The sequence below is a fragment of the Somniosus microcephalus genome, chromosome 24 (genome assembly GCF_052327205.1).
Source record: "Somniosus microcephalus isolate GS21.2 chromosome 24, FLI_Smic_1.0, whole genome shotgun sequence".
NCBI classification, from domain to species: domain Eukaryota; kingdom Metazoa; phylum Chordata; class Chondrichthyes; order Squaliformes; family Somniosidae; genus Somniosus; species Somniosus microcephalus.
Window position 1 is genome coordinate 21,587,939 of NC_141010.1, and position 144,179 is coordinate 21,732,117.

At 42.6% G+C, this 144,179-nt stretch overlaps 2 protein-coding genes across 4 annotated transcripts; one reads left to right on the forward strand and one right to left on the reverse strand.

Annotated features, from left to right (window-relative positions):
* Positions 1-9,808: 9,808 nt before the first annotated feature.
* Positions 9,809-87,112, forward strand: kat7b (K(lysine) acetyltransferase 7b). 3 transcript variants are annotated; one of them, XM_085966306.1, is made up of 16 exons: positions 9,809-9,954; positions 26,487-26,550; positions 36,854-37,001; positions 41,803-41,979; positions 46,874-47,113; positions 50,326-50,408; positions 51,795-51,884; positions 58,473-58,571; positions 61,908-62,018; positions 63,570-63,761; positions 65,665-65,754; positions 68,019-68,159; positions 73,662-73,755; positions 76,854-77,000; positions 79,662-79,768; positions 85,309-87,112. In XM_085966306.1, the coding sequence occupies exons 2-16, from the start codon at positions 26,527-26,529 to the stop codon at positions 85,408-85,410; spliced, it is 1,845 nt and encodes a 614-aa protein (XP_085822432.1). In that variant the 5' UTR covers positions 9,809-9,954; positions 26,487-26,526; the 3' UTR covers positions 85,411-87,112. The 3 variants fall into 3 exon arrangements, with proteins under 3 accessions (XP_085822432.1, XP_085822434.1, XP_085822433.1); XM_085966307.1 differs by lacking the exon at positions 9,809-9,954 and adding an exon at positions 10,652-10,719; XM_085966308.1 differs by lacking the exon at positions 26,487-26,550 and having other exon boundaries at positions 9,925-9,954.
* A 39,984-nt stretch (positions 87,113-127,096) lies between these two features.
* Positions 127,097-139,732, reverse strand: LOC147101119 (uncharacterized). Its single transcript, XM_085966309.1, has 6 exons — positions 139,643-139,732; positions 139,315-139,474; positions 137,623-137,725; positions 135,311-135,343; positions 129,496-129,549; positions 127,097-128,127 (listed from the first exon to the last, which is right to left on the reverse strand). The coding sequence occupies exons 2-6, from the start codon at positions 139,432-139,434 to the stop codon at positions 128,075-128,077; spliced, it is 363 nt and encodes a 120-aa protein (XP_085822435.1). The 5' UTR covers positions 139,435-139,474; positions 139,643-139,732; the 3' UTR covers positions 127,097-128,074.
* Positions 139,733-144,179: the final 4,447 nt, after the last annotated feature.

Consider the following 144,179-nt stretch of genomic DNA (forward strand, 5'->3'; position numbering starts at 1 on the left):
GGCCAGAGACAGTCTGGAAACAGGAAGCTAGTGACTACTAACTAGACCTCCATGTTTTGTTACAAGTCGATTAAAGCCTTGCTTTATGTACAACCAAGTGCGCAGTGAGTCTTTATTACGTTACACAAATCACTAAAAGTAGCAACACAGGTTAATAACGTCATAAAAAAGCAAATAAAGCACTAGGGTTCATTTCTAAAGGGGTAGAATTGAAAAGCAGAAAAATTATGTTTAACTTATATAGATCCTTGGTCAGACTACACTTGGAGCACTGTGAACAGTTCTGGTCTCCATATTATAAAACAGACATAGAGGCACTGTGGAAGGTGCAAAAAGGATTTACCGTACTAGGATAGTACCAGAACTGAGAGGTTATACCTATCAGGAAAGAAAGAACAGACAGTGGGGTGACCTGTTAGAGGTCTTTAAGATTATGAAAGGGTTAGGTGTAGAAAAGATGTTTCCACTTGTGGGCGAGACCAGAACTAGTCGTAAATATAAGAAAGCTACTGATAAATCCAATTGGGACTTCAGGAGAAACTTCTTTACCCAGAGAGTGGTTAGAATGTGGAACTCGCTACCACAGGGAGTAGTTGAGATGACTAGCATAGATGCATTTAGGGGTAAGCTCGATAAACACATGAGGGAGAAAGGAATAGAAGGGTATGTTGATGGGGTTAGATGAAGATAGGTGGGAGGAAACGTGTGTGGGCCAGTTGGGCTGAATGGCCTGTTTCGGTGTTGTAAATACTATGTAACTATGAATTCTCAACATGCCCTTCTGCTAAGTGAAATTCTGTAGGAGGAGCATAAATTTGTGAAATGTATCTGAGAGTTTTTTAAATCTTTTTTATGTTTTGCAGAAAGTGTCTGTTGTACACAGGACTTTTTATATATTACTAATAAATTGCCATTGATGTTGCCTTCATTTAATTGATGGATTTTTTAAATACAAGATGGTGATGGAGTTGAGACAGATTTCAAAAACTCACTCTGAAGAGTGACTTAGTGACCAGAGCCTGCAACGGCATCATGATAGTTGACAGCAAAATTGAATAGGAACAAAGGAACAGGGGTAGGCCATTCAGCCCCTTGAGCCTGTTCCGCCAGCCAACGAGATTATGGCTGACCTGTATCCTAGCTCCATCCTCCCGCCTAGGCTCTATGGGGGGAAAAATTCAGTTGTTTGCGCCTCCCGTTAGCACCTTAAGAGGGTGCTAATGGGGCGCAAAGCAACGAGCGCCCGGGCACGGCGATGTTTGCACCGCTCGCAAAATTAACTAGACATTTTGCGGCGGCGCTAAACACTACTGCCACGATCTCCTGTGCCGGCAGATTGTGACGTCAGTCAAGTGCGCATTAGCTCCCCGGACCGGATATTGAGTGGCGCCCCCTGCCTTACCGCCTGCCGCTAGCAACGACAGGTTGAGGGGAGCGTTTTGCAGTCAGAAAGGGACTGGGGGAGCGCTATTTAAAGGTGACCGCTTCCTGCCTTTTTTTGTCGGTGACATTTTTGCACCACGCATTCTGAGAGAGAGAGAGACTTCTGGAGAGATTCAACGCTGTGTGAAGGAGTTTTGAGTACTGAGCAGCACTTTGCAGGTTTATTTTGATTTGCCCTTCCTTGCTTCGCCAGTGCACTGAGGTAGCGCCTCGCTCCTCGGCCTTTGCGCCTTAAGACAGGTGTGAAGTGCCTGATTTAGCGCTCCAATCACCTCCGGGCGATAAAATCCAAGTTTTCTGTCGGAGAAAATAATTAGCGCCAGGCACTAAGCTTTGCGCACGGCCGATAATGGCGCCCCAAACGGGGCGATTCTGAATTTTCCCCCCTATATCCCTTAATACCCTCAGTTGGCAAAAATCTATCGATCTCAGATTTAAAGTTATTCATTGAGCTAGCATCTACTGAACCCTTTGTGTGAAGTAGTATTTCCTAGCTTCTCCCTGGAATGGTCTGGCTCTGATACCCCACCAGTGGAAGGGGTTTCTCTCTACCCCATCAATCCCTTTCAAAATCCTAAAAATCTCAATCAAATCACCTCATAACCTTGGATATTCCAAGGTACTGCATAACTGTAGCAAAACTTCCTCCCCTTTATATTCTAACCTTCTAGATATAAAGACTAACATTCTATTAGCTGTTTTGATTATTTTTCGTACCTGACCACTGCATTTTAGTGATCTGTGTACATGGACCCCTAAATCTCTTTGGACCTCCACTGTTCCGAACCTTTCACCATTTAAAAAATACTCGGATCCTTTTTTGGCCCAAAATGGATGACCTCACACTTACCTGCAATGAAATCCATTGACCTACTCACTTAATCTATCAATGTCTCTTTGTAATTTTATGCTCCTGTCTACACTACTTACTCTGCCACCAATTCTTGTGTCATCGGCAAACTTGGATATATAGCTCTCTATTGTGTTATCTAAGTCATTAATAAATATAGTGAATAGTTGAGGCCCCAACACAGATTCTTATGGGACACCACTAGTCACTTCCTTCCAATTATCCCTACTCTCTGTCTTCTACTGCCTAACCAAACTCCCAATAATTTGTCTTCAATTCCATGAGTTTTAATTTTAGCTAACAGTCTCTTCTGTGCAACCTTATCTAATGCTTTCTGGAAGTCCATATAAACTACATCTACAGACTACTACTTTAGTTACTTCCTCAAAAAATACTATTAGGTTAATTAGGTTAATGACCTACCATTTACAAATCCATGTTGGTTCTCTCTGATCAACTCAAATTTCTCTAAGTGCTCAGTCACTCAGACCTTAATTATAGATTCCAATAACTTCCCCACAGAAGATGTTAGACCAACAGATCTATATTTTCCTGGTTTCTCTCCCTCACCTATTTTTTAAATTCATTCAAGGGGCATCGCTGGAAAGGCCAGCATTTATTGCCCATCCCTAGTTGCCCTCGAGAAGGTGGTGGTGAGTCGCCTTCTTGAAATGCTGCAGTCCGTGTGGTGAAGGTACTCCCACAGTGCTGTTAGGGAGGGTGTTCCAGGATTTTGACCCAGCAACAATGAAGGAATGGCGATATACTTCTAAATCAGGATGGTGTGTAACTTGGAGGGGAACTTGGAGGTGGTGGTGTTCCCATGCGCCTGCTGCCCTTGTCCTTCTAGGTGGTAGAGGTTGCGGGTTTGGGAGGTGCTGCCGAAGAAGCCTTGGTGAGTTGCTGCAGTGCATCTTGTAGATGGTACACGCTGCAGCCACGGAATGCTGGTGGTGGAGGGAATGAATGTTTAAGGTGGTGGATGGGGTGCCAATCAAGCGTGCTGCTTTGTCTTGGTTGGTGTCGAGCTTCTTGAGTGTTGTTGGAGCTGTCATCCAGGCAAGTGGAGAGTATTCCATCACACTCCTGACTTGTGTCTTGTAGATGGTGGAAAGGCTTTGGGGAGTCAGGAGGTGAGACACTCGCCGCAGAATATCCAGCCTCTGACCAGCTCTTGTTGCCACATTATTTATGTGGCTGGTCTCGTTAAGTTTCTGGTCAATGGTGACCCTCAGGATGTTGATGGTGGGGGATTCGGCAAAGGTACTGCTGTTGAATGTCAAGGGACGGTGGTTAGGCTCTCGCTTGTTTGAGATAGTCATTGCCTGGCACTTGTGTGGCATGAATGTTATCTGCCACTTATCAGCCCAAGCCTGAACGTCGTCCACATCTTGCTGCATGCGGGCATGGACAGCTTCATTATCTGAGGAGTTGCGAATGGCACTGAACACTGTGTAATCATCAGCGAACATCCCCATTTTTGACCTTATGATGGAGGGAAGGTCATGGATGAAGCAGCTGAAGATGGTTGGGCCTAGGACACTGCCCTGAGAAACTCCTGCAATTATGTCCTGGGGCTGTGATAATTGACCACCAACCACAACCATCTTCCTTTGTGCTAGGTATGACTCCAGCCAGTGAAGAGTCCCCCCCCCCCACCCGATTCCCATTGACTTCAATTTTACTAGAGCTCCTTGATGCCACACTCGGTCAAATGCTGCCTTGATGTCAAGGGCAGTCACTCTCACCTCACCTCTGGAATTCAGCTCTTTCATCCACGTTTGTACCAAGGCTGTAATGAGGTCTGGAGCTGAGTGGTCCTGGTGGAACCCAAACTGGGCATCAATGAGCAGGTTATTGGCGAGTAAGTGCTACTTGATAGCACTGTCGGTGACCCCTTCCATCACTTTGCTGATGATTGAAAGTAGACTGATGGGATGGTAATTGGCCGGATTGGGTTTGTCCTGCTTTTTGTGGACAGGACAAACCTGGGCAGTTTTCCACATTGTCGGATAGATGCCAGTGTTGTAGCTATGAAAGCATTCTGGCTATTGAGATAAGGCAGTTGTTGACCCTGAATAAATAACCTTATTGAAATAGGTGAATGGCTCAGACAAGCTGACATTTTGGGAACAAAACAATGGTTCACCCTGGATAAGGTGTTCTAATTTTAACCTCGTAAAGATGACATAAAGTTAGGAACACCTGCCGTCACACCATTTATATATGGTCAACCCAGAACACCTGGAGATGAGACAAGATTCTGGCTGATGTGGCAGTAAGAGTTGCAGAGGTCGGCAGAAAAATGACTAGGGATAATTAACTTGCAGCAGCAGAAAACCTTAAAGGAAATACCACTGGAAAAGGGTATAAATATTGAACTCTCAAATGTGATAGGAGACTCGCTTTAATCGGGCAAAGCGATTCTCGGCTTCAGAGGTGGCTCTATAGTCTCCAACTCTTCATACCTCGGGGATCAAAGGTATTTGATATTGGTGGATATCCTGTATAAGAAACCTTTAAGAACAGTAATACTGTAGCAAAGTTAAAATTTAAAAGTAAGATTCTCTGTTAAAAAGATAGTATGTTTTCTCTTTTTAGAATGGTTAAAGTTGCGATTGACTGATTCACCAACTGTAAATTGCATGTCAGTTCTTTAATAAATCTATATTTTTAGAATTGTCTCACAAGTCTCCTGTATCAAAAACTCACAAACTCAATCTCTGTACACTTTTTGGTGAGGAGTTGCAGAATTCTGAGGGAGTTTTCCGGACCCTCATAATATCCGGGACATTACAGTCTATCTAAACTTATTAAAAGCGCTATCTGGAGGACGGTAACATTCTCAGGTTGTTCCTTTCCTTTAGGGAGAGATAGTCCGGACCTTTAGGCCCAATTAAGCGTCTTTAGGATTCGGCTACCTCAAACTTTAGTTGAAAGTGAACGTCTGAGAAATACGCCTGATCCGGGGTAGCCCTAAAGGGGCTAGGACTAGTAATTATCCCTTCAGCAGGACTGCAGAGCTTTGATCTGATCCGTTGATTGTGGGATCGCTTAGCTCTGCCTATAGCAGCTCCTTGTTTTTTTAGCATGCATGTAGTCCTGTGTTACAGCTTCCCCAGGTACACCTGGTGCTGCTCCTGGCATGTTCTTCTACATTCCTTATTGAACCAGGGTTGGTCCCCTGGCTTGATGGTTTACACAGAAATTTACAATGGTAAACGTTAACATCAAGTGTGACCAAAAATAATGACAACAGGAAATAAGGTTTGCGAACAAGAATTGCACATCCAATGCAAGATCTTTAATAATATTTTATGTAAACCAATTGTCGGGTTCATAATCATTTTGATATTGACTGCATTTTCCTTCATTGCATGCTTGTTGAATGTACTAATTGAACAGATTTAAAATCATGTAAAATGTGAATTAGAAACCATTCTTTGATTTATTGCCCACATTCAGTGGATGGCTTTGTTTTTTTAATACAAGATGGTGATGGAGTTCGGATTTAATTCTAATAAAGCAGGTATAAGTACTAGGTCGTTTATCAAATCCAAATTACACAGGTTTAAACAAACCCAAAACTGGACACTGTATTAGACTGGATTTATTTGCAAGCTTTGAGAATTGTAAATCCAACCTAATATTGCCTTCAGTTTTGTGTGAAATGATGGGGGTGTGTGGGGGGGGGGGGATCTTTCACCTCAGCCCACCGCCACCTTCTCATAGGCAACTAAGGATGGGCGATAAATGCTGGCCTTGCTAACAATGCCGCTATCCCAAGAATATGGTTTTTTTTTTTAAAACAGCAAATTTACTTTGTGTGGCACTCATGTGTAGGGAACCAAAAAGTGTTCCTCTAAGGCTGCTGTAAAAGTACCTTTGGTGTGCTTGGTAGTCTTCTGAGTTACAATGCCAATTTTGCATTGATGTGCATTCAAAACCACTTTGTAGCGAAGCAGAATCAGCAGTAAAAATCCAGCCATAGACTGGAGTTATATTGCACTCACTGGGAATCAGACAAGTGTGAGATGGTCTGCAGGAGGGCTTTAGTGTGGTCTGTGGTCTCTGGAGGTAACTGACACTTTTCTACCGATGAGCAAAACTGCTTTCCAGCAATGTGGAAGTGGCAGCATAGCTGCACCCTTAAGTTCAATGTATCTTTAGTGATTTATGCTAGTATGACTTGGTGCTGGTTTAAACAAAGTTCAACTTCAGCTTGGGTTTTATGCCAATACCATGTTTCTCATGCAAGAGTCCTCTGCAGGGAGGATGTCAGGTTACTTGCTACCAAACATCTACCAATGCAGTCTTGGCGCTGCCTGTTAGGAAATGCACAAAAGCAACCAGGGTGATCTGTCCCCCAATTTTCTTTCCCTTCCTCCAAGGCAATGTGTTGGAACATCTCTCCTGTGTGTAGAATCATGGATACGAACCACGTCTTAGCACTGAATGGTGTGTTATAAAATAAAAGACTGGCATTTTCATAGCGCATTTCACAACCTCAGGATGTCCAAAGTGCTTTACAGCCAATGAAGTACTTTTGAAGTGTAGTCACTGTTGTAATATAGGAATCATGGCAGCCAATTTGCGCACAGAAAGCTCCCACAAACAGCAATGAGATAATGACCAGATCATCTGTTTTTAGTGATGTTGGTTGTAAATGAAATGAACTGAGCTAAAATTTGGATTTACACTTCTTAACTAATTTTTCATGTCAGCTTCTTTTTAGTTAAACCATGTATGTCCAGGTTCAAAAAAGTTAGGCTGCATTTATCTAAATAGACCAGCAGGTGGCATCCAAAGTCCAATTTGTTTCTCAATCTGAACTTAGATTTTGAAATTTTTCAGCAATTTATTATTCCTGGGAGGAATTTTTATACTCCCTTTGGAAACTGTAAGTAAATGTATGAAAAACTATAGAAAGGATCAAGCCAAGGAGATAACAAAGTTCAAAAGATAATGCTGCTTTGAAAATATTCCCTCTTCCCATGATAGTCGGTTATTTTGGTCTAGTCTCCAAGATTTGAAGATAGATACAGATGCGGAAAGCCTTTCTACCCACGGTAGTTTATCATCCAACTCTTAAATAATTGCTGCATTTTCGCTTCTACTCCCCTAAAACACCTTTAACGTAGTAAATCATCCCAAGGTGCTTCACAGGAGCGTTATCAAACAAAATTTGACACCGAGCCACATAAGGAAATATTAGGGCAGATGACCAAAAATTTGGACAAAGAGGAAGGTTTTAAGGAGCATCTTTTAAAGGAGAGCTAGAGAGGCGGAGAGGTTTAGGGAGGGAATTCCTGAGCTCGAGGCCCAGACAACTGAAAGCACAGCTGCCAATGGTGCAGCGATTACATTCAGGGATGCGCAAGAAAGACAGACTTGCATTTATATAGCACCTTTCACGACCACCGGACGTCTCAAAGCGCTTTACAGCCAATGAAATACTTTTTGCAGTGTAGTCACTGTTGGAATGTTGGAAACGCAGCAGCCAATTTGCGCACAGCAAGCTCCCACAAACAGCAATGTGATAATGACCAGATAATCAGTTTTTGTTATGTTGTTTGAGGGATAAAATATTGGCCTGGACACCGGGGAGAACACCCCTGCTCTTCTTCGAAATAGTGCCATGGGATCTTTTACGTTCACCTGAGAGAGCAGACGGGGCCTCGGTTTAATGTCTCATTCGAAAGACGGCACCTCTGACAGTGCAGCGTCCCCTCAGCCGCAGGAAAATCAACGCTGGAGCACTCAAAGACCATGCTAAGAAAGCCCTATTCAGCCTGCGCCTCACAAACAACCTGACGACTCCCAGTGATGCAGAGACACAGAGTGTCCACAGCGCCTGGTCTGCACTCAAGGCCTCTAAAGAGACGCTCGGTCACTCGACCAGAAAACACCAAGACTGGTTCGACAAGAATGACCAGGAGATCCAGGAGCTAATAAGCCGCAAGCGCAAGGCATTCCTGATCTGGAAACAGCAACACAACTCAAGAGCAAGAAAGCAGCTCTAGAGACGCCTGAAGGCCGAGGCCCAACAAAAAACTCGCGACTTAAAGAACAGATGGTGGGTGGAGAAAGCGCAGGAGATCCAGCAGCTAGTCGACAACCACGAGGTGCGTGGATTCTTTAGCGCAGTCAAGACCATCTACGGCCCAAGCAAGTCATCCTCGGTTCCGAGGGACTGCCTTAGAGAAATAGCTCCCTCAGCAAGAGGCCAGAATTGGAGCAGCGCAGAGAATGGAACTGCAGTCAATGGAACTCAGTATCAGGCTCTGCATATAACAGGCGGCCAATCCGATACCATCCACTTTGTGCCAGCGCCCGAGATGAATTTCTAGGCCACTGGGTTTAAACAGGGAGAATTTGATTGCTATCTGCTCTGCTGGTATACAAACTGAAAAGATGACCTGCAGTGTAATCCTTGAAACAAATGCTGAGGTTTGTTATGTTAAGGTGAACACAATTACGGCAGCGAGGCTGTAATTCTGAACTGAACTGTTATGTCACATCAAGTTGACAGCTTATCTCCAGCTGTTGTAAGTCTGAAACGAAATCATTGCATTATTTGTGATGATAATCTGATAGCCATATTTGTTTAATGCATAGTTGGAAAAATAATCATTAATCTACAACTGTGTTCAGCTACAATTTTCTCTAGCTGTTAAAGGTGGAATATTTTCTTAATTAATATTACTTGAGCTGCTTAAATGTAGGAGGACTCAAAGAAAGCTAAATATGGCACCCTATATTAAACCCTTGACATACAATGCTAAATTTCAACAGACTCCCTGTTAGTTGTGGCCATCGTGATGTTGGGCTTGTCCAGCAAGTCCTAGGACCCATCCATTTTTAATTCATTAAAAAAATCTATCATTTAGGGCTCCTGTGGCAGCGTGTCTTGTGTGTGTATGAAATGGGATGAGCAATACACAAACATTGTGTACAGTGAGGATGTCCACTTCAAAGGGAAGTAACCTGATAAATGCCCCCCTCTATGCTGTAAAAGTCTATAAACTGAGGGATGGCTGTAAATGGAGTTAGAAGAAATTGGATTCGCAATCGCAAATAACGAGATGGATTGCAAGCTCATTCAGATAAACAACAGCTGAGCAATGGTCAGCCAAACAGATGCTAAAGGCTAAAGGGATCAAGGGATATGGGGAGAAGGCAGGGACAGGGTACTGAATTTGGATGATCAGCCATGATCTCATTGAATGGCGGAGCAGGCTCGAGGGGCCGAATGGCCAACTCCTGCTCCTATCTTCTATGTTTCTATCATATTTAAAATGAATGGCTGTGACTCTGAATAAGTGGCTCATGTTGAATCCAAACTCTGCCCTGGTCTATAATGTTCTAAAATCTAAATATACATCCATATTTAAACGGGCCAATCTTTTTGATCGGAGTAAATCCAACTCAACTCGGGTCGTGAAACCGGAACTAAATGCGAAAGGCGCCAAGGAAAGCTTGTCCGCCCGGAATACCAGGCGGGTCGGCTTCCGGTCGTGTGTGCGCGCTACAACCGGAAGTGGCGGAAAACAACAACGGCCAACGACACGAGCGGCGAGCGAGTTATTCCGAGAGTCGCGGCCGGTCGCGGTCAGAGAGCGAGAAGCGGCTTCCCGAGGAGGAGAATGCCGCGCAGGAAGGTGAGCGTCGCGCAAGCCGCGGCTCCGGTACTACCTTACCCCCGCGCCGCCGGGCTCCGCGCTCTCCCGGCGGCATGATCGCTGTTATTCCCCCCCTCCTTTCTCCTCCTCCTTGATTTATATTTCGCCCGCCCAAACTATGCGCCCAGGGAAAAGCCCGAGATTTTTTTTTAGCGTGCTGGCTGCGGCGTCGCCGAACCCGTCCCTGCGGCCTCTTCACCCTCCCAGCCCGCGGAAAGTACGCGAAGCCGCTGCTTGGCCTCGCGCTGGGCCTGCCGATGTTCCACTCGCCGCCAGTCCCGCCCCCCTCTCGCGCTCCGATTGGCTCGACGGCTGTCACTCCAATCGCAGACCGCGCTGGCCCGCCTCTACCCTCGCGCTCTGATTGGCTCGATGGCTGTCACTCAGATCTGAACCCGCGCTGGCCAGTCCCCCTCGCGCTCTGATTGGCTCGACGGCTGTCACTCCAATCTGAGCCGGCGCTGACCCGTCCCCCCTCGCGCTCCGATTGGCTCGATGGCTGTCACTCCGATCTGAGCCCGCGCTGGCCCGCCTCTTCTCCCCCTCGCGCTCCGATTGGCTCGACGGCTCGACGCCCGCCGATCCCGCGCTGCCCCGCCACCTGATTGGCTGGCGGGGATTTTTATGGCAGCGGTTGGTGCAGCTACTGCTGAGCGGTGGGGGCTGGGCCGGGCCAAGCGGCGCAGAAAACAACTGGCAATTCGGTTGCCTGGGGCCTTTCATTTCTGTTGACTGTGAGCAATAGTAAGCGAATGGCATTGCCATATTAATGCAAGGTGTTGTTGCATGCAACCAACATAAGCTCATGTAAAGAGAAGTTTACACCAAGGCTGCCGGGGATTGGGGCCATGTGTTCCAGTAATAACTTAAAATCCAAAAGTAGGAACCAGCTTGCACCAGATTTAAACAGTTTGAGTTTTTATTTGAAATACATAATCTGATGCATTAAACTGAGCCACCCTTTAGATCCAAATGGGTCTCGTAACCTTTTCTGTGACCATGACCTGGTGAGGGTTACACCTACTTTGCAGTTGGACTGGGAAGTTCTATGCAGTTGCAGACAGACAGGCAGTCAGTGCACATGTCTATGCACAGAGCAAGTTATTTTATTCCTGTCCTTTCAGGGTTGCTTTAAACTACTGTTTCTTTTACTTTTGCGTACCCACTTTAGGGTTCATGGAAGTGGCCCTGTGTACATTTTTAAACCTCGTTCTGACCGACATGTTATGCAATTAAACATGGCAACAATGTAGTAAATTTCTGCATTGCTCATCCACCCAGTTTCATTTGAAATAAAAACAAAGACCACTGGAAACACTACGCAAGTCGGGCAGCATCCGCGAAGCGCTGAGGAAGGGTTCTTGTCTGTTTTCTCCACCGATGTTGCTTGACTTGCTCAGTGTTTCTAGCATTTTCTGTGTTTTTCCGATTTCTAGTATCTACAGTATTTTGCTTTTTGTTAATTATTTTGAGTCTTGCCCTTGATGTGCCTTCCTTTGACCCATGCTGTATAGGTTCTTCAATTGTACTGAAAGGTAGATTTCTAACTCAACTTATGGAACTGCCATTTAAAGATGTGTAGCATGTATTCATGCTGTGGTCAGGAAGATTATTGGCATTGCAGTCACACATTTTGTCATGAGTTGTGTTGCTCACCATTCTTATAAAGAGTTCCTCTGTTTGACAAGTGAGGGCTGAAAACAGTGCTTGTCGGTTGTCTAATGAAAACTAGACAGTCGTTTTTGGGGTTAAAACGGCTCTGAGATGACTTTGGAACTGTCAGGCATCTCTAGCAGATTCAGTAATCTGATGGACAATGTAGAGAACAAATAAACCTGTGGCTTCCTCTCTAGCTTGGTTTGAAAACTCTTAAGCAAGGCGATTTGTTTCTGTATTTGTCAGGCAGTTGACTAAACGAAACAATCTGATGTGCTAATAGGCTATTTGTGGTACATCTTAACGTTTGTGCTAATTTTGTGCGGATAAAGAATAAGTAACCTGTCCCCATTCCTAAAATCAGGCTCCCAACCTGCACACAGCACTGAAACCACTCTAGTCAAAGTCACCTATTCCATCATCTGTTAACTGCAACCACAGCTCATTGTCCCTTCTCCTCCCCCTTGACCTCTCTGCTGCCATGACACTGTTGACCACGCCATCCCAAACGATGTCTTCTCTATACAATTCATCCCATAAGCTAAATACAGATAAGGAAGGCCATTCGATCCATCTTATTCTTCTGATGAGAAAGACACTGCTTCCCTCAGTGCAGCATCTCCCCACTTTTCAAACTGGAAATCCATTCCATGCATTGGCCATTCCTTCTCTGCAAAACTTCTTATCTTCAATCCCAACTTTGTCTTTTACCAGTTTGAACCTGCCTCTCCTTGTCCTACCCTCACAATTTAGTTTGAAGCAATATGTCAAATTTAGCTATTTGAAACTTTCCTATCTTGGAAATCTCTGTAACATCATCTTAGTCTCCTCCTTTTCAATGACAACAACTTGTAGTTATATAGTGCCTTTAATACAGAAAATCATCTCAAGGCGCTTCACAGAAGCATAATCAGATGAAAATGTACACCCAGACAAAGAAGGAACTGTTAGCAAGGGTGACAAAAAGCATGGTCTAAGAGGTGGATTTTAAGCCAGGTCTTAAAGGAAGGGAGGGTGGTGGAGAGACGGATGGGTTTAGGGAGGGAATTCCAGAGCATGGGGCCTAGATGGGTGAAAGCATGGCTGCTAGTGGTGGGGTGGATGCACAAAAGGCCAGAGTCAGAGAAACTGATTTTGGAGGGAGATGTAGGACGTTGCAGAAATAGGGAAGGGCAAGGCTATGAAGGGATTAAACATGAGAATTTTAAATTTAAGGTGTTGGGGGGACCAGTGTTGGTCAGCAAGGACCGGGGTAATGTGTGAGCAGGACTTGGTGTGGGACAGGGTATGGGTAGCAGAGTTGTGGACGAGCTAAAGCTTTCGGAGGGTGGAGGATGGAAGACCGGCTGGGAGAGCATTAGAATAATCGAGTCTGGAGGTGTCAAAGACTGAAAAGGTCAAGTTGCTCCAGACTTTACTCGTAGTTCAGGTCTTTGATCAGCCTTGAACATCTGCCTTGTGCTTTGGTGACCAGAACCCAACACAAAACTCGAGGTGTGGTCTGACTAGTGCAATCTACAGTTTGAGCATGACTTCCTTTGACTTGTAGTCTGTTGTTTTGATTTCTTGATTGCTGCTTTGAAGTAATTGGACATGTTGACCAAGAATTTCTGCTTTGGGTGCATTCGGCGATCCGGGAGCACATTGCGCTCAAAATTGCGCTAGTTTTCCGAAGTTTCATTTGCTCAAGTTTCCTCTCAAGCTCATTTGCATATCGCCGAATGTAAAAGTTTCCACGAACCAGAGCAATCGGGCAGAATTTTAGAACATAATTAAAAAAAATAATTGCATTAAAAATATTCCTTGATATATTTGAGTGGTAAATTGGTGCAGTTTGATTACTACAGCTGAAAATAGGTTTATCACAAAAATAAGCATTTTTAATCAATGTGTCTAGTCCACCACCTGTGAGTAACTCGATTTTAAATAACTGAAAATGACCTAAAAAATTATACAGAAACATTTACCAATTACATTGGTGTACAGTAATCAGTTTCTTAGTAAATTAAAGTATTTTAAAACGTGCCTAATAGTGCCCATGTGCCCCAAAAAAGCTTAATTTTAAAAGCCTCCTCGAAGGCCCACAAACGGGCGCAATTAGCGGAAACTCGCAACGGTGATTAATCCAATCTGGAGGTGTAGCCAGATTTATGGGCAGGGTCAGCTTCTCGTGGACTGTTTTATAAACTAACGCAAAAGATCACGGAAAACTTGTTTTGCACAGAACGTAATTTAAGCTTGAAATTCCTCGTTCTTTCGCGCTGGTTGGCCGATTTCAGACAAATTGCGCTGAAAAAACCAGCGCAACCTAGCGGAGACTCCAGACCATTGTGTCTATGAAGACTGATAGATCTCATTCAATTTTATCTTTAGCTTTTTTAAACCATTCATGGACTACATATGTCGGTAATTTTTCATTCCTAGTCGTCTTGTTTTATGCTTGTTCATATTAAATTTCATCTGCCTTATTTCGTCCAACTCATTTTATATTTCCTGAGCTGCCTCCTCAGAATTAACTGCCCTTTATAGTTTGGTTTCATCTAAATATCTGACCAAATTGCACTGAGTGTCTGAATCCAAGTTACAGGAAACTCTTTGGTATCCGGCACCGACGGGACCGGCGTGTTGCCGGTTGATCAAAAATTCCGGATGACGGAGAGGGTTATCTACCGAGGCTAGTTTTAACAAAGAAACATTTAAAAAAATCAAGAAATGTGCAGTATACAGTAATTGGGTACTCACCTACAGAATGTTGTGTTAAATGGATGGTGGAAGATGCTTGATTAAGTACAGTACTGCCAGTTGAGTGTAATGCAATGCAATGACTACCAGCAGCGTGGGAGACACACAGTACCCCTGTAAAATGGCAGATCAGAAGAGACTACCGGCAGCGCGGGGGAGTCAGACTCCTGTTACAGGGGTATTGAGGTGTTCCGACTTCCGACAGCGCCAAAAAGCCGAGTAGTGGCAGTTTGGAGAACTACCCCCGCTGACTAACTCGGCCACCGCGGGAGACTCTGACTCAGCAACATTTCAGGTTATTGAGGTGTTGTTTTCGGAGTATGAATTTTGCCGGTTAATAGAGAATTCTGGATATTTAGGTGCCGTTTAAACGAGAGTTTCCTGTATATTAATATAAACTGGAAAGGGCCCTTGAGTATATCATTTAATTGTAGTATAATTGGTGGTATTGATTTAATTTAAGTTAATTAAAGGGTAAGTCATGGCAGCAAAGCTCGGCCCCGTGGCATGCTCCTCCTGCACTATGTGGGAAATCAGGGACACTTCCTGTGTCCCTGACGACCATGTGTGCGGGAAGTGTATCCAGCTGCAGCTACTGGCAGACCGCATTGCGGCGCTGGAGCTGCGAATGGATATATACTGGAGCATTCGCGATGCTGAGGACGTCGTGGATATCACATTTAATCAGTTGGTCACACCGCAGGTAAAGGCTGCACAGGCAGGAAGGGAATGGGTGACTGCCAGGCAGAGTAGTAGGTGCAGACAGGTAGTGCAGGGGTCCCCTGTGGCCATCCCCCTCTTAAACAGATATACCGCTTTGGATATTGTTGGGGAGGATGGCTTATCGGGGGAAGGCAGCAGCAACCAACTTCCTGGCACCATGGGTGGTCCTGCTGCACGGGACGAGAGGAAAAAGAGCGGGAGAGCGAAAGTGATGGGGGATTCTATTGTAAGGGGAATAGATAGGTGTTTCTGCGGCCGCAAACGAGACTCCAGGATGGTATGTTGCCTCCCTGGTGCAAGGGTCAAGGATGTCTCGGAGCGGCTGCAGGGCATTCTGGAGGGGGAGGGTGAACAGCCAGTTGTCGTGGTATATATAGGTATCAGCGATATAGGTAAAAACCAGGGTGAGGTCCTAAAAGCTGAATATAGGGAGTTAGGAGGTAAATTAAAAAATAGGACCTCAAAGGTAGTAATCTCAGGATTGCTACCAGTGCCACATGCTAGTCAGAGTAGAAATAGAAGGATATTTCAGCTGAATACGTGGCTAGAAGAATGATGCAAGGGGGAGGGATTCAAATTCCTGGGACATTGGAACCGGTTCTGGGGGAGGTGGGACCAGTACAAACCGGACGGTCTGCACCTGGGCAGGACCGGGACCGATGTCCTAGGGGAAGTGTTTGCTAGTGCTGTTGGGGAGGGTTTAAACTAAAATGGCAGGGGGTTGGGAACGTGTGCAGGGAGTCAGAGGAAAGGGAAGCAAGGATAGAAGCAAAAGACAGGAAGGAGAAAAGCAAAAGTGGAAGTCAGCGAAATCAAGGGTGTAAATCAAACATGGCCGCAGTAAACAATAATTCTAAAAGGTCTAAGACTGTTAAAAAATACAAGCCTGAAGGCTTTGTGTCTTAATGCGAGGAGCATTCATAATAAGGTGGATGAATTAGCTGCGCAAATAGATGTAAATGGATATGATATAATTGGGATTACGGAGACATGGCTCCAGGGTGACCAAGGCTGGGAATTCAACATCCAGGGGTATTCAATATTCAGGAAGGACAGGCAAAAAGGAAAAGGCGGTGGGGTAGCATTGCTGGTTAAAGAGGAGATTAACACAATAGTAAGGAAGGATATTAGCTCTGATGATGTGGAATCTGTATGGGTAGAGCTGAGAAATACCAAGGGGCAGAAAATGTTAGTGGGAGTTGCACACAGACCCCCAAACAGTAATGCTGAGGTTGGGGATAGCATTAAATGGGAAATTAGAGATGCGTGCAATAAGGACACAGCAGTTATCATGGGTGACTTTAATCTACATATAGATTAGTCTAACCAAATTAGTAACAATACTGTGGAAGAGGAATTCCTAGTGTGTATACGGGATGGTTTCCTGGACCAATATGTCGAGGAACCAACTAGCGATCAGGCCATCTTAGACTGGGTATTATGTAATGAGAAAGGATTAATTAGCAATCTTGTGCGAGGCCCCTTGGGGAGGAGCGATCATAATATGATAGAATTCTTCATTTAAGATGGAGAGTGAAGTAGTTGATTCAGAGATTTGGGTACTGAATTTAAATAAAGGAAACTACGATGGTATGAGGTGCGAGTTGGCTTGGATGGATTTGGGAATGTTACTTAAAGGGTCGATGGTGAATAGGCAATGGCAAACATTTAAAGATCGTATGGATGAACTACAGAATTTGTTCATCCCTGTTTGGCATCAAAATAAAACAAAAAAGGTGACTCAACCGTGGCTAACAAGGGAAATTAGGGATAGCATAAGATGCAAGGAGAGGACATATAAATTGGCCAGAAAAAGCAGCAAACCTGAGGATTGGGAGCAGTTTAGGATTCAGCAAAGGAGGACAAAGGGATTAATTAAGAGGGGGAAAATAAAGTATGAGAGTAAGCTTTCAGGGAACATAAAAACTGACTAAAAGCTTCCATGGATATGTGAAGAGAAAAAGACTGGTGAAGTCAAGCGTAGGTCCCTTGCAGTCAGAATCAGGGGAATTTATAATGGGGAACAAAGACATGGCAGACCAATTAAATGCATACTTTGGTTCTGTCTTCACAAAGGAGGACACTAAACTCCCAGAGATGTCAGGGAACATAGGGTCTAATGAGAGGGAGGAATTGAATGAAGTCAGTATTTGTAGGGAAATGGTGTTCGGGAAATTGACGGGATTGAAGGCCGATACATCCTAGGGTACTTAAGGAAGTGGCCCTAGAAATAGTAGATGCATTGCTGGTCACCTTCCAACATTCAATAGACTCTGGAACAGTTCCCATGGATTGGAGGGTAGCTAATGTTACCCCACTATTTAAAAAAGGTGGTAGAGAAAAAACGGGGAATTATAGACTGGTAAGTCTGACATCGGTAGTGGGGAAAATTCTAGAGTCCATTATAAAAGATACAATAGCAGAGCACTTGGAAAACAGTGACAGGATTGGACAAAGTCAGCATGGATTTATAAAAGGTAAATCATGCTTGACTAATCTACTGGAATTTTTTGAGGATGTAACTGGTAGAATAGATAAGGGAGAACCAGCGGATGTGGTGTATTTGGACTTTCAGAAGGCTTTCGATGAGGTCCCGCATAAGAGACTAGCGTGCAAAGTTAAAGCACATGGGATTGGGGGTAAGGTACTGACTTGGATAGAAAACTGGTTGGCAGGCAAGAAGCAAAGAGTTGGAATAAACTGGTCTTTTCCGAGTGGAAGGCAGTGACTAGTGGGGTACCGCAGGGATCGGTGCTAGGACCCCAGCTATTCACAATATATATTAATGATCTAGACGAGGGAACTAGATGTAATATCTCCAAGTTTGCAGACGACGCAAAGCTGGGTGGACGTGTATGCTGTGACGAGGATGCAGAGAAACTCCAGTACGATTTGGACAGGTTAGGCGATTGGGCAGATGCAGTATAATGTGGATAAATGCGAGGTTATCCACTTTGGTGGCAAAAACAGGAAGGCAGATTATTTTCTGAACGGCAATAGATTGGGAAAAGGGGAAGTGCAGCGAGACCTGGGTGTCCTTGTGCACCAGTCGCTGTAGGTAAGCATGCAGGTGTAGCAGGCGGTTAAGAAGGCAAATGGTATGCTGGCCTTCATAGCAAGAGGATTCGAGTACAGGAGCAAGGATGTCTTGCTGCAGTTGTACAGGGCCTTGGTGAGACCACACCTTGAGTATTGTGTGCAGTTTTGGTCGCCTTATCTGAGGAAGGATGTTCTTGCCATGAAGGGAGTGCAGCGAAGATTCACCAGACTGATACCTGGGATGGCAGGAATGACGTATGAAGAGAGATTGGGTCGATTAGGCTTATATTCGCTAGAGTTTAGAAGAATGAGAGGGGATCTCATTGAAACTTATAAAATTCTAACAGGACTAGACAGACTAAATGCAGGAAGGCTGTTCCCGATGGCCGGGGAGTCCAGAACCAGGGGTCACAGTCTAAGGATAAGGGGTAAGCCATTTAGGACAGAGATGAGGAATTTCTTCACCCAGAGAGTGGTGAACCTGTGGAATTCTCTAACACAGAAGACAGTTGAGGCCAATTCATTAAATATATTCAAGAAGGAGTTAGATATATTTCTTCTGGCTAAGGGGATCAAGGGATATGGGAAGAAAGCAAGGACAGGGTACTGAATTTGGATGATCAGCCATGATTGCATTGAATGGCGGAGCAGGCTCGAGGGGCCGACTGGCCTACTCCTATCTTCTATGTAGCAGTGCCGGGGCTGATCCCTGGGACACTCCACAGTACTCGCCCCGACTCCGTCAACCCTGACATAATTCCTCTAACAAATAACTGCTGTTTTCTTCCCTTCAGCCAATTTCTCATTAATTCCGAAGATTCACCCTAAATCCCTACAGCTTTGAGCTTAACCACTAGCCCATCATGTGGATCTTTGTTGCATACTTTTTTGTCGCCTTGACACACCAAGTCATGAGGTTTTTCAGTTTATTTGAGATGTTACTTCCTCAATAAAAGTCAAGGAAGTTGGTCAAGTAGGAGCTTCACATTCTGAATCCAAACTGACTGATGTTTACTTGGTTATTATTATAATATCAATAATGTTCAGGTTTGCTCTTGTTGGCTAATTCCATAATTTTTGCATGATATTGAAGTGAGGCTCATGGATCAGTCGTGGCCTATATCTACGTTGTTATTCTTTTTGAAAATGGGCACCATACTAGCCTGTTCATACTCCTGCAATGTTCATCAACTCCCCCCTCATCACTGTCAGTGCCTCACACATCTATTTTGTTTCTCAGTAGTCTCTGGCATTTTGCATTTAGCCTTTTTATCCCGTTCAAGGACGTCCATCTCATTTATATCGATGCCATTAATTCTACATGGGCTACTTGAGGGTGAGTTGCTCGTGTCTTCCCTTGAGAATGCTGGAGGAAGTAATCATTCAGAGTATTAGTTACCTGCAGTCATACTTCGCTCCATGTTTCTCTTTACTCCTTTGACCTCCCTTTTGAACATATATTTGCAAGTTTCTATATTCATCTGAGATAGCCCCTTCGTCATTCTCCCTGCGTGATTTGTCGAGACTATTTTCCCTGCTTGTTTTGTTTCTTACTTTTTTTTGGTCAACCATTTGTGGTCACGCTCGTTAATCTAGCCTTGCTGATCCTAGATATGTTTCCTGCATGCTCTGGATTATGTCTTTAAACAGTTCCAGGAAGGGAGAACATCAACATGCTGCTTGACCCGAGCACAGCTTCCTTTCTCACTTCTGCTCAGCTCCTTGCGACACTTTCTTTCACGTCTGCGACATCACCCACATTCGCCCCACATCTCTCATTCTGCCACTGAAATCCTGATCCGTGCTTTTATCAGCGTGTGGCTGGAATTTTCCAATGTTCTCTTTGTTGGCCTCCTCCACTTCTATCATTCACAAAGCAATCGCCCAGAATTCTGCAAGCTTTATCTTCAGCCTGCCTCCCCATTAGCCCTCTCCTTGACAAACTCCACTGGCTTCCTGTGTCCCAGAGGACCAACTTTAAGGTGCTCGTGCTTGCCTTCAAATCCCTCCATGAGCTTGCCTCTTGCTCTCCTCTAGCTGCACATTCTCTGGTCCTCCAACACTGGCCTAATTTTAATTCCAGGGTCCATGTGCTCCACCGTCGGCAGCCAGCCTTTCAACCAATCATCCACTGCTACCTGAAACTTTAAACTTCAGCATTTCCGCATTGCCACTTTCCTTCCCATTTTTAAAACTGTTCTCTTGAAGCAGGTATTTTGCCTTCTGCTGACGCTTCTCTTTTTACTCCCCGCCCCCCCACCTCGCAGTGGAAAGCACTGTGAAACATCTCTGTTTGTATATAATGAGTGCTACAGAAATGTAAGTTGTATTCTACAGTAAGCTGTCAGATCACAAAACACGGGGGAGAAATTGTGACCTTTATGCAACTGGATTAAATTTGCACTTTACGCGAAGAAATTAAGTGTATTGCGAAAGAAGTGAATTGGTTGTGTCCCATTTATGCTACTTTGGTGCTTGCAGTGCAGACACAGCAAGCTGTCTCTGAATGATACGATTGCATAGATGACTTTCAAATAAAAGGAAAACTTTTGTTACATGTAGCATCTGCATTACCATGGTAACAGTTGTGTTGCTGGGATACTGATTCTGGTTTCATAGCACCTGTACGTTTGTTTATACAAGGAAGATTGTGCATAAAATAGAGATCCAGGCATATGTTTCGCATTACAGTACCATTATTCTAGCACAATAGCAAAATACTGCCCCGGATGCTGGAAATCTGAAATAACAACAGAAAATGCTGGAAACACTCAGCAGGTCAGGCAGCATCGGTGGAGAGAGAAACAAAGTTAACGTTTCAGGTCTGTGACCATTCGTCAGAACTAGAAAGCGTTAGAGATGTAACAGATTTTAAGCAGAAGCAGCTGCAGAGGCAGGGAGAGGGGAGGAAAGAGCAAAAGGGATGGTCTGTGATAGGCTGGACGGCAGGAGAGATCAAATGTTGCCAATGGGGATGGCAGAATCATCAACAGCTGCTGCCTGAAAAGATAGGGGCCGAGGTTATGGTCTGAAATAGTTGAACTCGATGTTGAGTCCAGAAGGCTGTAAAGTGCCTAATCGAAAGATTCCAGCAGCGACCACACGGCATTAGATTACATTCTGACGTTAAAGTTACTAGTCCATATTCTGCAACAGCGAGAACATTTTATATCCATCATTTTGTTATATTGGCATGGAATCTGAATATACTTGCTGTGACGTGCCATTCACACTGAAGCACATAGTTTCTGCAAATAGTGATAATCTATAGTCTATTGAATTTTAGATTATTAAGAAAAATACTAGCCTATAAATCTTAAGACTGAGACTCCCACTTTTCTAAAGTATTCGTAACTGTTGCAGTTTTAGTTTTTATAGAACTTTTTCTCACTCAGCTGTTGTACAACAGTTCTCCAAAGTGAACCTTGTTTCCCACAATCTGGAGGCTGTGTTTTTATGCAGTCTGCCCTTACAGAACTGTAAGACCCCATGTGGTAACTTGACTTGTAGTAATCTGTTTAGTGTAATAGTTATCATCCACAGTCTTGTTCTATGCTGTTAATCTTTTTGGAAATTGTGCACATTAGACAGATCAGAATTTACAGTCTCAAACAACTATTGTATTTACAAATAAAATAAAGACATGAAGTACACATTTGGCAAATGCAAGAACATGTAATAATGAGAAAACCATCCTTTGTAAGAAGTCTCCATAAATAGACAGCAGGTCTCAATGGTAAATTCCACCTGCTTTCCCCTCATGCCATCTTGGGTATCCCTGCATTAATTTGAATTGGAAATGTGATGCAATGTAGTCTCCACATTTAAATTCTATGTCCGTCCATATGGCAAAACCCTGAGGAAAATAAAATTCAAATCGCTTCCAGTTTTAAAGCTGTTTGCATTGGAGTAACCAAATGAGCCTTTGAGGAAAGCATAGTGTTTTTGATAAACGATGGCAACTATTCTGACAGAGGAGAAACATGCTTTGGGATGTGGGAAGGACAACACAAAGATATAATGAGAAGGACGATAGCAAAATACTGCAGATGCTGGAAATCTGAAATAACAACAGAAAATGCTGGAAAAACTCAGCAGGCCAGGCAACATCCGTGGAGAGAAATTAGAGTCGACGTTTCGGGTCAAAACTCTTTATCAAGACTAAAGAGGCACAGGGAATGAAATAGATTAAGAGGCCAGGCTGGGAGAGAACAAAAGAGAAGAGACATTAAAAGGTATTCAAAACGAGCCGAGATAGTGATAGGACTAGTGGATTCGATTAGGTGTGAAATGCGCATAATGAGAAGGATTGGCTTCCTGTATTAATCAAGCCTGTTGCAATAATAAAGTTGTAATGTGTGTCAAGTTCAGCACCTTTGGTGTTGTAATGGGTTCCACTTGGAAAAAGAGGTGGAATGCCAAAGACAAGGTGATGGGATTGTATAGGGAGACCTGAATGTAAGAGTGACAATTCACAGACACGTGCAGGCGCTAGTAGAAGGTAAGAGTATAGTTATGAATACCTTGCATGTCCACAAACACCTTTTCCACCTTGCTTGGTGTCTACAATATGAAAGAAATCACACAACACCAGGTTATAGTCCAACAGCTTTATTTGAAATCACAAGCTTTCGGAGCGCTGCTCCTTCTTCAGGTGAAGTGGAGAAATGCATAAAGACACAGCTTATATAGTCAGAGAATCATGTCAGATGTTTACAGGTAAACTTGAGCATGCTGTATTACTTTGTAGTAGTGTTCAGAAGTTGCAATTGTATTTACAAAATGTTTTAGGCAGGGTATGTTAATGCTAAAATAACAGAAAATGCTAAATAGCCATTGTTGTAGTTGAACTGCTAGAAACCTGTCACATTTTGAAAAAGAAAGTGAAGGAATGCTGTTTCTAATTTAAATTGGCAGAGAATATTTCAGTTGCAGTTTGCTTCCAGTTAAAGTGACAGATTATATGGGACAGACGGTAGTATTGTGTCCTTTGCTGTACCTGACCCGAGTAGAGTAGGGTGGTGTCTTGTTTGATTGGAGATGTGGAACCCTAATATAATGTAAGAAAGTCTTTGTAAAGCTTTAAAGTCAGTCAATCGTTGTACTGTAGCTCTTGCTACAATGCACTTTTTGTTTCTTGATAATTTTGGGCGGTTATCTGTAAGCAAGTTTTTTTGCTGGAAATTTTAAAATGAGTTTTTCTGTTGTATCTGCTTTTATTTGTGTATGTGTAATTTCAAAGTTACAACAATTTCAAGGTTATGAGCACCCTTCCAATCGCAGTTCCCAATAACTAATGTTCTTCTGTCACAGATTTGGGGATGTGTTGCAAGCCATTCTAATTTATGGAAATTTCATTGATGTACTTTCTGAAGTTAGTCGAAATGAAGTCAGTGTTTTACGCAATGCCATTGCTACTACAGGGCTAGTGCCAGCACAAGACCCCTTGGAGTGTGAGCTGCTACAATTACTGACTTCACTCGCAAATATTTGCAACTGCCCTTTGTTCAGAAATTATACAGGACATTTTTGTTGAACATAACATAAGAATTGGGAGCAGGAGCAGGCCATCCAGCCCCTTGAGCCTGCTCAGTCAGTCATTCAATAAGATCATGGCTGATCTTCGATCTCAACTCCGCTTTCCCGCCCTATCCCATATCCCTTGATTCCCCTAGAGTCCAAAAATCTATTGATCTCAGCCTTGAATATACTCAACGATTCAGCATCCACAGCCCTTTGAGGTATAGAATTCCAAAGATTCACAACCCTTGGAGTGAAGATAGATATTTAAATGTAATTTCACAATTAAATTCTAATAACTTTATTAATTATATCTACACTGACTAATTAAGGATGTCTGTTACACTACGTCACAGTCAAAGGTCATGACACAATTTTCTCATTGGTTTAAATTAATTGAGAGGAGGTTGGTAGGTGATATTTACCATTTGACAGGTACTCAGGACCAGTATTAAGTATTATTCATTTAGGTTCAAATGATGTGATAAAGCACAAATAATATCCAAAGCACAAAAGTAATCAATCGTGGAACACTGTCAGTTAAACCTTTTGTGTTTTAGATGTGTACCGTTCCTGTTTTTCATGTTTGGGAATTTGTAACTTAATTGACAGTGCTCATGTTTAGTTTTAGCATATGACATTGCATTGTGGTACAAGAAGGGAGGGAGTTTTAAGGTCATATTAAAAGCAGCCAACAGGAAGAGAGTGTCATACTGGAAAATAACACATGGCTGGGTTGATATATTTCTCTACATATTACTAAACTTTCCCACAACAGCAGACTATACTGAGCAAGATGCAGCTCTGTGTGTTTGATACATTGCAGTTTTTCCACTCAGCTCCTGGAAAGAATCAAATCAGGTCTATAACAGGATAAAGCTAAGAATTTAGCACCACCTTTCGATTTATAGAGTGTTTGACTCTTTCTTTTACATCAGTTATGCTACTTAACTGACTTCAACTATTTCTGTAGTTGCAAGAACTTCAATGCCCTACCCTGACTGCATTGTGGAATCTCAACTGTATTTTGTGGCAGAGGTTCCACATGTGTATGGATTTCCTGAAACTTGCTGTATTTTAGCATAAATACAGGTCATTATCATTGTTTAAATAATTATTCAACTCCTCTGAGGGGGGCGGGGGCACAATGGGAAATATGACTGATGGCTGATTAGTGCATGAAGGGGAATAGAAATGAAAAAATTTGTGTTTGCGCAAAGCCCCTGCACCACAACTCCCTTTTGCTCAGCAGCTGTTTTTCATTCTCATGGCGTTACTCCACATCATGAAGGTTATCTGTCTTTTTTATCAGGGTTGGGTTGTCTATTCCTTCTGCCATAAAAGAAAGATGGTAGCCCATGTGGACGAGCAGTTTCTTGACCTGTACATGTAGGCGTTGCTCATCATTTGCAATAGACCTGGACAGTATATATGGGTATATATTTCTGTCGGCTTACTTTTTTGTTCCATTGTGCATGGTGTACATCACCTTTCAATTAGTGTCAAAACTGCAGTCCATCCTCGTTGAGCTCCTATTGCTCAACTGGCCCACCGTAATAATCAGCCAGCTGGCTCCTGATAGTAAAATATTTTTGTGGTAATTGAGATTTTATAAAGAGTTCTGTCATATATTTTGAAAATTGGTGACTAGTACTTAATGTAAATGTCTTCACTCCTGGTCAGCCCCAGCATACTTAATGTAAATGTCTTCACTCCTGGTCAGCCCCAGCATACTTAATGTAAATGTCTTCACTCCTGGTCAGCCCCAGCATGAGCAGGTCTTGCTGTCTTCAACAGCTGTGCAAGTGCTGGCATTCTATGTAAAACGCTGTTTTCTAAGCATAATTAACATTTATACTGTGATTGTTAGCTCCGTGTTATCAGTTATAAATTAAGAAATTGTGCACAACTTCATATAACTAACATGTCAAATGAAGGGGCAGAGAAACATACCTTTACTGTATGTTTAGATGTCAAGTTACATTGTCTCCAACTAGACAATTAAATGGAAAAGATTTTTCTAAGTTTAGAATGCACCGCATAAGGGGATGAGTCTGACTGTTAACGTTAGCAGGGAACGATTGGGAGCGAGCATTCCACGAATTAAAGCCACATACCATTTTTGAAAACAGCTACTGTAGTCAGTTGTAGGTACTCAGTGTTCCGTGGAAAGAATTATAAGGGGCTGACAGAGAGACTCAACTAGATTCCGGAAGAAGAGTACATACGAACAGTGGTGGACAGGAAAAGACTCTCCGGTCCATCCAGTCTGTTCCACAAAATATATACATTCCCCACCCTGAAACCATGTGATCTTCTGGGAGAGGCGTGAAACCAGATCAAGACCCTGGCCAATCTGGGGGGGGGAAATTGGGGAAATTCCTCTCCGACCCTCTTAGGTGATCAAAACTAGTCCAGGAGATCACTCTGGCTCTGATAATGCTGTGCAGTGCCTACCTTTTGTATGAGGTGATCTCTGCCCCAGTCAGAAACCGGTCCAGCTCTCGCTTGAAGGAATTCAATGTTGCCATTCACCACACAAGCCAGAAGCCTGTTCCAGAGGCCCACTATTCTCTGGGAAAAGAACCACCTCCTGACATCTAACCTAGATCGTGACTTATACAAGTTAAAATTGTGACCCCTGATCCTCCCTAAGCTAATTAGTTGCAACAAACTGTCCACTTGAACACAATCATCTTATAAACTGCAGTCAAATGACCCCTAAGTCTCCGCTTCTCATTTATATGTTCATGCAGAAGATAGGAACCAAAGAATGAATGGGGCATGTTTTCACTGTTGCAGTCATAACCCTGCCGATTGTGTTTCCTCAGGAAGCATCCTAACAAGGTGAAGTGGAAGCCGAGTGAGTAAATGGACAGTGATCGAAGGAGGCAGGTATGGACGCTGTGTGTATCTGTATGTTTGGGAAAAGAGGAAGCCGGGTGATTAATCCTTTAATAATGCAGTAGTAAGGGAATGGAATTTCATATTGTAAAAAAATCAACCAACGACAGGACTGTTAGTAAACTTACTTTTGATAATGATTGTTTATTCTTAATTTGTCAAGGTAAAATAAAAACAAAAATTCAGACAGAGAATGTACTTTTGTTTAGGATTGTGCCACTCAGTTGACTGAATATTAGAATAAATGTCTCCGAACTGGTAATTAAATTATGCAAATTCTCAGTTGAAGTGTATTCGTTGTTTTACAAAATGTATGTTTTCAATTCCTGCATGTGCACCAAATCACATTGGCCCAAAAATTGCGGTACACCACGGACCTGTGAAAAGAATACGCGCTTACCTGACGGCGGCCCTCCGACATAAACTTGATCTCTGATGCTGGAGGACTGCCTAATGGCCCGTGGATCCCAGGGACGCAGCCGATGCAGAAGCGTACCTGGGATCATGTGGACCTGGTATAGGAAGGGAGGGAGTTTTAAGGTCCTATTAAAAGCAGCCAATGGGAAGATCGTGTCATACTGGAAAATAACACATGACTGGGTTGAAATATATCACAAAACAGATTGTCTTTCATTCATTTAAATTCCTACATGACTTCATTACTACAGCTTTTAAAATACATACAGATTAAGCTTTTATCGTGGGAATTCAATTCATTACTCATAATTCCCACTTCTAAATAAATACTGTGCACAAAGTTATGAAATGTAAACGTTATTTTAAAAAAACTTGCAGCTTTAACATCCATTATGATTGCTTCTCAAATGTTCCCGGATTTCACTTATTTAAAAAGAAAGCATTTTTTTCATTTTGGGTATCCCATACGCTGTGGAAACGGGCCCTGCGCCTGTTTCCACCAGCCGTAACATTTCCGTAAGTAATTGCTGGGCAGTTAGCCCAACTCTGTGCCAGCAATTTGGTTTTTGGTGGTGGTGCGGATGGCCTGTCAACGCGTACGTTGACAGACCGCAAGTTTGGGATTTTGCGCGTGCACAAGCGAATGCGGAAATCCCAAACTTGTGGTGGATTTCAAAGCTGGTACGCCGTCATACCCACCGCAAAACCAGTGCATTCCTGGTTTAATATCTGGGGGTTGAGTACATCTTATGCATTTATTTTCATAGAATCTTACAGTATAGAGGGAGGCCATTCAGCCCATCGTACCTGTACCAGCTCTTTGAAAGAGCTATCCAATTAGTCCCACTCCCCTGCTCTTTCCTGGAGCTCTGCAGTTTTTTTCCTTTTCAAGTATTTATCCAGTTCCCTTTTGAAAGTCACTATTGAATTTGCTTCTAAATCCCTTTCAGGCAGTGCATTCCAGATCATCATAACTTGCTGCATAAAAAAATTGCCAAATATTTTAAATCTGTGCCCTCTGGTTATCGATCCTCCTGTCAGTGGAAAACATTTCTCCTTATCTACTCCCATCAAAACCTTTCATAATCTTGAACGCCTTCTATTAAATCTCCCCTTAACCTTCTCTGCTGTAAGGGGAGCATTCCAGCTTTTCTAGTCTCTCCACATCACTGAAGTCCCTTGTCCCTGGAACCACTCCAGTAAATCTCCTCTGCATCCTCCCCAAGGCCTTGACATCCTTCCTAAAGTGTGGTGCCCAGAATTGGCCACAATACTCCAGCTGAGGCCTAGCCAGTGATTCATAAAAGTTTGAATGTAGCTTCTTTGTTTTTGTACTCTACGCCTCTGTTTATAAAGCCCAGGATCCCATATGCTTTTTTAACAGCCACCTCAATTTGCCCTGCCACCTTCAAAGATTTGTCTTTGTGAGCCCCCAGGTCTCACTGTTCCTGTACCCCCTTTTAAATTGTACAATTTAGTTTATATTTCCTTTCCTCATTCTTCCTTCCAAAATGCATTACTTAACACTTCTCTGCATTAAATTTCAAATGCCATGTGTCTGTCCATTTCACCAGTCTATGTCCTGAAGTCCGCTACTATCCTCCTCACTGTTTACTACACTTGGAAGTTTTGTGTCACCTGGAAACTTGAAATTTTGCCTCTATACCCAAATCTAGGTCATTAATATAAATTAGAAAGAGCTGTGGTCCCAGTACGGACCCCTGGGGGACACTACTGTGTATTTCTCTCCAGTCTGATAAACAACTGTTCACCACTACTCTCTGCTTTCTGTCTCTTAGCCAGTTGCGTATCCATGCAGCCACTGCCCCTTTAATCCCATGGGCTTCGATATTTCTTACAAATCTGTTATGCGGCACTTCATCGAACGCCTTTTTAAAGTCCAAATACGCAGCATCAACTGCACTACCTTCAGCAACCCTCTCCGCTATTTCATAGAAGAAGTCAATCAAGTTTGTCAGACACAATTTGCCTTCAGCAAATCCGCGTTGGCTATCATTTATTAACTCGTTCTTCCAAGTGACAATTAATTTTGTCCCAGATTGTGGTCTCTAGAAGTTTCCCCACCACAGACAGGCTGACTGGCCTATAGTTACCGGGTTTATCCCTGTCCCTTTCTTTGGACAGGGGTTTAACATTTGCAACCTTCCAATCCTCTGGCACCACTCCCATATCCAAGGAGGAGCGAAAGCTTGTGGCCAAAGCCTCCGCTTTTCCACCTTCCCCGAGGAACCTAGGATGCATCCTAATCTGGACCAGTACTTTGAGCACTGCCAACCTTTTAAGTGCTTCCTCTTTATCTATTTTTATCCTATCCAATTTCTCGATGTAATTTTTGTTGCTGTGTTCCCAGCCACCCTCTGTACAAAAGGATCGAAATAAAATTCCTTCTATTTTTGTTTAATTCTGACCAATTAAGACAGCTTTGATTTGTTTAGCAGGATGTTGTATTTTAGCATAAAGTTACATAATTGTGCCATCAACATTAGAAAAATGCTAGTTGAGATTTTTAGTTGCAAGTTGTATACCAGAGACGCTGCCTTGTATCAAAAACATAAACATGGTTAAAAGCAGTAAGCTGCACCCATTAGAGAGAGAGAGAGAGAGAGCGCAAGAGAAGGGTTGGGAATATTGGGCAGAATACATACAGATGTGAGATCCTGATTCCCCATGTGAGTCTCCTGCTCATGTAGGAAAGTTGCTCGGTCTGTATAATAATGAAAATAGGTGCTGCAGCTTGTATTTTGTAGACCAGGAAGTGGAAGAGATGCAAGCATAGTGGATAGGTTGGTTTATCTGGAGTGGATAGAGATTGTTATGACGAGCTAAAATTTCTAGACTGCTTATGTAGAGGAATATAGCCACTGTTTGGCAGTGTGCCAGTCATGATGTGAGTTTGATGCTTCGAAAGTTAAATACAGCTTCTGTTGAGTGTGGGAATAGTAATTTTGGGGGATGATGGAGCACTATGTTGGAAGGCTATCACGAGGATTTTGCTAGACTGCAGTGGTAGTCAATTCTGTTCAGTGTCTACTGAAGCAGTGCTTAACCACAGAATCCTTCCCATTTATTTATTTCCTTCCCCACTTTTATTTTCCCCACATTTTCTTTTGCTCTGTCTGTTTGAATGTCTTTCTCATTTGATTTACTTGCATTTTATGAATGGTCCATCTACTCTTTTACCCTTTTGATTACTCTTCCAGTTTTATTTAATCTTCTCTCCTACTTTCTGTTTGTGCAATCACTTTTCTTAGGAATATAGGAACAGGAGTCAGCCATTCAGCTCCTCGAGCCTGTTCAGCCATTCAGTGAGATCCTGGCTAATCTGTATCTTAACTCCATTCACCTGCCTTGGCTCCATATCCTTTTACACCCTTGTTTAGCAAAGATCTATCACTCTCAGATTTTTAAATGATTAATTGAGTGAGCACCTACTGCTTCTTGTGGGAGAGAGTTCCACACTTCTCCCACCCTTAGCGTGAAGAAGTGTTTCCCAACGGCTCTCCTGGACGGCCTGGCCCTGATTTTAAGGTTATGTCCCCTTGTCCGAGACTCCCCCACCAGCGGAAAAAGTTTCTCTATCCTATCAATTCCTTTCAAAATCCTAAAAACCTCAATCAACTCACCCTTTAACCTTCTATATTCCAGTGAATACAAGCCTAGTTTATGTAATCTCTCCTCATAATCTAACCCTTGGAGCCCTGTGAATATTCTGCTAAATCTGCGCTGCACTCCTTCCAAGGCCAATACAGGAAACTTTGTGCTATCCGGCACCCATGGGACCGAGCTGCTGCCGTTGCCTAAAAAGTGCCGTACTCTCCAGAGTTGATGTTGAGAGATAAGGAGATTCTTATCTCCGTATTTGACAACAAACACTGTTGCTTAGCAACAGCTTCTAAACACTCGGGTGTGGCCCTAAAGCTCTGTAGCTGAAGCTGTTGCTATAGCTACAGACCTTGCACAGCTTGACTGTTCAAACAAAGCAAAAAAAAACAAACAAACAAAAAGAATAAAAAACGGCTGCTGATTTTTGCCGGTGGCTCCAGATTGCCGGATAGCACAAAGTTTCCTGTATATCCTTTCAAAGGTGCAGTGCCCAGAACTACACAGTACGCTGGATGTGGTCTAACCAGGGCTTTGTACAGCTGTAGCAAAACTTTCTCCCCTTTATATTCCAGCCCTCTAGTTATATAGGCTAACATTCCATTTGCCTTTTTTATTATTTTTTTGTACCTTAGTGACTACATTTTAGTGATCTGTGTACATGGACCCCATAATCTTTTTGAGCCTCCACTGTTCCTAGCTTTTCACCATTTAAAAAATACTTGGATCTATCCTTTTTTTCCAAAATGGATCGTTCACACTTACCTGCGTTGAAATGCATCTGCCACAGTTTTGCCCACTCGTTTAATCTCTCAATGTCTCTTTTTAATTTTATGCTCCCATCTGCACGTTTGTTTTAGTATTCTCACCATTTCATTATCCCTCTCTCCTGCTAACTCTACATTGTAGTCGACACGTTCAACTTCATGCTAATAGAGGCAGGGCTTATCCATGCTGCTCGAATAAAAGTGAAACAGCTTTACAAATTCACTCTTTTATTGACTGATAATGGCATTGAGAAAGTGTCAGATAATGGTATTGAGTGTAACCACTTCAAAGCATAGTGCAGTGAGTGGCATCTTCAGCTGGGAAGCAGTGTGTAGGGGTGGCTGTAGCATTGCGTGTATTGGAAAATGTGGGATTTTGCTTTGAGCATCAGACCAATATATTTAGGGACAATTCTTCTCATAATATAAGATTGGCAGTTTGCTGAGTAGGTTTTTTTTCACGTTCGTAAACCTGTCATCCTACACTCAGGTGAAAAGAACTTCATCCTCTTGGCATATTTTGTTGGCTGCCTTGAATGGCATGCTTGATTTATAACGGAATAAGAACAAGACAAGGCAGATTTAAAATATTGCAGCTTATCTGTGTATCTTGGTGTGGCATTGCAACATGGTGCGGTGAAACAAAAGGTTAAGATTAGCATGCATCATCAATTTAACCAACATTGTAAGAAGCATATTTTATTTTTGCAATATGCATATGCGTCCCGTATTCCTTAAAATCCCATTTTCCTGCTCCCCGCTAAAGGACCCATATTTTGTGCACAGCTGAGCTGATAAACAACCTTCCCTGGGCCATTGCTTGTCTGAACCAGTCATAAGTTTATGTGAGAATTACATGGATGCAGTTGCCCGTGGATGCTCGCTCTGTCCTTTAGTGAATTGCACCACCACCATTATGCCTTGGATGATAAAGGGGAAACTTCAATAGGGAATGGAGGGGTGAGAATGTACGTTATCCACTGTACATTGCACAATTAGCTGCTGGATTTTCAACTTAAAAAAAAAAAAGCTTCACTTGCTCATTATCTTTTCTTCTTGTGTATCACAGTGTACAGAAACTCCATGCCCCTCTATTGGGGAACCCATGACAAAATAATACAATACTTCATTACAGTTATCAAAATTAAACTGATTAGTATTTCTGACATGACAAAAATAATCACTTAATTTGGATAAATTTATCAAGTTGATTTTGTTTACTTTATTCTACAAAATGCATTGGGAGTAACTGATCCAGTGAGATTATCCTTTTGTTTTCCCTCATCTTGCAGTGTGTTCTATTTATTCCTCCCCTCCCTGTTGGACTATAACCTGGTGTTGTGTGACTTCTTACATTTGTCCCTCTAAACTGGCAGCTCTTACCTTGTCCCTTGCAAATAACTTTACTCTATTTCTTCATCAGTTGCCTGATTTATGTTACCTCTAGGTAATCCCTGTTGATTAATAGTAAAAAGTAACGTGAGTTTTTTTGGGGTCAGTGGGGACATTGAACCTACTTGATATTTTATGCAGCTCGACTGAATATTTCAGTGCCAAGACTTTGTCATCGACATTTCAGTTTCCCTTCTAAAGTCTAACCTGCCATACGTGTTCAAATGCCATGTACTCACACAGTTGTTAGAAAACTATTGATTAAAACATTTGTTTTGGAAGGAAAGTTTAAGAAACTGGAATCTTTTGATCATCTGGAATTTGTTTTTTGTATCAGAAAATGTTCTGAGCTGAGTTGTCGTCTTGATCACACCTTTTTTGAGTATTTGGTCCATTATGAGCACTTCCACAAAGTAAATGTTTAGGAAATGAACCAAATCTGAAGGATAATTTTGGTGATCCAAAAAGTCACTTAAATTTATGTTCCTGTATTCACTTGTGTATTAACTAGTTTAAATATACATTCACTATCCCTCCCCCACTATTTAATGGATAATCCATTGGGAAAAGTCCAATTTGTGTGGAGTATCAGTCCCAAAATTACCTTTTATAAAGTCTCTTTATTCTACTCCTATCATTTTAATTAAAGTAATATTCTGGGTTTACTTTTTCCATTTTCTTAACAATCTCATATATCTGTACATGATTTACCTCCTTAGACACCTTCTTACTAGGCTGAAAAGCCCACCTTTCATCAATTTTTATCATATCCCTAACACCAGCGATCAACTTTGTGGCTCTTCTCTGCCTCTAAAGCTTGAATGTCTCCCTTGTTTCTTGGCAACCAGAACTGGATGCAGTATTAAGTGTGTGATCTGACCAGTGCATTGTAAATTTTGATCACCTTTTATTTATATTCTACTGTTTTGGCTACTAGTTCAACATTCTATTGGCTTTGTTGATTGCTGCTCTGCATTGATTGGATATATTTAGTGTCAAGTCTACCAAGACTCCTCGGACTCTTTCAGCATGTATGTAATCTGGGAATGTTACAAAGGGAGAAACCTTTATTTTTTTCATGTCAATTTTCTCCCTTTCATTTCTTTCTTGAACTATCCACCTTGCTGGGCTTTGGTTCTGCTGGCACTGGCTGCTTCTTGGTACCTTACCCAATCTGTCATTATTCACACGCATGCTTTAATGTTGTAAGCAGGCTATTTAACCACAGGTGATGGATGATCATGTCCTCGCACAATATCCATATGTATGGACTTTCAGCAGCAGTCGCTGGATAGGGATCAGGAGCAGGAGGTTTTGGCTAATTTTTCTCCCTTCCCCCTTCCTAACCCAGTGACCCTTGGGACCAAAATGCCCCTACTGCTGCCTGCTTGACGGTAGCTAACTCAGCGCAGCGATCGCACAGGGGACCTGTGTGGCTCAGCTGGTCGCTGGGAAAACCTGCTGAGCCATTGGGGGAGCAAGGGAGACATCTTCAACTTTACTGGTATTTCTCAGTTGGATCATATTGCCAGGTTTGGTATTTTATAATTGTTGGTTTGAGACAGCCTAGAAGTGGACATTTTGTGGTACAGCATGAGCTTTTCCCAGTCAACTGTACCATTCATGACCTCGCAGTAAAGGATTTCTACACATAATGGCCCAAGTTTTCCAAGCTGACTGTAACCCATTAAAATGAATGGTTCCTATTGGGGCTATGATTGGCAAACCTAGGCCAATGTCTCCTGTGTAACCCCATACTGTTAGCCCTGAAGCTGGGGGGTGGTTAGGAGTTAGATATATTTCTTAAGGCTAAGGGGATCAAGGGATATGGGGAGAAAGCAGGGACAGGGTACTGAATTTGGATGATCAGCCATGATCGCATTGAATGGCGGAGCAGGCTCGAGGGGCCGAATGGCCTACTCCTATCTTCGATGTTTCTATGTGGTGATGCACACTGGTAAGAGTATAGGCATCTCTAATAATTAAGATTGTAACAACAATTCAGGAAAATAGATTTCCTATTTAATCATATAGTTGGTCTATTAAAAAACTCATGAGAAAATGATTGCAGGACTTAATGGCTGATTTGTGCCAGCAGATGACAAACAATGCCAACAGGATTCAGTAATCATTTGTTGCGCAGTCCTGGCTTGGTAATATAACCACATTTTGTGGTGGTATTGTGGAGACATAATTTTTGAAATCTATATAAAAACAAGAGACATGGGAGCAAGTGTTACATAAGTAGGGTAGGTTGCATGCAGTTTCCAGCACCGACAACATTTCTTATATTTATGCAGGCCGTTACTACAACAAATTATGTTTATATAGTGACTTTCACGTAGAAAAACATCCAGAGGTGCTTCAAAGAAGCGTAATCAGGCAAAGCCCGATTTGACGCTACGGAAGGAAATATTAAGAGGGGTGACTAAAAGTTTGGACAGAGGTGGGTTTTAAAGAGGGTCAGAGGAAAAGAGGGAGGTGGAGGCGGAGAGGACTAGAGAGGAAATTCCAGAGCATTGGACCGAGTTGGCTGAAGCTGCAGTCACCACTAGTGGGGTGAAGAGAGTGGGCGAAGCACAAGAGGCCAGAGTTGGAGGAACATAGAGTTCTTGGAAAGTTGTAGGTCTGAAGGCTATTCGAGGTAGGGGGCAACAGTGCGATGAAGGGATGAGAATGTTAAATTTGAGGCATGTTGGGACCGGGAGCCAATGTATGACGGCGAGCACCGAGACAATGGGTGAGGGGCATCTGGTGGGGAATCGGGTATGTGCTGTAGTGTTTTGGATGAACACAAATTTATGGAGGGTGGAGGCTGGAAGGCTGGCCAACAGCATTGGAATAGTCGAGTCTGGAGTTGAAGGGATGGATGAGAGTTTCAGCAGTAGATGGGCTGATGTAGGGGTGGAGGCAGGCATGTTACAGTTGGAAGTAGGTGCTCATTGTGATGGAGGGGATATAGGGTCAGAATCTCAGATTGGGGCCAAATAGGACACCAAATTCGCGAACAGTCTGGTTTAACCTGAAACTGGCCATAGAGGGGATGGAATCAGTGGCTAGGGTATGGAGTTTGTGGCTTGGACCGAAGATGCTGATTTTGGTCTTTCTAATGTTTAACAAATGGAAATTGTGGCTAATCCAAGACTGGATGTCGGACAAGCCGTCTGACACCAGAGGCAGTGGAGAGGTCAAGAGAAGTCGTAGAGCTGGATGTCGTCCGTGTATGTGTGGAAGCTGACTCCATGTCTGTGGATGATGCCGCCAAGGGGTAGCATGTAGATGAGGAAGAGGAGGTGGCCAAGGATAGATCTTTGGGGGACTTCAAAGATAATGATCCTGAGTTGGAAAGAGAAGCCATTGCTGGACATGCTACAAATGGATAGATAAGAATAGAACCAAGCGAGGGCAGTCCTACTGAGCTAGTCAAGGGGGGAGAATTGTTGGGAGGAAGGTGGTGTAGTCGACCGTGTCAAAGGCTGCAGAGAGGTCGAGAAAGCTGAGGAGGGTTAGTTACTGATGGGGATGTTTTTGTCATTGTCAGATGAAGGATGTCAACTATTGAGAAACAGAACATTGTTCTATTTTTGGTACCCAGTATAAGCTTCAGGGACTCTTGGGTCAGGTGTAGCATTGGCTAAATGTATAGTAAAGCTAATTTTGCTCTTCTCCAACAACTTGTATTTGCACCAGTAGAGCATTCCCTACTTTACTCCTGTGAACTTTTCTCTTTCACACTGTTGTTTGGGCTCTTTGAGTGGAGTTGCCAATTTGTCTCAAATTATGGGCAGTTCTGTGCTGTGTACGAGTTCCCATGAGGAACTAAGTTGAAACTAGCCAAATTAATTTCATGTAGGGCTCTTAATGTGAGCAGAGAAGGAAACTTTATCCCGTTGCTTTAAGCTGGATTGCACCTTGGGCCAACATAGCTGAAAGAATTGTACACGAACTTACTTGCACCAAGTCCTCGGCTAAGTAGAATATGAAGTGATCCTGTCAACCCTCTCCCCTTCCAACAGATAACTTACTCTTGAGGATAGAAGTGCTTTAAGATTGTAACTTGTTTTTTAGTAGTTGATCTCTTGTGTGTTCTGTTTCAGCGTCAGGCAGGCAGCAGCTCTGAGGGCACAGAAGATTCTGACTTTTCTGCCGATCTGGACCATACAGATAGCTCTGAAAGTGATGGACAGCCACGGAGATCTACCAGATTAACCAGGTCTTCATTACGCAACAGCCAGAGCTCTCAAGGTAAAGGGGAATTATGAACAGTTACAAGATATAAGGAGGAAAATTAAGTAAAATTTAATTGCTGCTGGTAAAAAAGCATCATACTGGCAGTTTCTTGTTCAGAGTAAAAAAAAAAAAAGTGATGCAGCAGTTAATACAATAAAATGTCCGTTGTAAGGTGACGCTAAGGACCGTTTAAGTTTTCCCAATGACTGAGTTCAATCAGTGAGTAGCTAAGCCATATATACCAAAAAGGTCCCAGATTTGATTTTTTGCCTGTGCTGAGTTAGCTGATTTCAGTTGGGTTAGCGGCAGGGGTGATACAATTGGTCGCAGCACCCCTAATAAGGGAAATGATGACAGATGAGGACAGGATTGTGATGCCCTCTGCAGTTCACAAGTCTGTTGACACTCACTGAGCAGTTTGCTTTATGAATAAGGGCCGTTTGGTGTTTAAGGTACTAGAGAGTGCCCGTTACCCATGGAACTGTACCCTATTCAAGGAGAAGATGGAGAGGAAATATTTGCTGAAAGAAAGAAAATAATTTTAAAATGTCCTTAATTTAGCTGCACTTAATTGTTGGCATAAATTGTAACAGGCACTTTGTGTAAATTGGTGCTGTAATAAAACTGTCATCCTCGTCCAGTTATCCTCGGTTCCGAGGGACTGCCTAAGAAGAAGAAGGAATAAAACTGTAGTTTACAATATTCATACATAGTAGTGCAAATTCTACATGCAGGGAAACAGTTATTTTTAATCTGCATGCCTCCATAGCAGATTTGTACTGATCACTCGAAACAGTGGCATGGTGTAATTTATTTGGCGTATGATGAGTACTGTTTCCAAAATAAACTGGATTCTGCTCTTGAATTTTTTTGGAAGTATATCGGCCAGGCACTTAGAACAAGCTTCCCACACAGTTACATACAAAATTAAAGGGAGATTTAACTAGCCATTCCTTTCATGATCATTTGTTGGATATTGCTGGTGCAGAATTGTTGCTATGTTTGTCTACATAACAAGTTAATGAACATCTGAATAATTTTTTTTTTATTCGTTCATGGGATGTGGACATGGCTGGCAAGGCCAGCATTTATTGCCCATCTCTAATCGGTGGTGAGCCGTCGCCTTGAACTGCTGCAGTCTGTGTGGTGAAGGTACTCTCATAGTGCTTTTAGGGAGAAAGTTTCAGGATTTTGACCCAGCGACAATGAAGTAACTTCGATATATTTCCAAGTGAGGATGGTGTATGTCTTGGAGGTGATGGTGGTCTCGTGCACCTGCTGCCCTTGTCCTTTTAGGTGGTAGAGGTTGTGTGTTTGGGAGGTGCTATCGAAGAAGTCTTGGCAAGTTGCTGCAGTGTCGATAGTACACACTGCAGCCACAGTGTGCCAGTGGTGGAGGGAGTGAATGTTTTAAGTGGTGGATGGAGTGCCAATCAAGCAGGTTGCTTTGTCCTGGATGGTGTTAAGCTTCTTGAGTGCTCATCCAGGCAAGTGGAGGGTATTCCATCACCATTGTGCCTTGTAGATGGTGGAAAGGCTTTGAGGAGTCAGGAGCAATGTTCCCGTTAAGTTGCGCAGCTGCGCAGCGCTCTGGAAGTTCCATGTAGGCTGCTTGCCGGCTTTCCAGTGGAAAAAGCATGCGTGCATGGAGATTTGAATGGACCGCGCAGCCTGTTAAAGAGGCCACGCACCCCCAAGAAATTACAGGGAACATTGGTCAAGAGGTGAGACACCTGCTGCGGAATACCCAGCCTTTGACCTGCTCTTGTAGCCACAGTATTTACGTGGCTGGTCCAGTTTAGTTTCTGGTCAGTGGTGACCCCCAGGATGTTAATAGGGACTCGGCGATGGGAATGCCGGGAACGGTAGCATAGTGGTAATGTCACTGGGCTAGTAATCCAGAGGCCTGGACTAATGATCCAGAGACACGAGTTCAAATCCCACCATGGCAGCTGGGGAATGTAAATTCAGTTAATTAAATAAATCTGGAATAATTACTAGTATCAGTAATGGTGACCATGAAACTATCGGATTGTCGTAATGTAAGGGTTTGGGGGCTTCTTTAAACTGGTTTAAAGTAATTTTCCTGGTCTTGCAGCCTTTGCCTGCACATCAGACCAATTCCAATAAAACCAATTTTAAAACCGCGGTTTCGAATCGCTACCCCACCTTCCAGTTCTGACTGCAGGGCTTATAATTATTGATATTAAAACAGACATGTAGTTTGGATGAGAGAAAAAAAATCAAGTTTTATTAACTAAAAGAAACTATAATCAAAATATCAAACTATCCCACACGAACACAGTAAAATTGTAAAACTATATAACAGGGGGTTGCAGACGGTGAAAACGAGGGATACAATGGCTACAATGTTATTTAAACAATCTTAGCAATTCCCTTAAATCACCATCCCCCAAACTCCTTAACTAGGTTGCTTTGCTGAGGAGTCAGAACACCCTGCTCACCTTTGGTCCAGTGAAGTAACAGAGAGAGAGCTGGCTTCTCAGCCGCTATCTTTATACCTGGTGTGGCCCCTGCCATTCTGCCTTGCAAGGGCTGTGTGCAAAATTCCCCACCCAAAAGGGTCCAATACACAAGAGAAAGCTGTGATTGGCTAACTCAAAGTGGTTAGACTGGGTTAATGTGTCTTCCGGAGCTCCCTGGGCTGAAACAAAAGGGAGATACAACTGCTCTATTGTCCAGTGCTGGGTGATTTAAAACCCATTCAAATGTTAAACGTTTCCCATTCAAGATACAAAAGTCTCTTCTGCAGTTTAGATGTATCCACTCGATATACAAACAAATGCTAATAGCATTCAATTGCTTTGTAAACAAAGCATTGTCCTTTGTCTTCGGCCATGTGGTGACAGCCATTTTTATCCCATGAAATTTAAAAGCACATCGCCCAGGGATTCTTTAATCAAAAAAAAAATGAATCTTCAGAACTGTAAATTATTGCGAATTCTTACAGTAAAACCCCATCTGGTTCACTAATGTCCTTTTTAGGGAAGGAAATCTGCCGTCCTTACCCGGTCTGGCCTATATGTGACTCCAGACCCACAGCAATGTGGTGGACTCTTAACTGCCCTCTGAAACGGCCTCGCGAGCCACTCAATTGTAACAAACCGCTAAGAAACGCACCACACGGACTACAGCGGTTCAAGAATGCGGCTCACCACCTTCTCGAGGGCAATTAGGGATGGGCAATAAATGCTGGCCTTGTCAGCGGCGCCCACATTCCATAATCGAACTTTAAAAAAATATAATGGGGCTGTGGTTCGACGCTCTCTTGTTGGAGATGGTCATTGCTTGGCACTTGTGTGGCGCAAACGTTACTTGTCACTTATCAGCCACTTGTCACTGTCGTCCAGGTCTTGCTGCATGCAAGTAATTCATAATGTGAAGCGATATTTAATTGTGTGAAGTATTTCAGAGATGAAAATATTATGACAATCAGAATGAAGCAAGTCATTCTTAACAAGTCATTCTATTGAACTTAGTAAAGAAATACGAGGGGGGAATAGTGATGGAGCTGATGTTTGCTGCCTTTTTCATACAAAGAAATCTTACAATATGTTGTTTCTGTGCAATTCCACAATTGGCTTACCGAAGTGCGACTACCGGTTTAGCTGCATGTTGAAGATTTTCCAATATCCTTGGGCATAAGCCCAGGTTAACAGTGATGGATTTTTTTGAGCAGGGCAGGAAAAATAAATCTGTGAATGCTGACTTACCCATGAAGAGCCTTTTGTTATCTTTGGGACCAGCAGGTAGAGGGTTTTCAAAGCTGAAAGGTAAAAACCTGGTTCATTCTACCTGAGGCCTTGCTGTCTTAGTAGTAGTCTGGGTACCAACTGGCACTGCACCTTTCATGGTTGGGAAAAGGTCAAGCTAAAAACAAATGCCTTGGTGTTGAATGCCCATCAGTTGTAATAAAGGCAGGAGTAGCAGGTTGCACAGTTGTTGAAACTGCATATAATGTCATTTTAAATAACTTATGTATAAAAACAAAAAGCAAAAGGTGTAACTGTGGTAAACCACTTTTATCGTTCACTATCGTTACACTCTATGGTTATCACTGTTTATATCGTTACACTATGGTTATCACTGTTTACACTGTTGTATCTCTACACAAGGTCACCTCTTGTCACGCTGTTATACCTGGGCTGACCACAGCTGACTCCGCCCATGGCTCCGCCTGCTTGCCCAGGTATAAAGGTGGTCGACTGGCTGGTATTCCTCCTTGTTGGACCCGATCACCCACGAGGGTGGGCTCTGTTATTTAGCCAATAAAAACCTATAGTTACTATCTTAACTCGTCGCTTTTCGTTGGATGAATTGATAGGTATATCAGTAACTTCAAAGGATAGGATTGTCTAAATGATCACCAGAGGTTGTTCACATATGCTGTGCAGGTAACCTGGAGTTCACGGTAGTGCATGGTTTGGCAGTTGTTTGCTGAATTAAATAGAAAGACCTAAACTCTTCTTGAGTGTCCTGATCTGCATATGCTGACCTATGTAACCTCTTGTACTTTGAAACTACTTTTCAAATTGGCAGAAGTAATTTTAATTCCAAGTTGCTCCAGCAGTCTGTTAAGCTCTGCCTGCAGCCTGTTTCAGTGTAAAATTGCTTATTAATTATAAATACCAGTTAGAATTTTGCAAAATGTTTATTTTTTAAAACCATGAAACTGCAAGCTTGGCACCAAAATAACCTGCTTCATTATTAATTGAATTTGTAAGAGCTAGCTGTATTTTGTGTCTCTGTCTAAAATGTTGTAGATCTGATTTTTATCTCCACAAACCTTATCCAGATTCTAGTCCAGTACGCCAGATACCATCGTATGCCTCAGATGAACCTGCCTACGCTACAAGAAGGGTGACACGTAGCCAGCAGCAGACAACCCCAGTCACACCTAAGAAATACCCACTGCGACAGACTCGCTCCTCTGGATCAGAAACAGAGCATGCAGTTGAATTTTCAGACAAAGGTAAGATCAGGGATGCATGTTCAACTGACCATGTAATGTGTTGATTTATATTCAGTACTCATGAGTTGAAGAAAAATCTTGTATTAACCTGTCAGTATAAACCAGTGACCATTTAGTAAAATATTTTAAAATTTAATTTTACACAGAGTTCCTCTGTTTTTGTAACAAAAAAATGCATCAAATAGCAAACCGTCTATCTTTTCAGATTCTGTTTCATAATTTCTGTTGCGTTAGGTGCTGGTACTTCAGATTTATTTTTAATAACAACAACTTGTAATTTATATAGCGCCTTTAACGTAGTAAAATGTCCCAGGAGTATTGTAAGACAAAAAAAAATTGTATAATGTATATTACAAAATAATGTAACGTAACCCTCCTTCAAATATTCTTTTCTCCTGTTCTAATTTTTCAGCCTTCCTCTTTCTCTTGGTTCTTCTTTCTCCTTTTGTGCACCTTTTACTCTTGGGAGGTCGTCATGTACGACAAAGCATCACAGCCCCAGTAACTTCACCAGGCCAAGCAGCTAACTAATCCTGCATAACAGTCATAAAAGGGATCTTGTTGCTAAAGCAACATTGATGAACTTCTTTTGGTTATTTGTTAATAAGAATGCAAATGATGATGTTCCATTGTGACTGTTACCTCTTTTTACTTGATGGGGAAGAGGAATATAAAGGGGCTTGTGTTTTACTCGAGCCCAGTAAATAATTATTGGATTTGTCAGGATGTGAAGGAAAAAGTTTTTTTTTTTGTTTAGATTGCTTGTCATAGAAGTAATTTTTGAATCACTATGGTGTAAATGATATATTTGGTCAAAATAGTTAGTCCATTAGCCCATTGTATCTGGAGCACTTCGTTCCTAGATAATCTGTTTATACTACAGGTGGATCGAAAGACTCGGATGTTCTCTCAGCCCAGGCTCATTATACAAGGCTGTCTTGCTACTTTTAATCAAGCCAATACAGGCAGAGTGGGATGTGCTGTGCTGTAATTTTGATGGGAAAATATTCCAACAATTCTGCTACCACCAAATTCAGATGTAACTTTAAAAAAAAATACTTGGTGTATCTGCCAACTGAGAATTTATATTAAGATTCACTATGCTCGTAAAGGAAATGTTTAAAATTCTTCTGTGCTTTCAGTGAAGCTTGTTTGTATGGCTTATTGTTCTGCTGACAGCATGCATTTACCTTGTGCTTTTGTTGCACACAAAAGGAGGCTTACAGTGCCATGGTAACCATATTTGTCTGAATCATCTCATTTGCTCCATATCGTGCATACTTGAAAATGTTATGTTAGTAATGTAGTTGTCCTGATTGCCAAGCATCATTTAAACAATTGGTGCAACCAGGCTTTTGAAATTCCTCTACTTTGTTTACTTGCTTTGGCAATGCAGTCTGGCAGAGGTGCAAAAGTAAATTGTGCCTGCTTCAGGCATGCTTGAAAAATCACAACAGTGGTCAGTTGGATATCTATTTCCTAAGGGTAGATAAGACAGTTCAGTAAATCTTGTCGAACAGTTTTGCTTATGATCAAAAGCATGGGTAAGCTGCTGACATTAAGGCTAAAAGAAAAAGAGTTGAATGAATGATCATGGGATTTAAAATTGGGAGCACCAAGGGGAAAGAAATATCAAGAGATAAAGACAAAAGTCTATACTATATTGAAAAGTGTATATATTTAATTTTACTGAATAAAGGACTGTGGTTCTTTCAGCATTGCCAATAATTGTAGTTTTGTAAATGATGTATTTTTTACACAATTTTAATGCTCACGATTCACATGGATCGGAGTGAAATACCTTTGTGGCAGAATTTGAATCCAGCAGAAAACTGTCCGTGATTCAGCAGTAAATTGATAATGTCACTTAGAGAGGCTGCAAGGTTACTTGAAATGCAAATGTTACATAAATGCCAGTAGAGAATGCTTTCTGATTTAGGATCTGTAGACTATTTTCTACAGAAACAATTTGGAAAAAGGGTTACGTTAAATGTTTTCAAGTAGTGTAGTTGTGCAAGTTAAAAAGGGATAATAAAGATGCTAGTGAGCTAGCTTTGATGTTGTTTCCTTATAGTAAATAATAAACAATTCATTCGATTGTCTGGGTAATCGATAAACACCTTGCACCATTGTGTTGAGCAGTCGCTGGCCCTGGGTGCTCAGCAAGAGGTCTGGCAGGTCTTCCCTTCCTGCTGTGAATGGCAAAGATAAAATACACAGATGTAGGCAGCGAAGCAGAGGGTTTTTGAAATGGTATGGAAAAGGCAGCCAGTCAACACACAAACTGTGAAACGGTTGAAGTGCAGGATAGAATGGTCAGAAATGATCAAGTAAGATGACTGTCTGGTGTGGGGAAGTGTAGCGTGTTCTTTATTTTGTTTTACATGAAGGCAAATTGTACCATTTGAATTAAGCGAGTCATAATAACTGCCCTTGTATATGCACTTCACTGTTAAATAAAGTAGCTTATCAATTTGCATCAGGCCTAATCTACTGTTGCCATCCTCCGCTTCCCACTCTTTCTGATCCCTTGCCAATCCTGCCTCTTTTAAATCGCTGAATCCCCCACTATCAACATCCTGGGGATTACCATTGATCAGAAACTGAACTGGACCAGCCATATAAATACTGTGGCTACAAGAGCAGGCCAGAGGCTGGGAATTCTGCGGCGAGTGTCTCACCTCCTGACTCCCCAAAGCCTTTCCACCGTCTACAAGGCACAAGTCAGGAGTGTGATGGAATACTCTCCACTTGCCTGGATGAGTGCAGCTCCAACAACACTCAAGAAGCTCAACACCATTCAGGATAAAGCAGCCCGCTTGATTGGCACTCCATCCACCACCTTCAACATTCACTCCCTCCACCACCGGCGCACTGTGGCTGCAGTGTGTACCATCTACAAGATGCACTGCAGCAACTCGCCAAAGCTCCTTCAACAGCACCTTCCAAACCCGCGACCTCTACCACTTAGAAGGACAAGGGCAGCAGATGCATGGGAACATCACCACCTACAAGTTCCCCCTCCAAGCCACACACCATCCTGACTTGGACCTTTATCGCCGTTCCTTCACTGTCGCTGGGCCAAAATCCTGGAACTCCCTTCCTAACAGCATTGTGGGTGTACCTACACCATATGGACTGCAGCGGTTCAAGAAGGCGGCTCACCACCATCTTCTCAAGGGCAATTAGGGATGGGCACTAAATGCAGGCCTAGCCAGCGACGCCCACATCCCATCAATGAATTAAAAAAAAAAAATAACTTCTGTGATTCCTTCTTTGCGCCTTTCTCGTCTGAGAACCACTGACCTTTTTGGCTCACTGCTCTCGAAAAATACTAAGAAATCTTCCTCCATTGCTCCATTTTGTTGACCATTGTGACCGATAACGAATTCAGTACGGTCTCTGGTCCTCATGGTTTCCCTGACATCATTCTTAAGATGTATGTCTCTGAACTTACTCCTGTCCTGTGCAGTATCTTGAATCTGTCTTACTCCCAGTCTACCTTTCCTTCTTGAAAATTTGCTCATGCTGACCTGTGCAAAAGAAAGCCCTTGCCCTCCAACTACCCTTAACACAGTAATTTCTAAAGTTATGGAAACGGCTGTTAACTCTCATATTATCCATCACCCTGAAAGTTTTGACCTAATCTATGATTGCTATATTGGTTTTGGCATAGTCAGTCATTCCATTGGTGATCTTGTTGACTATGTTACACACCTCTGGAATTTTGAATATTTTGATGAATCATCCAGCATTGGCTTGATTATCCTCCAAACCTTATCATGTAGCCCCCACCAAAGCTCTGTTCATGGTTGATTATTTTCCCCTCAAGTTGCTCAATCTCTGCTGTGGATCATGCTTCATTTACTAACTCTTTTTCCATTAACTAATGAGTTCCTCATTGCTCCTACTCTTGCTTCTTAATATCAATGATCTCTTCCACACATCATCCTATCCACCTTATGAAGACAAATCCACTATAAATTCAGCAACTTTCTTCAAATTGTATGTCATTATTACACTCAACCTCCAGTCTTCTTGCAGTATGAATGAGTACTTCTTGATCACTTTTTTATAAACGACAACAAAAATCGTATGCTACTTCTTCAAAAACATAGTTTTTTATGTCGCTCACAAGTTTAGCTAACACCTGCCAACTCTTAGATGGTTTCGTCTCACCAAACACTTGTGTTCTCTTCAATTCTTGATTCTACTAAACTGTAGTCTTCTTCAAAAATTGAATAATATTTCCTTAACTAGGACTTTTCACATTCCTGCATAGACTACAAGCAAAACCTTACTGCCTAAGATTTATATCTATTTTGCCTTCAAACTCTTTTCGTTGCAACTTTTCTTCTCTTTCTCTCTCTCTTGTCATTACTGTTCTGGTTAGTGGTCCTCTGAATGTTCCTCTTGTGTTCCTTCTAAACTGCAAAGCTGCTGTCCTGCACATTTTTTCTCCTTCCTGTTATGAAATCAATACTTATCTCCTGCTCTCACTTTTTCCAAGGATATCAAACCATGGAACTGCTTACCTCCCTTAGTATTGCCCTTTAGGCTTTTAAAACCCAAGTTTAATATTACCTATTCACTGTTTTTATTTTGTTTTTCCTTTATTCTTTTCAACCTTGGTGATGTCCTAAACTATGGAGCCATGGCATTTCAACTTGGTGTCTTTTTTTCCAAAAATAAATTTTGTATATTGATTATTAGCCCTGTCATTTATATATATAAAAAAAAAAAAAAAAATACAAGCTGCCTACTACAGGAATTCTTCAAAAATGTATGTTTTTCAGATCCTGGCGACAAACTGAAGGAGGTTGTATTGGGCACATGTGCTAAACATTTAAGGCTATTATTATTAATTTGTGCTTCCTACACTGTCTACTTCCAGATACCAAAACTGCTGTCGACCATGATGAATCTCCCCCACGTACCCCTACAGGCAATGCTCCATCCTCTGAGTCTGACATTGACATTTCCAGTCCAAATGCATCGCATGATGAGAGCATAGCAAAAGATGCTTCAATGAAAGACTCTGGAAGTGACCTTTCACACAGGCCCAAGCGCCGACGTTTTCATGAGAGTTATAATTTCAATATGAAGTGTCCTACTCCGGGCTGCAATTCTTTAGGTAAGACATGCTGCTATGTTTGCTGAGCATTTAAAGAATATTGTCGATTCTTTAGACTGCCATCTTTCAGGAAAACCTTAGAAAACAAACAACTGGGTTACAGATGTTTAGTCAATCGACAAAGCATTAGGTGGTACAGTTTTGTTATGTTTATCTTTCTCTGCTCCAATTTTAACATTTATTTTCAACTTTTCTTTGGATTTCCCTGAGCAAAGCACCGTTTGCTAGCTAAGACAGCAGGCATGTTACCTGCCTATGAACCTTTGTTGCTGCTGTTCTTGGTATAGGTGAACAATAATAGTCCAAAGTGACCCTCACCTGCCCTTAGGGAGCAGGGTTGTGAAATCTCGGCACTCACTCTGATCTGTGTTTCCCACCCCCCCAGAATGGTACACTAGAGATTTATGCCTCTCCTTTCCCCCAACTCTCCCAGATGGCACTAGTATGAAGTATGCTCATGTGCCATGTGTGAATAGTTAAAGCATACCACTGCTTGAGCCAGAATAAAGCTACCAACTGTGTAAACCCTAGCTTCTGGAAAGCATGCGTTACCGCTTAAGTATAAATGTTTCCATTTTGAATCCAGCCATTTTTTTGACCTTATTATGAGGGAGGCAATTTAGGGTTCACTTTTATAATTCGTTTTCTGTTGTGCAGAAATAGATTGAAAATGCTCAGTCATTTCATAGAAGACCTTTCTAGCCAGAAGACTGGAGACCTGGGGTTCAGAGGTGATAGGAGAATGTGATTAATTCGCTGTGTCTCCTGCTTCCCCAGTTGTAAGATTATTACATGTTAATACTGTATCATGCTTGGCTGCAACAGTGAGTGTTGTTTGTGCCTGATGGGATAAGCATTCCTTTTACCTGGTGCCAAAATAAGTCCGTACATACAGAGGTCGTTAAAATGTAAATGTAAGGAAGGTGTTGTCAGTAAACATTGGTTTCCATTAGTGTGTGTTTTTTTTAGCCCCTCACTAATTTTCTTCGCTTAAGAAGGCATTAACTGCTTGGTGGGTATGTTACCATGGATGTCTTCTGGTACCTTGGCTAAGTACCTTTTTACGTGTGAGTCTTGATTGTGTGTATGCTTAACTTGATTCTGCCTCATCTGATATCTGCATATGCACACTTCCAGCATGTACATCTAAATAGTAATCAGGAGCGGAAGCCCTGTCCATTTTTTTCGCCCTTCCTTGCCCAACCCATGGGCACTGAGGCCTATTGTTCCACTCCTGCCACCCTGGCAGAAGTAGCTAACTCAGCACAGACTAATCGCATAACTGGGGCTTTCCTAGTCTGTTAGCCTCAGTCATTAAATGCACAAGGTAATATCACTGTTGGAATAGTGGACAAAGGATTTTCATCCAAACATATTAAGTGTTTGTACACTAATATTTGCATAGCGTAATTTCAAGGCCACATATGTTATTGCAGAGTTCCTTTTTGTCATGATCAGCTTGGGGAGAAAATAAAATGAATTGCTACATTTAATTATAACATGTTGTTTATAGCCCACTTTTCTCTTCCCTGCTTCCCCACCCCTTCCTAATCAAATCCCATTCCCCAATCTTGAGGGGACTCTGAGGAGCTGCTCGAAGATCTCTGGCAACAAGTGAGTGTGTGAATGGCCGTGGTTGATTTGTCTTTCAGCTTATTTTTTTCTTCTCTGTCCACTTAAGAAGAAGCTCTTCATATTAGTGGGCCACGATAAGGAACTCGGTGTGCAAGAGTTTAGCTTTATGCAGTAAAAGTACATTGTTCTTTATTTGTAAATGCAGGTCAATGTAGAAAGCATGAAGTTACATATTGTGGTGCCATTTTTTTGACGTTGAGATTGAGATAGGAATGAAAAGCATGTTTGGGATGGATACAACTCTTTAACAAACATTTCCTGGTTTCCTTTCTACTTGAGTGTTCTGTAGCCAGAGAATCTATACTGCTGTCTGTACTGACACCTAGTGGATATTTAGCTAAATTGAGAGTATATTTTTTGTGGTTTCCATTAGATGTTGGTTTGTGTAAAACTGTTGATATTTGCAATGAAGGTATATTTTTGGAACAAGCCAGCACAAAAAATAATGCCCTCTGATATACAGTCCCTAGGGGAGAACTGAATATTTTAATTTCCCCAAAATTTGCATTCTGGGATTTGAAATAGTTCTACAGTATAAGAAAGAACTTGCATTGATGTAGCATTTTTCACATCCTTAGGACATCACAAAGCGCTTCGCAACCAAATAATTACTTTTGAAATGTCTTCACTGTTGTAATGTAGGCAAATGTCGCAGCCAATTTGCCTGCAGCAATGTCCCACCAACAACAGTGAAATACATGACCAGTTATTTAGTTTTGCTGATATTGGTTGAGAGATAGCTGTTGGCGAAGACACCAGGAGAACTCCCCTGCTTTTCCAGTATGGTCATAGGATCTTTTACACTCACCTGAACAGGTAGCTGGGACCTTGGTTTAACACCTTTTTCAAAAGATGGCACCGTCAACTGTGCAGTGTTTCCACACGGAAGTATCAGAGTAGATTATGTGCTCAAGTCTTCTGGTGGGGCTCTAACCTATTACCTTCTGACTTGGGTGAGAGCGCTACTGCTGAAACCAGCTAAATTTAGACTACCATAAATAAAGGGAAAAGACAACATTCTGTCCCTTTTCCTTTGGGTGCGGAAGAGAAAAAGTCACATCTGATGTAATTATTTAAAACTGAGAAAGATTGTTCATGATTATCTAAATACTGTATCTGGTGCTGCATTGTTGCAGTTCAAAGTTAATGCACTGGTTTTGGTCTTGAAAGATTCTCTAATGTTGCAGTCCCTCTGGGCCTGAGCCTGCAAATAGTTCTTTATGCACAGTACCCAAGCCAGTCTAGCTTTAAAGGGTGGCTGTGTGGATTAGGGTCAGCTGAATGCTTGATGTGAATCTTATTCAAGGAGTTGGAACTTCTTATTTCAGATACCTGTTGACTACACTTGCTCTCATGAATTGTCATGCTGTACAGTAACAATATGTGTGCGGTATGTCCTCAATGGAGGAACAGAAACAAAATCATTTCTCAGTTATTTTCAAAATCTGAATACTTGTACACTTTTTCATTTGAAGATGAGCCTAAGATCTGAATGTTTGGGTAAAATCTGTTGAAATGTATTTTGAGATGTATTCTTGTTTTTGTGACTATCTTATTTCTCATCTGGTTAAACATAGGCCATTTGACTGGAAAACACGAAAGGCACTTCTCCATATCTGGCTGCCCATTGTACCATAATCTGTCTGCAGATGAATGTAAGGTAATGTAGACTCTACATTATATTGTGAAACATAGCCAGACAATAATTCTGCTTAAACATTACACTTAACCCCCTACTTTATTTTGGTAGGCGGAGGTAGGGGGTCTTGGGTCAATTCATTACTGTAACCTCCTTGCCCATCATTTAACATTAAAAAGACACAAAACGCTTTTTTGTCGTCCTGCTGTTGGTTCTGAGATTACCTTATGATTACACGTAACCTGATTTGGTGGCTAACACAAATTAAAAAAAATGATGGGGTTTAAACACATTCCAGTAAAGTCTAGTTTCAAGATGAAAACAATACTTATAAATGACTCTGCTCCTGTGAGTCACGTGACCTACACTGAGAGACTGTACTGCGGCAGTTGCATTTCTTGCAAAATTGACTTCTTATTCTGCATGTTCTGAAAACGCTTCAGATCGCAGTTCAGGCGATGGTCCTCATTTCGGTCATAGTTATTGCACTTGGCTCTGCAAAAATATTTAAAATTTTAAAGAGCCTCTAGTCATTGTAATGCCCATGCATTGTGGCTCAGTGATTTGCGAGTTCATGCTTGCAATTTTGCCAAACTACCTGTGTTCTAGTAACTTAACAGTGATAAAGAAACAGTGATGTGTCTGTGCCCTCGGCAGTTGATGATCTAGAAGTGTGTGCTGGAATTATCTTGCTGCTGCTGTGGACTTTACATGAAGAACATAAACTGTTCAGTCTATTTATAGTGCTGCTTTTAAATCAATGGTAGAAACTTAATGGAAAACACACTAGCACTTTTGGAATCCACCTCCCCGGAGCTGTGAGAACCAGCACCAACACCATACAGAGTTTGGATTCTTAAGTGGGAGAGCCAGCAATGTGCTAGGAGTACATTTGGAGAAACATAGCAAGAGTTTGTGAATTTCAGTGGCTTGGGCCCTGGAACAGGAAGCCAATCAAGTTAATGGAATATCAGTGATTTTGCATTTGCTGCTGAAGACTCTTCCTGGTAGTTCAACCTTTCCAGTTCTTTCCCTAGTATGGTGGTGGTGGTGGGGCGGGGGAGAAGAATGAAGATGTCTGTTACAGATCAACATGTAGATCTGTGTTCACAGAGAAGCATCATAGCCCTGCTTCTGTGATGTGTATGTTTGCATCCAGCAGAGTCTGAATAGGCTATATTTAAAAAAAAAAGTAAGTTTTGTTGAGCTCCAGTAAATACTGGAGAAATGGGATCTAAATCTTCTTTAAGTTTGCTAATGTTAAGTCTTAATCAGACTGTTTGATAAAATATTTAGAAACTGGTTACTTAACCTTCTGCCCAACTTGTCAGTGCAATACTTATCTCATGGTTCCTGGAGTTTGCAGAGTTTAACGACTCTAATTCTGGTGTTGGTGGTCCTTCACAGGTTAGAGCTCAGCAACGTGAAAGGCAGATTGATGACCGAGCATTATCGCAGAGACAAGATGAAAACAACAGACATGCAACCAGGCATCAGGCAAGTTTTCATTATCATCACTAGTCAGAAATATGAAGAAAGAATTGCATTTGTATTGTGCTTTTCACGTCCTCCTGTGTTTCACAGACAATTAATTATATTTGAAGGTCGCTGCTGTTATGTAGGTAAATATGGCAGCCAATTTACTCACAGCATGGTTTCACAAACAGCTATGAGATAAATAACCAGTTAATCTTAATGTTACTGAATGAGTAATTCAGAGTCCTGGACTAATAATTCAGAGAACGTGAGTTCAAATCCCAAATCGAGCCTTTGAATTCAGCAAAAAAATCTGTAAATTAAAAGCTGGTTATCCGTAAAAGTGACTATGAAGCTGTTGGAATATCATAAAAATCCAACTGGTTCACTAATGTTCTTCACTAACGAAACCTGCTGTCCTTAGTTAGTCTACCCTATATGCAACTCTAGGAGGAGGGTAGGGAGATGAAGGGGAAGAGAGAAGAAGAGGAGGTGGAGGTGAGTGAGTGAGTGGTGAGAAGGGAGTGGAAAAGGGGGAGGATAGAGAAGGAAGGAGAGCTCGGGGGATAGGAAAAGGATGGGTGAGGAAGGATAGGTCGAAGATTGGAGACAGAGAACGGGAGAGGGACAAGGGCGTGAGAGGAAGGGTTGCATAGGTGAAGAGGATGGATGGGGGAGGACCTGGAAAAGGAAGAGCAGATGGAGAGAGGAAGGGAGGGGTAAAAAGAGGAAGCAGGGAGGTAAGGGCGAAGGGGAGGGTGCCAATGATGGAAAAATTCAGTCAACGGGGAGAGGGTGTTGAGATAAGTAAAACGAGGGGGATGGGGCAGGTGCTGATGAACGGGAAGTCCGGTTAACACGGGGAGCTGGATTGAAGTATGGCTAAGCCAGTCAATGCGCGGGGGGGGGGGAGGGGGGGGAAATACAGCTAATGGGGGAGATTGGTGTTGATTGGGGTAATTGAGAGTGGGGTGGTGGGTTCTGCTAAGATGATATGCATCTTAATGGGGGTACTTCCAACAAGGCGTGTAGGTGAATTGCAGCCAGCTGGTCTGTAAATGGGCAACTAAACCTATGGGGGAAATTAAGCTGGGTTGAGATTGAACTGTGAATTAGAAAGGCAGCCACCTTGTGGAGAGGATTGCGGGGGGGGGGAGGTGATATGCGTGGGAGTGGTTGGTAATTGTCGATGGGACTTGCAGCCAGTGGGGTGGGGGGGGGGGGGTGCTGTCGAGCGGGAAGTGTATCAAGCGGGTGGGAGTAGAAGTTGAATGAAAAGGTGGCCTATTAAAGAGGTAGTGTTCTGTTAGCAGGCGATGATCGTGGATTGCCGCAAATGTGGAAGGAAAGATTGGAAAATAAAGATAATGCTGTGGTTACACGGTAATTCTTTTCCTGGCAATTTCTGAGTACAATCGCTGATTTCAAAAGAAAAGTGGAACGATGGACACTACGCCACTCCTGTATGTGAGGGATCCACATCATACAAAAATTAAAAACTGGCTGCACAGCTATGTTTCCGTACAGCTTGGGATTTACATTAGTTATCTGGGTAAGGGAATATGGTTTACTCATGGGTACTGACCTGTTATCAATTTGCAGACTATTTAAAACAGGCCACCATTGGGATGATAGGGATCTTTTCAGTGAACTGGAGAGCGGGGCAGTAAAGGAAATAAACTTTTAAATGGTCCTACATTTGAAAAGTTTGTAGGAACACAGGCAACGTCAGGTTGGTGTCATTTTTGATAAATAGGACTAAAAGTTGCTTCCAGATTGAATGAGTGGGAGAGTTAAAGCTAGTTAGAGTGGAGCTGTCACAGTAATGTAACGTTAACCTCACAGCACCATCTACAAGAGCAATGCTTTTAGAATGTTGCATTCACCTAATGTTTTTAATATATAATAGATTTAATCAAATAGAACCAAAAATCTTAATTATTTGACTCAACATTTTAAATCTAAAGGCGGGTTGGAGGGGGCTCAGATCTTCAGCTGTCAGGTCAATATATAGGGAGTAAAAAACAGCAAATGCTGGAAATACAAGGGAGATCGACCATCATTTAAGAAAGAAAAACTTTGTAGCCTATTGTCTGAGGGGGGAATGAGGGAATAACTAACAAAAGAAAATTAAAATTAAATGGCTGTATGGGAATAGAAGGAAAGTGTATAACTAAGTTCAGAAGGAAAGTATAGAAAAATCAGCATTCATTTGGGGTTAAAAATTACATTGGTTTGGGTTAGGATTGGAAGAAAATATTTCTTTTGGATCATCAAACTGGCCTTCCGTCCTTATATTTGTATTATTAGTTGCTATAATTCTTGCTGCCTGCCAGTAGAGGGTGCAGCAATAAACTGAAAACTTGAGCAGTTGGTATATATGCTTGCTGACTGCTTACAGTTGCAGCAGTGCAGGGATTTGCTCTTGAGGATAATTGTTTTAAATAAGTTTTCTAGCTGCAGCATTTGACAAAATGTCAGCCTTGGCTCAGTTGAGAGCACTCTCGCTTCTGAATCAGAAGGTCGTGGGTTCAAGTCCCACTCCAGAGACCTGACTGCATATTACAGGCTGACGCTTCAGTGAAGTACAGGAAACTTTGTGCTATCCGGCACTGACGGGACCGAGCTGTTGCCATTCCCTCAAAACTGCCGGACAAACCAGCGTTAATGTTGAAGCATACGGAGCAGCTCCGTATCTGGCAACAAACACTGTTGCTTAGCAACAGCTTCTAAACAGTCAGCCGTACCTTGGAAGCATCTCTGTAGCTTAGCAACAGCTTCAGAGAGACTTTGCAGAGCCTGACTGTTGGAAAAAAAAAGCCACGAGAAGAAAAAAAACCTAACAAAACGGCTCCTGATTTTTGCCGGTGGCTCGAGCTTGCCGGACATTTAGCCTCCGGATAACACAAAGTTTCCTGTACTGAGGGACTGCTGCGTTGGAGGTGCGGTCTTTTGAGTGAGACGTTAAACTGAGGCCCTCTCTGTTCTCTCGGGTGGACGTAATCCCATGACACTATTCAAAGAGGAGCAGGGAAATTCTTATTCCTATATAAAACATGTTTTATATCTAATTTTCAGTTGTCATTAGCAAGGATTCATTTTTGGATTCACTTTAGTTTGAATGAAACTAAACAGTTTTTGTTCACTTATCCATAGGATTTGTTCTTAAATGATCTAGGTTACAAGATTGGACTGGGAGCAGCTACTTATAGGAAAATCCGCATCAAAACAGTGGGAGACTTTCAGAAGGGAAATAGAGAGAGTACAACACCAACATGTTCCTGTAAAGGTCAAGGGTGGGACCAACAAGCAAAGGGAACCTTGGATGACAAGGGATATACAAAAATGCATTAGAAATAAAAGGGGGGCTTTTGGCAGTTACAAAAGACTAAAGACGGAAGAAGCCCTAGAGGAGTATAAAAAATGCAGGGGCATACTTAAAAAAGAAATTAGGAGGGCGAGGAGGGGCCATGAAATAACACTGGCGAGCAAAATAAAGGAAAATCCTAAGATGTTTTATAAGTATATTAAGGGCAAGAGGATAACCAGGGAAAGGGTAGGGCCCATTAGGGACCAAAGTGGCAATCTGTGTGTAGAGCCAGATGATGTAGGCGGGGTTTTAAATGAATTTTTTGCATCTGTGTTCACTATGGAGAAAGACGATGCAGACATAGAAATCGGGCAAGGGGGCTGTGACATACTTGAACATATTAGCATCGAGAGGGAGGAGGTGCTAGCGGTTTTAGCAGGCCAAAAAGTGGATAAATCCCCAGGCCCAGACGAGATGTATCCCAGGCTGCTGTGGGAGGCAAAGGAGGAGATTGCAGGGGCTCTGACACAAATTTTCAGAACCTCTCTGGCCACAGGGGATGTACCAGAGGACTGGAGAACAGCTAACGTAGTACCATTATTCAAGAAGGGTAGCAGGGATAAACCAGGGAATTACAGGCCAGTGAGCCTAACATCTCTGGTAGGGAAATTATTGGAAAAAATTCTGAGGGACAAAATTAGTCTCCACTTGGAGAGGCAAGGATTAATCGGGGATAGTCAGCATGGCTTTGTTAAGGGTAAATCATGTCTGACAAATCTGATTGAATTTTTCGAGGGGGTGACTAGGGGGGTGGATGAGGGAAATGCTGTGGATGTGGTTTACATGGACTTCAGTAAAGCTTTTGACAAAGTCCCGCATAGGAGACTGGTCAAGAAGGTAAGAGCCCATGGGATCCAGGGTGCCTTGGCGCGTTGGATCCTAAACTGGCTGAGTGGCAGGAGGCAGAGGGTGATGGTCGAAGGTTGCTTTTGTGACTGGAAGCCTGTGTCCAGTGGGGTACCTCAGGGATCGGTGCTGGGTCCCTTGTTGTTTGTGATCTACATAAATGATTTGGATGAGAATGTAAAAGGTTTGATCAGTAAGTTCGCAGATGACACGAAAATTGGTGGGGTGGTAAATTGTGAGGAGGAAAGCCTCAGGCTACAGGACGATATAAACGGGTTGGTCAGATGGGCGGAAAAGTGGCAAATGGAATTTAACCCTGAAAAGTGCGAGGTGATGCATTTTGGACGGACAAATAAGGCAAGGGAATACACAATGAGTGGTAGGACCCTAGGAAGTACAGAGGGTCAGAGGGACCTTGGTGTACATGTACATAGATCCCTGAAGGCAGCGGAACAGGTAGATAAGGTGGTTAAAAAGGCATATGGGATACTTGCCTTCATTAGCCGAGGCATAGAATATAAGAGCAGGGAGGTTATGATGGAACTGTACAAAACGCTGGTGAGGCCACAGCTGGAGTACTGTGTGCAGTTCTGGTCGCCTCACTATAGGAAGGATGTGATTGCTTTGGAGAGGGTGCAGAGAAGATTCACCAGGATGTTACCTGGGATGGAGCGCCTCAGCTATGAAGAGAGGCTGGACAGGCTGGGGTTGTTCTCCTTGGAGCAAAGAAGGCTGAGGGGGGACCTGATTGAGGTGTACAAAATGATGAGGGGCATAGATAGGGTAGACAAAGAGGAACTTTTCCCCTTAGTAGGGGGGTCAATAACAAGGGGGCATAGATTCAGGGTAAGGGGCAGGAGATTTAGAGGGGATTTGAGGAGGAACTTTTTCACCCAGAGGGTGGTTGGAATGTGGAACTCAATGCCTGAAAGGGTGGTAGAGGCAGGAACCCTCACAACATTCAAGAAGCATTTGGATGAGCACTTGAAATGCCATTGCATACAAGGCTATGGACCAAATGCTGGAAAATGGGATTAGACTGGACAGGGATGGATGGGCGGCGCAGACACGATGGGCCGAAGGGCCTCTTTCTGTGCTGTAAAACTCTATGACTCTATGACAAGCGTGTGCTGGTTTACACATCACAGATCTAGATAGTTCAACACAGCTGTTTTGGGGGGGGGGAAACAGTTTCTTTTCATGACATAGGTAAAGAAAATTTGCAAAAGACAAAGTTGTGATAAAGTGGACCATAGTGTCAAGAAAGGGGAAACATTGAATTTTGATTAAAAGATATAGTTGAACAAAAACTAGCATACAGTATCATTAAGGAACTAAAAACAGCCAGTTGTTAACTATGGATTTAAAGCCTTATTAAAAGTAATTGCCATCACTTTGTAGGACGTAAAAGGACATGAAACTATGTTCATATCAACAGTTCAAGTTGAATGGCTGCACTTTGTCCTTTCGCTGAGTTTTCTTTTGAGTTACTTGTATGGCAAGGCACAGCAGGATTATAAAAAAAAAAGTGTTAATGTTGACATTGTGTTACGTGACTGAGCATTGCAGTTGCCAATGTGTTAGAGGATGTATTTTTATTTATAATTAGATTTTCTATTTATTCCTCAGCATTAATAAGGTTCATCGATTTGTTAAGTATATAATACATTCAGTAGTACTTGGGTGTACACTTAATCATACAGTACCTAAAATCACACCTGATGATTGTGGGATTCAGCATGTTACAGTTCTGAGCTGTTAAACCTATGAATCCTAATTTTTGTTACAATTTGCCACTTTCTGTATCTTTCTCTTACCCCCATCTACCTGACAATGAACACAGTTACCCATAATATAGTTACATCAAAAGGTAAAAACAACTTCATATAAGGAGAAACTAATCAGAACCTGTACCTTTATCAATACTCTGTTAATAAACTGATTTCCTCACTATCGAGCTTTTTTCATTGAACAAAAAGGATCAGCATAACTCCCTATTTGTTATCTTATGTACATTCCTTTCCTGTTGCATTTAATTGAAGATTCACCCAATGAAACTACCAGTTATAAATCTGTCTTCAATTCTATATCATGCAGCACTGGTCTGATTCTAAACTCTAAAATGATAATGCGTGAATCATACTTCTGAATTTAATAAACAAAAAGCTAACATTACTACAATATAAAGATAAATTAATAGCAATATTACATTAGCATACTTTAAGTCAGTTTAATTAACCCATACCATACAAATGTACTATCTTTAATTCTATAATATAAAATTTTAATCTGTAACTACTGTAAATAATGAGTACCATAGATTTTTATTTTTATTTTCTGCAATTTTAGACTCGTATGGATAAGTACAACACTCAAACTTACCTCTTCTTTAGGCTCCAACAGAAAAACAGTTGAGATATAAGGAAAAGGTGACGGAACTTCGGAAGAAAAGGAATTCGGGACTGACCAAAGAGCAAAAAGAAAAATATATGGTAAGATTATTGAGGTTGTCAGTGCTCGCCATTATTACTGTGTAAAACTGACAGCAACTTCTGGTGTCCGCAAATGCATAGTTGAAGGCAGAAATGCGGAGGTTGCTGTAAGTAATATCCTGTCTCTCCACAGGGTGCACTGTTGCAGTCTTGGCAGATGGAATCATTTAGAAATCACTGATTACACATTATTCTTGCTGTATGGAGCAATGATAAAGTTAAACATTGTTCAGTCAGGAGTAACTGAGCTTTTAACTGTGTACTAAGTCATATTTACTGCTGAACAATCTCTCTGGTCCTGAAAAACTAATTTTACAAGTATGGGTTCTCATTCCCTCAGAAGAACATTTTAAAAATTGAAGATTTTTAATAAACTAAAAAATAAAAATTTTCAAGTTTTTGTTCTGATATTTACGTTTCTCCCTTAACCCCATGTGTACGTCCCGATCTTTATTTCGCTTTCTGTACAATGATTTAAATATAATTTATATTCCCTGCTTTTTTACTTCCTGCTTTGCTGCCTGTGAGAATTCTTCAATCTGATTGGCTGATCTGCCTGCCTGTTGCTGAATGCCACAGATCCCCTGTAGAAGGTGCTAAATTGAAACTCACTATGCTCTAGAGCCCACTACATCTTTGTGGGCAGCTTTTTCGAGGTCAGCAGCGAGCGCCATTCCTTCGCCGCTGACTGCAAAATCCGGGCCATTTTATACTACACATACTATAAAGGCAGTTTAAAAAAAAAATGAAGCTATGATTCAGAAGAAGGTTTGCTGGGATCAGGGGGCGGGTGGGCAGGACTGTCTGAAACTTCTTAAAGGGACAAAGCCTTTAGGTGATTTGCTTTTGCCTCCAGTGCATTGACAATATTCTATTTGCATGTGGCTGTTGAGCTTTGGAAGAATGAGGAAGACATTCATGTTGGAGCAGTGGGGTGTGCTATCCTAAAGTTGATGTTAAGGCACATTGTTGGTGCAGCTTTACTCTACAGCTGGCTGTACTTTGACTGGAGTGGGAGTGCCTGATGCTGACCTGTTCCTATTTCAAATATTAAAATAGTCCATGCCCAACAAGCACTGGCATTCCTCACTGAGCACACCCTACATACACCTGCCATGAAAAGCAAATCCTCAACATGCCTATACACGTGATATAAATAGCTATTTGCTGGTGAGTCTGATTGACTGAACCTGCATCACATCTGCAAGTCTCGAGTACAAATCTGAATACTAATACAGAGAAGTTATACTGAGGCTTTACAGTGTACTGGAAGAACAGGTTTAATGGACTGAATGACCGCTTCCTGTTCCTATGCTCGGGATACTTGGAATACTACGTACTGTTTTGGCCAACACGCTACAAAAATTATGTACTTGCATTTTTTTTCTTGTGAATTGTTTCCATTTTTTTTCTACCCTCCTCTCTTCTGAAGACGTTGACTCCATGCTGGGGTATGATTCTATAGACGCCGATTACCCTCCAGTAGCTCATTCAGTGACCACTATTCATTTGTGTGCTTTGAGTGAGTGAGTGTCACGAGGCTATTGGATGAGGAGACAGCCAAACCTGATCCTGTCCTCGGCTGACAATTCACTTAGAGAAGGATTGTTGGATAGCGACCAGGACAGGAGCCCTGGCTGCTGTTTTTGTTGTCCATTTTTGACTTTTCTGCATTACATTCTTAAGTGTATTAAAAGAGACTAACTACAGTTAGGCTTCTTTGTTGGCTTGTTGAAACAAATATGTGCAGGAAGCCTTCAGTTTGCAAATTTGAAATTTTTAAAAGGTGTTCACTCTAATGAACCACTGGTTAAAATAATCTTTTAACACTGAACCAAGAACTTGAGAGATTTTTCATTGTTTGGTGGTTTTAGTAAAACCGACTCCTTATATTGCATTTTAGATAAATGCAGAACTATTTAAACTCGTATGCCACTGAGCTCAAGTTAAATGAGGGGTTGCTCTATTTTGTTCTTTACAGATACTGAAATGGAAGAGAAGATTTACTGTTAGTGACCTATTATAGGAATAAGGAAATAATCCTCCTTCCAATGTGTAATGGTGAAGCATTGATTTGACAATTCGGGTTGAATTCTAAATATTTTTAATAATGATTAACTGGTTTCCACAACCTCAAGGTAATGTCTGAAAGCAAATTCCTTGTGCCCCAGGTGACAGTTTAGAGTCTTGCTTGCCTGCTGGCTTTTTATTCCTTTTTCATAAAGCAGTACTGTGTCTATAGATTTTATACAGTCTGCACTCCTGATATAAACTCTTTAATTTGACTCATTCCCTAATAAGTCAGGATGTTACATTATGGCGTGGGTCTCGGTTTATAAACAATCCCATGTCATCACAATAGCTTAAAAATTCTTCCCTTGATTTTGATCAAACGTCACGATTGTCTTCTGTTCCATTGTACATTGAATTCCTTTTAAAAGTAGATCGGTCTGCTCACTGTGTCCTTTGTCCCATTTACATGTCTGAGAAGTAACGTTTCAGCATATGCAAACATTTTCACAAAACTTGCCACTTTTCTCCTCCATCCTCTGGGTTCTCTTTTTTTAAAAGACAAATATATACCAGAAATAGTGCATCAACCTTACCTCTAAATAAACCAGAACCCTATACCTTTCATTTCAACAACTTAATGATTTATCGGATGAACCAACACAAATTTATGCCGCCATAAACCGCGATTTGTAGCATGCAGTAAGTTGAAGATTTAATTGGACTTCAACTAAAGTTACAAATTAAAGCCTTATATTTGCCATTCATTTGTTTAACAAATATACTGCATTTATTCTGTTTGTGCAAGGTCAGTCAGCATCCTAAACATGCCGGTAAATTTGTTACTGCAAAATTTTTGTATGTATGAACTTTTGTCACACGGATGGTCTTTTAATTATTTTGAGCAAATATATCTGTCGAAACGGGAGAACATTTGTGAGTACAAAGACATACCATAGGAACATAGGAAAAGGGGTAGGCCATTCAGCCCCTTGAGCCTGTTCTGCCATTCAATTAGATTATGGCTGATCTGTATCTTAACTCCATTTACCTGCCTTGGTTCCATATCCCTTAATACTCTTGGCTAACAAAAATCTATTATCCAGATTTCTGGTTCTCGTTTATGTGGAAAAAATTAATGTAACATTACTAGTGGAACGTATTTTTTATTGACTATTTATGGGTGTGTCAAGGAGGCTTTGTTGAAACTTTTGTCAAGTTTCAGTATTGGACTATTATTCTGCTTAATTCTAAGTGTGTACCTGATTTGTTTTAATGACCGTTAATTATGCCTGTGTAATATTTGTGTGGTTCTTAAACCCACAGGAACACCGACAGATACACGGAAATACAAGAGAGCCGCTCTTGGACAATCTTACATCTGATTTTGACTTAGAATTATTCCGCAAAGCTCAAGCGCGAGCCTCAGAGGATCTGGTATGATGTGATGCCAGTTTATAATGTGCTTTATCCATGGCTCTATTGGAGTAGAAGGATTTCATAGATTTAAAAATGCTGTTCAATAATATGCATTTGGATCGTAGCAATTTTGTAATAGAGGGTATATCTTTGTATAGTAGCTATCTAGTGTTTGGATTTTGTAGTCTACTTGTCATGCTTAAAATTATTAAAACATTTTAAAGTTTAAAATTTGATTTAAGCCATTTCAGATTCTTCAGAGTTAAACTTTAATGGCTTTTTGAAGATTGAAGAGAGAAGTTGCTGAAAAACAATAGAATTGTTGCCTCTGGTGATCATCTGAGATGGGAAAATTAGTAGCAGAACAGTTAAGAGTAACAATATTCTTCTGGATTTTTTTCCCTGTTCATTTCTGTTGATTTGAAAAAATGTATTTTAGTTTAAATGATAAATGCCAGTATTACTGAGGAAAACAACTTATAAGAACTACTGAGTTTAAACTCAGAGAGGGAGTAATTTCAACAATTACATTGCCTGCAATTGCTGAAATGGTCTTGAAGATTGAGTGCCCACTAGTGTTAATTTAGTTTCCTCATGCTGTTGGGCTTGGTAACTAACTTTGACCTCTGATGATGTCATCAGCACTTACTGCTTAAGCAGAAACATCACAGACAAACAGATGTTAACATTAATTTTAATTCTTTAAGATTTAGGGCGTGGGTGCCACAATGGGTGTCCTTTCACCTTTGGGACCTTAGAACATAAGACGCAGGAGTAGGCCATACGGCCCTTCGAGCCTGCTCCGCCATTCAATAAGATCATGGCTGATCTTCGACCTCAATTCCACTTTCCTGCCTGATCCCCATATCCCTTGATTCCTCTAGAGTTCAAAAATCTATCGATCTCAGCTTTGAATATACTCGCGACCTTGATTTAAATTCAGCCATGACTGACTGAAATTATCCTGTGTTGTCTGCAAGGACATCCTGTAAAATGAGTTTAAACAGTTTCATCCCAGTTCCTGGTAACCACAGGTGACCATAATTTGACACAGGTTGGTATTAAATTAGTAATGTTCAGGATCCAAGAGGTTAAGTGATGTGGATACCACAAAACGCACAATGCTGCAGTATGAGGTTTAGGACCAGGCCACATATAAAAGCCTTTACCCTGTAACTCTTAATGCTTGATACTGAGACTGGGTGGCAGCGTTGATGAAAAATTCATGAACAAAATGCAAATTTAAACAGTAATTTTTCTTTGTTTCCAGAACCGAATAATAGCATTGGTTCCAGTAATATAATTTGTTACTCTGTAACTGGTTGGTTTTTTCTTTTGAAAGAGAAAATTTTCTCTTGTGGAGAGTTATGGATGTAAACCTGTTTCCTTCTATTCTCTGATGAAGCATATTGATAACGTATACTGCTGTATAACCTGTAAATATAATTGGCACTAGTTTTTGTTCCTATTCAGATAAAATGTGGACTAATATTGCCTGGTCATGGCAGCTACAGTTTGGGCAGGACTCGAGGACTGATTTACAGCTTCAATTTTCTTTCTTTACTGTAGGAAAAGTTACGGTTACAGGGCCAAATTACAGAAGGCAGTAACATGATTAAGACCATAGTGTTCGGTCGATACGAGCTGGATACCTGGTACCATTCTCCATACCCTGAAGAGTATGCTCGACTAGGGAGGCTGTACATGTGTGAGTTCTGTCTCAAATACATGAAAAGTCAGACCATCCTTCGCAGGCATATGGTAAGTAGTCAGAAAAAGCAAGCAAGATAATTGAATTAGCTCAGATTTAATTCTAGATCCTTGAAGCGATTGATAATGAAGCAGTGTAGTCTGCTTTGTAGGAGATACGTTGGTGATTTAAAATTTTGCAGCAGTTACACGAAATACGTGGGAATAAAATCTGAATGGAATCTGGAATGAAACAACCCATTTCTATTAGCAATTCAAAAATTACTTATTGCCCTCTTAAAAATATAATTGGCTTTTCTTTTTGTAAAATATTTTCGTAGTTTCAGAATAAATTGATTTTCACATGCAAATAAAGGTGACGGTTGATTTATGTAGTACGGCGGTTAAGTATTTTCTGTGACATCCTGTGTGCATGTTGGTTAGTTTCTGATTCAAACTGAGCCGAATCTCCTAAGGAATATAGTGGCAGCTGTTCAGATTGAGGTGCTCAACTGAACAGTATTAAATTACTGACCTGAGACTTAGATTGGGTCTTCCTTTTGGGCTGAAAGCAGCAGTGTTTTTGTTGATCTCTGTCTGATGCAAATCTGTTGCTTTGTTTCTAATGCCTCGATTGTTAATTGTTTGCAGTACCCTGTTCTAACAACAGACAGACTAGCCTCCTATGGCATTCCCAGCCACATGAGGAATGTAGATGCTATTCCAACCAGATAATCTAAACCTGCAGTAAGAAAAATTAGTGACGAACCACATCTCGTAATTCGACTTTCTTATTTAATTTATGAAAAATTCCAGTCCCCTATTTAATCATTATGGCTCATAAATTAATATTATTGGTTGAATAGAGTTAATCAGAGCATAAGTACAATATTGTTCTGGTTGTATGTTTAAAGACTTTGCCACCTATATCTGTAATTCTGACTGCTTAAAACTGCTTTTCAATTTAGTACAGAAATTATTTATTTATGATTTACAGTTGGCTAAGTATGAAAAAAGGCTGAAATGAAAGATTTAGCATTGATTTAAAAATTAATAGAGGAGGTTGTGGGACACATAGACAGTTGTAGACTTTTAATATATATTAAAAATGTGTGAATATTCAATTTTTTCCCCAAATTGTCCAAGTGTATATAGTGTGTAATTATTCTAGAGAGAATGTTATTTTATGATTGATTGCTAATAGAAATTAGTTGGAAAAATATCTTAAGCTAATAACTTAAAGTTAGAAAAGGGTATTATTTACAGATGCAATTATTTTTGAAAATTTGTTGTGTTGGTCATACGTCACAACCTGCTCAGAATCTCTGTTGCTGCTCTGGTATGGCCTATCATTGAGTATTGCCTATTAATGCCCTAAATGTTTCTAGACTATTACCTATCAATTTAGACAACAGTCAAAGGAGTGTTACACCCAGTTCTTCAAATGTGCTTGTCAGCATACATTGTGTTTTTTGCAAACATTTGTGATTGTATAAATACGGGATAGTATATAGCTAGAAAGGTAGTAATCATTAAAGGGCTCCAGATGATGCAATATATTTATATCCATTTGAAAATATTGTCAGCATCTTGCCATGAGATTTTACTACCTGTACTTGCAAATGCATTCATCTGATGTTCTATGCAATATATACATAAGTACTTGCAATTTTATGTAAACTGATGGTGAAATTGGGGATAGTTATTTAATAGTGAACACTTGGCTGATTTGTATTGTATTATGTAAATCTTTATTTCATTATGTCTGGGAAAGTTATGTACCTTGTATATCAAAATTTCACCGTACCAAATTTGAAATTAAGTTTCAGAGCTCCAATATACAGAATTTCAAGTTAGTATTCTATTAGACAGAAGGTGTTAAAATATAAAATGAATACAATTCTCAATATGAAAAATAGAAATTTTAGATTTATTCTGTGTGTAACCCCAATTGTTCTTTAATTTTTCCTTCTAGGCAAAATGTGTATGGAAGCATCCCCCAGGAGATGAAATCTATAGAAAAGGAAATATCTCAGTGTTTGAGGTGGATGGCAAGAAAAATAAGGTGCTTCTTTTAAATAAAATTATAGTCATATGGGCGTACTTCTGCTGATTGTTACATTTTGCACTTTAGTGTTCTGAATAGGTTGAAAGCTCCTTGCAAATGCCGCACTAAATGTTTATAATCCAGTTTGTCTCTGTAGTTGTGTTTATAACAAATATTTTATCGTTCTTGCTTTTCAAATGCTTAATTATTTTACAGCATCCAAGTAATAGTTTCAAAAACTATTAAAAATGAAAATATATTTCTTCTACGCTTGGATACTGCTTTTTCACTACCTATGCACATTTCACTGAGATTCCAGAGTATATTTTTATTCTTGATAGTAATGAGAGAATATATCAGGATTAACTGATACCACATGTGTGGTGTGAGACTTCGAGAGAGATTTTGAAGGGCCATAAACAGTGAGAGTGAAGATCAATTGTTTCTGGAACCATCCAAACTTGGGTTATATTCCAGCCATTGCAAACACTATTTATTCTCTTTATATAATGCTACAGTTTTACATTTAAGCATTAGTACATATCAAGTGGCTCAGTTGATAGCATTTCTCCTCTGGGTCAGAAGATTGTGGTGCCAAGCCTTGCACCAAGACTTGAGCAATGCAATACTGAGGGAACACTGTGTTGTGAAACTTACTGTCCTTCAGTTGTGACGTTGAACTAAGCCCCGCCTGTCTGTTCTGGTGACTCAAGTGGACATTAAAAAATCTCATAGCACTAGTCTTAGCAAAATTTCCTCCTTCAATCGCCACCGCAAAAAATAAATTAACTAATCTTTGATCTCATTGCTGTTTGTGGAATCTTACTGTGCACAAAATGGCCACCATCCTTGACTGTATAAGCAGCCACTACGTTTTAAAGTAATTTATTGTATGCAAAGCACTCAGAAATGATAAGGTGCTATTTTAATCATTTTTCTTCCTTTCCATCTAACCTTTCCTTTCTTTCTTTCCCTTCCTTTCTTCCTTCCTGGCAGCAAGCTATCCCTAAGAGCAGATGTGCCTATACTGGATGCCAGCTGATGTTAGCAGTGAGAGAACTAGCATTAATGGACAATCTCTAAATTATATGGGTGTCCTTCTTTAATCTAAAATCAGGCCCTCTGTAGATTGTCTTAAACAAGCACACATGGCAAACCATGCTCTTCATTATTGAGGAAACAAGTCTCAGCTTAGTTATGTTCGCACCTCTCAGTTGTCATGGTTTTTAACATCCAATGAAAAAGAAAATCACATTTTGCATCTGCCCCATCAACTCGAGTGGGATGCAAATAATGTGCCCCTTGAAATCTATGGGAATTCCCCAGAAGCCAGACAATGGTTTTCAATGCAGCCACAGAACAAGAGAATCCGTTCACAGGACCACCCCGGGGCAAAGCCGATGAAGTCTTTTTTTATTCGACTTTACTCTGACTGTCCTAGAAATCATTTGAACTAAAGACAGAAATTCCAGTTTCCATCCTATATGTAATACTTGGGGAAAATAGCATTTCAACTCTTTTTTCACCGAGCTTCCCCACGTTTGAGTGCTTTTGAATTTTGTCCTATTCCTTCAATGTTCCAGACAAAAGCTAAATAGTCACCTGGTCCTTCTTAGCTACAAAGTTGTGGTAGAGGATTTCTTGCCAGTGAATGTCACAATTCAGGACTTTGCAAGAAAGACGGCCATATTGCTGCAGTTGAGCTTAACGTTCGTTCTTGCAGGAGAAACGGGTATGAGTTTTCCTTCATCTGGACTTGGCAAAGAAGGATAATGGTCTTTTTGTCCTTGCTAGACCACTGAACCTATTTCCTGCCATCCAGTGATGGGGTCAGGAGATTTCCTTTCCCACCTATGGCTCAGTGGGCAAAGACCATGCCCAACATGGAAGATTCCAGGTTTGATCTGTTCAGAGTTAGCTGATGGCAGGAGGGGGGGGGGGGGGGGGCGCTATACTTGACCTCAGTTCCTCTGACTAAGGAGGAGAAAACCAGCCCAATTTCCGGCATTTGATTGATCTCCAGTGACCTCTTATGTGTGCCCCCAATCAGTGGAATATGCTGAGCATACTTCCAATCTTGGCTCACCTGAAGAAAGGCCACTTGGGTATGATACTAAAGCCCTGCTAGTGCCCATAGTCTCGGCGTGCTGTTTGGGAAAAGAGATGAAAATTAGACTGCAAAGAATGTTTAACCCTGTCTCGGTGAAGAAAGTTCTAGTTTCTCATCTGGCAGGTGTTTCTTTTAAATGGAATGTCTTCATGATTTTTTCTTTTTGTTCTAGATCTACTGCCAGAACCTATGCCTCCTGGCTAAGCTATTTTTGGACCACAAGACGTTATATTATGATGTAGAACCTTTCTTGTTTTATGTGATGACAGAAGCTGATAACACAGGGTGTCATCTTGTTGGATATTTCTCCAAGGTAAAGGATGTGGAAGTTTTTTTGATGCCTTAATTTTTACCCTCATCTCAATTTGAATGTATTTACAGAAACGTTTACAATGCGTATGATGTCGTTGAAGACTTGGGCTACAAATGACTGTTGACGAAATAGTGGACAAATAATAGTCTTGAATTTGCTGGTGAAATAACAGTGAGTTTAACATGCATGCTGTTATTAATGTGTAAATCGTCCTGCAATTTGTGGCGAGAAAGAGATACGCAGGACGTGTGAATCGCCACAAATTGCTGGATGATTTGCGCCACTCCGGCAGTAGCCTCGTGGGAACGGCAGCTCGCAGTCAACCTCCCCGTGAGTGTCAAGAAATTGCTGCAATTGTGCTGTTGAAACAAATTAAACTTGCCGCAGAAAGTTAGGGCTGGTACTTAAGGGCTCTTTTAATGACCAGGTTTATGGTCTTACACTGCCACTCACCCTCTCTGGCCCAGAAAGGGAACAATTGAAACTGGAGTTTCATTCCTGCATGTAATAAACTGTTCTTAAAGAATTTTTAATTGTAAAATTTAAAATGTTACTTTTTGTTTTCCTTTCTATCGCTTTTTTCTCTCAATCCAATCTTTCTTCCCCCCCCCCTCTATTTCTCTTTCTGAACCTGATGAGACTCTAATTCACTCTCTTTCCTTTTCCGTTGTTTCTCTGTTTCTTTCTCAGTCCTTAAATCTCATTGGTTCAGGAGATTCCCCAATGTCCCTGATTCCCGGTTATGACCTCGAACTTCCAGCAATTTGCGGTGCAAAATTTTTTCAAGCTGAAGGGTGAGGGAAAATGTCATAACGAACTGGGCATGTCACGAGATGCTCAGTTCCAGCAAATTTTGGGCCAATATGTTTGTATAACCTTCCATTGTGTACTCTTTGAATGGAGGCATTAAACTTTTCTTGCCAGTCTTTTATTTACACTTTGGTTATGGACCTAACTATTTTTGGTTTTGCTCTCAAGTGGTTGAATTTTGTACTGGAGAACATCCTGAATGAGCTCATTTTATATCAGACACTGGGGCATCAGCAAGTATCCAGCTTATGTAAATACATAGAAGACATGTGCTGGGTAGTGATTTACATGAGAAAATTAAACTGCTACGACTGTTGTGCCTAAAAACTCATTTTGTTTCTCCATTGTGACTTCGTCCAGATTTCATAATAAATAATGAAAAAATAGATTGTGTAATTTGGCAGACCAGAGTTCCAAATACAATAGGTTTATTTACCAAGGGAATGTCTAAAGAAACATTTTGCAATACTCAATTACTTTTTAAAGTTTTGCAACTTTAGCATAGAATTCATAAGCACTTGATGCAACTGTCAAACCCTCACAGGAAGATTGAACTGGAGGTCTTGCAGTGAATTTAATTTGTTTATAATACATTAGCCTTCCTAACCTCATTCAGAGATGAGCTGCTGTTGATTTTTTTGTGTTTAACAACACAAGAGGATCTGTTTGGCTATATACACAGCATCTCAGATTTATGCAGAGTATATCTAACCCAGGGGGCCTTGTGTAAATTGAGTACACATTACACATGAACAGATTCTGCACAGTTATTCAAGCCATCTGGGAAATAATAGCAGGGAAGTTATTATGCTTCAAGCCACTCGGCTTTGTTTGCTAAAGGATCCCAGAAGCATTAGCTTTATCCTGTCATCACTAGCAACAAAAATATTGATTTATTGCACCTTTGAAATCTCAGAAGAAATCTTGCAACCACTTAAGAAGGGGCGAAAATCCACTGGGCTCATCAGAGTTTATCCCTCAAGTATCCTAATTAAACAATTATGACAAACATGCATTTTGAATGTCCCTAATGTTTTTGTCTTACTGCCTGGCAGATTATTCCAAACAAATCTGGGTCCTCGAAGGTTAGCCAGTAACCAGCATTTGAACAGATCTGAAGACTTAAATTCATTCTCGGGATGTGGGCGTCACTGGCAATGACGGCATTATTGCCCATCCCTAGTTGCCCCTTCTTGAACCACTGCAGTCTTGTTACTTTTTGTAGCTGTTTGATACAGCTGAGTTGAGTGTCTTGCTACAGGCACTTCAGAGGGCATTTGAGAGTCATCCACATTGTGGGATTGGAGTCACTATATAGGCCAGACTGGGTAAATACGGCAGTTTCCCTTCCTAAAGAACATTAGTGAGCCAGTTGGATACTTACAACAATCCAATAGCTTCATGATCACTTATTTACTGATGCCAACTTTTATTTCCAGATTTAAAAAATACTGAATTCAGTTTTTAAACTGCCATGGTGGGATTTGAACTTGCGTTCTCTGGATTATTAGTGCAGAAACATAACCAATACTCCAGCATACCTATTTGTAGTGTAGAAACCCAATGGACCACCATGACCCATTCCATTGCACAATACCAAGTGCAGATCTTAGTTGTTGTGGTTCCACTTGACACCCGGTTAGATAAATGAAATATACTGAAGAGTTTAGATGATGACGCAAGAATATTTCTTGTTCACTCTTACTGTGATACTGCTGTTGGAAGCATAGACTCCTGAGAAAGGAAACCAAAGGGAGCTGTAGCACTTGGGTGATGCTGATGCCCAAATGAAGAAGAGAAGCTGGATTTGTTTGTAAGATTGGAACTGGTTTTGAAAAACAGAAGAAGGGTGATGTCAAGTATTTGCACTCATTGGTACACCACCTGACAGTCCCACAGTTTGAGCAGCACAATACCAGAGGCTGGGCACATTGTATTGAGTGGCTCACCTCAGAACTTCTTCACCATCTACAAGGCTCAAGTCAGGAGTGTGATGAATACTCATCACTCACCAGGATGGCAGTAGCTGCAACAATACTCAAGAAGCTCAACACTGTCTGGGACAGAGCAGTTCGTTTGACCGGCATCCTTGTCACTGAATTCAATATCCACCTACTCCACCATTGGCGCACTATGGTTGCAGCACTTACTATCTACAGGATGCATTCAAGCAACTCACCATAAATACTTTAACAGCACCTCTTAGCCCGAAGACCTCTACCATTGAGAACAAGAACAGTCAATTCAAGGGGATACCATCAGCTTTAAGATCCTCTGCAAGTCACACTCTGTTACCATCTTAACTTGGACATATGTCGTCATCCCTTCAAAATGGGTCAACATCATGGATTGTTGTGATTCATGTAGAAAGCCCACCATCACCTTAGGACAATGAGGGATGGGCAATAAATGAACCTTGTCAGCGTTGGCAAAATCCTTCCTCCCCATCCCCGGAGAAAAAATTATAACAAGAGGCTTCTATCCCGCTAAATTCACTGGGGCTGGCAGGGTTTTCTTACTGACTGACATTGTCAACTCCAGGATTATCCTGGAATGCAAAGATAAACCCCAAAGTCCTTGAACGTGTTGTCGCCTTCCAAATCCATGCACATCTTTCCCGCAGCTCCATGTTTGAAACTCTAATCAGATTCCCCTGCTGCAGCACTAATCAAAGTCAATAATAACATCCTCTGTGGTCAGTGTTCCCATTAAGCGGTGCGGCTGTAAAGCGCTCTAGGGGTCCCGCGCAGTCGGTGAGCCTGCTTTTAAATTGGAAAAAAATGCGCTTGCGTGGAATTTTGAATGGGCCGCGCAGCCTGTTAAAGGGACAGCGTGGCCCTCAAAAAAAAAAAAAAAAAAAAAAAAAAAAAATATACAGGGAACATTGACCATGGTGACTATTCCTCCTCATCCTTCTCAGTCTTTCTGCAGCCTTTGACACGGTTGACCACACCATCCTCCTCCACCACCTCTCCTCTGTTGTCCAGCTGAGTGGGACTGCCCTCGACTGGTTCCACTCTTAGTTACCTAGTTGTACCCAGATAATCTCCTGCAATGGCTTCTCTTCCCCCTTTGGCCCCCTGCTAGTTCTCATCGACATGCTGCCCCTCGGCGACATCACCCGAAGACTTGATGTCAGGTTCCACATGTACCCTGACAACACCTAGCTCTATCTCACTACCACCTCTGTCGACCCCTTCACTGCCTCTGTGTTGTCGGGCTGCTTGTCCGATAAGCCGCAATATCCTCCAATTCAAGGGTGAGAAGACCAAAGCCATTATCTTCGGCCCCACCACAAAATCTGTTGCCTTCCCACCGATTCCACCCCCCTCCCAGGCTGCTATCTGAGGCTATACCAGGCTGTAATCTTGGTGTCCTATTTGATCCTGAGCTGAGCTTCTGACGCCATCAGTCAGCTTCTGACTCCATCACAAAGACCACCTACTTCCACCTCCGTAACATTGCTCATCTCTGCACCAACCTCCGCTTATCTCATCCATGCAATTGATGCCTCAGTACAGGTGCCAGGTCTGTTGCATGGGAATCTTGTTCCTTTAATTAGTATCACGTTGCTGGCTGATTGGTCCCCAATTGTTCTTGCGCTGGATGTGATAACTAGAAACAGCATTAGTTAGTTGATAGAGGTAAAGCCTTTTTAATGTAATTATCTAAAACCCTCATCCATGGTTTGGTTGCCTCCAGAATCAATGATTCTAAAGATCTCCTGCCTGGCCTCCCATCTTCCACCCTCCATAGACTTGAGCTCATCCAAAACTCTGCTGCCCGTATCTTAACCCACACCAAGTCCCGTCCACCCATCACCCCTGTGCTCGCTGACCTACATTTGCTCCTGCTCCACCAGTGCCTTGATTTTAAAATTCTTGTTCGCATGTTCCAATCCTTATTTCTACAAACTTCCTCCAACCCTCCAAGAACTCTGTGTTTCTCCAACTTTGGCCTTGTGCACCCCCCCCCCCCCCCCCCACTCTCCCACCATTGGGGGCCATGTCTTAAGCCATATAGGCCCTTATCTCTGGAATTCCCTCCCGAAACCACTCCACCCCTCTTATCCTCGGTGCCAATTTTTGTCTAATTACATTCCTGTGAAGCACTGGGGTGTTTTTGTATGTTAAAGGCACTATGTAAATGCAAGTTGTTGTTGTTGTGGTAAAGCCTGCTCACAGATCTTTCAGGGATCAATCCCTACTCCTAGATGAGGACCTTCCCCAGCCCATACTGCAGCATTAAGCTGCAATTGATGCCTCAGTACAGGTGCCAGGTCTGTTGCATGGGAATCTTGTTCCTTTAATTAGTATCACGTTGCTGGCTGATTGGTCCCCAATTGTTCTTGCGCTGGATGTGATAACTAGAAACAGCATTAGTTAGTTGATAGAGGTAAAGCCTTTTTAATGTAATTATCTAGCAAGAATGAAGATAGTTATAGAAATAATACATTCCCAGAAAAGGCAAGGGCCTCAATCACGGTGCTAGGCTGTTAAAGAAAGTCTTACAATGACCATGAGACGTTGATGCAAGGGAACAGTGTCAACATAAGGTTTCATCATTGAATCCGGCGAGGCTTTCATATTCATTGTTTTTGTTAGAGGGTTGAGGATGGAGGAATACTGGTTTGCACATACTTAAGTAAACAGTGTCTTATATATAACAAGTCTTTGATCTTCTCTATTTCAGGAGAAGAATTCATTCCTCAACTATAATGTGTCATGCATTTTGACAATGCCACAGTATATGAGACAAGGGTTTGGAAAAATGCTCATTGACTTCAGTAAGTATTGAAGGGTAATGGCAGTGACTATTTGGGTTTTTGCTGTCAGACGTTGAACTGTCTAAATGTGGTTTTGCTCTATGAGGCCCCATTTATAGATGCTTGCTTTATTGCAGAAGCTGACTATAAATCGGCAATTTATTTTGATTCTGTGACAGAATTGAGCACATCCCCCTCTGGAGTAGGGTGTTATGTTGGCATTGAAAGAATAAATTAGTGATGCTTTCTTTTCTTCCTCTCTGTTTATGTACATATGTGTTTAACATATACATGTACGTATAACTTTATATATGACATATACATAAGACACACTCCAGAGACATGAGCACATAATCTAGACTGCCACTTCAGTGCAGTACATGAGGGAGTGTTGCACTGTCGGCGATGCCGTGTTTCAGATACGACGTTAAACCGAGGCCCCGTCTGCCCCCTCAGGTGGTTGTAAAAGATCCATGATACTATTTCAAATAAGAACAGAAGAGTTCTCCCCAGTGTTCAGGCCAATCTTAATCCCTCAACCAACATCACGAAAACAGATTATCTGGTCATTATCACTTTGCTGTACGCAAATTCGCTGCCACGTTTCCTACATTATAACAGTGACTACACTTCAAAAGTAGTTCATTGGCTGTAAAATGCTTTGGGACATCCTGAAGTCGTGAAAGGCGCTATATAAATGCAAGTCTTTCTTTATATACAAATTTTGCCAACAGTAGAAACTGAGCAATTGCTGACGTCGTTGTGGATCCCATATTTTTGCGCTGAATTCAGCGCATCAAATGCTTAATTGCCTTCTGAGTATATTTCGAGTGTACTATAAGCCAACCTATTGTGTTTGTAACGTATTACAGGTAGACTACCCTTTATCCGAACTTCCGAAAACCGAAACCCTCTAAAAAACCGAAGGTTTTTTTGGTCAGCGTAAGTCGTGCGCATGACATGACCAGAGTGGCGCACGACTTACGCTGAGCAGAGGGTCAGCGTAAGTTGTGCGCACGACCCCCTGCCGACCCCCCCCGCGGAACCACCTGACTCTCTTCCAAAGGCTCGAAAGCAACGAGAGCTCTGAGCCCGCGGCGGTGCCGGCCCCTGTTCCGACCGAGCACGACGACCTGTTGGTGGAAATGCGGAACTTCATTGCATTCCAGGCTAGCAGTGACGGACAAGCCACGACTGCGGACCCCCCCCCCCCCCCGCGGACGCCGACACCCCCGCCGACCCACCTTCCGAAATCCGAAATTTTCCGAAAACCGAAACACGGCTGGTCCTGAGGTTTTCGGATAAAGGATAGTCTACCTGTACTAGTTTTGTAGCTCTGGAGAACTTAAGTTAGGTAAGTTAATTCTTCAGCACAGTGTAATAACCACTGTTTGATCATCGTTTGTGTAATTTTATTTGAAAGAGCAAATTTAAAGTTTTGTGCCAAGTCTGAAAATCACTTTTTAATGTTCATAAACAACTTGGATTTAGAAATTTATTGCAAGTTAGTCAAATGCACAGATAATAAATGAAGGAGAAGGTTGATTCTGATGAAGGACCTAGACAGAATTTACAAGTGGGCGGAGTTATGGCAGTTAAGTGCAAATTGTTACACTTTCGATGAAGAAAAATGAGAAACTTCATGAACAGTGTCAAACTGGCTAGGGAAAGAAGGTGAAAGAAATCAGAGTGATGATAGACTCAACTCATGGGTCTAGTCATTGGGGAGCAGTAAGTAACAAAGCGGGGATAGGGTGGGATATGTGTTGGTGTAGGGGTTACGGGGATCGGGTGGGATATGTGTCGGTGCAGGCTCGATGGGCCGAAATGGCCTCTATCTGCACTGTGGGGTTTCTGTGATCCTGTGAAAGCAGCCAGAATGCCAAGCTATACAGCCAGATTAGTGAAGTCTGAGGCCATCTTGCTGAAGCTGGATAGCACTCTGGTCAGACTGCACCTTGAATACAGCATTCAATTCTAGTCACTGCAACACAAACTCTGGACTCATTCAAGAAGCATCTGATTACTGTGATGGTTTCTATGGAAAACCATGGAAGGATGAGCTACACGGGCCAAATGGCCTCCTTCATCTGTGCTGATCTTTATGAACACTACTTTATCCTTATTTCATGACGCTGAGCATTATTGCTGTAATTCTCTGGACCCCTGCACCACTCCTGAAAAATGTTATTTCAGAAATTGCTGTATAAAACTGAAAGTATTCTTTCCTTTGAATATTCCTTTTACTAGTTTGTGCCAATATCCCCACGTCCAACAATCATTGTAACTTGAAATATATTGTACATTTTTCTCCAGTCCCCTGCAACTTTCCAAAGAAAGTGCCTTGGCTCAAGGTTGACATTGATGGACGGTAATCACGAATACTCGGTTACCGTTAACAACATACTGAAGTGGTTAATGTGCTTTTGTATGTTGAGAATTAGAAATATGGCCATATATGGTAAACTTAAGTGTCTCCTACTGGTTACTTCAAACTTTTTATCATAGAGAAGTCACAAGACACTAACAACTTTACAGATTAATTCAGTCAGTTTACATTATCTTATGGGATACTTCATACATTTCTGTTTGTATAAGTGTATTGACTGCTGGTTAGGTGATAAATGCTTTGTGGTGTGGTATATGAGCGTATTGCAGAGGATTATTAGTTGAAGCTTTGTAGAAGGGGAAAGCGCCAGGTATGCTGGACTATATTGCTTTTCCTCCCAACTGTTGCAGGATTTTGTGGTCACCTTTGATTTTCTGGCTGAGCTGCCTGGCCCTTGGTGATGATTATGTCAGTTACATCTCTCGCAAACGGATCTAGATTGTCTGATGTTTCCTCTCTTGGCAGAGGCTATGCATCAACTCTTTGGATTGACAGAAAACCCACAAATGCTTTATTCACATGTTTGTTGTGGAAGTAATTTGTGTTTTGGCATAGCATAAGGATGCACACCACCTTGCTGCCAATGGTGGGCCATTTCAAACATACTGATCTTTCAAATGCAAGTTGGCAGATAATCATTACTGTGCCATAAGTATGAATTTGAAAAGCACTGCACGTTTCACAAAATGAATTCACTTTTGTAACATGATTTTTTTTTTTCTTGGAAAAGGCTATTTGCTGTCCAAAGTAGAAGAAAAGGTTGGTTCCCCAGAACGTCCCCTGTCTGACCTGGGGCTCATCAGCTATCGCAGCTATTGGAAGGAAGTGCTACTACGTTATTTGCACAACTTCCAGGGCAAGGAAATTTCTATTAAAGGTGAAAATGGATTGACATTCAGATTTTAATAATTTGTGTAACGTTTCCAGTCTGGATCCTCTGTTTTTGGTTTGAGGTATTTTGCAGCCATTTAAATTTTTATTGTTTCCTTTGATTGTTTATTGCTAACAGAAACAGACCAGTTTCATTCAGAGCACTTAAAACTTTCCATTAATTATGCAAAATGTACTGTGCAAGATATCTCCTGGCTGTGTTGTGGTCTGTTCTTGCTGAGGCTGATAAAATAAAATGGGTTGCTGGCTATCTAATGTATTGACTGACACCACCCCCCCCCCGCCGCCACTGCACCATCTCAGCCCAGCTCTGCAGCTAATTGTAGTTCCCCAGCTGCAATCAGCTAACTCAGCACACACCCAGGAATCAAATATGGTTCACTGACTAGGTGCCTTTACATAGAAGATAGGAGCAGGAGTAGGCCATTCGGCCCCTCGAGCCTGCTCCGCCATTTAATGAGATCATGGCTGATCATCCAAATTCAGTAGCCTGTCCCTGCTTTCTCCCCATATCCCTTGATCCCTTTAGCCTTAAGAAATATATCTAACTCCTTCTTGAATATATTTAATGAATTGGCCTCAACTGCCTTCTGTGGTAGAGAATTCCACAGGTTCACCACTCTCTGGGTGAAGAAATTCCTCCTCATCTCAGTCCTAAATGGCTTACCCCTTATCCTTAGACTATGACCCCTGGTTCTGGACTCCCCCGCCATCGGGAACATCCTTCCTGCATCTAGTCTGTCTAGTCCTGTTAGAATTTTATACGTTTCAATGAGATCCCCTCTCATTCTTCTAAACTCCAGCGAGTATAAACCCAATCGACCCAATCTCTCCTCATACGTCATTCCTGCCATCCCAGGTATCAGTCTGGTGAATCTTCGCTGCGCTCCCTCCATGGCAAGAGCATCCTTCCTCAGATAAGGCGATCAAAAGGCATTCGGGGAATCCTAGCGATCTGTGTGCAGACAGTACAGTGGTGGCACAGAATGCTGATACTGCAATGCACTGTGCCAACAAGTGAGAGCATACACATTTTTTCCTGTTTTCTTCACCTGCTGACTTCTTGATGTTCGTTTTGCTGTTCAGAGTGAGCGGGGAACAGGACGAGGAAGAATAGCTGGAAAGTTGTCCCCCTGTAATGTTTCAAACTTTCTTGCAGGCAGCTGAAGAGTGGTATTGAGAGGCCTTCAGAGCAGATCTTCTACTATGCCTCTTGGCCAGGGATTGAAATGTGGTATCGAGAGACTTAAAGAGAGGGTGAACATAAAAACCCATTAAAATGGATGGTGAAATAGAGGGGGGAAAATAAGGTGGGGCATATAAGCACATAAAATGTGTGGATACAATTAACCAGCTTCAAAAGTTGTATTTCTGTAACTCTCTTGGTTGCTGAGTATTTTGTTATTTTTCTTGGAGCAGTTAGGGTGGTGCTGAGAGCTGAAAAATCAGTCCCATCATAGTGGCATCAGTAGAAGTTCCAATAGAGAGGCCAACTATCAGAGGGCAGAAGCTGTAAATTTTCTTCCTTAAAGGAGGAAAAGGAAAATATCTCTATGAATACTTGATAATGATGTTGTAGAACCTTTCTTGCAGTAAACTTCTATCACGTTACCCACAGGCAGTGTCTAGCATGCTTTGGCCTTGTCACCTTCGTAACATATAAAGCCAGTAGTCATGTGGGCTATTTAAAACAGACGCCCTGGCGAAATGATCATCGTGTGATTGTAGTAAAAGTTAGTTACGCATCTTTATATACAATGCTGTTTACTTTGGAAACTAAGCACCTTTTAGTTTGCCTCTTATGGATAATAGCTTGCAATTCAAATATTCACCAGACATTTAGGAAAACACTTCTATTTATCAGTTACGTTTTAATGCTGTAGCAGCCATTTTTCAAAGATAGGAAGCTGTGTGATGCACATCTGGGAATCATTCATTGCAGTCGGTGTTCAGTATTCCAATTTATATCAAATCCTGAAAAACAAAGCCAATGTTCAGTTACAGGAATTTCTCAAAAGATTGATTTATGAAATTATGGATGGTAAACAATAACACTTTTTTCACCTGCATTTTTTAACATTTGACCACATTTATTATAGGATCTGCTGAATCTCCAATATGCTGGAGGAAATTTAAGTTATATATTTCCTGTTCAGATGGAAAGTCTAAAATGTGAATGCACCATTTTTCATGTAGTTTGTTATGCATATGATGAGGTTAGACTTTTCACTACAAATTATTCAAACAATGTCAGTGAAGAGAACTTGTGTAAAATAGGACTGCATTCTCTGCAACATGGATACAAGTTTGAGAACACTAGTATTTTTTGAAGATTTAATCTACTCTTAATGATCATATATTCAGGGTACATTCACACTGCAAGTTTAGCTAAACTGGCAGTGTAATTACTGAGTCTGGGCCCAATCTGATTCCGGTGCAAAGCAGAGTGAAACTCTTTGGAAGGGGTGGTGTCAGATGTCGTTGGAGTAGTATTTTCTTTCAGGACACAACACTGAAATGTTCCCAATCTGCACTGTTTCTTTGTGATCCAGAAGCTTTATACATGGACATTTGTTACTCACAGTAACTATTTTTATAAAACAGTGAGGGTTTACAAAGTACCAAACAAATATTCTTGTTTTTGCAGAAATAAGTCAAGAGACTGCAGTTAATCCTGTGGACATTGTCAGCACTCTTCAGGCATTACAGATGCTGAAATACTGGAAGGGAAAACACTTGGTTTTAAAACGACAGGTATTTACATTTGGTAACATAAGAACATAAGAAATAGGAGCAGGAGTAGGCCAATCGGCCCCTCGAGCCTGCTCCACCATTCAATAAGATCATGGCTGATCTGATCCTAACCTCAAATCTTCTATCACTCTCCATCCACCTGAACCCATGTGATCTCCCGGGCGAGGCGAAAAACCAGATAAAAGACCCAATGGCCAATTTGGGAGAAAAAAATCTGGGAAATTCCTCTCCGACCCATCTAGGCGATCGAAATTCTTCCAGGAGATCACTCTGTCCCTATATTTTCTACAGTACTTACCTTCTGTAAAGGCGATCTCTACCCCAGCCAGGAACAGGAATAAAACCATCTCCTGAAATCTAACACAGAATTAGAACACAGTAGGAGCAGAACCAGGCTACACGGCCCCTGGGCCCACTCCACTTCCCACAGGGCCATGACCATTCCGAACCTAGACTCATGTCCAATTTCCTGCCCGCTCCCCGTAACCCTTAATTCCCTTTACTTCTAGGAAACTATTTCTGTTTTAAATTTATTTAATGATGTAGCTTCCACAGCTTTCTGGGGCAGCAAATTCCACAAACCTACCACCCTCTGAGTGAAGAAGTTTCTCCTCATCTCAGTTTTGAAAGAGCAGCCCCTTCTAAGATTATGCCCCCTAGTTCTAGTTTCACCCATCATTGGGAACATCCCCACCGCATCCACCCGATCAAGCCCCTTCACAATCTTATATGTTTCAATAAGATCGCCTCTCATTCTTCTGAACTCCAATGAGTAGAGTCCCAATCTACTCAACCTCTCCTCATATGACCACCCCCTCATCCCCGGGATTAACCGAGTGAACCTTCTTTGGACTGACTCGAGAGCAAGTATGTCTTTTCTTAAGTATGGACACCAAAACTGTATGCAGTATTCCAGGTGCGGTCTCACCAATACCTTGTACAACTGCAGCAATACCTCCCTGTTTTTGTATTCTATCCCCCTAGCAATAAAAGCCAACATTCCATTGGCCTTCTTGATCACCTGCTGCACCTGCATACTAACTTTTTGAGTTTCGTGCACCAGGACCCCCAGATCCCTTTGTACGACAGTACTTTCCAGTTTCTTGCCATTAAGATAATAACTTGCTCTATGATTTTTCCTGCCAAAGTGCATAACCTCACACTTTCCAGTATTGTATTCCATCTGCCAAATCTCTGCCCACTTACTTAGCCTGTCTATGTCCCTTTGCAGGTTTTTTATGTCCTCCTCACTCACTACTTTCCCTCCCATCTTTGTATCATCTGCAAACTTTGATATGTTACACTCGGTCCCCTCCTCCAAATCGTTAATATAGATTGTAAAGAGTTGGGGACCCAGCACTGACCCCTGCGGAACACCACTAGTTACTAATTGCCAGTCTGAGAATGAACCATTTATCCCAACTCTCTGCTTTTGTGGTAAACCACTGTTTGTATTCCTGTTTGTCCTGTTTGTATTCCACTGTGTACATGCCTCGGCTGACTCCTCCCACAGGTCCTAGTATAAAGGTGACTGCTCCCCAGCCCTTAGTATCATGGACCGGTCGACCACGCGAGGCAGACCTCCATTCTGTTGTTAATAAAAGCCTTTGGTTACTCTTCTAACTCTCAGTCTTTTATGAGTAATTGATAGCGCATCAGCTTTCTGTTAGAGAGCCAATCCTCCACCCACGCCAGAATATTACCCCCAATCCCGTGATTTTTTATCTTGAGCAATAATCTTTTGTGTGGCACCTTGTCAAATGCCTTTTGGAAGTCTAAATACACTACGTCCACTGGTTCCCCTTTATCCACCCTGTATGTTACTTAAAGAACTCGAGCAAATTTGTCAAACATGACTTCCCCTTCATGAAACCATGCTGAGTTTGTCCTATTAAATTATGTTTATCCAAATGTCCCGTTACTGTCTCCTTAATAATGGACTCTAGCATTTTACCAACCACAGATGTTAGGCTAACGGGTCTATAGTTTCCAGCCTTCTGCCTACTACCCTTTTTAAATAAGGGTGTTACATTAGCAGTTTTCCAATCTGCCAGGACCTTTGCTGAGTCCAGGGAGTTTTGGAAAATTATTACCAATGCATCCACAATCCCTACCGCCACTTCCTTCAAGACCCTAGGATGTAAGCCATCAGGTCCAGGGGATTTATCCGCCTTGAGTCCCATTATTTTACCAAGTACCACTTCCTTAGTGATTTTAATCGTATTTAGCTCCCCTCTTCTCTTCCCCCCCCCCCCCCCCCCCCCCCCAGAGCCCCCTGTTTGTCCAGTGTTGGGATATTCTTAGTGTCCTCTACCGTAAAGACTGATACAAAATATTTGTTCAGCGTTTTTGCCATCTCCATGTTTCCCACCATTAATTTCCCGGTCTCATCCTCTAAGGGACCAACATTTACTTTAGCCACCTTGTTTCTTTTTATATAACTATAGAAACTTTTGCTATCTGTTTTTATATTTTTTGCTAATTTACTTTCATAATACTTTCATAGTGGTTAGCACTGTTGCCTCACAGCGCCAGGGACCCGGGTTCAAATCCGGCCTCGGGTGACTGTCTGTGTGGAGTTTGCACATTCTCCCCGTGTTTGCGCGGGTTTCCTCAGGGTGCTCCGGTTTCCTCCCACAGTCCAAAGATGTGCGGGTTAGGTTGATTGGCCATGATAAAAATTGACCCTTAGCGTTGGGGGGGGATTAAATACGCGGGGTTACAGGGATAGGGCTTGGGTGGGATGGCTGTCGGTGTAGGGACCGGGTGCAAGGGTTTGGATGATCAGCCGTGATCTCGTTGAATGGTGGAGCAGGCTCGAAGGGCCGAATGGCCTACTCCTGCTCCTATCTTCTATCTTCTATGATTCCCTTTCTTAATCAATCTTTTAGTTATTTTTTGCTGTCTTTTAAAGACTTCCCAATCTTCTATCCTCCCACTAGATTTGGCTACCTTATATGCCCTTGTTTTTAGTCGGATACTATCCTTAATTACTTTACTTGGCCACGGATGGCTCTCTCTTTTACACCCTTTTCCCCTCAGTGGAATATATATTTTTTGGAAGTTGTAAAATAACTCCTTAAATGTACACCACTGATCATGTACCGTCTTATCCTTTAATCTATTTTCCCAATCCACTCTACTCAATTCCGCTCTCATACCTTCATAGTCTCCTTTATTCAAGCTCAGGGCGCTTGTTTGAGATCCAACCTTCTCACCCTCTAATTGAATATGGAATTCAACCATGTTATGGTCACTCATTCCAAGGGGATCCTTTACTAGGACATTTTTAATTAATCCTGTCTCATTACACAGGACCAAATCTAAGGTTGCTTGCCCCCTGGTCGGTTCAGTTACATACTGCTCAAGAAACCCATCCCTAATACACTCAATGAACTCATCCTCAAGGCTGCTCTGCCCAATTTTGATTTGTCCAGTTAATATGATAGTTAAAATCCCCCATAATTATAGCTGTTCCCTTATTACAAGCCTCAACTATTTCCTGATTAATACTCCGTCCAACAGAGTTGCAACTGTTCAGAGGCCTATAGACTACGCCCACTCGTGTTTTTTTCCCCTTATTATTCCTTATCTCCACCCAAACTGTTTCACTATCCTGCTCCTTTGACCCAATATCATTTCTCTGTATTACAGTGATTCCTTTATTAACATAGCCACCCCACCTCCCCTTCCTTCCTGCCTGTCCTTCCTGATTGTTAAATACCCTGGTATGTTTAATTCCCAGTCATGGTCACCCTGCAGCCATGTTTCTGTAATGGCCACAAGATCATACCCATATGTAGTTATTTGTGCCGTTAACTCATTCGTTTTGTTACGAATGCTACGTGCATTCAGATAAAGAACTTTCAAATATGTTTTGTGACACTTAGTTCCTGTTTTTTCCCCTTTTACTACTTTACCTTTTACTCCATACCTTCTGTCCCTTCCTGACATGTTCTGTTTTTTAATTCCCCCACTGCTACCTAAGTCTATGACCTTCTCCGTTGTCATTTCTATTATTTGCTCTCTAGAAACCTCCCCCCCACTAATTAGTTTAAAACCCTCTCTACAGCCCTAGTTATATGATTCGCCAGGACTCTAGTCCCAGCACTGGCCAAGTGGAGTCCGTCCCAACAGAACAGCTCCCTCCTGTCCCAGTACTGGTGCCAGTGTCCCAAGAAGCCAAACCCATTTCTCCCACACCAGGCTTTGAGCCACGCATTTAACTCTTTAATTTTATTTATCCTAGCCAAATTCGCTCGTGGCTCAGGTAATAACCCAGAGATTATTACCCTTGAGGTTCTGTTTTTTAATTTGACCCCTAGCTGCTCATACTCCTTTAACAGAACCTTCTTCCTTGTCCTATCTACGTCGTTTGTACCAACATGGACCACGACAACTGGATCCTCCCCCTCCCACTCCAAGTTTCTTTCCAGCCCAGAAGGGATGTCCTTAACCCTGGCACCGGGCAGGCAACACAGCCTTCGGGACTCCCGCTCTTGACTGCAGAGAACCCTATCTATCCCCCTAATGATGCTATCCCCTACAACATTTCTTTTTACTCCCTCCACTTGAATGGCCCCCTGTACCACGGTGCTGTGGCCAGGTTGCTCATCCTCCCCGCAGTCCCCGCTCCCGCCCTCACAGGGAGTAAGAACCTCGATCCTGCTTGACAAGAGCAAGGGCTGCGGCTCCTTCAACACTACCTCCTGGATCCCTGTACCTGCCTCACTCATAGTTACACCGTCCTGTCCCTGACCACGGACTACATCTGCATTAATTAATTTCATAGGTGTGACCACCTCCTGAAACATAGAGTCCAGGAACTTCTCCCCCTCCCTGATGTGTCGCAGTGTCTGAAGCGCGGTCTCAAGCTCTTTAACATGGAATGGTATACAAGATAAATGACCAGGTTGTCTGTTTTGATGGTGTTGCTTGAGTGATAAATGTTGGCCAGGACACCAAGAGAACTCCCCTGCTCTTCAAATAATGCCCTGAGATCTTTTACATCTACTTGATTAGACAGATGGGACCCAAGTTTAATCATCCAAAAAATGGCACCTCTGACATCGCACCACTTCCTCAGTACTGCATTAAAGTATCAACCTATATTTATATGATCAAGACTCTGAAGTGGGGCTTGAACTCTCAGCCTTCTGACTCAGAAGCCAGCCTGACACAAATTTAGCAAAAAAATGTACACTACATAGAAAAGGATTTTGCGTGCATCTGAAATTCTCCTTAAAATACTCGGAGAGAAGTTATTAAATACGGAATTTTTCTTTCTTGCACCTGGAGCAGTTTTGTATTTTTCAGATTCCTTTGAGAGATGAATTTTGGATTGAGATAACTGTACAGTACTCTTTTACATAAATATTGATTCAGTGCATTAGTAATTTATAATTTGGCACATTCTTAAATTGTAATGTTTCTTTGACAAATTGCTAGTTATAGTTTGATATCAATAAAACATGCTGGATATATTAATTGCTACGTTTATTGTCAGCTTTCACGCAACGACTTTTCCTATTTCACTTTAGGATCTAATAGATGAGTGGCTGGCCAAAGAAGCAAAACGAACGAATGGGAACAAAACCATAGACTCCAGCTGTTTGAAATGGACACCACCGAAAGGAACTTAGTTGGCCATTGTTTCTGTTTCAGCAAAGGCACCACCTTGCAACAGCTAGTGAACACAAAGCAGAAGATCCAATAGTGAATCTTTAGCCTTACATTGTATTCCTTACCTCTGTTTGTCCTGCAGAGGGCACAGTAAAGCGCACAACCCCAGCAAATATAGTATTGTGCTTTTATCCCATTTGTTGTTTGTGGTAGCATTTCCAACAAAGCAGCTTGACACATGTTGTTAGGAGAGACAATTGGGCTTGAAATTTATAGTTGTACGATCTGAAACATTCACAAATTACCAACTACGTTGTCTGTTTTTTGTTTGTTTAAAGGTTGGTGGACAGTTTTTTTTCTTTAATGTTCAACTTGTTCTTAGAAAATGCTGAAGGGCAAAAGATTTTTCTATATCAAAGATGAACGAGTATAGAGGCAGAAGCCCAGTTTGGATTTTTAAGAAAGAATTTACTGGTTAAGTCATGTTAAGTTTTTAAAAGACTATTTTAGGTAGGAATGTCCCTAACTTGCCTTCTGTCCTAACCATTGTACGCTTTGCTACTGTTACAGTCCTTAAGCAGTCTTCGAACATAATGGCTTTTATGAGTGGGTATCCTTTTATGAATGGTTGGAAAACAGGAGGGGAAGCTAAAGCCACAGTGTTCAACCCTTTCATCAGCCTGATGAGCTACTGTTAGTCATATCAGTATGACGAACACCATCAGCTAATATATTGTAAATGCCATTCGAATTTATATAGAGGCTACTTGTTGAAGAATTGTTAAATACCGTTTATTTTTCAGGAGATGGATGGTAAAATAGAAGGTCTTGTTCATGACGGGAAATGTAAGGAGTATTTCCTGACTTCCCCCCCCCCCCCCCCGCAATTTATCTTGCTGTATCACCATATTAAAAACACAACTTAAGGCTTAATTTTGTGTTTGAAACTCTAAAACACTGAAGGTAATTCAACTGTTTTGTGAAGCCATTAGGAAACTGATGTGATATCAAAGTAGTTATCTTGACATAAGATGATACTTAATGGGAGGTAATGAAATATGAAAACTTGACCATTGTAAATAAAAATCTGTGGGATATACAGTATACTATTGTCCTGATTTATTAGATCAAACCTATTGTGTTTAATACGCACTCCATCCTCCCGCCCACCTCCCCCCCAATTCTTTAATAGGGGATGTATATTATACGCAAATCTAAAATGTTTCTAAGTAGTAAAAACAAATCTCGGCCCAAATGGGGGGGGATGCATATTATATACAAGGGAGCTTTATATTGGAAAATTTATGATACAGACAAAACAGGTTTTTGCTGGTGAAGGTGTTGAATGGTTCCTGAGATTTCTATAAAACTGGCCCATTTTACTCTTCTAAAGATATAAACTTGTGAGTTGAGCTGTACTTGGTATTGTAGTATGCACAGTTGTCACGTGGTGTCTTAACACTCTTTTAAAGTTATGTCACTGGCAGCTAAACTTAGCACTAAACAAAAAGCTTGGCATCTTTGTAAATGGAGCCTTGTTTGGTCTGAGTAGAAGGGTACCTGTTTTACCCTTTAGAATTGAACTGGGGTGCACAATTTGTCAGCCTGACGTTGCTGTGCCAAAGTTAGAATTGAGGAACATTGCTTAATTACTTGTCGTACCAAATGTGATGTAATGCCTTCTGTACCTGCTTATGAATAAAGCATGTTGTACAGTGTGAATTCAGTAGTTGTCATTAATGATTTTTTAATATCCCAGTTGATGTAATATGAAAAGACCCTCTAAATTCCAAGGACATAATATTTTAGATGAGATTTCTGATTTTGTTGGTTTTCACCAGATTGAGCCACATATACAATACCTGCATGAGTGGCTTATTTCTCCCCTGGGCTGTTCTTGGAACTAAAACAGCTTACATTTCTATACTGCTCCTCACGTAGAGGAAACGTCTTGAGTGCTTAACAGGGCAGAAGGAAATGGACACTGACCAGGACAAAAAAAGGGGGAAAAATTACAGGGACAGATGTGAATTTTTCTGAGGTTTTGGAAGGGAGTAAAGTAACATGGCACAGCGGTTCAGAGAACGAATACCAGAGGACAGTGGCCTAAAGAAATTGAAGGAACAGCCTTTGATAATGGAGCAGATTGAGCAGAGCACAAGTGGCAGTCCGATGCCCCGAGGAGCAGAGATGTGTGCATGGGGATATTCGGCACAGGATCTCTTGGGCAGAGTGGAGCAGCTTGTTAGCTTCTTTAAATAGTTATCCATAGAGATGCAAACGGTGGTTGAATTGTTCACTGGTTTTTCTTTCAGTAAGCTCTTACCTTACTGTTTTTTACTGTGCGTTGTGGAAGTTTGTTTAAAATACAAGTTGGGTTCAGCATTGTAGTGGATCACAAACCCCTTCAGTTATTGAAACTATTGTGATTTTAGATAAGTTAATAAGATTCAATTATGTTAATTTATACCTATAGTCTGAATTGCTATTTGTGGTGTTTCTGTAAGAGGTGGCATTCTTGGAGACTTGGAGATCATTTTCTACGACGTGGAGCCAAGAAGCCACATCTGTGTTTTTCTGAAGGTCAGCTGAGATATTTTATCGAGCTTGAACAGGTTTGTTGAGACTTTACGTTTGTGGACAGTGGTTTAGAATCCGGACAGTTTGCCAGTGTATGATTTTTCTGTCAGCTGGGTCAATGGGTGAAGTGGCATGGCCCTAAATGGAGCAACAGATTCAAAGCAAAAAAAAAAAATAACTACGAATCCTGCAGGCAGAAAGGGAATGAGGTTCATTTGGATTAATGAAAAAACATGTAAAACATCAAATGTGATCAAGGACAGACAGATCTAGAACAAAGCATAGCTGTAGATGCAAAATATAACAGTAAAAATAAATCAGTATAATAACAGTAAGAGGGCAGTCAAAGCAGAGGTGAGAGCCGTAAAAATGCTGATGGGCTTGAAACATGACAAACACAAGCTGGTAAAAGTACTGAAGAACTATTTCCACCAAGTACAGTATTCACAAGGGAAAACCTGAGCAACATGGCATTTTCAGAGTTATCCCAGGCAAAATCAATGGATATAACTGAAATGGGAATTCAAGACTGGCTAAAAGGGTTCAAAAACAATAAATCTCATGGGTTAGATGCTAGTTATCCCAGAATGCCCAAGGAGAATTCTGAGGTATTGACTATCATTAATCGGGAGTCACTGGATAATGGGAAGCTACCAGTAAGTTAGGAACTGGCCAATGTGGTACCAATATTAGAGTGACGAATCATACTTGAGCAATACAGACCCATTAGTCTTGCATAAATCTTGTGTAAAATAAAGGAATTGATTATCAGCTGTAAATTTAATTATTTGTATAATAACTTGATTAACAGCAGTGAATGTGGATTCAGAAGGGGAAGATCCTCACCTTGACTTTTTTGAATAAGTGATATCTGAGGTGGACTGTAGCAAGCCCTACAATGTATACCTCAGACTTCCAGAAGGCATTTGACAAAGTTACACATGAAAGGCTATTAGTTAAGCTTAAACTGGGGATTCGGGGTAAATCTTGGATAATTGAATGGTTAATGGTCACCCATTAGAGGAGTTAAGTTGGGATGGAGGTAAGTACTGAGTGGGGTGGCCCAGGGCTCAGTATTGAAACTATTGTTTCTCATTTAGATTTATGATTTGAATTTTAAAAAAACAAGAAAATAGGTCAAATCTGTAGATGATACTAAACTAGGTGAGACACTAAAATTGTAGGAGGCAGCTCAGAAATTGTAGAATAAGCTGGACAAAATATGTAATTATAAATGTAAATTACTGCACATAGCAAAAGTGGTCAACACATGTACTCCATGAATGGTGTTGAAATAGCTACGGGCGACGTTGAAAAAAACCTAGGAGTCCAAGTAGACTTGACATCAAAATATCCAACTAATCCAGAGGCGCAATTATTAAATAGAATGTTGAACTTTATAGATAAAACAGTAGATTACAAGCCAGAAGAAGTCATGATCAAATTGTACAGTGCTTAGGCCATGCCTCCAGTATAGTTCTGCTCAGTGAGACACAAGCCCTGGTGTTAGTATGAAGAGTCACAAGACTGACCCCCAGTCTTGGAGATCTGAGGCTGAAGAAACTAGAGGTGAGAAATTCGTGGCCTTAGCGCCGCTCCGTAGCGCCATTAAATGACGCTAAAATGGTGGCTGTCGCTATTTTGGCAGCTGCTGGCGGTTCCTGAGTGGCTGCCATTTTCATGCTTGCCTTTGCGCTGCTGGTAACTGGCAGTGCCATCCCGAACAAAATGGCGCCGTTGTGAATTAATTCGGCGTGCAAAGCTGACTTTATATCACAAGTGCGAAATTTGACCTTGGCGCTGAATTCAGCACTGGGACCTAAGCATGCTAGGTTAACCTGACGTGTAAGCAGGCGGACAGTGGCGATGTCCGCACCTCTTAAAGGGACACACACATCGTTCAGGTAAGTTTGGATTTAAGGTTTTGGACTTTTTTATTTTATTGAAGTGGCTTGCTGCAATAGATGTGAAAAGTTTTTTTTTTACTGTAGGGAGTGCTGCTGGACGCCTGCAAGGGCTCGGATGGTAAATGAAGGCCTTTGAGAACATCCGTGGAGAGCAGAGTTTGCATCTGAGGTCGAGATGCTGCCTGACCAGCTGAGTATTTCCAGCATCTTATGCTGTCATTTCACATTTACAGCATCTGTTTGCAGAGGGAGGAGGAAGATGCAGACAGAAAGATGCATCCCAGACAGCCCCTTTGTGGCCGGGATAGAATCATCCACCTGCGGTCCCAGTGACCACAACCCCAATTCCCCTTTCAACGTTAGCCCCACACCTTACCTTCCATCTGTTACTGACCATCGCAGTGTCCTCTTGGTCACGATGCTGAAATAAAAGCCACCACAAAGCAAACATTCCAATCCAACTGTATACATCTATCCATCCAATGTGACATCAAGAAATCAACTCATCACCTGTATGCATTCTCTTAGTGTCTTGTGTGTGCCTTTGCCTATCCTACTGATGTCACGCTGTGCTACCCCAGTGGCTGCAGCATAGCTGGTGAATGGCTGCTGACTTTCAGTGGGGGACACTGCAAATGGCCTTGCTGGTTGACCTTGAGGAGCTGGTGGCTGGGAGTGTCAAGTCAATCATCATCTTGTTCTTCACTCTCCTCCCTCCCTCTTGGTCACACACTGCCTGGGTAGGCTGCATTTCTTGGGTGTGAGAAATGAGGGCACAAGGGTGGAGTTGTGATGGGAGTACGGGAAAGCATAAGGTGCATGCCAGAAGGAGGATAACGTATGAGGATACCAGCATCTTGTATCCTTTCAGCCCTGCCACTGTCAAGAATGGACTGCTCCATTTCCTCCAAGGGGGTGAGGTGAGGCCAGGAATGGCTGCAAAGATAAATCCCGGATTTTATTCTCTACTGCTAGCCATCTTTTTAAACCCCTCTTCCCTGTCTCCTCCACCCTCACCTCCGACAACAAATGTGAGGAGCTCATGGACTTCTTTGTCTCTAAGATTGAGAACATCCGTTCAGCTGCCTCTGCCACTTCCCTTTTTTCTCCTAACCTACCGGGCCAAACTTCCTCTATTGTTCCCCCCTGCCCTAGACCTGAACTCACATCTTCAGTTTCTCTTCGATCCCTCTCTGCGCTCATCTTGTCAATGAGACCCACCTCCTGCTCCCTCAACCCTATTGCCACCAAACTGCTGACCACCCAACTTCCTTTTCTGGCTCCCATGTTAGCTGACATTGTTCACGGTTCTCTCTCCTCGGGTACTGCCCCCTCTCCCTCAAATCTGCCATCATCACCCCTCTCCTCAAAAATGCAACCCTTGACCCCCTCCATCCTTGCAAACTAGCACCCCATCTCCAACCTCCCTTCTCCAAAGTCCTTGAACATGTCACCTCCCAAATCTATGCCCATCTTTCCCGCAATTCCATGTTTGAATCCCTCCAATCAGGTTTCCGCCCTTGCCACAGTACCGAAACGGCTCTCATCAAAGTCATAAATGACCTCCTTTGTGACTGTGACAAAGGTAAACTATCCCTCCTCGTCCTTCTCAACTTGTCTGCAGCCTTTGACACGGTTGACCACTCCATTCTTCTCCAACGCGCCTCCACCGTCGTCCAGCTGGGTGGGACAGCACTCGCCTGGTTCCATTCTTATTTATCTAATCGTAGCCAGAGAATTGCCTGCAATGGCTTCTCTTCCCGCTTGTGCATTCTAAACCCCCAAGCATCTATCCTTGGCCCCCTCCTATTTCTCATCTACACGCTGTCCTTTGGCGACATCATCCAAAAACACAGCGTCAGTTTCCACATGTATGATGCCGACGCTCAGCTCCACCTCACCACCACTTCTCTCCACCCCTCCATTGTCTCTAAATTGTCAGACTGCTTGTCCAGCATTCAGTTTTGGATGAGCAGGAACTTTTTCCAATTAAACCTTGGGAAGACCGAAGCCATTGTTTTTGGTCCCTGCCAAAAACTCCGTTCCCTAGCCACTGACTCCATCCCTTTCCCTAACATCGGTCTGAGGCTGAACCACACTGTTCACGACCTTGGTGTCATATTTGACCCTGAAATGAGCTTCCGACCACACATCCACAGCATAACGAAAGACTGCCTATTTCCACCTCCATAACATTGTCCGTCTCCGCCCCTTCTTCAGCTCATCCGCTGCTGAAACCCTCATTCATGCCTTTGTTAACTCTAGACTTGGCAATTCCAACGCATTCCTGGCTGGCCTCCCATGTTCTACCCTACGTAAACTTGAGGTCACCCAAAACTTGTCTGTCCATGTCTTAACTCGCACCAAGTCCCGTTCATCCCTGTGCTCGTTGACCTACATTGGCACCCGGCTAAGCAATGCCACGATTTCAAAATTCTCATCCTAGTTTTCAAATCCCTCCATGGCCTCGCCCCTCCCTATCTCTGTAATCTTCTCCAGCTCCACAACACCACCACCCCCCCCCCCCCCCCCCCCCCGAGATATCTGCGCCTGCGCTTCTCTAATTCTGCCCTCTTGAGCATATATAATTATAATCCCTGATTATAATTGCCCAACCATTGGTGGCTGTGCTTTCTGTTGCCCAGGTCCTAAGCTCTGGAATTCCTTTCCTAAACACCTCTGCCTCGCTACCCCTCTCTCCTCCTTTAAGGCGCTCCTTAAAACCTACCTCTTTGACCAAGCTTTTGGTCATATGCCCTAATTTCTCCTTATATGGCTCGGTCAAATTTTTGTCTTATAATACTCCTGTGAAGTGCCTTGGGACGTTTTACTATGCTAAAGGTGCTATATAAATACAAGTTGTTGTACGAATGGGAGATGTACCTTGTGATTGGTGCAGATTGTTGGTAGGTGGGTTTGGGGGTGGGGGTCGTGCATTGAGCAGTGTGTGAGGCTAGTGGTGCAGTTGGTAGATGGTTTTTGAAGATGCATTCACTGACCTTGACCAGTGGTCTGAGATCATGAAGCTGCTTTGGACCCAGGTGGTGGTGGTGGTGGTGGGGGGGGGGCACGACACTGCTGGCAGTGATGACAGCTTCGGTGATGTACTTCCTCATCATTCTTTCTGGAGGACCTCCTGGCCCCTGTGGGTAGAGGGCCTATCTTGCAGTGTTGATCCCCTGCATAAGGCTGGAGTGCTGCATGTGAGACCCCGGCTGCCCCTTCCCTGGCTTGCTGAGCCACTTGTGTTAGTGCTGAGGCATTGTTCCCATTTTTTGAGGTTAGGAATGGAATTCAGTTTTAAGAGCTAAATATTCACATTTGGGTCTTTTTAATGTTAAATATTTTTTCTAAGGCAGAAAGGGCTGAAAACTGCATTGTTTCACTTCATTCTAATTTGTATTGCTTCAGTGTGCATGGCCCCTTTAATTCTCAGACATCTTCATTGCTCACAATTCCTTGCGAGCTCCACAGCCTCGCTGCAACGCCGCATCTGCGCATCCTTGGGAGAGAAGTGGTGGTGAGGTAGAGCTGTGTGTCGTCAGCATAAATGTGGAAACTGACGCTGTGTTTTCGGATGATGTCGCTAAGGGGCAGCGAATAAATGAGAAGTAGGAGGGGGCCAAGGATAGATCCTTGGGGGCTATCAGAGGTAACAATGCGTGAGCGGGAAGAGAAGCCGTTGCAGGTGACTTTCTGGCTACAATTAGATAAGAATGGATCCAGGTGAGTGCAGTCCCACCCAGCTGGACGACGATGGAGAGGCGTTGGAGGAGGATGGAGTGGTCAACCGTGTCAAGGGCTGCAGACAGGTCGAGAAGGGCGAGGAGAGATAGTTTACCTTTGTCACAGTCACAAAGGATGTCATTTGTGACTTTGATGAGAGCCGTTTCGGTACTGTGGCAGGGGCAGATTGGAGGGATTCAAACATGGAGTTGCGGGAAAGATGGGCACGGATTTGTGGGGCGACGACACGTTCAAGGATTTTGGAGAGAATAGGGAGGTTGGAGATGGGGCGGTAGTTTGCAAGGACGGAGGAGTCGAGGGTTGTTTTTTTGAGGAGAGGGGTGATGACGGCAGATTTGAAGGAGAGGGGACAGTACCTGAGGAGAGCGAACCGTTAACAATGTCAGCTAAATTAAGCTGAAAGTAGGACATCGCCACAGGTTCAAACTAATAAACGGTAAATTCAGGACTGATATCTGGAAGTTTCTCTTCATGCAAAGAGTGATTAAAACATGAATGGACTCCTGGATTTAGTGGAGATGAAAACCCTGGAATCATTTAAGAACCAATTGGATGTTCTAATGGACTTTAATGTCATTCTGGATGGATGAGCTAGGGTGTGCCAAATAACCTTCTCCATCTGTGATTATCCTGTGATCTTGATTGCTATCAAGCTAGAACGCTCCCTCTGCTAAACTGATCTGAGACCTTTAGTGGTTACGAAAGTTGTGCAAAAGGCTCCAGTCCTCCCATTAAGTTTGGCATCTTAAAAGGTTGCAGATCTTAAAATGTGCAGAATGGGAGACATGAAACAAGCCACAGCTACATTAAATAAATACATCATTTCAGAGTACTGAATGATGTTAAATCATTATATTGTCCTTTCATTTGTGTAATCTACCAAACAAAGGAGCTCATAAACTGCATTGACATTTTTTAGGGCTCTGTGAAATGAGATTGAAGTGTCAGACCAGTTTTTCAGTTGACCTGAAACAGCCAAAACGAACCTTAAATTGAGCACTTACTGTCATGATTCAGAAATCTTAACATGACTGAAACATTAGTTATTTGATGTTGAGAGACCAAAACGGCAGTGCAGAAGATGGAAGTGACTCAGTGCGTGTTCTTCTGAGGACACAGTTGAGACGGTGAATTGGTATTCAGAATTCTTCAATACTTTCCTCCTTGACTATTTCTGATTCTTTCCTGATGCATTACTGCTGTTGCCTGACTCGAGCGTCCTGTAAGCCAGTGCTGTTTTATCAAGTGCTTCTCTCTATAATGTAGTGGATTTTCCCAAATCTCTCTTCTGCTCCTCCCTAAGCTTCGGTTGCAGAGAAAGGATAACAATCTAAAAGGGTTGCTTCGGTTATGTTTGAAGGTTCCTATTGCTAGATTAAAACTGGCTGAGCTGCAGAGTTGTCTGGGATCCTTCAGCACGGTGGCATAGTGGTTAGCACTGTTGCCTCACAGCGCCAGGGACCCGGGTTCGAATCCGGCCTCGGGTGACTGTCTGTGTGGAGTTTGCACATTCTCCCCGTGTTTGCGTGGGTTTCCTCCGGGTGCTCCGGTTTCCTCCCACAGTCCAAAGATGTGCGGGTTAGGTTGATTGGCTATGATAAATTGACCCTTAGTGTTAGGGGGATTAAATACGTGGGGTTACGGGGATAGGGTGGGATATGTGTCGGTGCAGGCTCGATGGGCCGAAATGGCCTCTATCTGCACTGTGGGGTTTCTGTGATTTCTGTGAATAGCTTTTGAGTAAATTACTAGGCACCAGCAGAGAGGCATCATAAGCAAGTAGTTTATAAGTGGCTGTTTCACAGGAATTTACACATTTAAAATAATTATAGTTCAGCTTTTTCTTTACCGTAAGCTTGTGAAGATCAAATCGATAGCTCTTGTGGTGAATTATTGATCTCAACTGGGCTGCTTGTGAGGGCCGAGAAGCAGAGTTGACACAGAAAACACTCGACACCTGGCACCAAAGAAGTTGTTGGAAGTTTAGGGTCTTGCCTTAGATATTCTTTCAGGTACAGCGATGTTAAATAAATGAGGGGGGGGGGAACCCCTACAGAAATACTGTGATGTTTTGCTCTTTGATATAATAGAAAGTTATGAGTGCCAGTCTGCAGCCTTTCCAGTAACAAAGGGCCTGCTCACTTCAGCTCCTTTCCAAACAATCAATTTTAAAATAGTCGCAGTGCCAGTGAGTTAACAGAGATGGAAACTTTCAGTAACATTGAGAAAAATAATTGAAATACATTATTTCTGGAGTATCAACTGCAGTGTTCTTTAGTTCAGCAAATTTATGTCATTTACAAAATAAAATAGGTTAGGTTACTGTGGTAAATGCATAGTGCAATATCCTAAATAATTGGAGTTTTTATAAGGAGAAATCCGATCAATAAAACAGCTTTAAAAAGACTTAGAATTTTTGTCGACTTGCACTCCTGTGAAGTGCCTTGGGGCATTTTACTACATTAAATTACTATATAAATGGGCCTGTTGTTGCTAAAAAGACGTATTAATTTTTTTTAAATACCGATTGAAAAGGCCCAGAACATTAAATAGCTAATGTTTCAGTCATTTTAATGATGCCGTATAGGGGTTGGCTAATATGATGGTGGGTGACTGATGCACTGAATTGCATCAGGTGCCTGCTACCTGTGTTCAAGTGCATTGGCCTGAGGTTTACAACACATCTGAGGGTCCCAGCACACCCCAATGCAGGCAGCGAGTGCAAAGGGGCTGTGTACTTGGCTCTGTAGACACCCAAATCTCACTTAAATTAGGCGACTCCCCGGTAGGGGAAGTGGAACACTTGAGCAGTGATCCTGGTGCACATTGCTCCTTTGGAACAGGCCTCGAAGGGGAGGCTGCAATAGAAAAATATCAAAAAGTTCCTTTGCACCACCCATCTCCCTCACCTCACTGGAAAAATCAGCTGGTGCACAATTGACTGCTGTTGCTTGATAGTACATCAATGCACCATGTTGGAGTACCAGGAACATATATAAATGAGCTGACCGCACGTGAAGGCCAGATCCTTTGTGCACACGGTGCCAACAACACTGAGCAGTAGCTGCATTATCTTACCCCTTAGATTTAAAAACTTGTTACCAGAGTAATTTTCTTGCCTGATGTTATCTAGTTCATTGGTACATTATATCTGAATGTGTTAATGGCTTTAACACAGCCTGATTTAGTTCCACCCCTTTGTTTTGGGTCTTCCCTTCCACCCCCCTTCCTTTTTTTTTTCTCTCTCCCACATGGCAGCTCTGTCTCATCCTGCCAGTACACTTCACATCTAATCTCAGCCGTCTTTTGTCTCCACTTGTCCTATTACTATCTCGCCTGGTTTTGAATACCTCTTAATGTCTCTTTTATTTCTTTTGTTCGATCGCAGCCCTGCCTTCGATCTATTTTATTTCCTTTCCAGTTTTGAAAAAGGGTTTCGACCCGAAACGTCAACTCTAATTTCTCTCCACGGATGTTGCCTGGCCGCCTGAGTTTTTCAAGCATTTTCTGTTGTTATTTCTGATTTAGTTAACGTTCTGAAGGAGCTGAATTCTCAGTTGAAGAGTCTAAGGGGGCAAAATTTGGTTGCTTTGTGCCTCCCATTAGCGCCTGGGGCCTCCACAAAAAAATGGCCGCCCGGCACTACCCCTTTCAATATTGCTGCCCCGGCCGCAAACTTGGGTCACGCCCCCTGACGTACCGCCTGACGCTATGTCCAACAGGGTCAGGGCGGTGTAATTGCGGCCAGGGCGGCAATATTTAAAGGGGAGGGGCCGGGCAGACATTTTTTTGTGGGCCGCCTGCCAGCACCTGGTCCCTCTGCCCTCCTCCCGCGGGGTGCTGGCCGCGATCCGTCAGCCCGGCACTCCTCTTGAGTGCCAGGTTCTTTTGCTGGCACCCCTCTCCCTGGCAGCCCAGCAGTGCCCCGGTGCACGCGGCACAAGGCAGGTCCCCTGATTAAAGGGGAGGGAGGCCTGCCTGCAGTACTGCGGCGCTACTGCACGTAGCGCTGCGATATTGAACTGGAACGCCCCAAGAGGGAGGGGAACGCTTCCAGTAGCGCCCCTCCTCCTGCTTGGGGCACTACCATTCAATTTTGGGCGCGGGGGCGCTAAAAGCAGCGCCCGGTGATGTTAGCGCCCCAAATGGGGCGCGAGCCAATTTTTTCCCCTAAGGCTTTATAATGCCCAAGTTGTGAAAAGCTTTCAACAACTTAACATACTTTAGCACCACTTTCTCATAGGTAGTTTAATAGGTATAGCTTTTGAATAAATCTTAGAGATTGAGGGGAGTATCTGTGACTTCCTAGAGTTGTGTGGGACAGCAGTTCTATTCTGGCTCATAGTATGATTTAAAAGTACACAGCCTTTTGCTTTCAGTGGAGCCAATCTCCATTTAAAAAGATAACATATTTTGTGACAGCACTTCGTTTTCAATATGTAATGAGGTAGTATACTGAACTAAAGGTACTCTCGCGGTCTTTCCAACAACAATAACTTGTATTTATACAGCGCCTTTAAACATCCTAGACCTAAAGCATTGCACAGAGGCACTGTCAAAAAATGGATGCTGAGCCAAAGAAGGAGATCTTGGGAGGGGTGACCAAAAGCTTGGTTGAAGAGGTGTGTTGAGGAGAGTCTTAAAGGAGGAGAGGGAGGTGGAGAAGCAGAGGGGTTTATGGAGGGAATCCCAGAGCATGAGGCCTGGGCAGGTGAAGGCATAGTCACCATAGGGAGAGTGAGATGCACAAGGTGGTGGTGGGGGTGGGATGAGGTGATTGTAGGGCTGCAGGAGGTTACTGAGCCAGGGATGGGCAAGGCCATAAAGCAATTTAAGCATGAAGATGAACATTTTAAATTTGAGGCGTTGAAGGATCGAGAGCCTATGAAGGAATAAGCCATATAACCTATTCAGAAAAATACACCATTCTATGAAAGAGTTCTGGTCTTGTTAGAGCATAGCGGAGTGGGTCTGGAAATCTAGAAACCTAACTGAAAAAGCTGTGAAAGGATTTTGGCTATAGAGGTGGGATGGTTGTTGGCACTGAATCAATAACCTTATTGAAACAGAAGGTTAAAGGCTCCTGACAGGCTGACCTTTGGGAACAAGACAATGGTTCACCCTGTACAAGGTGTTCTAATTTACACTTCGTAAAGAAGCACAAACATCTGCCTTCGTAAAAATGACATCAAGTAAAACGCACTTGCTGTTGCGCCTTTTTTTGTGGTAGACTTAGAACACCTAGAGAAGAGACATAATTCTGTAATGCTACCAGCTGAGGTGACTGTAAGAATTGCAGGGGTCAGCAGAAAAATGACTAGAGATAATTAGCTTACATCAGCAGAAGACCTTGGGGGAGGTGCCACTGGAAAAGGGTATAGATATTGAACTCTCAAATGGGATAGTAGACTCGCTGTAAAGGGGCAAAGCGATTCTCGGCTTCAGAGGCGGCTCTGTAAGTCTTCAACTCTTTGTACCTCGGGGATCAAAGGTACTGTATTTGATTTTGGTGGATATCCTACAGAAAACTAAGAACTGTAAAACTGTAGCAAAGTTAAGATTTGAGAATAAGGTTATCTGATAATAGAATTATAAGCGTCCTCTTTTTGGAACTGTTAATGTTGCGATTGACTCACCAACTGTAAATTACATGTCAGTTCTTTAATAAATCTATATATTTTTAGAATTGTGTCTCAATACTTCTGTATCAAACTCGCGAACTCAATTTCTGTACACTCTTTGGTGAGGAGTTGCAGAATTCTGAGGGAGTTTTCCGGACCCTCATAATAGCCGGAACGTTACAGTCTAGCTAAACTTATTAAAAGTGCTATCTGGAGGACGGTAATATTTTCAGGTTGTTCCTTTCCTTTAGGGAGACCTTTAGACCCAATTAAGCATCTTTAGGATTCGGCTACCTCAAACTTTAGTTGAAAGTGAACGTCTGAGGAATACACCTGATCCGGGGTAGCCCTAAAGGGGCTAGGACTAGTAATTATCCCTTCAAGCCAAGGTAGGTCAGTGAATCCATGTCCTTTAATCAATGTAAAGAGGGTTTCTTTGGAACTCAAACAATATTGCCTGCTCCAGAGAGCTGAAATGAACAGGTGATAGTGAAAAAGGCATTGAGTTCACCTGGATTGCAGGAAATCCATTATTAGCTGCAAAATGATAGTAGAGTAAAGATTGATTTCAATGCTCAAATGATTCATAAGAACATAAGAAATAGGAGCAGGAGTCGGCCACTTGGCCCCTCGAGCCTGCTCCACCATTCAATAAGGTCATGGCTGATCTTGGGCTCAAAGCCACTTCCCCGCCCGCTCCCCATAACACTTCACTCCCTTATCTTGCAAAAATCTGTTTATCTCCACCATAAATGCATTTAATGACCCAGCCTCCACGGCTCTCTGGGGCAGAAAATTCCACAGATTTACAACCCTCTGAGAGAAGAAATTCCTCCTCATCTCAGTTCTAAAAGGGCGACCCTTTATTCTGAAACTATGGCACCGAGTTCTAGATTTCCCCATGAGGGGAAACATCCTCTCTGCATTTATCTTGTCATGTCCCCCTCAGTATCATATGTTTCAATAAGATCACCTCTCATTCTTCTAAATTCCAATGAGTATAGGCTCAACCTTTCTTCATAAATCAGCCTCCTCATCTCTGGAATTAACCTGGTGAATCAAAGCATATCAGAGAGGTTCAGTCGCATTTAAAAAAAAAAGACATTCATTAAGTTGTGTCCCAAAGCAGAAACAACTTCCCAAATGTCTGGTAAATCTAAAATATATTTTCCTTTTGAATTTCCCATTATCGTAAAGGAAGTTTGAAAGCACTGACTATATAAATTTGAGCTTAATCAGCATGTCAGTATCAGTGTGTGGATTTATGGGTTAGAAACTGGACTGAAATAACGATATTCGAATTGTTGTACATAGGTTTAAGATGTTCTTTGAACTTTTAAATTTGCACTATGGGTAGGTAGAGATTTTTAATCACCATTCTCACAGATGATGTCCTTGCACCTATGCATAATGTCCTTGTGCAATATTCTACAACAGTTTGGCCTAGAAATTGGGTATAGCCCCGCTTGAGGCGTTAGAACTGGCGATGCGCAAAGTTTATAGCCAGACGAAACTTATCGCCGCCTGGTGCGATATTGGGTTGCATCGCCCCCAAAGGGGATTGAGGCACTAAATCAGCCGTTGCACGGTGCTCTTAAGGCGCAAAAGGTCAGGCGCTACTCAATATCGACACGGACGGGTGCAGCGCAGGTGAACTCAATTACGGGAAAGCACGAGACCTACAGGCGCCGGCCGGCTCTTAAAGGGGCGGGTCAGTCAGACTGAGCTTAAACACTCAACGCCCTGTAGGCCTCAGATTTGGCGCTCGCCCTTGTCTGACGTTAGAAACTTGTGCATTATGGAGAAGGTTAGGCAGAGAGCAGAGCGCTTCAGCACTGAGGCTCTGGACCACTTGGTGGCTGCAGTTGAACACCGTCGAGGGGTCCTGTATCCGGATAATGGCAAGAGGCCAAATCAGAAGGCTTATCGACGATCTTGGAGGGAGGTTGCTGTGAGGGTGAATTCCAGCAGCATGGCGACCAGGACCCCTGTTCAGTGCAGGAAGAAATTCAACGACCTCACACGGATCGTTAGGGTGAGTGATGGTTTACCAAACTTGTGCTTCCCTCCATCTGCAGCTGACTTCGGGCACCCTGCTGCAATGATGCGCCAATGGCCATCTGTCAATATGCACCCATGGCCCTTTCTGGCCACACACATGGACAGATGTCTCAAGGCCTCATGTAAGGGCCCTTGCACCATGGGGGGCATGCGATGAGGTCTCAAGGCCTCATGTAACAGAACCTCCCCTTTCCCCTGCAGTCCAAGATGGCACAGATTAGAAAGGAGCAGCGTCGAACCGGTGGCGGACCTGCACAAGTGGTCACTCTCACGGATCTGGAGGAGAGAGTACACCAGATACTTGGAGGACGTCTGTCTGGTCCAGCGACCACTGCATCTGCCGACCCAATTACCAACAGCGAGGGTAAGACTCTCACCTTTTCCACCTGTTGCCTTCCACTTGGTCCCCCCGCCAGCATGCATCCTCAGTGTGCAGCCATGTCAGAGCCTTGCTGCAATCTGGCATGCCTTTCAGCAAACCTGTCCTTTTGCTAAAGCCACTCTTCCACCTCCCACTTTCAGATGAAGCAGCACCAACTCGGGCTCAACGCGTTGAAGCTGCCAGTGCCACCGGAGGCGAGGACCAGGAGGAATCCGGACCAGCCGTTGCAGAATCCGGGGAGCGGAGACATCTGCAGACTGGGGATAGTAGTCCCCTGGAGGGGAGGGGGGTGGCTCTGAGGATGAACCAGTTGCCGGACCAAGCGGCATGGAGCAACGCAGGGGGGATAGGCAAGTTCGGCCACCGTCTCGCAGGGCAAGGCAGGTCGTCATGACTGCTGCACAAAGTGCAGATGAGGTCCGTCGCCCTCCAAACAAGCTCCCATTCCGATGCCAGTTGGTCAAAAGGCTTTTAGGTGTAGTGGTGCAAGTGCTTCGGACAGGGTTGAAGGTACCAAGTACTGTAAAGCTCAAATCCCAGAACTCCGCTCCACATTAGTTCGCCAACTCTCTCTAGCAGCGAGCGCAATGAGCAGGCCAAGTGGCAGAAGATTCTGCAGTAGAGCTGTCTGCTTTAAATAGCGCCCCCCTACTCCGAGAAGGGCCTGTTAGCCCTCCCTCGAACTGTCACTAATAGCGCTGAGTGCTAAGGCTCCGGGCGCCACCCAATATGCGCTCAGGCGCTCCTAAAAGGCGTTGCACACTGAAATGACGTCATGAGCTGCTTGCGCTCGCGGGCGCGCGCAAACACTTAGCGCAGGCGCTAAATGTATAGTCAATATCTGAGTTGGCGCTATCTTCATAGCGTCCGCCCCAACATAGTGCTTCGCCCCAATTCTAGGTCTCTTTAGGCGCTCAGCACCGGCGCTACCAACCCAATTTCTAGGCCTTTATGTTTTAACCATATCCTTAGTTACTGGAACAGTAAGCAACCAGTTCATTTAGTTACATTAACAATGATGCTGACCTTCACTTAATTCAAAGAAATAGGAGGGCTTATTACATAAAACCAACAATTAATGTTCATTGTGAATCAAAAGTGGCTATTTGATATCATTTACATTCACAGATCTGAACTATACTGATGAGGTTTTTTTTAAATTCGTATTTTATGGAATGTGGGTGTCGCTGGCAAGGCCAGCATTTATTGCCCATCCCTAATTGCCCTTGAGAAGGTGGTGGTGAACCACCTCCTTGAACCGCTGCAGCCTGTGTGGTGAAGGTACTCCCACAGTACTGTTAGGGAGGGAGTTCCAGGATTTTGACCCAGCGACGATGAAGGATCGGCGATATATTTCTAAGTCAGGATGGTGTGTGACTTGGAGGGGAATTTGGAGGTGGTGGTGTTCCCATGCGTCTGCTACCCTTGTCCTTCTAGGTGGAAGAGGTCGCGGGTTTGGGAGGTGCTGCCGAAGAAGCCTTGACGAGTTGCTGCAGTCTTGTAGATGGTACACACTGCAGACACGATACGCCGGTGGTGGAGGGAGTGGCTGTTTAAGGTGGTGGAGACATACAGCAACTGCAGCAGTTGCCGTCATAATAAACACTGTTAAATTGAACTAAAGTAGTGCTTTTGTATTCTGACATAGCAAAGACTGCTAGAACGAATGTTATTGCAGTAAGAACTGCACACAAAAGCAACAACGGGAAATAAATATTGACATCAGGAGGAAAACAAAGACTGAGGTATGAAATAATCTGTGTAAAGTGTTCATTTAATGTTTTACCACCTGTGCCCAATATTTACTTTATAATTTCCATTCACATTATAATTTCCCATTTAAAACACAGTTCTTTCCTACATTTTTGTCCTTTATGTTTGGCCAGTTGCGTAACCAGCCAACATCTGTTCTGTATGTGCAGAATTCCCAGTACTCTAGAACCACAGCCTCCGAGCTAAAGCACAGATCTTCAAGGCCGATGCGTAATGCAGGTCCTGCCAGTGACTGGCCTTGTTGCTAATGCGAGGCAGTACCGATGCCCCAGAATTTGCAGTCGGGATGACGACGAACTGGTAGCAATCACCGTCATTCCGCCTTTGAAACTGACCGCAACGTCAGGATTTGGCGCACGTGCAGGCGCGTGTGGAAATCCTGGAGTTGCGTTCTGTCGTTGACAGCTCCGACACAGGCTGCTCTGTGCGGGCCCACCCCCCCCAAAAAAACAGCCGGCAATCTGTGTAATCAGCCAAATCATTGAAACTGACGAAAACTTCGGCTCTTCCGCGGTACAGTAATTACTCTGTTAAATTCCCCGCTAAAAGTTAGACCCAAAGCGATTAGATGCAACTGGGGTTTTAACAGCGTATTGACTGCTAAACAAAGGTTAAGATCCTGAAAAACTGATTTAAATTTTGTACAGTGTCAAATTTGTCCATTTTAATAAAAAAAAATTTTAAGGAACTTTATAAACAATTTTTAATTTTATTTTTAAAGCTTTTTCACCTTTATTTCAGGTTTGCCTTTTCTCCATCCGAGAGCCCCAACCTTTGTTTTGCTCACTTCAACATTTTTAAAAAGTTAGAATATTAAGAACTTCCTTGTTTGCTCTCTGAGAATTCTGCATTTTGATTGGCTGCTTAGACAGCCTGTTGGTGTCACAGCAGCTCGCACTTGGGGATCCCCACTAACCTGCGTTAATTTGAATTGAATGACGGAAAACCCAAACTTCTCGACACTGAGATAGCGAGATCCTTGTGCGGAGCTTATTTTGGGGCCAGCGGCGAACACCTTCGCTTCACTTCGCCGCTGACCGCAAATTCCGAGCCACTGTCTTCAAATGTAGTTTTAAAAATGACCTTTTCAGGATACAAGCTCAAATGTTACATTTTTGGATTGGGGTTTGAGTGATGGTAATTCTGCTGCATAGAAAGTTTCACTGGAGTAAAATGAAATTTAAAAATAAATTGTGTTCCTAGATGATATCAGTGTTGCCTTGAAAGCATAGCAATGTTATGGATTAATTTGGATCTGCACACTTGGACCATGTGTCACAAAAATTTCACAGTACACAGGAATGTTAGTAATGTACCAATGACCTTGAGACTGTCAAAAATAATAATTGAACGCAATAAACATTAGGGTGGATTTTAACCATGAGTGGGTTTCGGATGAGTGGGGTCGGAGCAAGTGTGAAATGCACCTGTAGTCATAAATTTCAGGCCCGGGGTTGTTTTTAACTACCGGGCCTGATCTACATGCCACCGATCAGCTGCCCTCCTGGTGCAGGCAAAGAGCAGCAACTGGCTGGTAGGTGGGAGAGGAAGTTCGGGTGGCCCAGAAGTCACCACCTGGCGCTAGATTTATTGGAGGGAGGTCAGAGAAGGGCTACAAGTCTGATTCCTGAACTTAGAGCATGCAACTCTCCTGACAAGATCGGACTTGATTGAGGTCGTTAACATTTTCGGGGGCATGGAGTAATTGGATCTAGGAAAGCTTTTGTGTTGCATGCAAGATTCTAGGATAGAGGACACAGTTTACAGTTATGAGTGTCAAAAGAAAATAGGAAACTTTTCTCCTTAAGGGTCATTTACCAATTTCATTTGGGACAAGAGATTGTTGACCCATCATTTTACCTGCTTCATCGTCAACTAGAATTGGACCATTGATTTCATTGCATAAATGCTTGCAGAGGCCTAACATAATAAGCCAAAATTTGCAGTGGGTAATAACAGGGAACTAACAACATTCGCCGTTATTACTCTTTTGAAACTGACTGCAACTTCAGGATGTAGCGCATGCGCATCTAAACGCGGAAATCCTGAAGTTGCATTCAGTCATTCACTGCTCCATCACTGGCTGTGCTGTGGGCATCACACCACCCCCCCCCCCCCCCCATAGCTGGCAATCAGTGAAACTGACCAAAACTTGTCTTTTCCGCGGTAATATCGTTGCTAAATACCCCATTAAATGTTAAGCCTTTTTGGATTAGGTGTAACTGGGGTTTTAACAGCGTATCGACTGCTAAACAAACATTATGGGCCAGAAAAACGAATTTTAATTTTGCGGATTGTCAAATTTCTCCATTATGATAAAAATGACAATTTTTAAGAAACTTCTCAAAAGAATTTTTTACATTTTTTTAAAGTTTGTTCACGATATTTCAGGTTCTACCTTTTCCCCATTTCAGGGTCCCAATCTTTGTTTCGCTCTCTGTAACATTTTTAAAAAGTCCGGATAAAAGCAGCTTCTCATTTCCTGGTTCCCTGTCTGTGAGAATTCTGCAATGTGATTGGCTGCTTAGACCGCTTGTTGACATTACAGCAGCATCACACCAGGGAATTCCCACTACAGAGCGCTGCAATCAATTCAGCGTCAAAAAAGGCAAACTTCTTGCCACAGAGATCACGAGATCACGAAATTCTTCGAGGCCAGCGGCGAACGCTTTTGCTTCGCCGCTGACCGCAAATTCCGAGCCTCTATGTTAAACAAACAGAACAGGTTCGGGGCAACTTTTTTTCTGTTTAGCAAAAAAAAGTAAACCAGTGGCGAAACAAAGGATAGCCAAGCAAACAGCTGAGTGCATTTTACAATGTCACCATCTCGTGGCAAAGAGGACAGATTAAGGGACGGTCCTCCCATTCTACAGCTGCTTCCTGGGCGCATCTCAATCAAATCCTGATTGATAAACTTTGCATGGCTGCCAGGATAATGTTTTTGGCAGGGTTGCCCGGTTGACTGGTGTAAACCATTGTTCAGGGGCTTCCCTCATTCTGAATTGTTCTACTTTCGATGATCCCCCCAGTGTGTGGAAATTGTGAAATGGAGGAGAAAAATAGATTACCTAGCTTGGTAGGATGTGTGACAGATCAGAGATCCATCCAGTTTCAGATCTTAAGAATCACCATATTGTGGCGGAGCCACTAAGGGACTCCGATCAAATGTATATAATTCCCTTTAACAATATGTTAACTACAGCCTGAGTCTGTATCTTTGTATATACTGTTTGCATGTACAGAGCGCGGTCCCTTTAAGAGCACGGGCAAACATGACGACGTCATGCCGTTCATCACATGATCCCCCATCGGCGGGAAAAACGTGATGATGTCATAACGCCAGCCACGGGACCGTCCAAGCAGTCCTCGTGGAGCTTCCGAACTGACTAGACCTGTATTCGTAGTTTTCTTGCATCTGTTTGTTAAACTCAATTAGTTTCACATTAAACATCGTTTGTTCGATCGCCTGAGTCGACCTCAGTCTCTTGATAGGAACTAGACATTCCTACAATATTATGTATTTTCATGAGAATTTGTGGTAATGTAATAATTGATTCTGTGCCAGCTGGCAGGAGGGCGGGGGTTACAGTAAGTCTACACCCCGGCCAGTATGTAGATGTTACTTCAAAGAGAATTGTCTGTCTTTTATGGGGGTTTCTCAACAAGTATTGCAGATGACACACACTACCGGCATTGATCAATTCAGCAGGTGGTAAAGACTCGTGCATTCTGGCAATGTTATTTTCTTCCACAAGTACTAAAAATTGAATCAGGAAACCGTCTTTGTGCCCTGGTCATTGTCTGAGGCTGAATCAGACCATTGGCAACTTTGGCGTCTTATTTGACTCTTAACAGCGCCCGTCGCAGCCCCGCCTCAGCTCATCTGTTGCTGAAACCCTCATCCATACCTTTGTTGCCACTAGACTTGACTATTCCAAAGCTCTCCTGACCGGCCTCCCATTTGCCATCCTTCATAAACTTGAGCTCATCCAAAACTCTGCTGCCCGTATCCTAACTAGCACCGAGTCCCGTTCACCCATCACCCCTGTGCTCGCTGACCTACATTGGCTCCCAGTTCGGCCGCACCTCCATTTTAAAGTGCTCATCCTTGTTTTTCAAATTCCTCCATGGCCTCACCCCTCCCTATCTTTGTAACCTCCTCCAGCCCTACAAACCTCCGAGATCTCTGCGCTCCTCCAAGTGTGGCCTCTTGAGCATCCCTGATTTTAATCGCTCCACCATTGGCGGCTGTGCCTTCAGCTGCCGAGGCCCTAAGCTCTGGAATTCCCTCCCTAAACCTCTCCACCTTGCTACCTCTATCTCCTCTTGCAGCGGGTAGTCAAAACTGCCCAACGCATTACCGGCACCCGGCTACCGACCATAGAGAACATCTACCAGAAACGCTGTTTACGGAGGTCACTGACCATCAAAGACCCTACCCACCCCAGCCACAGTTTGTTCGCCCCCCTGCCATCTGGGAGACGCTACAGATGCATTTGCACCCGAACGACCAGATTTAGGAACAGCTTCTTTCCCAGGGCTGTCATCCTACTGAACTCCACAAATAAACTCTAAAGCCTGCACATCTGCCAATGCACTTTATTATGTTTATGTTTATGTATTACAAGCCAAATGAATGTTGAATGTTAAATGTCTTAATCAAAATGTACACTCTCGGGAGCTGCAAGCCTACATTTCGTTGTACTGCACTTGTGCACTAACAATGACAATAAAGTTGATTATTATTATTATTATTATTTAAGACGCTCCTTAAAACCTACCTCTATCCTCTCCTAACATTTCCTTAGGTGCTCGGTGTCAAATATTGTTCGATAACGCTTCTGTGAAGCGCCTTGGGATGTTTTACTGCGTTAAAGGCACTATATAAATGCAAGTTGTTGTTCCTGAACTTAGAAGTTGTTGTTGAATCCTACTTGATTGACAGTTTTACCTTATGGCAAAGATAGTTTTTTTTTTAAGCATTCCTTTGTCACAGCTCAGACTTCAAAGGGAAGAGAAATATATGACCCAGGCTCGCAGTTAAAATTATTAATTGTTTACCTGCCTTCTTGTGCCATTGTATGTTGGGGCACTTCATGATGTTCAGTTTGATTGCAAAGCTTTTGCTCACAGCTGTGTGATCCAAGTTACAAAGATTACTGTGGTTTTGGGACTTTTATTGCTTTGAGGAAGTTTTAAGTTGCGGGTGAGAAACCAAGTATTCTTTTCCTATATTAACCTGCTTTGTTTTCGTCCTGATTCTATTAATTTTACTTCTTAATAATGGTGTGGAGATGCCGGTGTTGGACTGGGGTGAACAAATGTAAGAAGTCACACAACACCAGGTTATAGTCCAACAGCTTTATTTGAAATCATAAGCTTTCGGAGCGCTGCTCCTTCGTCAGGTGAAGTCTTGACGAAGGAGCAGCGCTCCGAAAGCTTGTGATTTCAAATAAAGCTGTTGGACTATAACCTGGTGTTGTGTGACTTCTTACACTTCTTAATAAACCAGACTCCTTCCTCCCAAATTGTAACTCTCTGGTAATAAACTTGCTTTGTAAGTTTTCAGCTTCAGTTCCCTGGTGTGTTGATATGCTAAAGCACAGTGGGATTCCATCCTATTTTTAGTACATATCTTAATAGTAAAAAGTGTTCCTTGTTTACCTTGTGGCCTGCTAACCCAGAATACTTTACACATATGGGTCATGTCGCACTTCACAGGGAGTGAGAGCTTGCCTATGAAAGTGCACTTCTGTATTGGGTACGAGGAAAGAGTACCTATAGCAAGCTTGAATCGTAACACAGTCTCATTCATTCTTTGAAGAGGCACTCTCCACATACCACAAACCCACCCATCCACCCCGGCAGGCCCTGCTTTTGTTAAATCTTCTAGAGTTAGGGAAATAGCAACTACAGTAGTTAGTTGCTGCCCGCCTAGCTCAAAATGATTGGACATACAGACTTGATCAAAAACCAAAGCAGCAATGGTGCACTTGGCTTTTTGACCTTTTTTTAAAAAAAAGTACCAAGCACCTATCACCCAGAAATCAGTCAGTTGAGGGTCAGATTTCTACACTATATGGATGCTTCTATTTGAAGAATGAAGAAGAGATTCCCAAAGTAGATCATCTTTTTAGCTACAGCACACCCTTGATTATAAAGGATTCATCACCGAACAGAGTGTTGCAATTTGGGGAGGAGTGAGTGAAGGAATCTGTTTTATACTACAGTCCAGCATATAATTAGACCCAGGACTAGTGAAATTTTCATTCCCTCAAAAAAGTAGTGTAATATTACTTAGTAATATCATCTTAGAGCAGAAGGGGTAGCTTATTGATTTTATACTTATGATGGATCCAATAAACCATTATCACTCAACATAACCATATTCTTTGAAGCCATGGGAAAATCACATTACATCGAGCAGAGCATTGATTGCAGGTCTGCCCTTGTATTCACTCAACCCAGCTCAACATATTGGCACTCCCTAAAGTTCATGCAGGAGTTAATAAAAACAGAGCCTATGTGGCAAATAACAAACCCTGTGCGTGTGGCGATTGTCCACTATCGCAGTTCTTTTCAGGTTGAAGCATTGTTTTGTTCTACTGAACGTACCAAGTTCTTTGCTTGATGCTGATGGACGAGGTGATTAACATCTTTTGAGCTTTATGCTGATGGCAAAGGACTCATTATTGACGATACCTCTACAGGTGCCACAAAGCAGAGAAGAGCTCTACCTCTACACCTAGCAGGACCAGATGTCCAGGATATCTCTTCGACTCTACCGGACACAGGAGAGCCAGGAGACTACATGGCTGCGGTTAGTGCTTTGAATCACTACTTCGTGCCCCAGGTCAACGCAGCATTTGCTCGACAGACTTTTCATAAGTTGTCCCAGAAGACAGGTGAGACTGTGCAACAATTTGCTACTCGCTTGCGGCAGGCTGCTAAAGACTGTGCTTTTGGGGGGGATGCGGATAATCAAATAAGAGACGCTATCCTGAGTAGGTGCACGTCAGCCTATGTGCGGAGGAAATTGCTAGAGGAAGGGCAAGGTCTAATGCTCGCCCGCACGTTACAATTGGCCTCACAATGTGAAAACGTTGAGGAGCAGATGTCGGCCATGTCATGTACAGAGAAGGCGGAGACAGATACTGTTCATCGTGTTACACAGAGAAGAGGGTATTATGCGAAAAGCTCGACAGGGAAACCAAAGGAAAATGGCGATAGGAACGAAAGGAAATGTTACAGATGTGGACCCACAGACCACATGGGCAGAGATCCGAAATGCCCAGCACGCGGACAAACATGTCATAAGTGCAAGGGAAAGGATCATTTCTCCAAAGCACAAAGGGTACAAAGAAACACAGTGTGAACAATATAGAGGAACAAAATGACTTTGCATTTGCTGTTACTGGAAATAACAGGACAGAGAGACTTACCTTTTGTGTGGGGGGAGTAAACCTGAGAATGTTAATTGATTCGGGTGCAACTAGTAATGTGATCGATGAGAATACATGGGAAGGATTAAAGTCAGAACACATTAAGTGTCAGTCACATATCCCTAAGACAGAGAGAAAGTTATTCTCTTATGCTTCTAGCCGACCACTGTCAGTTAAAGGCATATTCACATGTGGGATTACAATAGGTAAGATAACTGAGCAGGCGGAGTTCATTGTGGTTAAAGGCCATGGAGAGCCGTTGCTAGGAAGGGAGACAGCCATGAAACTGGGAGTTTTAAAAATAGGCACAGATGTCTCAGCTGTGGTAGATGTAAGACAGCTACTAGAACAGCGGTATCCAAAGGTGTTCCAGGGAGTAGGAAGGCTGAACACAAAACAGATCAGTTTGTATATCGACCCACAAGTGAAGCCTGTGGCCCAGCCACTCAGGCGTATACCATTCAACTTAAGGGGGGCAGTAGAGGCCAAAATAAAACAATTGAGGGACATGGACATTATTGAACCTGTAACTGGTCCCACCCCATGGGTAAATCCTGTGGTTATTGTACCAAAAGCAGATAAGGATGTAAGGTTATGCCTAGACATGAGACGAGCAAACCAGGCAATAGTGAGGGAACGATATCCAATCCCCACCGTTGATGAGATACTCCAAGGTATGAACGGCTCAACGGTGTTTAGTAAGCTAGACCTGAAATGGGGTTATCACCAGCTAGAACTGACCCCTGAGTCATGAGAAATCACAACGTTTGCAGTACATAACGGAGTATACAGGTACAAGAGGCTGATATTCGGTGTATCTTCAGATAGTGAGCAATATCAGCACGAGATAGCTAGTGCCTTAGCTGGAATAGAGGGTGTTGAAAACATCTCAGACGACATTATCGTGCATGCACACGACCAGAAAACGCACGACAGTTGCCTGCACACTGTCATAACCAGACTAATGGAAAGTGGACTGACACTAAACTCAGAGAAGTGCCAATTCAACATGGACCGATTGATTTTCATGGGAATCCTGTTGTCTGAAAAGGGCATCGGACCAACAGCAGAGAGAGTGCGAGCGGTGGCAGAAGCTCGGGAACCAGAGAATGCTACAGAGGTGAAGAGTTTCTTGGGACTCGTTGGGTACAGTAGCAGATTCATCCCGCAGTTTGCAACGCTATCAGAGCCACTGCGACGCCTGACGAGAAAAGACACACCATTTCAATTTGGATCACAACAGAGACAGTCATTCAGTGCACTCAAGGAAGAGTTGGCCAGAACCGGCACTTTAGCATATTTTGATAAGGACCCACCAACCAAGGTGATAGCAGATGCCAGTCCTGTAGGTTTAGGCGCAGTAGTAGTTCAGGACCAACAGGGACAAGAGATGTCAATATGCTATGTAAGTCGTAGTTTAACAAACTGAGAGAGGAAATACTCTCAAACAGAGAGAGAGGCCTTAGCTCTTGTATGGGCTTGTGAGAGGCTGCATCCATATGTGTATGGCTGAAAATTTAACTTGGTAACTGACCATAAGCCATTACAAGTGATATACAGCCCACACTCTAAACCCTGTGCCCGTATAGAGAGATGGGTACTTAGATTACAGCTGTACGATTTTAAGGTGATACACATTCCAGGCAAGCAAAACATTGCAGACCCACTGTCACGATTGCTGGGGGAGACAGCAAAACAGGAGAGACATTCTCATGGCTCAGATGAATACGTGAGATTTGTAGCTGTGAGTGCGACACCAAAAGCACTCACTACTAGAGAGGTGGAGGAAGCCTCTGCTACCGACCCAGAGCTGATTGAGGTACGGAAGGCAATCACAAACGGACATTTTGAGAACTGTAAAGCTTATGCAGCAATTGCAAATGAGCTGTGCGTAGTGGGGTACCTAGTTCTTCGGGGAACATGCATCGTGCTACCCACAGTGTTACATGCGCGAGCCCTGGTGTTAGCACATGAAGGACACTTGGGAATAGTTGGAACAAAGCAACATCTCAGAACCAAGGTTTGGTGGCCTGGCATGGACAAGGCAGCTGAAAAACACTGTAAAGCGTGCCACGGCTGTCAGATAGTAGCCAGACCTGACCCACCTGAACCGTTGAGACCAACACCATTACCAGAGGGCCCCTGGCAGGATGTAGCTATAGACTTACTGGGACCCTTGCCATCCAACCACTCCATTCTTGTGGTAGTTGATTATTATAGTCGCTACTATGAATACGACATCATGACCTCCACAACAACAGAGAAGGTTATTGATAGTTTAGAGTCAATCTTCAGCCGTCATGATTTGCCAATCACCTGCAAATCTGATAATGGTCCCCAATTCAAATCTGAATTATTCAAAGAATACTGTGAAAATAATGGGATCAAACGCCTGAAAACAACAGCAAAGTGGGCTCAGGCTAATGGAGAAGTCGAGCGCCAGAATGCATCGCTGATGAAGAGAATCAGAATTGCTCAGTCAGAAGGACTAGATTGGAAATGTGAACTTAGAAAATATGTGACTGTGTACAGGAGCATTGACCATGCCACGACAGGAAAGAGCCCGGCAGAGCTGCTCTTTAAACGGAAAATGAGAGGAAAGCTGCCAGACATCACAGAGTCGCGCGCAGACATGGAAGTACGTGACCGGGATGCAGAACAAAAAGGCAAGTCCAAACTGTACGCAGATGAACAACGGAGAACACAATACTCAGAGGTGGAAGTTGGCGACACGGTGCTGGTACGGCAGGACAAAGTGGACAAGTTCACCACTCCTTTTAATGCCACACCCCACAAAGTTTTGAGTAAAACAGGGAGTCAATTAGTAGTAGAATCTCAAGACGGAGCACGCTACTCGAGAAACACTACGTTTGTGAAGAAAGACAGAACCAATGGACCAAAGGAGACACTCCATGAGCAGGAGGAAACACAAGGGACTGAGGACAGTATAGTAGACCCTGACACACATACCACTGTGACACAGGCAATACCCACTGACACCAACATGTCAGACATACCCAATACAGCCAGACCTCAAAGGGTTAAAAGAAAACCCCAAAGACTGTCTGATTATGTCACAACATAAACTGTGCGAGAACTGCATGGGTGATGTTAAATGTTTAAACCTGGGAATTATTTAGTGTGGTAAGACACAAGTTTATAAAAAGTTTATAAACCAAATAAGTTATGTAGTGTTATTGTAAGCAACTGTTTGTAAACTGCAAGTTTGTTTCCAAGGAAAATAGGGATGTCGTGTATTGATTACGAGTTTGACACCATCTCCCCTTGACATTCAATGGCATTACCGTCGCTGAATCGCCCACTATCAACATCCTGGGGGTTACCATTGATCAGAAACTGAACTGGACCAGCCATATAAATACTGTGGCTACAAGAGCAGGCCAGAGGCTGGGAATTCTGTGGCGAGTGTCTCACCTCCTGACTCCCCAAAGCCTTTCCACCATCTACAAGGCACAAGTCAGGAGTGTGATGGAATACTCTCCACTTGCCTGGATGAGTGCAGCTCCAACAACACTCAAAAAGCTCGACACCATTCAGGATAAAGCAGCCCGCTTGATTGGCACTCCATCCATCACCTTCAACATTCACTCCCTCCACCACTGGCGCACTGTGGCTGCAGTGTGTACCATCTACAAGATGCACTGCAGCAACTCGCCAAAGCTCCTTCAACAGCACCTTCCAAACCCGCGACCTCTACCACTTAGAAGGACAAGGGCAGCAGATGCATGGGAACATCACCACCTACAAGTTCCCCTCCAAGCCACACACCATCCTGACTTGGACCTGTATCGCCGTTCCTTCACTGTCGCTGGGCCAAAATCCTGGAACTCCCTTCCTAACAGCATTGTGGGTGTACCTACACCATATGGACTGCAGCGGTTCAAGAAGGCGGCTCACCACCATCTTCTCAAGGGCAATTAGGGATGGGCACTAAATGCAGGCCTAGCCAACGATGCCCACATCCCATCAATGAATTTAAAAAATTTTTTTTTTATGTAATGTGCATTGCATTATGGGAATTACCCGGGAAACGGCAGTCGGCCATTTTACACAATAAAGTGAACATCGCAGTTATAAGCCTGTCTGCCTGACTCTGATTTAATTTGATGTATCTACATGCTTGATTGAACGCATTAAAGCATAGATACAACAGGCGGGAAACGGATTGATAAAATGAGAATGAGGTCTTGCCATTAAATTCGTCAGGACCTCCACATTTCCAGGTTTTCCACCCCACTACCATGCTCCCCTGCTCCCTCCCCGCCCCCCCGGAAATATCGGGGCCTTAGCCTTTGTGGTCTAAGAAGTTGTGCGGCCATGCTGCATACTGTGCTGTGAGAATTGTCTTGCCTTATAAAATACTTTAACGATGAAATCAAAAGACATTTTCAACTTGCCCTCAATCCTAAAAAAGGTTAATTAGTCAGAAGGTTCACCATAAACAGTATAAAACTGTAAAGTATTACTTTGTTCAGCTCTCTGCACAAATTCAGAAAATGGCCCGTATTTTCCGACCGTAGGCCTCCCGCAGGCAGAGGACTGCGATCTGGAAAAATATGCGCCCTTACCTGAGGGCTCCCGGGATGCACACGCTTCCGCTCCTGGGCCTCTCCAAACTACAAGTGTGCAGGGCCCACGTATCTCAGGGGCGCAGGTAGTTCGCAGCGTCCCTGGGATCATGTGGGCCATGAGGAACCAATCACAGAAGGGAATCTCCCTTCATACACTTGACAGGAAGACCTGTCAAATATATGAATGGAGATCACCCCCAAAACATAGTAAAACTTCAAATAAATTTTTTAAAAAATCACATTTTTAAAATGACTTGAAATTACAATAAATGAAATATTTTAAACAAAAATTTACATTTTTGAAAAACATAATTGAAGTTTTTTACAGGGCTAAAAATAAACTTACCTCTTTTAAAAGTATTTTTCAATGATAAATCAGTGGGGGAAAAAAAAATTATTTTACTTTTTTCAACTCTTATCCTGGTAAAAGCAGGCCTTTATCAGGCATTAGAATTGTAAGGGTTTTCTGCGGGCGGAAGGTCTCCAAAAAGCAGAACTATTCGCCCGCAGAGGCCCTTCTCCAGGGCGGCCGGAGGATCTGTCAAGACCATTCTTGACAGATCGGAAATGCCGGTTCCCAACGCATGCGCAGTGCATGCCTGAAACCGGCATTTCCGTTGGCCCTACGGGTGGGTGCACAGCGCGTACACACCCGTAGGGATCGGAATATCTGGGCCGATGTTCTCCAAAGTACTGGCTCCTTCCACTTGTTGGGTTTACCTGGGTGATGAACAAGGGAAAGGTTAAAATAATTCAGAAACATTGGATATTTCAAGGTGGCTTTCAACAAACTAAAAAATATATCACTCCTTCACTTAATTCTGCTGCTGATATTTTAAGCAAAATGACTTAATGGTAATATAATTGAGAGCATGACAGACACTTATGTTTAAATTATAGATAAAAAGTTTTCATGCTAAGAAAATTGTGTTGCTGGATGATTCTGTTTCAATAAGATTAGTTATCTTTAGAAATACGAATTAAATCAAACACTCTGATTTGCTGTTTTATAATGTGTAATGTCAACATATTCTATTAAAATAGAATTACTCTTGGGAACTTCCTTGGTGTAAAGCTATTTACAGTTTGGTAAGCTAATCAGACAGCGAATATGGTGGGAAGCTAATAAGGTAGCATACTTACCTATAATGTAAGGTAGTGTACTTGGCTATCTCACAGCATGCTTCCTCCCCTTTTTGTTTGTATGAGGGGTGTAATCCCTGCCATGTGAATAAACCCACACAGGTCGACGTAAAAGATTCCATGGAACTTTTCAAAGAAAAGCAGGGGCACCCTGGTCAATATTTATCCCTCATCGTGACAGCCGATTATGTGGTCCTTAATCTCATTGCTGTTTGTGGCACCTTGCTGTGTGCAAATTGGCTGCTGTATTTCCCTAGATTACAACTGCGGTGAAGCTCTATGGGACATCCTGAGGTTGTGAAAGGAGCTATATAAATAAAAGTTCCTCCTTTCTCCCTTTATTGGGTCAGTTCCTAGAGGACACAGATTTAAGGTGATTGGCAAAAGAACCAGAGGTGACAAGAAGAAACATTTTTTACACAGCGAGTTGTTGTGATCTGGAATGCACTGCCTGAAAGGGTGGTGGAAGCAGATTCAATGGTAACTTTCAAAAATGAATTGGATAAATATTTGATAGGAAAATTTTTTACAGGGGTGTGTGGAAAGAGCAGGGGAGTGGGACTAATTGGATAGCTCTACCAAAGAGCTGGTGCTGCCACAATGGGACAAATGGCCTCCTTCTGTGCCGTTATATTCTGTGGCCTAAAAATTTAGTTGCTTTGCGTCCCATTAGCAACTGGCGCCTGGGCGCGGCGGTGCCGCCAAGCCTCCCGCAAAATTCAGCCATGCGCAGCGCCCCGCTCACGCCCCGGCCACGATCTTCGGTAGCGCCCCCTGTCTTACTGCCGGACGCTATGTCCAACGAGGTCAGGGGGGCCTACCTGTGGTCGGGGCGGCACTAATTAAAGGGAAGGTGCCGGGCAGCCATTTTTGTTGCTGGCTGTGTGCCAGCGCCTGCCCCCGTTGGCATCCCCGGCCTCCTCTGCAGCCCCCTCCGCGGAGTGCCGGCTGTGCTCTGTGAGCCCGGCACTTCTCTTGAGTGCCGGGCTTTTTTGCCGGCACTCCGATCCCTGCTGGCCCAGCTGGGCCCCGGGAACGCTGCGCAAGGCCCCTCCCCTTTAATAAGGGGAGGAAGGCCTGCAGTGCCACGGCGCGACATGCCGCAGCGTTTGGCGCTGCTGCACGTAGCGCCGCGATATTCACTGGCAACGCCCCAAGAGGGAGGCGGGGCACTTCCAGTAGCACCTCGCCTTCCCCTTGAGGCGCTACCGGTGAATTTCGGGCGCGGGGGTGCTAATTTTTTCGGGGCACTAAAAGTAGCGCCCCAAAGGGGGCGCAACCCAATTTTTCCCCCTATGATTCTAAGAACTGTACCTTAGTCAGGCTGTGAGGAGTCACAACTTGGATACTTGGCAAGCTCTTCCATAAGTTTTGCTAGCTGCAAACATTACATTGGTATATATGTCACTCCCCAAAATGTTAAGCCTAAGTGCAGGTGTCATAGGGCTAACTATGTAATTGTATTTTATTTTTAGTATTTTATAACAATTTGTAAAATGTTACTGCCAGTTTAGTGGGTGGCACCTACTCCTGGAGGCCCAGTGACATGTATGTATTTGTTTTCCAAAGATTCCTTGTGAGGGGAAGTAGATTCTGTTTTCCCTGGTGCTTTTAGTGGGCATGTTTTATTAATTACTCACTTGCAAGTTTGCTGGTTGTTTTCTGTATGTAGAAACTGAAGTAGTAACATTGTATATCAAGACTTTTACAGGGTTGCTATTCAAAAAGAAGCCCCCCTTTTTTCTTTTTTGCTTCTGCCAATATGTTTGCCACCATGAGGGAATGTGTACTCTTGTTATTTGTAGTGAAATCATAAACACAGCTAGAAAGAATTAATTTACCAATCTTCTCTCCACGTGTCCTCTTCTGATGTTGACTATGTTCCTCTGTGATCAGCGAGCCGGCACTTCAGTTCAAGTGGGGCGTAGTCCTCCATGTCAACTTTTCCTTCCTGGAGGACAGATCATCTGTGTGGTGCTCCATCCAGTATTCCTCAATCCCCACTGAAAACAAACTAAATTGCTGATAACTAACTAAGACAAGCCAGTTGGAGTGACAGATGGTCGGGGAACTTCAGCCTTCTGATTGGCTATCAATTATTCCTACTGATAGAACCATTGAGGCATTCATTTTATTTTTGATGAATGCAATAACTTCTGTATTTTTAAGAAGCTTTTAATACCATGAGTGAAACAACAGTTGGAATGATATCGACAACAGTAATTCCCAAGGAAGCAGTGATGATGGTGAATAATTTTACATTCCATCAAAAAGAAAGGCTTTTGTACAAATTGCTACTTTAATAGTGCACTATGTTCAACTCCCTTCATATATCTTGTTTGGAGGCTATAAACTGTTGAATAAATCTTTTTTATTCAATAGTTTTTTATTTGCATGATTAGGGCATATCTAGGGACTGGCAATACTTCTTTATTTTTATTAGTCTTCAAATCCATCCCAGTAATTGTTATCTTTCAACAAATTGTGATGGATGTTAGAATCACAGACTCTTACAGCAAGAAGGAGACCATTCGGTCCGTCACGCCTGTACAGGCTCTTTGAAAGAGCTGTCCAAGTTAGTCCCACACTTCAGTTTTTCCCAGAAAGAACCCTGCAACTCTTCACGCACATATCCAATTTCCTTTCAAAAGTCCCTATGGAATCTGATTCCGCCACCCTTTCAGGTAGTGTGTTCCAGATCTTAACCCTCTGAGTGAAGACATTTCTCCTCATTTCCCCACTAGTTCTTTTGCCAATTACTTTTAAATCTATGACCTCTGGTTACCAACCCATTTGCCAGAGGAAATAGTGTCTCCCTATTTGCTCTATCAAAACCCCTCATTATTTTGAATACCTCTATTAGGTCTCCCCTTAACCTTCTCTGCTGTAAGGAGAACAATCCCAACTTCTCCAATCTCTCCACATAGCTAAACTCCCTCATCCCAGGAATCATCCTGGTAAACCTCCACTGTACCCTCTCCAGGGCCTTGACATCCTTCCTAAAGCGAGATGCCCAAAATTGTGCACAATACTCCAGCTGAGGCCTAACCAGAGATTTGTAAAGGTTTAGCATGTCTTCCTTGTTTTTGTATTCAACGCCACTATTTACAAAGCCAAGTATCCCATACGCTTTCTTAACCGCCTTCTCAACTTGCCTTGCCACCTTCAAAGATTTGTGAATATGCACCCCCAGCTCACTCTGTTCTTTCACATCCCTCAAAATGGCACCATTTAGATTATACTGCCTCTCCATACTGTTTCTCCCAAAGTGCATCACTTCACACTTACCCATATTAAATTGTATCTGCCATATGTCTGCCAGTCTGTCTATGTCCTCCCGAAGTCTGCTACTATCATTCTCACTATTTACTATGTTGCCAAGCTTTGTATCGTCCGCAGACTTTGAAATTGTACTTCCTATGCCCTAGTCCAGGTCATGTATATATAACAAGAAGAGCAATGGTCCTAATACCGACCCCTGGGGGACCCCACTGCATACTGTTCTCCAGTCAGAAAAACATCCGGTCATGTTATTAAAGTTTTTACCAATCTGATTCACTGATACTGTGAGAACCTCTGCATTTAATAACCAGACGACTATAAGGCTGAAATTGTAGTATCATAGAATGGTTTCAGCACAGAAGGAGGCCATTCGGCCCATCGAGCCCGTGCCGGCTCTCTGCAAGAGCAAATTATAATTTAGTTGATATGGATGAGGGGAACAATCAACAGGCATTCAACGATTGACTCGGCTTGGCAGGAGCTAGTCAGCGGTAGCTCGGTTGGTAGCACACTCGCCTCTGAGTCAGGAGGTTGTGGGTTCAAAGTCCTACTCCAGGGACTTGAGCACATAAAGCTAGGCTGACTCCAGTGCAGTGCTGAGGGAGTGCTGCACTGTCGGAGGTGCCATCTTTTGGATGAGATGTTAAACCGAGGCCCCGTCCACTCTCTCAGGTGACAGAGTCAAGATGGCGGCCGAGATGGTCCGGTGCTGAGCGCGCTCTCCCTGCTTCGGGCGGCCAGCTCTCGCCACTCGCTCCCGCAACTGGAGCGAAGTGTTCGGTGAGTCGGGCAGAGGCAGCGCAGCGTGGTGAGCAGCAGCAGCAGCCACGACGACCCGCTGGAGCATGTCAGCCGGCAGCTCCCCGGCGGGAAGGCATTCCAACTGGGAGGAGGGGAGCAGAGCATAGCGGCCAGAGGCCGAACCGTGAGAGGGAGAAGCAGGCCCTGGGCTGTCGGACCGTGGAGCCGGCGATGGTGAGGAGGAGGCCGCGGTGACCGGAGCATTCACGTTCGGCAAGTCGGGCAGAGGCAGCGCAGCGCAACAAGCAGCAGCCACGACGACCCACTGCAGCATGTCGGCCGGCAGCTCCATGGCGGGAAGCTCGCAGTCCGACTGGGAGGAGGGGAGCCGGGCATGGCGGCCAGAGGTCGGATCGTGAGCGGGAGAAGCAGGCCACCACTTGGAGCTGGCAACAGCGAGGAGGAGGCCGCGGTGACGAGGAGGACGGAGCGGCAGAGGGACATCGTGCTCCCACTGCCACTGGAAGCCATTGAATTGACTTTCTGAACACGGCGCTGTAAGAATAGCTGACGCGTCCCTATGGGGAGTAAGCATTCCATTGTAATTGTACTTGTACTGGTTGCATATGGCAAATAAAAATTGAATTGAATTGAATTGAGGTGGATGTAAAAGATCCCATGGCACTATTTCAAAAAAGAGCAGGGGAGTTATCCCCGGTGTCCTGGCCAATAGTTATCCCTCAACCAACATAACAAAAACAGATTATCTGGTCATTATCACATTGTTGTTTGTGGGACCTTGCTGTGTGCAAATTGGCTGCCGCGTTTCCTACATTCCAACAGTGACTCCACTTCAAAAAGTACTTAATTGGCTGTAAAGCACTTTGAGACGTCCGGTGGTCGTGAAAGGCGTTATATAAATGCAAGTCTTTCTTTTTCTTTTCAACTATCAGCCAAGGCTGCCACACCTGAAAGCTGTCAAATGACCTTGCTAAAAGGTACACTGATGTGGGTGTCAGCTGGGGATAGGAGTAAGCTTGTCTGAGATATCACACGCACGCAGTTGAAGAATAACCACTAGGATGAGATAAGGAGGACAATTGGCCTACATGTGACCATATACCGGCATGCCAGCACCTTCAGGAGAGGAGCGTGGAAAACAGGAAATGCGAAAAAGGCACTGAAGTAATAAACAGTGATACTGCAGTCCATTCTGTGAAACCAGAGGAAAATATTAATAACAACCGCTTCAAAACTACCAGAGTTGTGGGAATGCCAGTGCAGGAACTAATTGAGATGTTCGAAAGATGAAGATGCTGCCTGTTTTACTACAGCCCAGGGGTGTTCAGACAGCTCTGAAGTGCAGCTATTACTTAAGATGAAACTGAGTGAGTTGAGGATTTTTATCAACTTTATTGCAGAGATCAGTACACAAACTGCAACAAGGCGAGGTTAGAGAAGGAAACCACCTGTTGAAGTACAGAATGAAATGTTAGACCCAAGTACAGAATGAAATGTTAGATCCAAAGTCAGAACATCTGAATTTAAATTGAATAAATTATAGACTATATAAGCTGGGGAAATGGAGAGATGCTGATTGAAAAACCAGTTAGATTAACTGGTGGAGCCGAAGCAGAAACATTCAGCCAGATAACGTAGACCGTCAGGTAAAACAGAAGCTTACATAGCAAAAGACGAAAGAATAGTATCAAGAAGCTGAGAGATATAGTTTGTGCCAGCTCAGTGGGACAGGCACTTTAGTGTAAGCAATGGGATGGGTTTGAGACCACGGTTCTGATCCGTGCTTTTCTTAATTTTACCTGTGCACTAGGAAGAGGCCCTGAGCAGAGGCTCAGCATTTTTTTCACAGGCAGAGAGAACAGTATTTGGAGCATGACTTGGGATTTGAGAAAGAACTTTTTCACCCAGAGGGTGGTTGGAGTCTGGAACTCACTGCCTGAAAGGGTTGTGGAGGCAGAAACCCTCACAACATTTAAGAAGCATTTGGATGAGCATTTGAAATGCCATAGCATACAAGGCTACGGGCCAAATGCTGGAATATGGGATTAGATTAGACAGGGCTTGATGGCCGGCATGGACACGATGGGCCGAAGGGCCTCTATCTGTGCTGTATTACTCTATGACTCTATGACTCTATGACTTATCCAGTGTTGCCTTTTCATTCCTACAAGCACCCAATTACACAGCTGGATTGGCAAATATCTCCTGCCCACACTCTAGTATGGGAACTGATGTGCGACACAGGTATAGGAGAGTTTTGGGGAATTAAAAAGAAAAAGTAAAAGATTTACCCTCCCCACTTCCTGAAAGCAATGACTCATGCTGGAGTATCTTTCATAGAATCATAGAATAGTACAGCACAGAAGGAGGCCATTCAGCCCATCGAGTCTGTGCCGACTCTTTCGAAGAGCAATCTAGGTAGTCCCACTCCCCCGCTCTTCCCCCATATCCCTGCAATGTTTTTCTCCTTCAAGTACAGGAAACTTTCTGGTATCCAGCACTGACGGGACCGAGCTGGTGCCGTCCCATCAAAACTGCCGTAGAAACCAGCGCTAATGTTAAAACATACGGAGCTTCTCAGCTCCGTGTGAAACAACAAACCCTGTTGCTTAGCAACAGCTTCAAAACAGTCGGCCGCAGCTTAAAAGCGTCTCTGTAGCTAAGCAACAGCTTCAGCTAGACCTTGCAGAGCCTGACTGGAAAAAAAAGCAACGAGAAGTAAAAAAACTTATAGGAAACGGCTCCTGAATTTTGCCAGTAGATAGAGCTTTCCGGACATTTAACCTCCGGTTAAATGAAAGTTTCCTGTATTTATCCAATTCCCTTTTGAAGGCTACTATTGAATCTCTATCCTCCACCCTGTCAGGCAGTGCATTTCAAATCCTAACCACTCGTTGCGTAAAAAAGTTTCCCCTCATGTCGCCTCTGGTTCTTTTGCCAATCACCTTAAATCTGTGTCCTCTGTGGACTGTGGCCTTTCTCCTTTGATCAGAGGTAACATGGAACCAAAAGTTATGAGGTCCTGTATCTTGGCTAAATGGCCGTTATTAATGTGGGAGCTGACCAGTGAATTTTAGCAGGCCATTCAACCATGGGGTATCACCGCCATGCCTAATGTTGTCCTCACCTGATGGTCACACACACACACCTTTTCCAACAGAGCTGACTGGACAACACTCGGGAGTGGTAAATCATCTGATTTTATCCCCCTCTTCTCTCTAACCCTGGGGTGCGAATACCAATTGTAGCAGTCCTTACTGGTGTCCTGGCTGAACTCAGTAAGGACGGGGTCAAACCTGGAATGCTGCTGGTTAGTCTTGCTCAGTTCCACACCAGGCAGCACACATATTGCTTTAATGTATGTACTTCTACCACTAGATAACTGAATACCTACCATATTCACCCATTTCATCAGGAATTGCGCCTATTCCCATTCATATTTGGACTACATTCAGCACAGTCCATTTGGTCTCTGTTATTTTAAAAATGTTACAGTTTAAGATGCACAGTAGCAGAGAATAGCTGAAGCTACAAACCTGTAGAGCTGCATAAGGAGTTCTAGTTACAATGACTGACTGTGGCCATTTAGCCAAGAATTATTGGATCTCTGTATTAAGAGAGGTAAGCTAGTAGTTTGAACGATTGGCTGCATAATACCTTTAGCAATGCAATGAATAATTATGTGATCTTCTAACTAATTGGCAAAACATACTTAAGATGTGTGTGTGCTTTGTATTTTCACTTGTAAGACCAGTTTATGTGTCTTCTGTGCTCTGTGATGAGGTCTGGAAGATGTAAAAGAAAGAAAAAGACTTGCATTTATAGAACGCCTTTCACGACCACCGGATGTCCCAAGGCGCTTTACAGCCAATGAAGTACTTCTTGAAGTGTAGGGCTGGATTTTACCAATGGGGAGCTTTTGGAGGCGGGACTCCCACTTGTTGGGTTTCAGTCCTGCCTCCATCAACTTCTGGCCAACCCACGCTATTTTCCCTTGATTGACCTTATTAATAAGCCCGCCCAGCGGGCTTAGCAGGCCAATTAAGGGAAAGCCGGTTACAGAGAACGTCAGCGTATGACGTTTCATCTGTCAATTTTTTGACAGATGAATTGTCATCGTTTTGACAGTTCTGTGAAGCTGTCAAACACTGACATTCTCTGTAGTTTGATGAGTTCTTGAATTCAAGACCTCACCAAACCTCTTTCTTTAGCAGAAATTAACTGGTTGTTGCATTGGAGAATGCAACGGCCATCTGTCATCTCTGCCGCGGAGGTGCGAGACTCTCCGCCTACCCAACTCTTGCAGCCTGCAGGAAGAAACAACGGTAAGTAAACTTTTTTTTAACACTTTCCACTTACCTCACATACTCACCTCTCCACACTTGCACCCATCACTTAGCTTCACAATGCACTTTTGCACCCCTCTGACCACCGCAGACCCACTACTCGCCTCGGTGACCCTGGCGGGTTTTGGAGCCTTTGGGAAGCCCGCACTTGTGAGGGCAAAATGGGGATAATCCTCTTACCTGCCTGTTAACTACCTGTTAACAGGCAGTTAAGTGGCTGTAATCCCCTTCCCACCTCCAAGGAGATGGGACCCGGCGCGGGTCGGCTACCCGCCTCCTGGCAAGATGGCACGGAGGCGGGTTGGGCACCCGCCCCCAAATTCTGCCATTTTCCCGGCAGTCCCGCCTCCATACCCGCCTCCCCAGGGCTGGCAAGATTGTGCCCGTAGTCACTGTTGTAATGTAGGAAATGTGGCAGCCAATTTGCTCACAGCAAGCTCCCACAAACGGCAATGTGACAATGACCAGATAATCTGCCTTTAGATGTTGATTGAGGGATAAATACTGGCCAGGACACCGGGGATAACTCCCGTGCTCTTCTTTGAAATAGTGCCATAGGATCTTTTACGTCCACTTGAGAGAGCAGACGGGGCTTCGGTTTAACGTCTCACCTGAAAGACGTCGGGAAGTGTGCACGGTATGTTTTCAATTTATATATTGAATACTGATGATAGATGCGAATTTTAATTTGATAACATGTGGCACTTGCTATTACACAAACAATAAGCTGTATTGATATTTTCATGTATATCTGCATTCTGTAGTTAATTCTGTCCGGTTGAGAGATGTCTTGGTAAAGCTTCACTCACGACAATGTCAAAATGTATTAGACAAGGCAATCAAAAGGCTGCACTACAATGCATCTTACAGCAATGACCCAGTTTTCTGTCCTGGTTTTCCATGATATTCACCTGCATTAATCATCTCTCTTCAGGTATTTTAACATAGATGTCCTATTTATACCAAGTTAACAAGTCTACCTTTCAAAATACTCAAATTAGCTTCAGTCGGGGCAGCACATTTAAATAAAGTCTTGCAAAGTTGAGCAATTATTATAATGCCTGCCTTCATTTTTCTCTTTGATTGGCTCATTATGCCATTAATTCCTTATGTCGCGACAATGAGTATTGAGTCTCTGGCTGACAGTGCCCCAGATCCAATGTTCAATATGTATATTGACTGAAACTGGATTTTCTCTGCTAAATTGGGTAAGATTTATACCAGTTGGGTTCAGTTTAGGCCTGGTTGTTAAATACCAACAGCAATGATCAAAAAGAAATGGTACAGGACACAATCTTATTCCCAAAATGTATTGCATTTCTTGGCTCCCACATTTTCAGTTTCTAGTTAAAAGTGACCGTTTATCAGCCAACTAATAATCAATGTGACGATTCTAGTTATACTGTCTCCAGCTCCAAATATTTTTCTTGTCCATTTTCTGCTCTCCCATCCTTAAGTCATTGACTCTTTGTCCCATGGGCATTGGATGCCCGCCAGTAGCTGCCCAAGTGGCAATCATTCATTTGCTAGCCTTGGCAGTGATTGTCGGCAGGATATTTGACCGCAGTCAAGCCCAATCCTATCCTCGCCCCAGTGTCCGTATGCACACACACCCAGCGGGGCCTATGGATAGCAACCTGGCTTATTCCTTCCTCCCTAATCCAATGGCACTGAGGGAAATGTTATCATCCCTACCACTGAGATCAGCTGAATCAGCACAGGATTTGTACCAGTAATGTTCATGGTCAGTACAGCTCAGACACTCATTAGATACAGTCACTGGGCTATTAGAGAAGTGTGGCTTCTGCTGCATAAGAGAATAACAGTGGGAGGAACGTCAAGCCCTGTTTCCTATGTTACAACAGTGACTACACTTCAATAGTACTCCATTGGCTGTAAAGTGCTTTGGGACGTCCGGTGGTCGTGAAAGACGCTATATAAAATCTTTCCTTTTTCTTTTTAACAATGCTATGGATTCTCAGTGGTAACGTGCTTCAAGTCTGTTGCCTGTACAAAATCCCATTGATGGTGCTGTGTTCGAAAGAGAATAGTACAGACCAGATTTACACTTTACAAGATGCATATTTGTTTATTGATCCAATAGAACAGACACACAAAGAATCATCAATTTAAATCAGACACAGAAAAGAAATATTTTGTTAATAACGTGGATGGCTGCGGCCCTTTCTTGCAGTTAAAAACATCAGTAGGTCACACACCATAAAACTATTGGCTTGAAAAATGAACCGATGCATTCTTTTGTACTTTGTTTTTATATAATATTAACCAATTGAATTAAATCACAATCTCAGGTGTTTGGATCTTGTAATGCGATAGGTGCACCATATGCACCTATTTAATGTATGGGTTTTTAAAATGTAATTTTTTATTTATTTTACATTTGTGCTGTATGAATTTTCGTCCTTTCAGACTACAGTTATAGCTGCAGCTGACTATAGACAGCTGTATAAATATTGTCAACGCTCTGTTTTTAACCATATAGCAATTAAATGTGAGTTCTTATTTTTTAACACTAAGATTTTTTTGAGTTAAATCTAGATGAACCAAATGAATGAAATTAACAGTACACTTATACCACAGAGCCCCGATTCATTGCCAGCACACCATTATGACTTCCCTATTTTTTTGAATGCAAGCAAATTTCAGAAATACATTTAGTATGAAAATGTATCATCCAATTCTATTAGTTCTTCCAATTCTATTAGTTCTTACTTGGGCATGGTACCTGTGCATCATCTGAGGCATTATACATTAATGACATTCATAATCACTGTCTGATTTGGATTCCAGTGTCATTGTGAAAGTTAACTGAAAAGTTTCCACATGAAGAGATTAAAATACCGAACAGCTTTGACAAACTATGCAAAGAGATTTGTTTAAGTGGAGGTTTTGCATCAGTGTTTATGGTTGTTAACTTCCAAGGAGCTTAAACACAAATTTTGAGTTACTGGCTACTTAGCCAAAAAATGTCCTTCCTGATGGTACGGTGTAGGGGACATTCAGATGGTTTTAGACTTGTACTATTTTATTTGCGCCTTCGACCATAGTACTGGATTCTTTCCCATTCAGGTGGTGCCTCTGGAAAAAGAGTGAAAAGACCCAGTGTATTACCAGACTGTCAGTATATCAGATTGGTCAGTGCATCACCAGACTTGCCTGTGCATCACCAGACTGTTTGTGTAACATCTTTAAACATGTAAAATTGGAAGATTTTCCTCACAAATGCACAAATATATCAATTTTTTTCCAAAAATGTTTTTTTTTTTCTTTTGGTGTTCTCCTCATTGTGTCAGTTTACACTTGTGCCATTTTCCTTCAGCTAACAGAACAGGTCATGGACATTTGCAGAGATTCTAAAGCTAATTTTACTCGTACACATTGGCCAGAATGAGGTGTCCACCAAGTAAGATGGGGACTCCATTGCTTTTCCCTACAATACAATAACTCCTGAGGAATTGGACAGTGCAATGGATTAGACACTGGTCTTTCATCTCTGGGACGTGGCCTCAAATCCAGACCACACGGATGAAATGAAAGTATCCACTGTCTGAAATGAGTTTAGACAATTTAGTTCCTAATTGGCAGCAGCCTATGTGACAATGAGTAGCAATGTCACTCAGAGAGGCTTTGGAATGTTTGATGTGGCAAATGCAAAAAGTACATCACTGGCGCTGTAAGGGGAGCTCCTCTGAGGTTGTGGAAGAGTATAGGGTGCTTTACTCACATCTGGCTGTGGTATACTTGATCTTTGTGTAATATTTCCTCTTGTATGTAACCAAGCCCTTTTTATGTGTGCTTTGCTACTCAAATCATTCTTTTCCCATATATCCAGTAAAAGGGAACATTTTGAGTGAAGCACGCTCTTCCTTTCACACAAACAGATTGAAGCAGTACACCAGCAACCTTTTATTGAGTCTCCTGTGTTTGACAGCTCTAAGAATTGTATGTAAAATTAGTTTGGATTGTCTCGGCCTAGTTCTTAGTTGGTAAAGCATAAAATAGTCACATTGTGGCACGATTGATATTCTCATTCATAGAGGCTGCAAGGATGGCTGGTGAAAGAAATTGGAAAAGGACAATTGGTTGTAGGGAGGAGAAGCTGGGCTTAGTCTTTTCATGCTAAGGCATATTGTAGGAGCAGACTAAAGAGAGCTATACTGTCCATCTGACCAGTTCTTTACCTGCACTTAATGCCAAAAGTGGAAATGTGCTCCATTAATGGGCCCCAAAAATGAGCCAAAAATTATTAAAATGCTGCAATTCATGTTAATGCAGATGCTCAAATTAATTTGTTGGAAAGTGTTTGAAGATGAAAATCTGCAGAAACAAATTAGCGCTGAAAATGATAAATTCAAGTTGATTTGAGAGACTATAGCCTGCTGTGTACCCACACCATTAGAGAGGAGGAAGAAGGAACAGGATGAGTTTCGAAGGTGAGCAACATACCAGCACTTGAAGACCGTCGTCCCATAAGTCCTACGAACATCTCTCCCTTTTGTCCTATGTTTAAAAATGAGAAAAAATATCAAGAATAGTAATTATAGACACGTCGACCTATTTATGCTGTTGTCCTTCACCTAGTTGTGTACGCATTGTGAAAGAGCTAACTATTGTATATCGCTTTCTTTTTGGGTTCCTCAAAGTTAGGGATGTTAATGCTGGGGAATGTTTCTGTCCCAACAATGCTCCTTCACCCAATTTCAAAACAGTAGCCCCCGCTGCAGCATTGCTGAATTTTCTGTCCCATTCTTCTCCTGTGAAATATTCTTGATAATCTTCAATCCCGTTCAACGGTTATTTTTTTTTTTATTCGTTCATGGGATGTGGGCATCGCTGACAAGGCCAGTATTTATTGCCCATCCCTAATTGCCCTTGAGAAGGTGGTGGTGAGCCGCTGCCTTGAACTGCTGCAGTCCGTGTGGTGATGCTTCTTTGTAGCGGTTTGGTACAACTGAGTGGCTGGCTCGGCCATTTCAGAGGGGCAGTTAAGAGTCAACCACATTGCTGTGGTTCTGGAGTCACATATAGTCCAGACCGGGTAAGGACGGCAGATTTCCTTCCCTAAAGGACATTAGTGAACCAGATGGGTTTTTTACGACAATCCAGTAGTTCCATGGTCACCATTACTGATACTAGCTTTTTATTCCAGATTTATTTAATTAACTGAATTTAAATTCCCCAGCTGCCGTGGTGGGATTTCAAGGCATGTCTCCGGCTCATTAATCCAGGCCTCTGGATTACTATTCCAGTAACATAACCACTGTGCTACCGTACACGATAATTATAATTAATGTCACATTTGAAGAAAATCTGGATCACAATATTCATCAAATTTCACCCATTTCATTTTTGTTGTTGCTAAAATTCCCTCTAGATGATCACCAGTCACACACACTCCTGTTTATATGCCATAGTGAAGCACTTAGAAAACATACTCTGATATCTATGATGGAATTCATTCTTTTTAAAGGTTGCCAAATGTGCGTGGCATTGATTTAAAATAATAAATCTGTAAATTTAAAGGCATTTAGTGTTGAGTAGACTTCTTTATAATAGGCGTGTCTTTGTTGTTTACTACGAGCCTGTTCTCAAAAACAGAGCTAATAAATATTTGAGAGTAAATGCACAGTAGGTCCTGGGGGGGAAGAGAAAGAACTAGCAATCAAATTATGGCTGTCATGCATTAGTTAGCAATGAGTGATTGATAACTACTTACTGCCTTTTGGAATACTATTGCTTTGGATGAATTTTTAATTATATAGGCTATGATTGCCTGTATGCAATAAACCCTTAAGCACTTTATGGCATAAATAAACACTGCACTAATATTAAAAAAGGGGGACAATTAATGTTGCGCTTATATTACTGGACTGCTCCAAGTAGAAGATGTTCTGTAATGGGGTTGGCTCCGAGTGCTGTAGATGTCACGCCATTTACCATACAAGGGGGAATGCCATGTTGCCTGTAGTAACAGAAAGACAACTCCAGATGTGACTCACAACAGTGTGGAATATATTTAAGGTGGCGATCGACAGATTTTTGAAAGGTAAGGGAGCCGAGGGTTATGGGGAGCGGGCAGGGAAGTGGAGTTGAGGCCAAGATCAGATCAGCCATGATCTTATTGAATGGCGGAGCAGGCTCGAGGGGCCAAATGACCTACTCCTGCTCTTACGTCTTATGTTCTTATGTAACATTATTTTCCAGCCTAGGATATTTCCAGATGCCTGGGAAACAGCTGCGTAGGCCATTGTTGAGAAAATTGCATTGCTGGCCGGCATGGGAGGCTAGGTGCTCAGCAGTTAGATTGCTGCCCTGCCACTGTTGCCTCCAGAGGTGCAAAGGGAAAACAATTCTTCAGGTAGATCTCAGCAACCTCTGGGGGTAGCGGTGCCACATGTGCTTTACAGCATTGCCCCCAAAGTCAGGGTTGTTGGGAGCAGCAGTACTGTAAGAGAAATGCACCACAAAGGAGGCTCACACTGTTTAGTTCATAGCTGAGTTTTACATTTTATATATGTGCTGGTTCGCACTCCACATTTGTCAAAACTTCATACTTTCAATGTAATATTTCCATCTCTGTCAGTTTTAATGGAAACTGAAACAGAATATTTGAAAAGTTATTTGCTTAACACACTTTCTATTATAATCCTGAAAACAGTCTCGTATAAATTTATATTTTTACTAAAATGTCATTGTTGTGTTTGGATTTCTTTACTACAGTGGATTCCTATTGCATGCACAAATGGTGTACATAACAGGACTGACAATAGCACCACTCACTCAATGGCCGATTCATAATGTGTTTGTGGGTCTCTTTTGCATTCTTAATCACAGTGTCCATCGGCAGCACACGTTCCCGTTTCAAGCACCCAGTGCCAGCATCAGGTACTTCCAGGTCAAGCATAAGTAGATGCAAAGATTAGTTCGCAGTGTTCTTCCCCAACAATCTGCCTTTACCCCAACCTGAGAATGCAGCCTGAGCTGTACCATTGTTCCATTTGCAATTCCCACAACCTTCTCTGAATGTGACTGCCAATTAATGCTGAATTATGGGCAGTTGTATGCTGTGGGCGTAAAGATTGGAAAAACAATAAAGACTGCCTGATCACATTTCAATTGGGATCCTTGCAGTTCACAGTGAGAAGCAATTTTTATTCCATTGGACTCGGACTGGATTCAAACCCTGCTCCCACAGGTGAAAGGATAGAATGACAACATATTTCTCCCAATGCTGTTCTTTATTCAAATACTAAAAGATTTGAGACCAAACTGGGATCACTGACACTTCCTCCATTTAAACCCAGGAACTCACCAGGTGGGGAACCACAGCTGTGGACCCATGTCTTGCTATTCCCATGGCACACCACATTATAACATCAATGTGCTGTGCCATTGCACCACTCTCCAAAACACAATTTGCTTTAAATAAAAAATATCCACACATTTAGAGCACTTGCTTAAATTGTCACAGTCCAACAGATAAGAACGCATAAAATGAGAGATGATCATTCAGCCTAATAAGCCCATTCCTTCCACGGGCAATATACAACTTACTCTACCATGGACCCCATCTAATGTCCTCTAGTTTGCTTTCACAGTGCATGTCAAATAGCTTTCTTACATCTACATCAACTATGCATTTTAGCATTTTTAATCATCTCTGAATGGGATGCAAGCAATCTATTTGTGTCTTTCATTTCTAATTCACAGACAATTCAATCACATTTAAGCTGCTTTTCACAGATCACAGAATCACAGAAACCCCACCGTGCAGATAGAGGCCATTTTAGCCCATCGAGCCTGCACCGACACATATCCCACCCTATCCCCGTAACCCCTACACCAACACATATCCCACCCTATCCCCGTAACCCCACGTATTTAATCCCCCTAACACTAAGGGTCAATTTATCATAGCCAATCAACCTAACCTGCACATCTTTGGACTGTGGGAGGAAACCGGAGCACCCGGAGGAAACCCACGCAAACACGGGGAGAATGTGCAAACTCCACACAGACAGTCGCCCGAGGCCGGATTCGAACCCGGGTCCCTGGCGCTGTGAGGCAACAGTGCTAACCACTGCTAACCACTATGCCACCGTGCTTTTATGCTGGGTCTTCCCAGTGACTAACCTTAGCAAGTCTGTCAAGTTTACCCTGGGATGGCCACTGGCTGCACAAGACTTGCTCTTTGGGATCAGGTGGCACCAACACCCCATTGAAACCCATATCAAAAATAGCTTTAGTATGCAGCTAGTAAGCAGAGTCTCTGAGGTTGAGGCAGCTCCAGGTTGACACGATTAAAAATATTTATGAATATGGCTTGGTGAGGCATTTCATTAGGACAGCACTGAAGAAGCTTTGTTTCCCAATTGGTTATGTCTTACTTATACTGGGTACAAATTGGAAAACGATTCATTTTTCCAACAGTGTACACTGAAATAATGCTATCTATTCAAATTCAGAAGATTTGAATCTGAAGTGGTAGTAGTACAGTACACTGCGTATAAAACAATTATATTATTTTAGCTTTTTTATATTGGATTAGTAGGTTGACATTGCTGTCCTAATGAAATGCCTCACGTTTAACAACTGGAATATCCTCACTGTGCCAGTGTGATGTATTCGCTTTCACACATCGTATCACAGGTTCACACAGTGAGACTGCGAAATTAAGTTACATTTTAAGTTGGTTTTGTGTAGTTGGCTAGTGTCTTTTATAAATGGAGCTGAAACAACCATACTCATTTTTGGTTCCCTCTCCTCGGGTACAATTAACTGGTCTTTCAAAACTGCCATCATTAACCTCACTCAAAAAATCCACTGTTGTTTTTGCAAACTACCACTCAATCTCCAACCTCCCCTTCCTCTTGAATGTTCTTGAACATGTTGTCACCTCCCAAATCCATGCCCATCTCTTCTGCAATTCCCAGTTTGAATCTCTCCATACAAAGTTCCACCCCAACCACAGCACTGAAATGGCTCTAACCAAAGTCGTGAACAACATTCTTTGTTACTGTAACAGTGGTGCATTATTCCACCTCGTGCTCCTGAACCTCTCTGAAGCCTTTGACACGATCGACCACGCCATCCTCCTTCAATGCCTCTCCTCCATTGTTCAGCTCAGTGGGACTGCCCTCACTTGGTTCCACTCTTACCTATCCAATTGTAGCCAGAACATTTCCAGCAATGGCTTCTCTTCCCGTTCCCACACTTTTATCCCTTGAGACCCCCCCAAGGATCTATCCTTTGCCTCTTCTTTCTCATCTACATGCTGTCCTTTGGCAACATCACCTGCAGATGTGGGATCAGCTGCCACACCTATGCTGATGATAACCAGCGACACCTCTTTCGACCCCTCCACTACCTCTATGTTGTCAGAATGCTTCTCTGACATCCAGTCTTGGATAAGCCACAAATTCCTATTTGACCCAGAGCTGAGCTTCCAAATCCATATCATCTCCATCACAAACATTGTCTACTTAACACTTCTGTGACCTTGCCCAACTGCACGCCAACTCCAACTACCTGCCACTGAAACCCTCATCCATGCTTTTGTCATCTCCAGATGGACTCTTTCAATCCTCTCTAAATCTCCACCTTCTGTAAACTTCAACTCATCCAAAACTCTGCTCCTCTTAACCTATCCTGCATCAAGTCCCAGTCGCTCATCACCCCTGACATCACTGACCTACACTGGCTCCAAAACCCCACTGCCTCAGATTTAAATTTCTGATCCTCACATTTAATTCCCTTCATGACTTTTCCCCTTCCTATCTCTGCAATCTCCTCCAGACCTACAACCCCTCCACTGAACTCTGCATGCCCAATATACTATAAGCAGAGTAACCTGAATGACCATCAGAGCAAAAGTTGATATTAAAAAATGACAAAGTATATTGTTGAAGAATATGCTAGTATTCATGGATCTCAAAAACGTACAGTGGCACAAGTACAATTGACATACAGCACCTGTACAACACATGCGGGACACTTGTACCTGTATCCAATTTGAACTGATCTGTATTAAATTTTCATTGAATTTCTTTGGTGTGGGAAATCCAACCAAAGTTAACCAGATCAGTGCCTGATTTATGCAAAGCTGCTCCAAATTGGAAACATTTGAGATTGAATTAACTATCTGAATTGTCTGTCTTCAGATTTGTTATTTCAATGTGGTGCTTAGCTAATTCCTACTTGCAGCCCTTAATGAAGGAACAAATACATAGGCACAAGAACGCAATCATTTAGATGGACTTACTTTTACGGCCAATGATACCTGCTTGTGTTGGACCTGAAACATAAAATGAAATGGTAAATACAAAGAAAATCGGAATGAATACCAGTCTTAATTGCTTATATTCCCTTTTTTCACCCCTTACTTCTCCTCTTAAAGGTAGTGGCTTATGTTAAGAACATAAGAACAGAAGAAATAGGAGCAGGAGTAGGCATTCGGCCCCTCGAGCCTGCTCCGCCATTTTATGAGATCATGGCTGATCAGATCTTGGCCTCAACTCCACTTTCCTGCCCACTCCCCATAACCCTTGACTCCCCTGTTGCTCAAAAATCTGTCTATCTCCGCCTTGAATATATTCAATGACTCGGCTTCCACAGCTCTCGGGGGTAAAGAATTCCAAAGATAGTTTCACGGGTACTGGTAGCCTTCTGGTAACTCAACCAAGTGTCCATTCCTCAGGCATGAGCCTGGATAGTGAGTGCCAGTGGGCTGTTCAGCAATGGAAGGAATCAAAGCCAAGTCTAATCCTACTCTGGCCACTCATCAACATATACATTTTGCATTGGGGTCGCTGAGCAGTTTTCTGAAACACAGTGAGGAATTGAACTGGATGAATGCACCTTGTGTGTAACTGATACAGTTGGTCCAGTTACACACCACAAGGTGCATTCATCCAGTGCAATCATTAGAGGAGCTTTACCCTATTTTCATCCATCCTCTCTCCTATTAATCTCTTAGGCATTGCAAATAAGAATACACACATTTTTATTGCATAAAATGTTATGCTTTTGAGTGGAATAAGCCTTTACTTTAGATTTTCTTTCAGTGCAAAAGTCCTTCCCCAATTTAAAATGACTAATGTTATAACATTGGAGAATCAGCAATGATTTGAGCTGACTAGTATCCTTTTTAACATATTTAACTGGATTAAGACTTCAAACATTATAGTTTCTTAAAAGTACTGTTCAGATTTCTTTGAAAAACATTTATAAAAATAATAGCTAGAAGTTCAAAACGGTGTAGAACTAATGTATCTTGTAAAAAAATGTTAAAATAGCAATTTGACTATTTTAAAAAAATTGAATACTGGATGCTAATAAGTTAAAGCTACTTTTTTAATAATTTATTGTAGATATATATTAATGCAGCGTTAGGTCTTGTTAGAAACACAACACGTTGAACAACTGCCACCTGCCATATTGGTCATTTGAACCTCCTAGTCATCTGTAGCAGCAAATCGTACATTTAGCAACTTAAACACATCTTTCAGACTTTGTGCTGCATGGGAACAATGTAGCAAATGCTGTTTAGAGTGAAGTAAATCTAAAACATCCCTATTGATGTTTACGGTCTGCAAATTCAATTGGGGTGGAAGGGAAAAGAGAAATATTAAACATAATACTTCAGAGAGATATTAAATTTCTATTAGCCACTAATGGAAACCACTCAAGAAAGAATGTAAATTAATTGCTGGCAGTACAGGACCTTTTAGCTGTGCCGGATCAGAAAGATTAATGTCAATCTTTGAAAATAGGCTTGAAATCCATTTAGGTCTGAGGGTATATATAATATTACAGTGTAAAGCAAAGACAGATTTAAATACAAAAAAAAAATCAGGCATAATCATTGACTATAGTGATTATGCAGAGTCAAAACCAGGATTGGAACTGGAGATATCAGCCAATATGGTGATAATGTTCTTAATCTAAATGTTGAAACCCTGAGAAAAATCAACCAAATTTCACCAAGGAATAAAGTGACGTTATGATTGTTTTAATCTTAGCCAAACAAATCATAAGCAAGCTTTACTATACAGTGGAGCTACTATATGGAATCATTTATGTCAGTCAAAAAAGTTGCATATAGCTATACTTTAAAGGAATTAAGACGCAAGAAAAACCTGTTTACAAGAGCAGTTAAACAGACATTATCAAAATGTTTTGAACCTTTATAACTTAGACACCAGTATCTAAACACAGACTTAGACTTTTCACAATTTTATATTCTAAAGGCAGGAGAATATTGAACAACTGTTATGAAGATTCCACTAGTTTTGAAAAGCAGTTTTTATTGTCTCTTACCAAAAGACAAAGATATGCACTATTCAAGATACATCTCTGACAAAAGGATGGAGACAACATAATGAGGTACATGATCTCACCAATGGGTGGAGACACATACTATCGACCTTGGAAGATAAAGTCCCTTACCAAAGGACAGGGACACACACTATGGCAAGTACAGTCACTTATCAAAGGATAAGGAAACACCACAGCAAATAAAAAGTCCTTTACCAGGAGACAGGGACACAGAGTATGGCAGGGACAGTCTCTTACCAGAAGAACGTTTACCCATTAAACCATAGAACTTATCAAATTTTGCTCTTTTTACCATGCGGGCAAACTGCTGGATAAGTTTGTTGTCTTCTGGCATATCATCCTAAAGATAGAAAAGAAGTTAAATGGCATTTATTTTTTCAAATATTTTAGACAAAGTAGAGTTTTCTTGACAGATCTCATTTGGATGAACGTTTGAGTGCAGTGGAGGAGTAAATGGTTTGAAGTGTAAGATGGGAGCAAAAAAAATCTGATGGATTGACTGATGGATCAGGTACAAGAAAAAATGTCACTTAAAATAGTTTCCTTGTCTTACATGATTTCAATAGAGAATTCTTGAATTAAATACCATTTAGTAGATTACTGCTTCAAAATTTGGCTTAATATATTGAATAGACAGTCACCTAACACTAATGCAGTGAAAGGGAACCAATTGAGGTGTTACAAGAATGAATGTATAGATTTCTGATACACAGGGGAGAGACCTGGGTTTGAGGGAGATGGAAATAGACGCTGAGTGGGTCCAGCCTGGCCTCAGGCACGGGCGGTAATACTATTGTCACCGGGTATTCGAAGTGTGACTAGACTCTTGTTGGCAAAAATCTATCGAGCTGATAGCCTTTTGTGTTTTCGCCTAATTATTTATCTTCCGATTTCTCCCCTCCCTTCTCACATTAAATGATCTGTCCGGCGCCCTCCCATTGGGGTTGTCTATTGAACGCACTGATTTGGAACAGCAGAAATACTCAATGATACTGTCTAACCCTAGGGTAATCAACTTTTGAAACGATATTAAATTACTATTTCAGGAACTGAAAATAAGTCGATGCTCGGTTTTGCTCACGGACTTTGAGCCTTGTTAATTGTAAAATGCTCAGATCAGGGAACGGGTGCGGGGTGCGGGGGGCGAGCTAGGAAAAGACTGCCACAAACAGGCGACGGGACATCACGCACCTTCGGCTATTCACTGTGACCTGATTTAGACGAGACTTCAAGCACTCCTGCTATACACAAATTATAAATATTATAACAAATACGTAAAATGTAAATAAAAAAGGGCGTGGTGGGGTGGAGGGAGGGGACAATCGGGAGATATGAAGATACAGGAAAATAAATGTCTTAACATAGTTGGAGTTCCGAGTTTGTAAACCTGTGAGACAGGACGGTGCACCGCAGGTCTGCAGGGTGCCGAATATAAGGTGACATCGATAGCTAGAGCTTGATTTTAAAGTGAGTATGGACTGATATGAATTGGGAGATCATTTCAAAGCCAAACCTTTGGGGGACTGGAATGGAATGGAATGGCGAGGTCGGGCACTAGGTGACATTGGATACTAATTCTTTCAATTCATACCTTACACATTTTTTAAATGTAATTGAATATTTTGCATCAACCCCATCAAGCTTTTACCGATCTTCAATCTCCTCCCCTGACCGTTCCCATTCCCTGCTCATTCCATCATTATCCCATCTATCCTGAACTCACCTTCCCGTTATAATTACAACTTGTACATCTTTTCCTTACGCTCTTCCCGATTCCCCCCCCCCCCCCCTCCCCCCTCTTTCTCCAGCTATTTAACTGATTGGGGTTTGGGGAGTTTCAGTCTGAATTGGTTGCACCGTGCGATCTTCCACCAGAATAACCTGTTTTAAAAAATAAAGCCAGTCCACACAGTGAAAGGTGCCGCTAACCTGCCAGTTCTCGCTGTCTGTGTTCCACGAGTCCCTCTCCAGCGCCGGCGACGGGTCTTCGTCGCAGTTAACATGTGCAAACACCACGATCAGCAAAAGGATGACTTTAAGGCTTTCCATTCTCGAGGGGTGAACTGACAACTCTCGAGATCCGAGTTTCCTGTTTGCAGTGGAGGGAAAGAATGTGACAACAAGAGCAATGGCATCAGTTTGAGTTCAAATGAAAAGTTATAATCTATTCAAGCAGAGAGAGAGAGAGAGAGAGATCTGCAAACGAGCAGGTCTCTTTCCTATCACACAGAACAGAGCTAAAAGTTAGTTTCAAAACCTTTGGTCAGTTTCACGCGGCTCTTTGGCTTCTCTCTGACGTTTCAGTGCGCCCGGGACTCATTTATAGCAAATCTCAACGTGATCTGCAGGGCTAAAGCCCTCCTTTCCTTTATCAAAAGCGAATGAATCACCGGCCTGTCATTTCACAGATTTATTCGGGGGGGGGGGGGGGGGGAGAGATGTCTCCGGTAATGCGCGTAATCAGGAGTGGATCCTGCACATCCCCCTGACCATCTCTGCACTCTCCCCTTGAGGATTTCAATCGAATTGATGGAGCCATGACGTCAAATGGAGCGCAAAAACATAAGACACAGCATAGAAAGAAGGCTTAGGAACAAGTTAGGGAAAGAAAAACACACAACCGGATTGCAACGGAGACAGTTAAAGACTCGCCCTTTCGATATCCTGCTCTCATCCCGACTCTTTCCTCCAATAATCAGTTTTATCAGGTGCCCTCTAACTGCGATTGATAGTAAAACCCCTAGCTTTTTGTAACCATATCATTAGGAGCCAGTTTCCTTTCATTGAAGGGGTGAAACTAACAAACTTCGATTTCATGTAAAATACTATTCCAATCCCACTTAGATTTTAAAGTTTATTGGCTGCCGGGAGCCAATAGCGACGAATGACTAGATTAGGAAACAAGGTTTTTCGCAGAGCTAAAATCTTGTGATTCGAATATCTGGATATTCTGCGGCAACCCACACCGACTCGTTTCCTTTCGACTTGTCCATTTCATCAATTTCAAAAACGAATATAGCAATATTTTTCACTTATTATGGAGAAAAACTCAACACATTCTCCCTCCACCTCATCTTCACCCCACAGGCATATTCCATTGTTAAAAACATGCATTCCATGTTTTGTTGGCTGCTTATACACCTTTGAATCTAATATGGAATATACAGACTCGTATATCCAGGACTTTGGGGTATTCGGAGTGAGTTTATCCCAAATATTCAGAGTGGGAATATACCAAATCAGGAGAGCCAATCGAATAATCCCGCCGGTATTAGGGTTTTTTTTGGAACTGGATAACTTCTGATAAAATGGACATCAAAAATGTTACAGATCGAGGTAAAGTTAACAGGAAGGAGCTGGCTCTCGGGCTCTGGGATGTGGGGTGTGTTGATGGATCTGGTAGTCTTGATTCGGATGTGGGGTTGAGTTGATGGATCTGGTTGTCCTGATTCGGATATAGGGGTGAGGATATAAGAGCTGGTAATCCTGATTTGGGGTATTCGGGATGAGTTTGTCGAGCTGACGGGGTGAGTTTATGAAGATGGTATTTGGGTTATTCGGTGAATTTTAAGAGTTAGCATATCTGACCTCAAACTGAATAAGTTTGGGAATAAAAACAGAACATGCTGGAAATACTTAGCAGGTCAGGCAGCATCTGCGGAGAGAGAAACAGAGTTAACGTTCCAGATCGATGACTTTTCATCAGAAGTGGAAAAGGTTAGAGATGTAACAGGTTTTAAACAAGTGCAGAGGCAGAGAAAGGGAGATGGGAGGAAAGAGCGAAAGGGAAGACAGGAGAGATTAAATGACAAAAGGGCTGATGGTGCAAGGCGAAAGGAGATGGGAATGGGACCAGTAAAGAAACAAAGTTCAGGAGGTAGATATCTATTTTGTTTTAAAGAGACTTATTTTGCTTGTAGGAAACTAAACTTTGAATGAAAAACCAGAAAGTTTTTGATAGGATCCGAGTGAAGCATAGAAGTAACTTGTGTTGTTGCAGATTTAACATGGTCTGGATACCATAAGGTGATGACTCAATGAAGACTAAAGCACTGCCTGACAAAATGTCCTTAAAAGTTCCAAACATATCTCTAGAAAATGCTTCTGGACTTTGCTCCTGCTACAGTCACTCCTACACAGCACACTGAACAGAAGAATCCAGCCAACAAAGAGATATATTAGGTAAATGTAAAAGTAATTCAGTCAACAATACTTCATCAAACTCTCAAGTACTATATCAAGTAATGTTACCGCATTTCAGGCGCCAGTATCGATGCCCCCATCTATTAATTAAGGTCCGTAGTTGCCCAAATTCACTTCGAAAGCTATTTTTAAAATTCGTACACGGGATGTGGGCTTCGCTGGCAAGGCCAGCATTTATTGCCCACCCCTCATTGCCCTTGAGAAGTTGGTGGTTAAGTGGTTTGGTACAACTGTGTGGCTTGCTAGTTAAGAGTCAACCACTTTGCTGTGGGTCTGGAGTCACATATAGGCCAGACCGGGTAAGGATGACAGATTTCCTTCCCCATAGGACATTAGTGAATTTCATGGTCACCATTACTGATACCAGCTTTTTCTTTTATGACTGGCGCTCGATAAAGTTAGTGTAACACCGCTTTGGGAACTGTAGTCATCGAGGTTTATTTGCTATAAGCTCTATGTACAGAAGAAAGACATGGGCCAAAGGGAACGGCCGCTACAACTTGTCCGCTGGAAATTGAACCTATCTTCCCGGAATCATCTTCTGGCTCGTCCGTTCATTATTTGTCTGAATGACGCAAACGCTGAATGTTATCTTAATTCATACAAAGCGATGTCTACACCTGATATCGTCACCCAATTTTTTTTTAACTATCAGCATCATAACCGAACGGCTTTACTTCTGAGTGAGAACCAAACACCGCTGGCGTATTCAATTCACATTAAGATGTCACTCCCTGCCGTCTCGTTATCTTTCATTGTCAAAGACAGAAGCTGTCGCTTGTGATTCGTGCAGAGTCCAAGAGCTGCTGCGACTATAAATGTTTCAGATATATTAGAAAGATTGTCGTTTGCCAGTATTTCGGGATTTAACCCCCAAAAGTAAAATCATTATTTTTCAATATTTAAAAAAAAAACAGAATGTTAATTCTGTTACTCTATATTGATTATGAAATAAATATGCATATTGTTTAATTTTCAACTCCAATAGGAACTAAGCCAAATTATCCATGCTATAGCTATCAATTTGGCGCTGGTATTGAGGCAATCTGGTACAAAGCTTCACTCGGGTGTTCCGATTCATCTGGAACTGGTGTTCCTATAGTATTTCATGTTGGACATTTATTTAGTGTCAGCTCCAGTTGGAATCTACACATTGCAGATTAACTCTGGGTAGTCTACTTAGTCTGAAGTCCCTCCCCTCCTTGTCAGTAGACCAATGTCAGGTAAGGACTTACTTTAGCTGGATGAATTGGGCTGCACACATTGATTTATATGGTTTCATGTAGAGGAACAAGAGTAGCCCCTTGAGCCTGCTCCGCCATTCAATTAGATCATGGCTGATCTGTACCTCAACTCCATCTACCCGCCTCAGCATCGTATCCCTTATAGATACCCTTATCTAACAAAAATCTATCCCTCTCATTCTTGAAAGTGCTAATTGTCACCTTTTGGGGCAGAGAAAACCAGATTTCTACTAATCTATAAACCTCAGACTGGCACTGTGCATGCACAGGTGCTTTGAATCATAGAATGATACAGCACAGAAGGAGGCCATTCGGCCCATCGTGCCTGTGCCGGCTCTTTGGTAGAGCTATCCAACTAGTCCTACTGCCCCGCTCCGGACATCATTCCAGATGGGACCTGAACTTTGTCTTCATTGCTGCCATCGCAGAAAATGATGTTTCACAAACGTATGTTGTTGGCAAAGGCAGCAACACTCTCATTGCTTCTTTCACCCATTCTGGGTACTGATTAGCAAAAGAGCCAGAGGCGACATGAGGAAGCATTTTTTTTTTACGCAGCGAGTCGTTGTGATCTGGAATACACTGCCTGAAAGGGTGGTGGAAGCAGGTTCAATAGTAACTTTTCTGCCTACAGTATATGCAGTGATATCTCAAATCTCAGACAAAGTAACAGCACTGGGAATGGATGACTTGGCATATGCCAGTGAAATATTATTGTCTCCATCACATGACATCACTACTATTATGATGTCAGAATCCTACAGAACTGTTTCTTTTACTGTTTCTTGCCTTTAATGAAACTGGCTAGAAGTTGATGGTAGTGGCAGGCAGGGCAGAAGCTCAGTGAAGAGTAGATATGAGCAAGAGCGCAAAGATAGTGAAAAAATTAGTAGGTGAAAGGTAAAAAGAAACAAAAAACAAACATTCAGTAAACAGAGCACAAACAAAAGGAAATTGCATAAAAATATTAGCGGGAATTGAAGCTAATAGCTCAGGGTACAGCATGATATAGTTTTCTGATATTGTTTAAATCAGCTTCATGTTGGTCTGAAAATTGCCATGAATTAGCAGTGCAGTAATTCATGGATAATGCCAGAAGAACTTAATGTACTGTGAGGTTTCCAACCATTTTGTATCACCACCAATATTCAGTGAGGTCCCACATCATTCACGACTGCCAATTCAATATGCTCCAAAGTCCCACACCATTCTGCATCTAACTGCAGCATACTATTCTATGAGGTTCTTAATATTTGTTATTATCACCCAATGCAATTGAAGACAAAAAAAAGCACCTTATACTTGGTCCACCAATATGCCTTAATCCCAACTTTAGAGAGTGTGCTC

Coding starts and splice junctions, on each gene's coding strand:
- kat7b (XM_085966306.1), top strand. CDS start 26,527: ATGGACAGTGATCGAAGGAGGCAG. Junction 47,114..50,325: donor TCCGGGCTGCAATTCTTTAG/GTAAGACATGCT, acceptor GGTTAAACATAG/GCCATTTGACTGGAAAACAC. Junction 50,409..51,794: donor TGTCTGCAGATGAATGTAAG/GTAATGTAGACT, acceptor GGTCCTTCACAG/GTTAGAGCTCAGCAACGTGA.
- LOC147101119 (XM_085966309.1), bottom strand. CDS start 139,434: ATGGAAAGCCTTAAAGTCATCCTTTTGCTGATCGTGGTGTTTGCACAT. Junction 137,726..139,314: donor CAGACAGCGAGAACTGGCAG/GTTAGCGGCACC, acceptor TTCTATCTTTAG/GATGATATGCCAGAAGACAA. Junction 128,128..129,495: donor ACGACGGTCTTCAAGTGCTG/GTATGTTGCTCA, acceptor CTCTTTTTCCAG/AGGCACCACCTGAATGGGAA.